Here is a 121,896-nt window from a genome sequence, read left to right as displayed (position 1 = left end):
GCTTCTTCTCCCTAACCTAGATCTTCGAGTCTGGAAAGGTGGAGGTTTGATCCAATTGCAATCTCTTATGGACACGGACCAGTTATTTCTTACCTCCATACTAGATACAGAATTCCCCATAGGGAATTTTACAAATACCTTCGCATTAGACACCTTTTACAATCCGATCACTCTTTCAGTCTTAGCGAATTCGGATATCTTTCACCTATGGTCTCAACCTGTTACCCACACTAAAGGCATATATCCTTTATATGATATAATAGACTCTAAGGCTAAATTTGAGAAGACTTCTCTGTTCTTGGCTTGGGAGAAGGAGCTCGCACAAGTCTACTCCACATCTAACTGGACAACCGCCCCAGGTCCTGCATCATGTCGGACGAGCGAGGACACATCGGCACCAGAGGCTACATCGACTTACCTGCAAACGCCGATGCTGCTGCAGAATCAACTGTAGACTCTGTCGCCTGGTGCCGATGTGTCCTCGCTCATCCGACACGATGCAGGACCTGGGGCAGGAAGTGCCGTCACAGCGTGATCTCTCGAGAACACGCTGTGTGTCTGTGCACTGCCAGAAGCTGGGTGTTAACGAAGAGAAGTGGATGATGCTGATTCGTCAGCATCATACACTTCTATTCACAACGCCCAGCTAGTAAAACAAGTAAAAATGGCCAGATGTAACGAACACAATACACGCCCACTTGAACTTAACTTTAAACACGCCGAGTTGTACTTAAGAAAGGCTAATTTGCATAAATATAAAAATGGTCATAACTTGGCCAAAAATGCTAGTTTTTGAAAAAAACAACTTTTACTGTAATCTACATTGCAGCGCCAATCAGCTGCAATACGAGATAGGGGTTTGAAAATCTGGTGACAGAGCCTCTTTAAGGACACAGCCGATTTTTGCAAATCTGACATGTCACTTTATGTGATAAGAACTCCAGAATGCTTTTGCCTATCCAAGCGATTCTGAGATTGTTTTCTCGTGACATGTTGTACTTTGATACTGCTTGTATAACAGATCGTAATACCACACAAAATATTTACTAGTTAACATTTCCCATATGTCTACTTTATGTCTGCATCGTTTTTTTGAACGTCCTTTTATTTTTCTATGACCTCACAAGGCTTAGAACTTTAGCTGCAATTTCTCGCATTTTCAAGAAAATTTCAAAAGGCTATTTTTTCAGGGACCAGTTCAGTTCTGAAGTGGCTTTGAGGGCCTTATATATTAGAAACCCCCTATAAAACACCCCATTTTAAAAACTGCACCCCTCAAAGTATTCAAAACCACATTCAGAAATTATTTTAACCCTTTAGGCATTTCACAGGAAATAAAGCAAAGTAGAGGTGAAATTTAAAAATTTTAATTTTTTTTTACGAAATTCATTTGTAATACAGTTTTTTCTGTAACACAGAAGGTTTTACCAGAGAAATGCAACTCAATATTTATTGCCCAGATTCTCCAATTTTTAGAAATATCCCACATGTGGCCCTAGTGTGGTAATGGACTGAAATACCGGCCTCAGAAGCAAAGGAGCACCCAGTGGATTTTGGGGCCTCTATTTTATTAGAATATATTTTAGGCACCATGTCAGGTTTGAAGAGGTCTTGTGTGCCAAAACAGTGGAAACCCCCCAAAAGTGACCCCATTTTGGAAACAGTTAGCATTTTTAGCCCACAGGTTTTTTTGCTAAATTTATTGGAACTGGTCTGTGAAAATGAAAATCTACTTTTTTTTCTGAAAAAACATACGATGTTTTAGTTTTTACAAGGAATAAAGGAGAAAAAGCACCCCAACATTTGTAAAGCAATGTCTCCCAATTCCGGCAATACCCCATATGTGGTAATAAACTGCTGTTTGGACCCACGGCAGGGCTCAGAAGGGAACGAGGGCCATTTGGATTTTGGAGCACAGATTTTGCTGCATTGGTTTTCGGTGCCATGTCGTGTTTGCAAAGCCCTGGAGGGACCATAACAGTGGAAACTCCCCAAAAGTGACCCCATTTTGGAAACTACACCCCTCAAGGAATTTTTCTAGGGGTATAGTGTGCATTTTGACCCTACACTGTTTTTGCTGAATTTATGGGAATTATGCAGTGAAATTAAAAATCTAAATTTTTTCTAATAAAATGTCGTTTTAGCTCAGATTTTTTCATTTTTACAACAGATAAAGGAGAAAAAACACCCCAATATTTGTAAAACAAACTCTTCTGAGCACAGCAATACCCCATATGTGGTAATAAACTGCTGTTTGGACACATGGCGGAAGTTAGAAAGGACGGAGCGCCATTTGACTTTTGGAGCTCAAGTTTTGCTGGAATGGTTTGCGGCCCCATGTGACATTTGCAAAGCCACTGAGGGGCAAAAATAGTGCAAACCCGGCAAAAGTGACCCCATTTGGGAAACTATACCCCTCGTGGAATTTATCTAGCGGTATAGTGAGCATTTTGACCCCACAGTTTTTTTGCTGAATTATTGGGATTATGCAGTGAAAATGAAAATCTACATTCTTTCCACTAAAATGTTGAATTGTTTTCATTTTCACAAGGAATAAAAGGAGAAAAAGCGCCCCAACAATTGTAAAGCAATTTCTCCCGAGTATGGCAATACCCCATATGTGGTTATAAACTGCTGCTTGGATACACCGCAGGGCTCAGAATGGCAGGAGTGCTACTTGGCATGTAGATTTTGGTTGATTATTTTTTGGGCGCCATGTCGCATTTGCAGAGCCCCTGAGGTACCCGTACAGTAGAAACCCCTGAGAAGTGACTCCATTTTGGAAACTTTACCCCTCAGGGTAATCATCTAGGGGTGTACTGAGCATTTTGATCCCACAGGTGTTTCATAGATTGTATTAGGCTGGGTTCACACGACCATGTTACGTCCGTAATGTACGGAACGTATTTCGGCCAAAAGACCCGGACCGAACACACTGCAGGGAGCCGGGCTCCTAGCATCCTAGTGATGTACGATGCTAGGAGTCCCTGCCTCTGCGTGGAACTACTGTCCCGTACTGTAAACATGATTACAGTACGGGACAGTAGTTCCACGCAGAGGCAGGGACTCCTAGCATTGTACATCACTATGATGCTAGGAGCCCGGCTCCCTGCAGTGTGTTCGGTCCGGGTCTTCCGGCCGAAATACGTTCCGTACATTACGGACGTAACATGGTCGTGTGAACCCAGCCTTAGAATGAGGCAGTGAAAATGGGAAAAAATTTTTTTCCCCAAAAATATGTAGTTTTGCACCCAATTTTTTTTCCCACAAGGGGTAATAGGAGAAAAAACAACACATAATTTGTTATCCAATTTCTCCCGAGTACGGCAATACCCCATGTGTGGCCCTAAACTCCTGTTTGGGCACATGGCAGAGCTCAAAATGGAAGGAGTGCCATGTGGCTTTTAGAGCACAGATTTTGCTGGACTGGTGTAGGGGCGCCATGTCGCATTTGCAGAGCGTTCTTAGGTACCAGAGTAGAGTGTAAAACCATGAGATGTGACCCCATTTTGTAAACTACACCCCTCAAGGCATTTATCATTTGCCTGGACATATGACAGGGCTTAGGAGTGAAAGGCGCATGCGAGACCTATTTTGGTGATTTTTGCAGCATTAGCCCACAACGACAGGGCTCTGAGGTCAAATAGTAAAACAAACCCCCAAGTAGTGACCCCCATTTTGGAAACTGCACCCCTCGAGGCATTTTGACCACACAGGTTTTTTTTTTCTATTAGAAATGAATGCTCAGTGGATGGTGCAAAGTGAAAATTGCAAATTTCCACAGGTATGTGCCATTTTAGTGCACAATATTTTGTGCCCAGTTCGTGCCACTGAAGACAAATCCCTCAAACTGTTAAGCGGGTTCTCCCGGGTATGGCGATGCCATATATGTGGACGTACACTGCTGCTTGGGCACGCCATTTGGCTTTTGGAGCGTGGATTTTGCTCGCTAGTTGTTCTGTTTGGGGTATTGCTGATATTTCAGTTTATAATGTGGGGGGCATGTGTAATCTGTGCGGAGACCATCAGGGTATAATAAGAGAGTATAATAATGGGGTAAATAAATAATTATCCACAGATGTGTGGCCGGTGTCGCACTGATAAATGGCGCCCGATCTTATCCGCTTTTGGACACTTTGCATCGCCATATTCTGAGAGCCAAAACGTATTTATTTTTTCTCCCCCGGAGCTGTGTGAGGGCTTATTTGTTGCGGGACAATCTGTAGATCTCATTGGCACCATTTTGGGGTACATGCGATTTTTTGATCACTTTCTATTTCATTTTTTTGGCAAGCAAGGTGACCAAAAACCTGCAATTCTGATGTTTTTTATTATTTATTTTTTTACGGCGTTCGCCATGCGCTATGAATGACAATTTTACGTTATTCTGCGGGTCGGTGCGATTACGGTGATATCAGATGTATATAGTTTTTCTTATGCTTTGAAGCGTCTGCACGATAAAATCACTTTTGTTTCAAATAATTTATTTTTGGTGTCACCGTATTCTGAGAGCCATAACTTTTTTATTTTTCCATCAAAAAAGCGGTGGGAGAGCTTGTTTTTTGCGGGACGGGCTGCGTTTTTTAATGGTTAATTCTGGGGTACATGCAACTTTTAGATCCCTTTTTCTATTCTGTTTTGCAAGGGGTAGTGACTAACAAACAGCGATTCTGGAATATTTTTTTATAACATTTTTTTACGGTGTTCACCGTACGGGTAAAATAGCTTGATATTTTTATAGTTTGGGTCGTTACGGACGCGGGGATGCACATATGTGTACTTTTTTTTATGTTTTTTGGTTTTTCCTATAATAAAAGACTTATTATAGGAAAAAAGGCTGTTAAGAGTGTTTTTTAACATGAAACTTATTTTTTTTAACTTTTTTACAACATGTTTATTAAATTGTTCTAACTTTTTTTTTTTGTCCCACTAGGGAACTTGAAGGCATGAAGCCGATCGCTATTCTAATACACTGCACTACCTACATAGTGCAGTGTATTAGAGCTGTCAGCTATTCACTGACAGCAAGCCTATTAGGCTTCCGTACTAGGAAGCGATTGTTAGGCTATGGTTGCCATAGCAACCATCGGACCACCCGCGGGTGCCGATGGTTGTCATTAGCAACCATAGGGTACGATCTAAGGGGTTAATCGGCCGGATCGGAGCCTTGCTCCGGTCCTGGCCGTTAGGGCACGATGTCAGCTGTGACAAACAGCTGACACCCGCCCCCGTGGCAACCATCGTAGTTGCCGACAGGCTACAAGACACTTCGATGCATCGATCACGTTGATCGATGCATCGAAGGGGTTAATCGGCCGGATCGGAGCCTAGCTCCAGTCCTGGCCGTTGCAGAGGGGCGTCGGACAGCTGATTCCCGGCGGTGATAGCGCTGGCTCAGTTTCACATACACACGTCATGGAGCTGTGATTGGTCAGTCAAAGCAGACTGACCAATCACAGCGATCGCCGGCAGGAGACCGCTGTGAATGGTCCCCTGCCGTCTTACTGTGCCGATCAACTGTCTTAAACAGTTGACGGCACAGTTCTGTCACCTTGTCCTTTGACAGGGTGACCGTTTTTAGCCAGGACGCGCCGGTACGTCCCTGTGCCTTAAAGCACTTCAATGCAGGACGTACCGGTGCGTCCTGGTGCTCTAAGGGGTTAATGTAATATTTCCAAAAATGTTAATTGTGTTCTCATGTTTTACTTTTTAATGTTTTCTGACTTTTACTTCTCTATGGGGGCTGCCAATTTTTTTTTCATCTCTATATGTGTCGATTAACGACACATACAGAGATGGAATACGGCGCATGCAACCCCATAGAGAAAGCGAACGGGAGCCATTCCATTCTCAGTTGCGTGCGTCGCCTGTGTGGGAACGGCGCATGTGCCTCTCCCACAGAGACCAAAACGGAGCTCGTTCGTAGAGCGAAATTTGGCGCCATTTTCATGTGGACGGGAAGCCACTGCCGGACTGTCAGATGACGACTTCCGACCACAGCTTCCGGCCTTATGTTCAACGAAGCGAAGGCGCAAGGAAGAGGAGCATAGACCAGCGGAGGCAGGAGCAGGTAATTTATGTTCGTGTATGATGTGTGTATTATGTTTGTGTGATACTGTCTTTTGAGCCCTGTATCTAATCCTCCTAGCACTGGCCAGGCGCTCAGAAAATGGCGGCACACAGTGTAGGAGGTTTGAAGACATTCAAACCCTTCCTTCTCCTGGCACTAGCCCGAAGAAGGGAAGGGGGGGGGGGGATTGTGTGAGGACACTAAAAGAGAGTGTGTCCACCCCAAATTTTCAGCATACATCAATGAGGTTGCTTTACCACAGTGACCATGCTGCAATTTTGGAAACTGCTCCCTCTAGTGGCCAGCACATGGAAATGTTATAAATTAGAATCTAATTTATATTTCCTGACTTGTGAAAAAATTAAAACAATGTGTAATCACTTAAATACTAATGGTTTAACTGAAAAAATAAATACATTTCTAGCGACACATTCCCTTTAACTCCATACCATCTGAGTATAAAGTCATATCGGCTCATTTATTTATCGCGACTTTAGTAATTACTAGATACTGGAAAAGCCTCACAATCCCCTCCTTGCAGGAAATTATTGCGCATGTTAATGGTACATGCTCTCATGAGAGGATGATGGCGTTTAAGGATCATTTCTATTCCAAATTTGACAAGATGTGGAAACCTTGGTTAAGTAGTGTATATATAACTGTGTCTCATAAGGTTCAGTACTATCTCACCCCATTATATCCACACTGACTATATTGGTATATGCTTAGTCTGTAGGGTTCTATTCTAGTTTTTGTCTCGTTATGTACAGAAAATATTTCTGGAAGTTCAGTTATGGATTTGACTTCTAAATTTCCATATTTCAACTGTATTTTGTTTTGTCCTATACGCCATGCTGTAACTACCTGCTGTAACTACCACAGAGTAACGAAGTGCAAAGATTGTGAATAGACATCCCGTGGAATGTCTATTCACTGTCTAAACACTTCAGTATCGTTAATGTGTTAGTATAAGACAGCACATAGCGATCTAAAAGGATCCCTAAGCGCTGCCTAAATGAATGGAGAGGAGTGCATGACGCCGATTGGTCACTGATTGGTCAGCGTCAAACACTCCTCTGTACAACGCCCACTTGGTCTAAAGTAAAAACACACCCACTTGGGCATTAAGAAACTCATTAGCATAAATCTAAAATCGCTAATAAAGTGGTGAAAATAGATCGTTTTTTTAAATAAAAAGCATTACTGTCACCTACATTATAGCGCCCATCTCGTTATGTAGAAGATAGGGCACTTATAATGTGGTGACAGAGCCTCTTTAAGGACTTAGATGTGCTTGATAATAGGTTGATCACGCAGGACCCGCGGTCACTGAAACCATCAGTGACGCTGACCTGACTAATACAAGTTTCAGTGCTAGATACAGCTGCTCTGTATACAGAATATAATGCAGCTGTATCTCAAGAAGTAAAAATTATTTTTAATAAGGATGTACAAATTTGCACCAAATGCAGTGATACTTTTATTTTATTTTTTTCAAAAGGTGTTCATAGCCTTTAAATAAAGTTAAAGCTAGTAAATATCGTACATTTTCTATGAGCTTTGATAAAAAAATAGTCCAGTTCTATACTGAACTCAAAAGAGATATGGAATAATTCCTTATGAAACATGCCAAGAATAACTAGTAATAGATCATATCGAGCTTCGCAATTGAGAAGTTATCATTTGGCCTATTTCTCCCCCAAAGTTTTGCATAGGGCTGGACTAAGGGATAATGATAGGTGTAGTATGTGCAGAACCCCTGGGGCCAATCTAATACACATACTTTGGGGCTGTTCGAAACGCCTTTAGTAGTGGAGGAAAATTTTGGACATATTAAGGCCGGATTCACACGAGCGTGTGCGTTTTGCACGCGCAAAAGGTACATAACCGCTCCGTGTGTCAGCAGCATATGATGCGTGGCTGCATGATTTTCGCGCAGCCGCCATCATTATGAGACTCTGGTTTTTATGTTTGTAAACAGAAAAGCACGTGGTGCTTTTCTGTTTTCATTCATAGTTTTGACTACTGTAGTGCGCATCACACTGAAGTGCGTCCGTGTGCCGTGCGCGGTTTTCACGCACCCATTGACTTGAATGGGTGCGTGATGCGCGAAAAACGGGCAAATATAGGACATCTCGTGAGTTTTACGCAGCGGACACACGCTGCGTGAAAATCACAGACAGTCTGAATGGCCCCATTGACTAACATAGGTCAATGCAATGTGCGTGAAAATCACGCGTGTAGCACGGACGTATTATACGTTCGTCTGAATAAGCCCTAAGAGTAACCCCCTGGTTTGAGCAAACTTAGGGCCTGTTCACATCAATGTTGGCTTTCCGTTCCAGGGTTCCGTCAGAGGTTTCCGTCAGGTGAACCCCGCAACAGAAAGTCAAACTGAAACCACAGCTTCCGTTTCAGTCACTATTGATATAAATGATGATGGAAACATTGCTAATGGTTTCCATTTGTCACTGTTCCGGTAGGTTTCCGTTTTTCTGACGGAATAAATAGCGCAGTCGACTCCGTTATTGAATCAGTCATTAAAACGGAAACCTGCTGGAATGGTGACGAACGGAAACCATTAGCAAGGTTTCCGACACCATTGATACCAATGGTGACGGAAACTGAAGCGGTGGTTTCAGTTTGACTTTCCGTTGAGGGTTTCACCCGACGGAAACCTCCGACGGAACCCCGGAACGGAAAGGCAACGCTGATGTGAACAGGCCCTTATAGTATTTCTTTGTGTAATGAAAAATTATACCATTTTCCATTATACATTCTGTATTAATTCCTCACAGTTTTCAATATCTCTGCTTGTTGTTATTCAGAAGGAACAGTCATTGTTTACTCCCAGTGGATAAAATTCTGTCCCGTCATGTGATGGACACAGATGCTGGGATTGTTAGAAGACACAGCTCTGATACACATGCACTTAGGTCTTATGCACAAGGCCGTAGCTGGCACAGCCAGGCCGCTGAGTGTCATCCGCAATCACGGACCATGCACAAAATGTGCATGGATTTCAATGAGCCCGGACTGCAAATGCGCACCTTATAATGACCTATCCTATTTATTTATTTTTGCGGTCCGGGCTCATTGCATGGAAACCACGGTCGTGTGCATTGGCCCATAGGTTAACATGTGTTTTATACTATCCGCAAATGCATGGTTGAGTGCATTAGGCCTTAATGTTACTCAGAATTTTGAGACAAAAAGAGAAGATAATTTTTTTTTCTGTCTCTGCACCCGCTTCTCTCTATAGGACAATAGTTATATTTACCAAAATCGTTAAAAAAAATAACACATACATATATATATATATATATCTCAGTACTCTTATGTGAATAATTTTAAAAAAGTGATATTTTAAAGAAACAAATAACCTATTTAATAAAAAAAGAAAGGTTATATGTACCCCGAAATGGTGCCATTTAAAAATACACTATATGGACAAAAGTATGGGGACATACCTCTTAAGTATTGAATTCAGGGGTTTCATTCAGTCCCATTGCCACAGGTGTATAAAATCCAGCACCCAGGCATGCAGTCTACCTTTACAAACATTTGTGAAAGAATGGGTCGTTCTGAAGAGCTCACAGAATTCTAGCGTGGCACTGAAATAGGATGCCAGCGTTGCAACAAGTCAGTTTGTGAAATTTCTTCCCTCCTAGATATTCCACCATCGACTGAGTGGTATTCTGGAAAAATGGAAGCGTTTAGGAACCATAGCAACTCAGCCATGAAGTGTCAGACCACTTAAGTTAGAGCGTGGTCACCGAGTGCTGAGGCACATAGTGCATAAAAGCCGCCAACGCTCTGCTGACTCAATTACTTCTGAGTTCCAAACCTTTTCAGGTATTAACAGGAGCACAAAATCTGTGCATTGGGACCTACATGGCATGGGTTTCCATGGCCGAGCAGCTGCATGCAAGCCTTACATTACCAAGCACAGTGCCAAGCATCGGACAGAGTGGTGTAAAGCACGCCACCACTGGACTCTAGACCTTCTATTGGAGTGTGGACGAGTCTCGGTTTGGCTAATGCCAGGCAAACATTACCTACCGTACTCCATTGTGCCAACTGTAAAGTTTGGTGGGAGAGGGATACTGCTAGGGGGTTGATTTTCAGGGGTTGGCCTAGGTTCCTTAGTTTGTGGAAAATCTTAATGCTTCAGCATACCAATACATTTTGGATAATTGTATGGATGTATTCTAACTTTGTGGGAACAGTTTGGGGAAAACGTTTTTCTAGGTCCAGAAAGGCAAGGTTAGGCGAGTGTGCAGGCCAGTCAAGTTCTTTCACACCAAAGAGTCCTGACCTCAACCCAATCGAACACCTTTGGGATGAACTAGAACGTCTCTCTCGTCCAACTTCAGTGCCTGACCTGACCAACACTCTTCTGGATGAAGGGACAAAAATTGCCACAGACACATTCCAAAATCTTGTCGAAAGCCTTCCCAGAAGTAGAAAAACGGTTTGAGCTGCAAAGAGGAGACCAACTCCATATTAATGCCTATGGATTCGAATGGGAAGTGATAAATGCTCCTGTAGGTGCCCCAATACTTTTGTCTATATAGTGTATGACACTTAATAGGAAGCTGCTGCAATGTCTGTCTGTCTTTCTCCTCTTGCTCACTCCGCTCCTACTCCCCCCCCCCAGACTTCTAGGGGCAGCTGTGACACGATCCCTCAGACAACTATGAGTAAGCAGTGAATTCAGAGTGAGTGAATGGTTTAGGAGGGAGAGGGGGAAGGAGGCGCCTGATAAGTAGAGAAAGAAGCATTTCTCTCTAATAACATATTACAAAGTTTCTTATATTTGCTTATACTATTGATTTATGCAAAGTTTGTTAAAAGTGCAGTACTATTAACCACTTCCCGACCGCCCACAGTAAATTCACGTTGGCGCTTGCTGGGCTCTGTGCAGCGCCAACGTGAATGCACGGTGTTAAAAACATAATCAGATGTCTCAGAGTAGCGCTGACACCCGGATCGTCTAAACCCTGCCTCTGGTCCCAGAGACCTCATTGGTTCAGGTCCCGATCATGTGATCGCAGGGAAAGTTTGTTGCTACAACAAACTTTTCCGCGGACCGATTGCAGGTGCTGCAGTCGATTGTCACGGGAAATACCGGAGGTCATACAACGGCCTCCGGCTCTGCCAGAGGCTGCTCCTCATAGGCTTCCTGTCCGTGTGACTCTCAGCATCACACTGACAGTTTATAATACATTAGTGCTGCAGGTCTTAAAAGTTAAAGTTCATCCTAGAAAAATAAAATAATGCTCAAAAAACGATGCAAGTATAAAGTAGACATATGGAATATGTAACATAGTAATACCACACAAAATAGTTACTATCTGTTTTGCAAGCAGATTAATTTAAAATGAGAAAAATTTTTGCAAATTCTTTCAATTTTGGTGTTTTTCCACAAATAAGCAAAGAATTTATTGACCAAATTTTTCCACTAACAAAATACAATATATCACGAGAAAAAAATCTCGGAATCTCTTGGATAGGCAAAAACATTCGAGAGTTATTACCACATAAAATGACATGTCAGATTTGAAAAAAATGGGGCTGGTCCTGGAGGGCAAAATGAGCTCGGTCCTGAAAGGGTTAAAACAAAATATGAAAGAAGTCCCACAACCGAAAGTATTGTGTCATTGCTGGGAGCCCTTTTAGAAGAGTTAAAAAAAATCAACCCTTTGTTTTACCTTGGACGTTTCCAATTTTTATTTTAGCTTTGCTTCTTTTATTCCCTCAATGCCTCTTGACACCAGACATGGTACAGTAATCTGACAAGCTTGTTGGCTGTTTCCAATGCAAATCAGCAAAGCTCTCACATATGAGGCAGGTTGTAGCTTAAGACTAGTAGAAGATAAAACTATATTAGAGGACAAACCCTTTAAAAACACCCAACACCGGAAAAAGGCACATGACAGGTAGTGGCTTGTTAACTCCCTGAGAAGACATATTTATCGTTGTCCAAAAGAATCAGTTGGCTATAAATGCAGTCAGAGGCTAGATTCTTCTGAACTTGAGGAAAGGCATCATCTACAAGTGTAGCAGTTTCATTCTGAAATGAAGACCTTTCTTAATATGAGGAATAAAGCCACACGGGAGGTTTTAAATATTTAATGGAAAACAATGGTGTTATCACACAAGAATTAAAAAGGTTAGATTGCTCCCATCTCAGAAATTTAAGCCATATCCACACCTCTATATTGAGAATGGGAGTCAATGGACCCTGTACTGTCTGGGGAGGCTGCCGATTTCAGGCAGGAACTTTGTGGAGAGGTGGCCATGCATGCGTGCCTCTCTCTCCATTCTGTTCAATAGGAAGTTACAGAAACAACAGAGCAGCGCTTGCTTGGCTGTTTCCATAACTCCTATAGAACACAAAATGGAAGAGACGCACACATGCATGGCCACCTCTCCACAAAGTTCCTGCCTGAAATCGGCGGTCGCCTCACCGGATGGGATAGGGGTCAGGGGACCCCCATTCTAGGAGATAGATGCAGGGCTGGGATCCGCAACTATCAAACATTTGTCATATTCTGTGGATAGACCATAAATGTCTGAGATGGAAATAACCCTATAAACCCCACACAGCCAATATACAAAGATTGTCCAACTTGTGGCTTTACATAAAAGTAACCAGTGCACTAAAAAAATTAAATGAACAAAAGAAAAAAAAAAAAAGTATAGTTCATGTGTGTCCTGCAATCAGCACACATTAAAAAAACCAGAACGCGCTCCTTATAAAATGTCTTACAGTCTCTTAGCTCATCATTTATATCAGTTTCACAGCAGGGAAATACTTGTGAGCAGAAAAGTCAAACTCAGGTGGAACCTGCATGAAAAGAGAAAGGATGTTACGTACAAGATTACCTTTATTTAAAAAGCAAAAACATAAAACTGGAATCTGTTGGTTTTAGTGGACAAACTACCTTAACTTGCCTGACTTGTACTTAAAAGCGTTGTGCATCGCTCGTCCGCCCGATCTGACAATGGGGCGTGGAGAGCCAGTTTGGGCCATTTATATGGATACACCTAAATAAAATGGGAATGGTTGGTGATATTAACTTCCTGTTTGTGGCACATTAGTATATGGGAGGGGGGAAACTTTTCAAGCTGGGTGTTGACCATGGCGGCCATTTTGAAGTCGGCCATTTTGTATCCAACTTTAGTTTTTTCAATGGGAAGAGGGTCATGTGACACATCAAACTTATCGAGAATTTCACAAGAAAAACAATGGTGTGCTTGGTTTTAACGTTACTTTATTCTTTCATGAGTTATTTACAAGTTTCTGACCACTTATAAAATGTGTTCAAAGTGCTGCCCATTGTGTTGGATTGTCAATGCAACCCTCTTCTCCCACTCTTCACACACTGATAGCAACACCGCAGAAGAAATGCCTCCCGATCTGACCCCCTTAGACTTATCTTTGGGGTCATCTGAAGGCAATTGTCTATGCTGTGAAGATACAAGATGTGCAGCAACTGAAACTACGGATACTGGAAGCCTGTGCTAGCATTTCTTCTGCGGTGTTGCTATCAGTGTGTGAAGAGTGGGAGAAGAGGGTTGCATTGACAATCCAACACAATGGGCAGCACTTTGAACACATTTTATAAGTGGTCAGAAACTTGTAAATAACTCATGAAAGAATAAAGTAACGTTAAAACCAAGCACACCATTGTTTTTCTTGTGAAATTCTCGATAAGTTTGATGTGTCACATGACCCTCTTCCCATTGAAAAAACTAAAGTTGGATACAAAATGGCCGACTTCAAAAAGGTCAACACCCAGCTTGAAAAGTTTCCCCCCTCCCATATACTAATGTGCCACAAACAGGAAGTTAATATCACCAACCATTCCCATTTTATTTAGATGTATCCATATAAATGGCCCACCCTGTAGATGCCAGGAAAGCTCACGACGTATATCTGGCCCATATACTGCAAAAAAAATATAGGTATGGAATAACGAAGTCCAGTAAAAAGAAAAAAATTCATAATTTTGCACTCACCATAAAATATATTTTTCGTTGAATAAATTGGGGGAAGCAGCACCATGGGTATAGGCCCCTACCACTAGACGGCGACACTAGGTAGGAAAGAGCCGTGGCTCCGCCCAGGGAAGCCATAACCTTCCCGCAGACATTGGTTTATTTAGTTTGTACAGAAGCAGTAGAAGAGAAAAAACAAACATGTCCACAGTCCCAAGAGAGGCTGTAAACAACAAGTCCCAGGCCTGGAACAAACCTAAATGGGCGGGATGTGTCCTCCAAAAATCAGATAATACGGGGGAACTACAAAAATCTTGTTTTCTAGTAAATATCATTGGGAGACACAGCACCATGGGACGTCCTAAAGCAATCACAGAGGGTGGGAAGAAAAAAGTCAAAGTACAGCCATGCGACCCATCTAAAACACAGCTGTCTGCAATACTCTGGCCTATGCTGATGTCCGTCTGGGTCACAAAGAATGAATTTGGTAAAACTTTGTGAAGGTGTGCACAGAAGCCCAGGTAGCAGCCTTGCAGACCTGAGCAACTGATGCCTGACTGCCCCTTGTAAAACAGGCAGAAAACAGAGGGAGAATCTTTACTCTTGGACAGATAGATTTTCAAAATCACAGACCAGATCCAACAAGCAATGGTGCCTTTGGATACTGCTAAACCATTGCATAGCGCTTCAGGAATAACAAAGAAAAGAATTGGAGTGCCGAAATGACAATGTCGCAGCCAGATCTTGGATGAGATGGGGAGGGTCAAAAAGAAGGGAGAACGATCTCTTTATTGATAGTGAAGGCAGAGACCGCCTTCAGTAGGAAGTTTACACACCTGGTGGCCTGCTTGTTCTGGACTTCGTTCCCACATTACGCTCCCTGTTGTCCGCTATCCAAGTTGGCCGCCGCTCTCTCTGACTGGTATATGGTCCGAGACACGCTCCCACCCACTGCGCTGCCCTCGGATGGACACAGTGCTGTCAGCCATCTTGGATACCGAACAACGGGGACCAAAATGTGGGAAGAGCCAGGAACCAGCAAAAAAACAGCCACCAGGTATGTTAACTATGTTTTTTTTATACAGGAGAGTGGCTTTAAACTCATCTGAGGTAAAGTGGGGTGGAACAGCGGACCCTGGGGATAGAGGTAGAGTAGAAGGCCAAGGCACATTCGCAAGAAGGCTGATTAGGTCTGAACACCAGGCTAAGAGTGGAAGTAGAGGTAATAAATACAGAAGAGAGAACTCCTTCCATGGAGTGATCAGCATGTCGACTACGATGGCACTGGGATCCAGTGCCCTGGCCACGTAGGTCCGAACCTTGTGACGGGATGCGAAGAGATCCACGTTCGGGTAGCCCCACTTCTGGCACAATTAATTAAATACTTCTGAGGAAGCTGGTGTTTGCATCATTGATACGCATGGGGCTCTAACTGTGGTGGTCGTCTGGACCGGGCACTTATCTTCCCGCTCTCGTCCATTTATTGCTCGCCTTTCTTTGCTACATTTCTCTCACTATTTATATATAATTTATTTTCTTTTATTGTGGCAGACTTATTATCCCCTCTGCATGTTTTCTTTATGGTCATGCTTGTTTATTTGAATCATGTGATTATGCCCTTTTTTGATATGTATTATACATCAGTTTTCAGCACTTAGCACTTTTTTTTCCCACAATCAGGAAGAAGTTTAGGCTAAATACCAGGACTTTACATTATGTCTAGGGAGTTTTCTATGCTACAGCTTGTATTTTGATATATTGAAGATTTTACTCATTACTTGATTCATTGTCTGGTCCCGCCCTACTACTTGGGGCATCATTGTCGGTGACCCTTACTTTAGTTCTCTTTTTAGTTACGTTTTAAACTTTTCTTAGCTGGGCCTGCCTTTTTTCTCTAGTTCATACTTCTGGGTGAAAGTCTTGGATCTAGTCTTTCTCAGCTGAAAAAAATCTGTCCACTCTCGGTATGTGGATCACTGACAGCACTGGAATACGCTGCTCCACCCACAGTAGAATCCAAGAGGACTCCAACAGAGTCTCCCTACTCCTGGTGAATCACATAAGCAACCGCCATGGAGCTGTCTGTCTGAATCCTGAACAGCCAACCCTGAGGAAGAGTCCAATGGGGGAGGGCTAGGAAAGTTGTCCTTAATTCCAGAAGGTTGATTTGTAAGGACGTCTCCTCCTGCGATCAGGTTCCCTGAACCATGTTAAGACCAAAAATTGCACCCTACCCGGACAGACTGGCATCCATAGAGAGGGAAGGGGAGGAAAACATTGACCAATCGTGATGGCCAGTGAGATCTATTTCTGCCAAAGCCGACAGGGCAGGAGAATCAACTTTTCCAGAGACTCGTCCCAATGCGAGAGAATTGCCCACTGGGTGGGACCTGGAGTGGCATTGTACATATGGAACTGCACAATTCAGTCGGCACCATATAGCCAAGCACCCGCCTGCAAAAATTGATGAAAGATGGAGTCTTCTGGCGTTTGAGCGCCACCTTGGCTGGAATGGAGCCTACACGGTCCACTGGAAGGAGGACTCTTTTGGTCCTTATGTTGAGGATCATCCCTAAAAACTCCATGCCCTGAGTTGGGATCAATGAGGATTTCTTCTCGTTTATGATCTTTCCAAACCTCTTCAATCTGTCCAGAGTGATGTTGAGATTGGAAAGATTGTCTTTTCTGGAGGGGCCTTCACCAAGAGGTCATCCAGGTAAGGGATGAGAGTGAGACCTGAAGAGACGTGGTGAGCCCAAAAGGGAGGGGGTGACAAATTGGAAACGTAAAAAACCCACCACAAAACAAAGGAATCGCTGGCGGGTCCTTACGATGGGGGAATGGAGAGATGTATTGCAAATGTTGATAGAAGAGATGAATTCTCCCCAATCCAGCAATGCAACCACTGACCTTAAAAGGATTTTGTGTGTTTCAAAAATAAATAAAAATGAGTCATTACTCACCCGACAGATCTTCCTGTGTTCCAGTGCAGATGCTCCCCACCGCTATATGTTGGAATGACTGCAGCAAGCAACAAAATGCGCATATATATGTATGTATATATGTATGTAGAGATCTTGCAGCACTCCAAGTGTGAAAAAAAAATGGTGATTTTAATCAGCAGAGTGCTGCAAGATCTCTACTTTTGTATATTGCTCTGTCTTTGGATCGGGACGACTTGCTTGGCACCTATACATCTACACTTAGTGAGTGCTGCTGCTTGCTGTTATATATATATATATATATATATATATATATATGTGAAAGCATAGAACACAGTGACGGCACCAGGACTTCAAGTCAGATGAAAGCAAAGTGGATTTATTCACCTCAAAAAAACAGCAACGTTTCGGTTCAACAGGAACCTTTCTCAAGCCATAGCTATTTGCTGGACTGATATATATATATATATATATATATATATATATATTTCAAAAAAGAAGCTCTTGCAGCACTCCAATAGGTAAAAAAATTTAATTTATTCAGTCCACATCAAGCAGAAATGCAACGTTTCGGTCCTGCAATAGGACCTTTCTCAAGCATGCTTTAGAACGGTCCTATTGCAGGACTGAAACGTTGCATTTCTGCTTGATGTGGACTGAATAAATCAATTTTTTTGCCTATTGGAGTGCTGCAAGAGCTTCTTTTTTGAAATATCTGTATTTAGTCCAAGGATCAGGGCTACTTGCTGCGCAAGATATATATATATATATATATATATATATATATATATATATTATATATACACACACACACATATATATATATATATATATATATATATATACACACACACACACACACACACACATTATCGTCGGGTGAGTGCTGCGGTTTTTCTACGTGTGTGTGTGTGTGTGTGTGTGTGTGTGTGTGTGTGTGTGTGTGTGTGTGTGTGTGTGTGTGTGTGTGTGTGTTATATACATATATACATATACACACACACACACACACACACACACACCCCATGTAATTGCTGCAGCCAATCACTGGCCTCCGTGGTCTCGTGCCCAGCTGCGGGGAGCAACAGAGCGGCTGCCGCCGGGGGATCTGCCAAATGAGTTATGCCACATTTTTTTGTTTTATGGCATTCCCCTCCTTGGTCACATATTTTATGAACTTGGAATCCTTAAAGGGGTTGTCCGAGATACCAACATTTTTTCAAAAACTCTGTCATACATTACCCCTTATACAGATAACCTAAATAAAGCATTATTTTTAAAAAAAATTCTACTTAGCACATTTCTGCTTTGAGTTTAGCACAGCTTGTTTACATGCAGTTCAGCTCTGGTTTGTTGATCTTTCCTTGTTATGAAACTTTTTTCCCGTGCACGCTCATTGCAGGCTGCAATGAGCGTGCACGTACCTTCCAAGAGTTCACGTGAGCTGTCCTTGCTCCTCCCCGCTGACCTCCTTCACTGGACTTGTCTCCTTGCTGACATTCTTGAAGGACGGTGACCGTTCTCCCCCCCATTATGTTTTTCACATTTATGTTTTCTTTCTCTTTTCAGGTCTATAAACCTCTTCGTGTCTCCCTCACCCTCGTCCACCCTCTTCTATCTCATGTCTCTCTCCACTAAGGCCATGTTCACACTGAGTTTTTTTGCAAGAGGAATATCTGCCTCAAAATTCCGTCTTGAAGTTTGCGGCAGATTTACCTCTCCCTGCACGTTGATTTTTGCGTCGTTTTTCCGGGAGTTTTTTGTTTGCCGCTTTGTTCGGGGCGTTTTTCGCTTCGTTTATCTTGGCGTTTTTTGCTTGTTTGTTTGCGTCTTTTTTTGCGATGTTTTTTGCTGTGTTTTCCATTGCGTTTATCGTAGCCTTTTTCACGTCGTTTATCATTTCTTTTTTTGCGTCCTTGTTTGCGCCTATTTTTGCTGCTTTTTTCGTTGCGTTTTTCGTGGCGTTTTCCCAGTTGATTTTCGCTGCGTTCTTTGCCTCTGTTTGCGGCGTTTTTCGCGTCTTTTTCCGCGATGTTTTTCGCAGCGTTTTCCGTGGCGTTTATCGTAGCCTTTTTTGCGTCGTTTTTCGCGTCTTTTTTTTGCGTTTTTTTTCTGCGTTTTTCATTGCGCCTTTCGTGTCGTTTTCCCTGACGTTTTTCGTGGCGTTCTTGGCCTCTTTGTTTGGGGCTTTTTTCACGGCTTTATTTGCTATGTTTTTCGCGGCATTTATCGTAGCCTTTTCGGCGGTTTTTTTTTGCGTCTGTTTTTTGCGGCGTTGTTTGTGGCTTTTTTTGCTGCGTTTTTTGCGTCGTTTTCCGTGGCGTTTTTCGCCCGCGGCAATTGAGCGCCGCGGGCATAAAACAATGCGAAATACGCTTTCTCTGCCTCCCATTGAAGTCAATGGGAGGTCAGAGGCGTAAACGCCCGAAGATGGAGCATGTTGCTTCTTTTTCCCGCAAGGCAGTTTTAATGCTCGATTTTAATGCTTGTTACAACAAATTGCAGCATAAATCACGCACCAAACACGCTTGTTTGGTGCATGGTTTTCACGCATGCATCTACTTGAGTGTAGGTGCATGATAACGCACCAATAGAGGACATGCAGTATGTTTCACGCAGCGGACTCTCGCTGCGTGAAAACGGCCCCATTGAAATAAATGGGTCGCGTGTGCTGTGTGTGGTTTCGACGTGTGAATGGGGCCTTATGCGCGATTTACACTAGCGTGAATCAAGTCTGTGTGCTGTGCTTTGAAAAAACGCACAACACACGCAACCCATTTATTTCAATGGGGCCGTTGACACGTGTGACTTTTCACGCAGCGAGAGTCCGCTGCGTGAAACATACTGCATGTCCTCTATTGGTGCGTTATCATGCACCTACACTCACATTGAAGTCAATGCATGCGTGAAAACCACAAACAGCATACACGTGTTTGGTGCGTGATTTACACAGCAATTTGTTGTAAAAAAGAAGAAAAAAATGGGCTGGCTTTGTGAGTGCGTGAATAACACATGACAATCGAAAAGCACACTGATGCATAAGGGCGGATTTAAACGAGCGTGTGCGTTTTGCGCACACAAATACGGTGGCGTTTTGCGTGCGCAAAATGCACTTGACCGCTCCGTGTCATGTTCATGCGGCTGCGGTTTTCGCGCAGCCGCCATCATTATGACACTCTGGATGTTTGTAGCATGTGGTGCTTTTCTGTTTACATTCTTTATTTTACTGCTGTTGCGCGAATCACGCTCGTCCCACGGAAGTGCTTCCATGGGATGCGCCTGATTTTCACGCACCTATTGACTTCAATGGGTGCGTGATGCTCGAAAAACGCAGAAATATAGAACATGTCACGAGTTTACGCAGCGGACTCACGCTGCGTAAAATTCACGGACTGTCTGCACTGCCCCATAGACTTGCATAGGTCTGTGCCACAAGCGTGAATACCACGCGGGTTGCACGGACGTATAGCACGTTCGTGTTAATCCGCCCTAACGCAAACACACGGATGGGATTGACGCAAGTTTTTCACTCGCGGAAAATACACACGCTAGTGTGCATGAAGCCTTACTAATGGACGCTGTTAGACAGTGGCCATTAATAATGAACTAATAATAAATTTTTAAATAAATGAGAAGGACATAGAAAAAATATTGTAATAAAATAACACACACAACACTGGTTAACGATTTTATTAAAAATAAAAAAGGTGTCATTGAAGTAGTCCTTGAACTTGATGTAGTACCAAGGACCCAAACTGTAAAAAACACATAATAACTAAGAAAAAAAAAAAAATAGGGATGCTTAGATACACTGCTCATGTGTGATACTGTTAGACCATGTATCTAAGCCTACCACAAGGTAGCCTTAGTAACATTACCCAAGCAGACAGTGTCACACATGGGCCATGTATCTAAGAATACCACATGTTAGGCTTAGATACAGGGCCCCAAAACACTAATCTTAGGGTATGTTCACGCGGCAGCGTCCGTAACGGCCGAAATTACGGGGCTGTTTTCAGGAGAAAACAGCCCTGTCGTTTCAGCCGTAACGGCATGTGCAGGCGCTTGAACGCCGCGTCCATTTACGTCTGAAGAAGTGACATGACACTTCTTTGGCGCGGGCGTCTATTTACGCGCCGTCTTGACAGCGACGCGTAAATATACGCCTCGTGTGAACAGACAAACATCAGCCCATTGCTTTCAATGGGCAGATGTTTGCCAACGATTTCAAGCCGTAATTTCGGACGTAATTCGGGGGTTAATACGCCCGAATTACGTCCGTAAATAGGCCGTGTGAACATATCCTTATACAGGAATAAAAAGAATGTCATCTGGGGTCCTGTATCTAAGCCTACATTGTGTTAGGCTTAGATACAGGCTCCATGTGTGACACTGTTTGTTAGACCCTGTATCTAAGCCTAACAATGTAGGCTTAGATACAGGACCCCAGAAGATCTTATCTAGTTCAGGATCTGGCTATTTTGCGCCTTCAGGACCAGACACCGTTTAGCCATTTTTAGCACGTGTTAGTTAACTGGCTATAACTTTTTTATTTGTTGCGCTAACGACGTTATTTTTGCGGCGTTTTTTCCGTAGACAATGCAGGTTTATTTTTTTATCGTTTTTATACACACCTTTTTTGCCATTTTAGAATTTTCATTCATAAAGTTTGAAAATAGTAAAAAAATAAGCTTTTTTTACGTTTCAGCTATTTTTTTTGGTAATAACATAGTTTTACCCTAAAATAGACCTTTTATTTGTGATCACCATTGTCTACCGTAAATTTCTATATATTACATGTCTATATTAGGGTAATTGGGTCAGCGCTAGCGTTACAGTTACAACAATGATTGACAGGGGGAACTGTATTTTTTGGGGGGGTGGGTATTTTATGTGTATTTATTATTAAAAAAATTTTTGTACTTTACTATTTTTTTATTATTATTGTCTGTCCCTCAACGGTCAAAAAAGACCTTTGGGGAACATTATATTTTTTTGAAATTTTTTTTTTACACCATCTTTTCCACTGTAACTGGAGCTGCACAGCAGCCCCAGTTACAGGGGAAATCAGCCCTCTCATAGTGACGATTGTCACTAATAGGGCTGTGCTGGGTCTGATTAGACCCAGCAGCAGTCTGCCAGTAACGGTACCCGGTGATCATGTGACCAGTCACATGATCCCGGGAGGAATAGATACAGCGCCGCTGCTGCTGTCTCTATTCCTATACACAGCGTTCATTGAGCGCGGTGTAAAAAGACATCGGAGAAGACAGAAGCAGCGAAAGCTGTTTCTATCTTCTCCTCCGGGTCCCCGGCAGTCACTGACAGCCGGAGACCCGACATTCCCGCAGGTGCCGTCCCTCTTCACTTTTTTCACTGTGAACACGCATAGGCGCGCTCACAGTGAAAAAAAGCTGCATAGGCTGGGCGGGCACCCGCAGAAACGACACGTCTCCAGTGACGTGTCGTGTCCCATTCGAGGTCTCGCTGGGGCGAGACCATGTGATCGGGACACGACACGACAGTGGAGGAAGAAAACGTGACGTCAGAAGACAGGTGATCGGAAGAAAAGAGCTGCCAGAACGGAGAACAGAAGCAAGATTGCACAGGTAAGTATATTAGGGAATATTTAATGTGTGTATTGTGTGTTTAACTTTTAAATAAAAATGTATCTCGGACAACCCCTTTAAAGGGGTTTTCAATGTGAAAACCGAACAAAGCGGTTTAGCCACCTTAAAGTAGCACTCCCACAAATTTTTTGATTCTCTGGCCCATTAGAGAGGCATATTATGTAAATTGTGGTGAAGGTAATCTTCTTACCGGTAGCTGTATTTGTACATTATCCACTCCCTTTTGGTCCTCAGCTGTGTCATGTGACCAGCAATGTGACTATACAACGGACACAGCGCCTGGTCGGTGGACAGGAAGTCAGTTTCTCTATTCATTACTATCACTGTAGCTATGCGAATCTTAGCTTCCCCATTCATTCCTAGAATACGCACATCGAGGCTATGATAGTATATAGATATATACCGCGCATACCTGGTATATATCAGCTTTGTAATTTACTTTTTTTCCATGCAATCCTGCGTGAAGGCTGTATCCCTTCCTGTAATTCTTTACATGAAAGGGGTCTCTGACAGCATCTATTAACATCTGCATGGCAGCTGTCAAGTGCGATTCCTGTTCTGACTCTGATTTAAAGTCATATGATACATAGAAGGAAAGAGGCTGATCCATATTGAAAGCAACCACCATTGAAGACTCTAATGGGAGTCTCCTGGAGAGGAATGGGACTGGTCTCTGGCACTTCTACGTCTCTTATGGGATCTACCGTGAGAGGTAGACTTAGCATTGTCCAAACGAGAGGAATAAGGGCCCCAAAGCTCTGTCGCAATTTGGGAAGGCAAAGACTGAACCATGGATTGGGACAGTCTGGAAATGTCCCCTAGGGTCTAAGCAAAAGACATCGCCCAATCAGGGGTGCAACATCCTAAGGGGGGGAACCCTCTGGGGGTACCTGGATTGCAAGCACTGAGGGTAGAATATTGTAGCCATGCCCTGCTCTTTAAAGTCTGTTTGGTAGAATCGTCCAGAGAAGACATCACAGAAGGGAGGAAGAATGAGAACAAACCCCCCTCCCCCCCCCCAAAAAAACAAACAATGTCTGAGGGAAAGTGAATGGGGAATAACCTACTCACCCACCAAAGTCTTCAGGTGTACACAGGGTCACCTCATCAGTAACCCCAATTAGGTGACCGTCGGAGAGGGAAATTCAATGCAGAGGACTGCAGCAGACCTTAGGATCAGGTGAATCCTGCCTCCCACGGACACTAGGCTAAAAACGGAATTAGCCAGCGTCTGTGGGAAGAGTATCCTGGGAGGAGCCAAGACTTTCCTACCTAGTTTCGCCTCCTAGTGGCAGCGGTCTTTACCCGTGGCGTTATCTCCCCCAATTATATTAACAAGAAACATACACCGCACAGTATACCATTTTTTTTTTTTTATTACAATGGGACACTGCTCTTTGTTGGTGTCCGAGGAAGCTCCAGTAACTGTCCATACTGAAAGGGGTCGCTGTGTATCCAATGTGCCCTTCTGTACCAGCAGCAGCCCAGGCTTCAATGTGAACTACAGGAAGTTGGCAGTGGATCTCCTCGGAAAGGGGGGGGGGGGGCTGTATTTGGGGGAACACTGCATTGGCTGCCCATGCCACTCAGTGCTGCGGCTATGGGGCGCAGCGCGTCCACTCCCTCTACTCCTCTGTCCTATTAGATTCTTCCCTTTTCAATAGAAGTCACTATTTATGCAATACTGGTGAGATCGCACTGTTGGCACTAAGGAATCTGCCATTTACACAAGCATGACAGATTTACGCAGGTAAAAAAAACATGCGTAAATGTGTCCGTATGCGATGCGTTTTTGCATCGTGTGCTTTACATGTGGCATGTGTTTTGTTTTTTTTCAATATAATTGATGCGTGAAACACGGACAGCACACAGATGTGCGTCCGTGTGCTGTCCGTGGTTTTCACGCACCCATGGACATAAACCAATATAGGACATGCAGTGAGTTTCACGCAACAGACACTCGCTGCGTGAAAACTCACGCATAGGTGAATGGCCATATTGAAATCAATGGGTCCGTGTGCCGCTATTTCAAAGCACAGCACACGGACGAGAATCACGCTCATCTGAATGAGCCCTAAGCCTTAGGGTGGATTCACACGAACGTGTATTGCGTCCGTGCGGGCCGCGTGGTTTTCACGCGCCACGCACAGACCAATACAAGTCTATGGGGTAGTACAGACAGTCCGTGCTTTTTGCGCAGCGTTTGTCCGCTGCGCAAAAAGCGCGACATGGTCAATATCTCAGCGTATTTCGCGCATCAAGCACCCATTGAAGTCAATGGGTGCGTGAAAACCACGCAGGTCTGCCTGTTTCGCGCACCAGCTGTCAAAAGGATGAATGTAAACAGAAAAGCACCACGTGCTTTTCTGTTTACAAACATCCAAATGGCGTGTCATAATGATGGCGGCTGCGCGAAAAGCACGCAGCCGCGCATCATATGATGCTGCCTCACGGAGCAGGCAAGTGGCTTTTGCGCAGGCAAAACGCCGCGTGTTTTGCGTGCGCAAAAACGCCACGCACGTCTGAATCAGCCCTTAGTGTGAAGTGCCTACGCCTATTAACAAATCGAAGAGGATTAAAAATGGGACACTGGTAAATGAATACTCCAGCAAAAATTTATACAATGTGTCACACCCAATGCAAGGTCCCAGGGGGTGGTACATTTCTTTTACTTTTACCTCGGAAAGGGTGGCCCCTTCTCTTTAGAGAGAAGGGGCTGTCGATTAGTGCAGTGCAATTTTGCAGCGAAAAAGTGCCCGTAAATACGGGTGGAATACTGGTGACACCAGACCCATATTTACAGGCACGGGTCCGTAAATACTGGTGCAATACGGGGCAAATACGTGTGACCAAGGACCCGGATTTACGCCAGTATTTATGGGTGGAAAAAAATATGTTTGTGTGCATGAGGCCTAAGACAGCCCTGAGGTCCTTCAATAGACCCTGGGCTGTCTGCCCATATATGGTATGTCCCTCAATCAGGAATTTCCTGTGACGCCATCCATGGGAATCCCCCTTCTCACTTTCCTCTTGAATGCTTCAGTCAGCTTTGATCGCAGCATTCAGGGGAATAGCGGCGGCGATGAGGTTTCTCTGATCTTTGCTGTTATAGAGCGGGGCTGCGGCTGTGTAGAACAGCCATTGCCCCGCTCCTGATATTTAGTGCGCGCACGGTGAGCATGAGGTGATGCGGCCGGCGCTGCACTAATGAGCGGCGGTGCAGGCACTAAAGACAGAACATGGGGGTGTTTTGCAGTGCGCCCGCCATGTTCTATCTTCAGTGGCGCCGCTCATTAGTGCAGCGCTGGCCGCATTGCATCATCCGGACGGCGTGCACTTGTCAGGACTCAGGCGCAGGGAAATGACTATCACACAGCCACAGCTCCGCTCTCTTACATTCATGTGTTACTATACTTAGCTGTGCGACCGCACAGCTTAGTATCGAAATACATGAAATAACGGTATCGAACAGTTTGGGGATGCACAGTATCGAAGTTTCGATGCATCGTGCATCCCTAGTTGGGAGGGTTGCTGTGTAAAAAGATAAGTGGAAGGGACCGTTGAACTTTGCCTAGAGCTGTAACTCCCTCGTTCTAGGCATTGGGGGGGGGGGGGGGGGGAAATCATGTACTAGTGGTGTGCTATCAAGGTCTGTGGTGGGAAAACACTAGAGCAGGTAAAGTTACTAGACAATACTGAAAGCAATAGAAAATATGTACGATTAATATGAATTATTTGTACAATCTGTAGCTAGATTTAACCACAGACAGACATAACCAGCAAACGAAGATGTAATTTTTAGAGCTTCTTAATAAAAGGGTTCAGGATGCTAAATGCATGAACTGGATGTATTACCGACAAACCTTCATTCAGTGGTAAAATAACACACGTTTAACTACTACGAAGGAATGAACATATACCAAATTTAGATGAAATATTTGTCAGCACACTATTTAGGGCAGTAAACTTCAGAGGATCAGTAGAGGATACCTCATAAGATTAATCTGCAGGAATGATTCTTCTCAGAGCTTACCTTAGAGTCCTTCTTATGGCCTCCAGCAAGCAACTTCATTACCACTATATTGTTTTTAGATGCCTTCAAAATCTCATTGACCTTACAAAAAAAAAAGAGAAAAATGTAGCTACATGAATAAATTACAATCTAGTGCCTCAACATTAGCCTACATTATGACAAAGAACAGAACTCCAGTCCAACAGGTCTTTAGTTTAAAGATCAGTTACATAGGTTGAAAAAAGACACAGGACCATCAAGTTCAAACTCTCTCAATAAATTACACGTCATTCATTCTTGATTAACCCCTAGGCGCACCACGACACAACTGTACATCCTGGTGGCCAGTGTATTAGCGCACGAGGACGTACAGTTACTGCGCGGTTTCAGGTGCACACGGTCGGGAACCGGGAGGTCAGCTGTCCCCGACAGCTGACACCCCACTATTGCCGATCAGCGTCTCATCGCCCCTGATTTAGTCAATTAACCCCTTAAATGCGGCGATCGATTGCAATAGCCGCATTCTAGGTGTTTCTAGCACATCGGCAGACTCCACAATGAAAATCGCGAGGTTTGCCAATAGTTGGCATTGCAACCGGAGGTCAAACAATGGCCTCCGTGTCTGCCATGCACAGAAGCCTATCAGGACCAGCCTCCTGATAGGAAGTCATTGTATCGTTCCCGATGCACTGTCAAAAGCGACAAAAAAAAAATAATTCAAAAAACTTATGGCTCTCAGAATAAGGGAAAATTTTTTTTTTAATAAAGTTTTTTCTTTGTAAAAGTAGGAAAAAGATTATTTTTTTTTAATACAAATGAATTTCGGCAAAAAAAGTGAAATTGGTAAATTACACCTCTATATTTCTTTATTTCCTGTGAAACACCTAAAGGGTTAAGATGCTTTCTGAATGCCGTTTTGAATACTTTGAGGGGTGCAGTTTTTAAAATGGGGTGATTTATTGGGGATTTCTAATATATAAGGCCCTCAAATCCACTTCAGAACTAAAACTGGTCCCTGTAAAAATAGGCTTGAAATTTTCTTGAAAATGTGAGAAATCACTCCTAAAGTTCTAAGCCTTGTAATGTCCTAGAGAAACAAAAAGGACGTTCAAAAAATTATGCAAACAAAAGTAGACATATTGGAAATATTAACTAGTGACTATTTTGTGTGGCATTACTATCTGTTTTACAAGCAGATCCATTTAAATTTAGAAAAATGCACATTTTTTAAAAATCTCAAAATTTTGGTGTTTTTCACTAATAAATATTGAATCTACCAAATTTTTCCACTAACATAAAGTACAATTTGTCATGAGAAAACAATCTCAGAATCGCCTGGATAGGTAAAAGCATTCCCAAGTTATTACCACATAAAGTAACACGTCAGATTTGAAAAAAAAAAAAAAAATCGGCTGTGCCACAAGGCCAAAACAGGCTGCGTCCTGAAGGGGTTAATTATAACCCTCAATGCCATTTGTCAGTAAATGATCTAGCCCTTTTTTTTTTTTTTTAATGTTGACATATCTGCTAAGATCACCTCTTTACGTTAAATTCTTCTGTGATAAAATTACTGATGTATTATCTCCTATTTATCTACCTCATGATCAGGGTATTTTTACCCCTTAAATCCCAAGTATGCCCTAACAAAAGGAAATCTGCTCAGACAGCCCTGGGGTCCTTTAATGGACCCTGGGCTTTCTGCCCGTTCATGGTATATCCCTAAATTGTCCCCCTTCTCACTTTCCCTTTGAATGCTGTGATTAGCTTTGATTGTGGCATTCAAGCAGTTAACAGCGGACATAAGAGGTTTCTCTAATCTCCGCCGTAAGGGTATGTTCACACAGGGCGAATACGCTGCGAAAATGCACACATCGTATCCACTGGTCAAAGCAGGGAATTACGGCTGAAAAACCGCACCAAATTGTGGTGCAGTTTTTCGGCCGGAATGTCCGCTGCAAAAAACTGCATTGAAAAATTTCTTACGGAGCCATGGCGACGCGTCCCTCGGACATCCTGCAGCCCGGCCTCCTGGGAAGACGTTTCATTCCGTGTCTGTGATTGGCTGCAGCAGTCACATGGGATGAAACGTCATCCCAGGAGTTGCGATTTTTTTTTAATTTTTTTTTATATTTTACTACTTTTGCACCAATAAAGCATTTTTAATAGAATTTTTTTTTTTTGCATCGTCACATTCCGGGAGCCAAAGCTTTATTTTACCATCAACATAGCTTTATGATGGCTTATTTTTTTGTGGGACAAGTTATATTTTTCAATGGTACAGGTTTGGGGTACATATAACTCATTGACTAACTTTAAACACTTTAAGGCCTCATGCACACGACCGTATTTTTTCCCACCCGTAAATACTGGCGTAAATACGGGTCCTTGGTCACACGCATTCGACCCGTTTTGCACCAGTATTTACGGGCCCGTTTTTGGCTGCAAAATTACACTGCACTAATCGGCAGCCCTTTTATCAGTGCAGGATAGAGAGAAGGGACAGCCCTTTCCGTAATAAAAGTTAAAGAAATTCATACTTACCGGCCGTTGCCTTGGTGACGCGTCCCTCTCTTCACATCCAGCCCGAGCTCCCTGGATGACTCGGCAGTCCATGTGACCGCTGCAGCCTGTGATTGGGTGCAGCGGTCACATGGGCTGAAACGTCATCCAGAGAAGTCGGGCCGGATATCGAGAGGGACGCGTCACCAAGGCAACGGGCGGGAGACCGGACTGGAGGAAGCAGGAAGTTCTCGGTAAGTATGAACGTCTTTTTTTTTTTTACAGGTTGCTCTATATTGTGATCGGAATTCACTGTCTAGGGTGCTGAAAGAGTTACTGCCGATCAGTTAACTCTTTCAGCACTCTGGACAGTGACTAGTTACCGACGTCGCCTAGCAACACTCCCGTAATGACGGGTGCACACACGTAGCCACCCGTCATTACGAGAGCTCCATAGACTTCTATGGGCTGCCCGTGCCGTTATTACAGCCTGAAATAGGACATGTTCTATCTTTTTCAACGGCACGGGCACCTTCCCGTAAGAAAACGGGAAGGTACCTGTGGCCAATAGAAGTCTATGAGCCCGTTATTACGGGTCGTAATTACGACCCGTAATAACAGGTGTTTTTACGGTCGTGTGCACGAGGCCCTAGGGAATGTTATTGAAAAAAAAAAAAAAGATTCCACCATTGTTTGATTTGGATTTTTGTAAACAATGTTCACTGTACGGTATAAATAACATTTTACCTTTATTATATGGGTAATAACGAATACTAAATAGGTTTATAGGCAGGGCCATATATGAACATACACATGGCAAACGCGGTTTGCATTTGTTAGGTCCTCGGCTGCCATGACAATCTACAATTGCCATTAGGGTGACAGGGGAGGAGTCCTCTCCCTCCATCTAACCACTTAGATGCCGCGACTGCTATGGACAGTGGCATCTAAGGGGTCAAACAACAGGGATCGGAGTTATCTGCCGTTACAGCTGACACCCGCTGCTTATTTTGTGGGTGTAGCTTTTGTGCCCACACCATAACATAATAGTAAGGCGGATCGCGGGAACGACCCGCTCGCCATAATGTACTATTACGTCATGGGGTGGGAAGAGGTTAAAGAGGGTGTCCTAACTGTACTTATCTTCATGTCCTTGTAGAGTAATATGCAGATGATTAAAGTAAATTAATGGGCTGCAGGTGATTATTAGACCGCTCCAAACACAGATTGCACACACCCACATTAGACCAGTGAGTAGCACAATCTGGTTTTTCAATGTTCGACAAAAAAAACACACAAATTCAATGAATAAAAAGAATAGAGAAAGGTAATCTTAAGAAAACCATGTAAATATGAAAAAAACAACCGGACGGAAGTACAAGAATTGTTAGATGTGGAGCAATTGAATTACATGTTCCAGAAGGCATACCTCTTATTTTGATTCTTACCAAACTGCATAATACTGGGGTTCCTGTATTGAGGATACTGCTATATGTTGCAGTTATCAGGTTGTGACAATTAGGCCCCATGCACACGACCGTAAAAATTCCCGTAATTACGGGCCCATGGACTTCTATTGGCCACGGGTACCTCCCCGTATGCTTACGTGAAGGTGCCCGTGCCGTTGAAAAATATAGAACATGTCCTATTTCAGGCCGTAATTACGGCACGGGCAGGCCCATAGAAGTCTAAGGGGCTCCCGTAATTACGGGTGACTATGTGTGTGCACCCGTAATTACGGGAGCGTTGCTAGGCGACATCAGTACATAGTCACTGTCCAGGGTGCTGAAAGAGTTAAACAATCGTCAGTAACTGTTTCAGCACCCTGGACAGTGGCTACCGATCACAATATAGATCAACCTGTAAAAAAAAATAGACGTTCATACTTACCCAGAACTCCCTGCTTCTTCCTCCAGTCCGGCCTCCTGGGATGACGTTACAGCCCATGTGACTGCTGCAGCCAATAACTGGCTGAAGCGGTCACATGGACTGCGCGTCATCCAGGGAGGTCGGACTGGATGTCAAGAGAGGGACGCGTCACCAAGACAACGGCCGGGTAAGTATGAAATTCTTTTACTTTTTCTGCGGAAAGGGCTGTCCCTTCTCTTTATCCTGCACTGATAGAGAGAAGGGGCTGCCGATTAGGGCAGTGTAATTTTGCAGCGAAAACGTGCCCGTAAATACGGGTGGAATACGGATGACATCCGTGTCCAAGGACCCGTATTTACGCCAGTATTTACAGGTGGACAAAAATACGGTTGTGTGCATGAGGCCTTACAAATGTTTCCTGGTTTATAGAGGATATCAATTTCAGTAATTGACAACATTATTTATATATAACAAAAAAAAATTACTCTTTAAACAAAGACATAAGGAAGCACGAGAAATGTACTTTATTGTAGTGCAGGTATGCTTTTGAAAAGTATGTTGTATAAATAAAGCAAAATCTCACCTCTTGATCTTGATTTGGGATATTTTCCAAAATCATTCTTGCTTGTTGGAAATGTTTGCTTGCGGCCATGTAAAGGTCTGAAGACTGGGGAGGGGGACTGTACTTATTTAGGTCAGACATTTCCTATGATTTAAAAATCTAAATGTGAGCTATTACATAAAATATGATTTAAATATGTAAATAACGCAGCCCAAAAAAATAGATAAATAAAGAGAGCCTATTATGGCAACCACGCAGTCAAAAGTGTAAAAATAAATAAATAAAAAATTAAATTAAAAAATAAATATATATATATATATATATATATCTCTCTAGGAGTAATCTGTCTCATACATTAACTGATAATATACATGAATTCACATCAGCAGAAGAAACACATATTGAGGCAAATACAGTGGATAAGATACAACAGTGGATATTTAAAGGGGTACTCTCACGTTAGACAATTTTTGGCATATCCACAGGATATGCCATACATTTCTGATAGATGTAGGTCCCAGCTCTCTGATCCGCAAATATCTTGAGAACATTGGTCACCGGCTGCTGCATCCAGGCGGGGAATAAATGGAGAGGTGGCAACACACATGAACTGCTCACTTTATTAATATCATAGTTACAGAAACGCGGAGCAAGATGGGACCTGCATCTTTCAGACATTTATGGCATATGCTATAAATGTCTAAGATGGGAAAGCTCCTTTAAAAGAGCTACACTATGTATATAGATGGACTTTACTTCCAACTAGATATTATTTGCCCCTCAATTTAGAAGTCATTGTCCATAGTGAAAGTCATCAGCGCTGTTATACATGTTACTCGACCTACCTTAAACTGTAAATAGTGCACTGGTGGGGGTGTAATAACACTGTTGAATGGCGCAAACCTGTGCTCATACCGAACTTGTTCACTGTCCAACTCGAACTTGGGTTTTCTCACTTTTCCATCCATGTCAAACGCAATCATTGTCTATATGAAAAACAGGCAAACAATAAAAAGCTTAATAAAAAAATAAAAGCATTTGTCAGGGTGAGGCTAATTATTTGAACTTATCTCATATTAACAAAACTTCAAGCATGCACCCTAGACAGTAAAATAAGTCATTTTTATGAACCTTTTTCAGCAAGTTACAAAAACGTACACATTTACCTTGTACATCCCTGCACACATGTTCTGGTAAGCTTGGCTAAGAGTTATTTCTCTGCTCAATGGGCGAACTGTAAAATAGAAGCATAAAAGCTGCATTTACTAGGTCAGTATTTTGAAATTATATATAAATCATGATTATTCAAGGGTTTGTCCCACTGGCAATCAGCTGATTGCTGCAGGTCTGGGAGATGTTGTTGGTGTGGAAATCTTCGAGCAGACAAACATTTCATTTGTTAGCTGTACTAGAAATACCTTTCTTTTTCTTCTTAGACTTTTTGCTGCTTCGTCCTTTCTGTTGTTCTTCCATTATGCGCTCTTCTGCCATTTGGGAGCTATCTGCCCGACTGAGTGTGGACATCAGCCAAGCATAAAGGAACTCAGAAAGATACCTATGTACAAGAATTTAGTTGTGAGAGGCCCATAAATGCTTCATAGACTTGGGATCTAAATAAAAAAATTATATAAAATGATAGAATAAAAAGTTACGCATCTTTCTGATATACTTTGTTTTTCAATTCCTCAGGGTTTCATGATCTCTGCTACCTGTTAGTGAACGGGACTATTCTTGATAACATCCAGAGGCTGGAAACCTGTCCTGATGACAGCATGGCACGTTTCATTAGAGAACCCTACGCCGCTTCGTTTCTGATCGGCTTTCCTTGGAGCGGTGTACAGGCCCAATAGAAAGCTTTTAACGCTTTATTTTAGCGATCTATGGGGTTCTCAGACCCCCCACTGATCAAAACTTCTGACATGACACTATGACATGTCAAAAGATTTTAATAGTTTAGTTACCGTTTAACTAATAATTGTCTGGGGAAAGTGTCTATTTATTATCCATGTCTCAATGCGTGAACAAATAGGACTCACCAGTATATGTAGTAGTATTCATGCATGCTATAAAGTTCCAGTTCAAAACCACTCAGTAAATACTGGATCATAATACGCAAATTATGATAAAGCACCCAGGTTCCCAAACATGCCAAGTGTTGTCTCTGTGGTTCCTGTTTTAAAAGCATGCTGTGTAGAGCAGCATCCACCTTTTCTGCCTAGACACAAAGCATTAAAAAAAAAAAAATTACTAATAGACAACACAGAATAGACAACATAGCATTACAATATTAACCCCTTCCCACCCTGCGCCGTGATAGTACGTCACGATTCAAAAATAGTTTCCTGTGAACCGCCGTACTATTACGATGCAGTAAGGGTGCTGACTTTTTTTCCATAAAACATGCTATTGTGCAAAAGTACTAAGAAATAAAAAAAAGTTGTCGAGTACTCACTGTAAAATAGTTTTCTTGTCCAGTTCAATCGTGGACAGCCTGTGGGTATATGCTGTTGCCACTAGGAGGCATGACACTATAAAATTTAAAAAAGTGACGCCCCCTTACAGGATAGATCCTGCCCACAGACACGAAGCTATTCAGTCTGTCCACAAGCAGTAGGAGAAGCAGATACAAGGCAAGATAAGCATGTCAAACGAGAGGGGAATCCCTCAAACTGATCACCGCAAATGCAAAAAAAAAAAAAACCTTGAACACAATTGGGTGGAAGCGGTGTCCCTCAATGAACTGGACAAGAAAAATATTTTATGGTGAGGACTCAAAAAATCCTGTTTTCTTCTTCATTACATTGGGGGACTCAGACCGTGGGACGTCCTAGAGCAGTCCCCAGGGGCGGGAACAGAAGACAGGACATGGTTAGTTATTTAGCTATACAGGGAGTAATGGCTGCTTCCCCTAGTGCACTTCTCTTGCAGCGCTATCTGAAACTAGAACTGTTAGAGAAGAGTAAAATCCCTTAGGGAATTAACTCAGTGCCTGTAGTCTAGGGCACCTGTAGGATAGTAGAAGCAAGGGCTACACCTACCTGCTTTCAAGATTTCAGAAGTACTACGAGGCAAGAAGCAGCAGCTTTGTTCAGGAGGTCCTATGTCCCCAGCAGCGTCCTTCCAAACGGAGGAGAGCAGAGGGGAATACTGAAGCCCCGCCCACAGAGCACCACAATTGGCCCCTGGCGGTCATGTGAGGAGACACGGATTCCCCATGAGGAGATAGGGAAACAAGCACGCTGGAGCTCTATTGTTGCATACTACAGTGAAGATCCCGCCCCCCCCCCCCACGCAGTTTAGCGCAAAATGGCGCCAGCCATACTGAGAATAATTAGCTCTGTCGGCCCAAAAGTGCCAGGGAGGTTAAGAGCAAGCCCCAGGGAATAGGCAGGTCCAGCAGACAGCTACAGTGCAGGAAGGGTGGCCCGGTTAGGGGTGGGGTTAATTAACACTTCCACTTGTCTTCATAGGCAGGTTGGACAACAGTGCATTTAAATATGACACTGTGTGCCCACCAAAATGTTAACACAGGGAGACCCTGTGTCTCTAGTTCTTCACGATGAAAAGAATAATTAAAATAAAAAGAATATTCTTGATAGAGACTCAGCTTAGGAGGCGGACACTTCTGCTGATGGTAGCAAAGACCGAATAGCTCAGTGTCTGTGGGAAGGTTATATCCTGTAGGAGGAGTCATGTTTCTAATTCATAGTGTTAAAGGGGTTTTCCACAGTGATTCACTGTAAAATTGATAAAGAATGTTGTTCAACATTTTTTTTCAATTAGATTCACCGCCTGAAAGAACGATTAAGAAATTGTTTATGAATTGTATTGATTAAAAAGTATGGCTCAACCAGCCACTAATTCCAGAACCAGGCATAAGCAAGTGATTGGCGACAAGGAAAGTGTCCAGAGGGAATGATGTCTCTCTAGCACCCAGGGACCAACTTTCCCTGCTTATTGTATAAGGATTCGCTACACCCTTGCCATTAAATTACAATCTATCCAGATCCTACGCGTTTCAGCACCACAATCAAAGTGATGCCTCATCAGGGATTCCTAGATATTAATTCTTATATTGTTAAAATTCGAACACTGGATAGCACTGTTCATGTGCTGATTTTAGCCTCCAGACGCGTGTACGACTCTGATATACTGGCCGCACATGCGCCGGGGAAGCTACAGGCTTATACGGTTAAGAGCCCGCCCTCCTAAAGTGGTCACCGGGGCGGACCGCCAATCCGCATTGAACACGACACGCTGTGACGCGCCGGAGGAGGCGCCCCTCGGTCCTAACAACCAATGAGGGTTCCTGGACGACCAACGCGTCCATAGTAACTAGAGGACGCTAGACGCGGCTCCTGCACTACCCATCAACATCAACCAACAATATGGATAGTGATCAGAGTCAGAGGGAGATGTACTATATCACGGGAGCCGTCTCAATCAGAGACTAACTCCCATTGATTACACACGTTGCCTAGCAACGTCCCGTCACTTTACTAGCCAGGGGTCTCGTCTCAGAGGAGTGAGGGCATTGCCCTTGATATCGCAAATGAAGTTCACTAGACATGAGGCAAAAATGAACAAGGACCGGAAACAAAACTCAAAGGGTCCCGTCCCGGTCCCTTACCAAATAGGACAGGACAAAATGGGCACCAGGCAGAGCTATACACATACCCGGAAGCAGTCCCCAATGAAAACTCGTCCAGTACACATCTCCCATGGGATGCAAAATACCAAGATGTAGTTATTCCAGTTATCTAGGAATCCCTGATGAGGCATCACTTTGATTGTGGTGCTGAAACGCGTAGGATCTGGATAGATTGTAATTTAATGGCAAGGGTGTAGCGAATCATTATACAATAAGCAGGGAAAGTTGGTCCCTGGGTGCTAGAGAGACATTTCCTTGTCGCCAATCACTTGCTTATGCATGGTTCTGGAATTAGTGGCTGGTTGAGCCATACTTTTTAATCAATACAATTAATAAAGGGTTTTCCACATTCTAACAACTGATGACCTATCCACCGGATAGGTCATCAGTATATGATCGGTGCGTGTCCGACACACGGACTCCGCACCGATCCGCCACTCTGGCTGCCTCCAGGCACTGGACAATATTGGCGGAAGCAGGTGGCTTCGGTCAAAGAATAGCGGCCGAGCTGCAGTTCTGCCGAACGGCCTCTATGCAGCGGTCGGAGTCATCTGCTTCCGGCTCCAACTACTGCATACCGTTACAAACATCCGATGCACGCAGGCAGCCAGAGTGGCGGATCGGTACGGGGTCCGGGTGACAGACACGCACAGATCATACTGATTACCTATTCAGTGGATAGATCATCAGTTTTCAGAAAGTGGAAAAGCCCTTTAAGCCTGCTAGCATATACTCACGGTCTGTGTCCCCCAATGTAACGAGCAAGAGAAAAAAAACAAAAAACTAGCACTATACATATTGGGTATTGCCACAAACAATGAACTGTAGAATAAAAGTCATTCATGTCACTCGGTAAATAGTTAAAAAAATAAAATAAAAATCTCCAGAAAAAAACACATATAGTGCTCGTGATTAACCCCATTCCGCTGCAGCATTTTTTGGATTTTCCTTTTAATTTTTTCATTCCCACCTTCCAAAAGCCATAACGTTTTTTATTTTTCTGTCCTTATAGCCCTATGAGGGCTTGATTTTTGCACGAAGAGTTCTAGTTTTTCATGGCACCATTTATTGCACCATACAATGTACTAGGAATCTAAAAAAAAAAAAAATTTGCACGGCGGAAAATGAAAAAAAACAGCCATTCCTACATTGTTTTTTGTGCTTTGTTTTTACGGTGTGCAATTAAAACGAGGTGTTAAATTTAGTATCACCGTACACAGAATAAAGTTACGTTTTTTTTATATTTTACTACTTTTACACTGGAAAAAATAATTGTAAAAAATTAAATTTATTTTGTGCCGCCATATTTTGAGAGCCATAACTTTATTTTTCCATCAATCGAGCGGTATGAGGGCTTCATTTTTGAGTTTTTTGTAGTTTTTAATGGTACCATTTTGGGGTACGTCAGTTTTTGAATACATTTTATTACATTTTTTTGTGGGAGACATGATGAAAAAAACCCAGAAACTATTCTGGCGTTTCACATATATTTTTTTTACGGCATTCATCGTGCATGTTACATAATGATATATTGGAAGGCCTAGTTCACACTGAGTTTTTTGCCAGAAAATTCGTTCAAAACCTGCCAGCAGAAGACATTTTTTGCCTGGTCTCTCGCTGCGTTTTTCGGCCGCAGCCAATGAGCGGCGCGGGCAAAAGCCACCGCAAATGCCTTCTCTGCCTCCCAATGATGCTAATAGGAGGTGAGAGCTGGAAACGCCTGAAAAAAGGAAAAAAAAAAAAAAAAATGACGACGCTTTTTTTTTTTTTTTTTTTACAGCGTTTGACGTGGTTTTCGCGTCAAAAAAACTCTGTGCAAACTCCATTTAGTAGTTCAGAATTTTACGGACATGGCAATACCAATTATGTTAATTTATTTTTTTTACAATGCTTTAGGGGGAAAATGGGAAAGTTTTTGGTTTTTTTTAGAACTTCAAATTTTTTTAAATTTTTTTTACTAGTCCCCCTAGGGAACTTGAACAAACGATCTATATACTGCATATCGGGTTTCTGACAGGCTCCTATTAAGCCCTGCATTCATTAGGCCCCCAGGCTGCCATACCAACCATCAGCAGCCGATGGACTGTCAGAGGGGGTTGCCCCACGCTTTCTAACACTTTAGGTGCCGCAGTCGTTATTGACTGCGGTATCTGAGGGGTTAAACTAGCGGGATTGCACTCAAACACGATCACATTCTTTACAGTGAAATGTCGGCTGTAACACATCGGCCCGTGAGCCTGCTCCATACTTCCCCTACCCGGCTATGACCTAAGTATGTCATACGTCAGGGAGGGGTTAAAAAAAACTAAAACGCTGCGTTCTGAAAAGGTCAAAATAAACCAGTCGTTAAGAGGTTAAAATTTATACTGTGCAAATGTCCGATTTCAACACACAAGCATATAAAACTGGATTTTTGTATTCACTGTAAAATTTGTCCCGCTTAATTCATTCGGGGACACAGTACCATCGGTATAGGCCTCTGCCACTAGGTGGTTAACACTAGGTGGGAAAAAAAGTTTCCCACAGACACTAGACTAGCCCGTTTAGTACAGAAAAGCGTAGGAGAATTTTTTTTTTCTACAAATAAGATAGCAACAGTATAAACAACAACATATCCTGAGAGAAGTAAAAAACAAAAAACAGAACAGGGGTCCTGGGTTTAAGAATAAAAAACAATAGAGAACAGGACCCGTCACCCATGGGACGTCCGAGAGGGTGGGAAAATAATTATGTCATGCGATCCACCTAACGCATGGCAACTTGGAGCACCTTACAACCCAGGCTGGCATCAGAGGAAGCCAAGGCGTGAAACTGGTAGAACTTTGTAAACGTGTGCTTTAAAGCCCAGGTAACAGCCTTGCAGACCTGAGAGACTGACGGTTGGTGTCTTACTGCAAGGATGTCCCAATAGCTAGAATAAAGAGGGAAGTCACAAGAAAGGGAGGAACTTTACCTTTGGACCTGTAGGATATCAGGATCGCAGACCAAATCCAAAAAGATGCTGCATTGCCGCATGACTTCAGGTGCCCCGCTGGTCGTTCAAATAGGCGACCACTGTAGTGTTCTCTGCCTAAACCCTGACCAGCTGACCCTGGAGAATGGAAGTCCAATGAGAGAGTGCCAGGAAGATGGCCCTCAGTTCCAGGAGCAGAAAAGCCTTTTCCTTTGACCATCGACCTTGAACCGTGTGAAAGCCACAGCATTACCAAAACTACGAGGCTGGCATCGGTCAAGGTGACCAGCCAATAGAAAAACTGGAAGGAACATCCCTGGAAAAAAACCTGTAGATGTCTCCTACCAGAGCAGATCCCTGCAAACTTGTGGAGGAAGGAGGATTGTTTTGTCCAGGGATACAGGAGAATTGTTCTATCGGCAAGAATGGCCCGCTGCAGGGAACGCGGGTGAAATTGAGCATAAGGGATGGCCTTGAAAGACAAGACAATTCTGCCCAAAACCCACAAGCAAAAGAAGGGGAAGCAAAACTCTGGTTTGATTCCTGGTCTTGTCTACCGGGAGAAATATTCTGGCTTTCCTGGTATTGAAAATCATGCCCTGGAACTCCATCTGTTTAGCAGGGAGAACGTTTCTAAATTGATAATCCAACCAAATATCTGCAGGATGTCCTGCGTGATTCAGAGGCTGGAAAGATTGTCTTCTCTGGAGGGGACCTTCACCAGGAGATCACGTGGGAGTTGTAAGGACCTTGGTGAAGACCCTTGGGGCAATGGCTAGCCCAAAGGGGAGGGCAACAAATTGGAAATAATAAGATCCAACAACGAATCAAAGAAAACTTTGGTGGGCCCTTGCGATAGGTAACGTGGAGGTAAGCATGTACGTTGATGGAGAAAAGATATCCGCCCTGTGAAAGTGAGGCGACCACTAACCGCACAGATTTCATCCGGAACCTGTGAACGCGGACAAAACTTTTTTGAATTTTAAGATGGGTCTGACTGAACTGTCCTTTTTGGGGACTGTGCAGAGGTTCGAGTTAAACCCTTGAAACCTTTCTGGTTGTGGGACTGGAACTACTACACCCTGAAGGGGAGCACGAATAGCTCGGAAAAAAGGGAATATTTTGAGTACTCCTCGTAAAATCCTTTCTCGTCCAGTCTATTGGGGGATATAGACCAAGGGTATATGCTGTTGCCACAAAGAGGCTTGATGCGAAGGACTAAAAATTGTTGGCCTCTCCCACAGGGGGGCTGACTTTCTTTTAATTTACTTAGCTTGCATATAGAACTTTTATGGTTAGCCAATAAAGGTATTATACCTACTATACTTTTGTCTTTTTTGACACAAAAGTATTTAACATTGCACATTTCTTTTAAATTCAATGCCTAGCTGATAGATAGAATTCATTCCGAAGATAGTGTTATTACATCGTACTGCAGCCGCTAGCTGACACGCTATTTGACCTCTACTTACCTTCACACAGTGTACCCTGGCAATGTGCTTTATGAGCTATACACTGTCAGTTTGCATTGGCTACTTTTAACAAGTGTGTGGTTTGTGTGACGTAACTTTTAAAAGTATCAATTAAAAGTTATATTTTAAGTACAAATACCTCTGTCTAGGTAGCTGGAAAATAGGGCTTTCTTTTGCAAAATAGAATTTCTCTGGATTATTCATGTGCCCGCCGGCTAGTAGGGTCACTTTAGTGCCCCTTCCACAGGATATACCCCTCTGACAGACACTAAGCTAATTCAGTCTGTATATAAGTAGTAGGATTACCATAAAATCAAGGTAATGAACTAATAATCAGAACCAGAGAAGAAAATCGTCCAACAATCAACTGTAAAAAACGAACGATCGGGAACGGTTTATCCCATTGGAATGGACGAGAAAAGGATTTTACAGTAAGTACTAAGGATGCACGATGCATCGAAATTTCGATACCATTTTGATGCTGTGCGGGGGCAAACGGTTCAATACCGTCAATTTATGTATTTCAATCCTAAGCTGTGTGGCCGCACAGCTTAGTATTGAAATAAATGAGAACAGGATGCGCGCGCAGTGTAAAGCGCCTGCAATGTTCTCTTCCTACAGTGACCCTTTCCCTGCCCCTTTCTCACATTCTCAGATTATCATTGGTGGCATAGATATAGGAGAAACAGAGTCTGTAGCCAATATATTATCAGAAAATATCAAAACAAAGCTTTATTTAAATATGCAAGATAACAAACATTTAAAAAAGATATGTATAACAGGAGAAACTCAATAAAAAATGACAGAGATACATCAGGAGAGCCAGAGTCATAAATATTAAACCCTTGTTGTATAGGTTTGCAGTGGGAATATCACTGGTATGAAATATGGTAGGGGTCCCTTGAGGAAGCGGACATCTGCGAAACGCGCATCGGGGCGCACACAGTGACCATCGGGATACAGCTAAGGACACTCTATGGGTAAGATTATCCTGGCTATCCCTGTATTTTCAGGGTATGGTTTAGATTCATTTTCTTAGTACATGATACTCTTTTTCTGGACCATTTATGTCCCTTATTAGCATCAACACATGCACTGAGTTCAAACTACCATATTTCATACCAGTGATATTCCCACTGCAAACCTATACAACAAGGGTTTAATATTTATGACTCTGGCTCTCCTGATGTATCTCTGTCATTTTTTATTGAGTTTCTCCTGTTATACATATCTTTTTTAAATGTTTGTTATCTTGCATATTTAAATAAAGCTTTGTTTTGATATTTTCTGATAATATATTGGCTACAGACTCTGTTTCTCCTATATCTATATACTTATTATAGAGTTGCCTTATCAATACATATGGGAGGATGTTCCTTGGAACAATACCTAGCCCAGTAAACTTGTTTGCTTCTGGAGACTATTAGTTATTATCATTGGTGGCAGTAGAGAAAGGAAAAGTATTCTTCCCTCCTACTGTGACGCCACACTCGTCATTAGTGCCGGCCGCGTCACAGTAGGAGGGAGGAACGCTCCTCCTGCCTTTCTCTACAACCACCAATGATAATCTGAGAATGTGAGAAAGGGTCAGGGTGGGGACTTTCACGAGAAGAACAGGTTTCCTGATGACGTGCCTGTGTCGCTCACGCTGCAGTGTAGTGACAGATCGGCCCCAGGCAGGTATTACAGCAGAGCACAAGCTTGAAATAAAGGCAGCCAGCATTGAGGAACATTGGGGTTAATGTGACCAACATTAACCCCAATGTTGCCGTTATGTCAGTGAAATGGTGGTCACTTATTATTAATGTGAGGCACATGGTGTTATGAATTTAGTACCTCCATGTGCCACACATTAATAGCAATTAACCCCATCATATGCCTCACATTAACCCAATGTTGCCCATTACAACTGTGAGCGAGGTACTTGATGGGATCACTTACTATAATGATTATAGTGGGCCTCATTGGGTTAATGTGTGAGGGAAATGTGGTTAATTCACATGGCTGTGTTCGGTGCGTGAGATGCAGACCGTATGTCGCCCGCTTTTCCGGTATCCAACATAGTTCAGAAAGCCGGGCTCCTAGCATCAGTGTCATAAATGCTGCTGCGAGTCACTGCCTGCCTGCAGGAATACTGTTCCATAGTGTGATCATGTTTACAGTACGGGAGCCCGGCTTTCTGAACTATGATGGATCCAGGAAAAGCGGGTGACATACGGTCTGCATCTCACGCACTGAACACAGCCATGTGAATTAATCACATTTCCCTCACACATTAACCCAATGGTGCCAATTATAATCATTATAGTAAGTGATCCCATCAAGTACCTCACTCACAGTTGTAATGGGCAACATTGGGTTAATGTGAGGCATATGATGGGGTTAATTACCATTAATGCGAGGCACACAGAGGTTCAAACTTAATAACATCCTGTGCCTCACATCAGAAAATGAACTTTACATTCTTAAGTTTTTTGTTTTTTATTGTTGGCAAAGTATCGGTATCGAGTATCGTAATAATACTCTAAGTATCGGTATTGAAAGTCCAAATTCTGGTATCGTGACAACCCTAGTAAGTACTCAAAAAATCCCATTTTCCCCTTCGTCTCATTGGGGGACACAGACCGTGGGACATTCCAAAAGCAGTCCCCAGGTGGAAACACTAGAGAAAAAACAGAGAAAAAGTCATCTACTCCACAATTATCTAAAAGACTTTGCGACCAAGTGAAGTATCTGCTGAAGCAAAAGTATTCACTCTTTAAAACTTGGTAAACATGTGCAGAGAAGACCTGGTAGCCGCCTTGCACACTTAAAAAGCATAAGTGTGATGGCACAAAGCCCTGGCGGCTCCAACAACCCTAGTGGATTGGTTTGTAATCTGGAATAGCGGTTCTCGCCCCTTGACCTGGTAGGTCTTGTAAAATGTAAACCAAATCCAGAGCCTACGGAGGGGGAAAACTGCTGATAGATGCCATATATATGTGATATAATGGCCATACACAGTATTATTCCTCATGCAGACACAAATGATAAGTTTAGGTAAGTTTCAGTTCTTAGGGTCAACAGCACATACCCACGATCTGTGTCCCCCAATGAGAAAAACGAGAAAAGTGGACGTGAAGTCACGAGACCTAGGCGGAGTAGACTAAAATAAACAGCTGGGAGGGAGGGACCAGAACTGGATCTCGCAACCCATCGACACCACCTCTCGAACTGGGCGTCATCCAGCCATATCGCCTGAAAGGAAAGAAGACGCACCCCCCCCCCCCCCACTCTAAGATACCGCTCAAGTTGGGAGACACCTTAAAAGGTGACAGGCTTTAACCCCTTACCCCTGCTTGCATTCTGGGCCCTAATGACCAAGCAATCTTTATAATTTTCCATCACATTCGAAGAGCTATAACTTTTTTATTTTTGCGTCGACATAGCTGTATAAGGTCTTGTTTTTTTGCGGGACAAGTTGTATTTTTTAATAGCACCATTTTGGAGTAGATGCGACTTTTTGATCACATTTTTTTTTAAAGTCAGGATTCACAGAAAACAGCAATTTTTCCATTGTTTTTTATTTTATTTTTGACGCCGTTCACCATGCGGGTTAAATAATGTAATAGCTTTATAGTCGGGGTCGTTACGGACGCAGCGATACCAAATATGTGTAACTTTTTTTGCTTTCTTTTTTCTTTTTTTAATACTAAAGCATTTTGTAAGGGGAAAGAGTGGGTTTTTATTTTTTAATTAACTTTATTAAACTTTTTTACTAGTCCTACTAGGGGACTTTAATATGCGATCATCCGATCGCTCTTATAATACACTGCAATACTTTTGTATTGCAGTGTATTACTGCCTGTCCGTTTAAAACAGACCGGCATCTGCTAGGCCATGCCTCTGGCATGATCTAGCAGGCATTCACTCCAGGCAGACCTGGGGGCCTTTATTAGGCACTCTGCTATCATCGGATACACAGACACTCGGCGACCTCATCGCCGGGTGCCGGTGGGATGAGAGGGAGCTCCCTCCCTCTCTCCAAAACCACTCAGATGCGGCGCTCGCTATTGAGCGCCGCATCTGAGGGTTTAAACAGGTGAGATTGATACTAATATCGATCTCACCCGTTCGAGCAGGGATGTCCCCAGCCCTCAGCTACCTCTGGCAGCCGAGAGCAGGGAGAATTAACAGCTCCCTGCTCTGTTTATTTATTCTGATGCAGCGCCGTGAAAAGGCATATGCATCAGAATAAAGCCCCACTAATGACCGCCGTGAAAAGACTTATCGGCGGTCATTAAGGGGTTAAGGATGGATGTCCGGAGTCAGTCGAGTGGCCGGAACAAAAACTCTAAGAACGTTTAAAGGGTGTTTGGCATCAAGGGCGATTCTGCAGACGGAGGGTACTCTTTCTGCCAGTGCCCTCTGAGATTATTTTATTAAGGCATATTCCAGAAAGCCTACTTCCAAAAAAAGATAGGCCAGTGAGGACCATCTTAAATGCAGAAACGGTCATCCAAGATTTAAACCAAACAGACTGGCAAATAGCAACAGAGCGAGCTATTGCCCTAGCAGATTTCCGGTGGTGCTCCTTCCAAAATGCTCTGTTATGGTTTGGCTCAGATGAAAAACTTTACTAACCCAGGAAGAAGCAAAGAAGAAGAACATGCCTCCACAAAGACATATTTATAAAGAGAATCCAACCTATTGTCATGGGAATCACTAAGGGCCGATGTGTCTAAAGCGGCAAAGTGGTATTCTTGTAAAAGCACAAAACAGGCGGATTCACCAATTGAGAGACAGTCCATTTGTTAACTGAATCCTCAAAGAACAGAATAGAATCTCCATCCTTTTGGAAAAAAGATTAAATGCCTACCCAGGGGGTTACATTCCTTAGTAGGAAATTCCTCTAATTCGATGTGTTTGGGGAAAACTAGAGGGTGGGGTTGGGGGTGAATGATCCTTGATGTGTAAGATGTCCGTTACAGCACAAGTCCTGCATGGTTGAAGCTAGTTTTGTCTCCTGTTTGGACTCCAAATCTAAGTCAGACTGGTCCTGAAGAGAAGCAGCCCATCCAGCATGAGTCCTGACAGGGGAAAGCTGAGACGGTACTAAGGAGGAACTGGACCTTGTGACAAACCTGGGCCTCTTGTGTGGCCTGCCCATGAGAAGAAGGATGCATGTCCGCCTACGGAGATTCAAAGAGGGCGCTGTGCCGGGTTGCCAATTGGATCGGCAGTCACTCCAGGGTCTCAACAATGGTCTGGACAGGTCCCCTATGACCTAGGTTCAGGACATAGCCCAGTCGGGAAGGGGGGTTAAGAAGAATGCGGAGGGGGCCTAGGGAGATGGCAAAGGAGATGGTTAGGCTTGTTACATTGACCGCAAGCATAGTTTGTCGTCACCACTGCTGTCTGCTAGTATCTTCTCAAGAGAAAGACATGCTGCAAGATAGGAGGAAGGAATAAGGGGGGGGCTGAAAAAAAAAACAAAAAAAAAAAAAACAGGGCTGGCCTACCATACTAGACCCCTGGTGCGGTGTCCTGACAAGTGTGAGACAGGAGGCTCTGTAGCCTAGTGTGAGTCTCTTAAGTAAAGGCTGAAAAGTCAGACTAGAACAGGTACTGGAGCTTCCAATGCAAGATGCGGAGGGGAAAAAGATTGTGCTGATAAGAGACCACCCCGTGTGCCGAGGGCCCACCCCCAATCCAGGAGCAGCAGCAGGGCATCACAGCTCCTGCTACAGAGAGCTGCTCAGGTGACCGAGGTGGGCTGGAAATTGGATACCAGGTGGTACATTTTGAATTCCCTGGTGGTAAGAGACTGTCAGCGTGGAAGAAAACACATACGACAGAGCCAGGTGGGGGAAAGAGGACACAGCCAAGAGAAGCAGAGGAACTTCTCCCAAATCCAGTATGGTAGACCTGACCTGTTTGTGCGGGAAGCGAGAGGGGGTTTAGCTGCGGGAAGCCAGAGGACTCCCCTTATCTTGTGGAAATAGAAGTCAAGTCGCCCTTCAGAGAAGGGTAGAGAGATACTTACATGTCTGACGATTTTAGGTGCGCGCAGTTACCTCTTCAGTAACCTTTCACAGAAGTGGAGTTACCACCAATCCAAACTACGAAATCAGTAGAAATAGGTATTAGGTGATAGGTTGCCTGGTTTCCTAACTTCTCAGGGAAGTAACAAGAGCGTGGCAGGCTAGGCTAACAACAACCCTGAACGGAAAAATAAGAAATAAAACTAATTTTTTTAAAAATAAAAAAAAATTCAGCACACCTTCTAAGCAGGTCCTTTCTCTGCCTCCTACAATAGCTAGACTAAAAAAATGGTTAGTCTAGTGTCTGTGGGAAGGGAGTGGCCTGCCAGCGGGTCAGCCTTCTAGCGGCAGGGGCCTATACCTATGGTGCGGTGTACCCAAAAATAAGCATTATTTACATAATTTACCACTCAGTCCATCTCATTCACCTGTCAGTAATTTGCCTTTGCCTAACCTGACTTCATTTATTTCAAGGACTCATGCCCAAGAGTATTACAGCTACTTGCATGAGCTTTATATTTAGAGTCAAGAACTTGCGTAGTACGATCAAGTGCATGAGCCCTTATATAAAGCATGACCCCATCCAAAAGTGAACGACTACAGTTAACATTCTTCACTTCTCACAATTTATTCTAGCAGGAAACTGAGCTCTGTGGCACGGTTTGTGCGTACCCATACTGGAAAAATTGCATTACCTGTTCATGGACCTGTAGAACAGACATGGAGTGAGATGGGTGAAGGTTTAAGTCAATGGAAAAAAAAACATTACATAACCACATCATATCCCATAAACTGCGACAGGTAAAGGTAATTCTTCAAAAACCAATGCACTTCAACAGCACTTTCTTCTGCTGCATGTTTTAGCAAGAACAAAAATGCAACAAAACTTGGACGTGTAAACATAAAATAATAACAGCAACTAAGTTTATAGTCAATTTTTTCAATAAAACAATTTGTTCATTTTATCTAATTGTTTCTTGGAAAGAATTCTTTTCAAGCTAAAATCAGTTTTAAAAAAGTAGACATATGGCAATTTTAGATTTTTACATTTTATGGCTTAAGCGGTTTTATACTGGTGATTTTTTTTATTTATTTTGTGGGATATCCTATCACATAGGATAGACATTGGCCAACATACAGTTATGCAAGTAGGGTACCAATATATGGAAAATAGGATGTGTCATTTCAGGATATGAAAGTTTATCATCATTGATAACTAAGAAATAAATACCTCATCTTGTAAAGTTGCAAAATCTTCCAGGATATGACCAAGTTTGTCCCTCTGACGAGCTCGGTTGTGACCATGAATCTGAATTAAGCTGCAAAAAGGCTAGAACAAGATAACTGGAATCACTGGTCTATCTTGTGCTACTTTGCTTTTTTTATAAATCCATCTTTTAAAACTTTAGTTTTATAAACACACACTTACCCGTACACAATGGGTGACAAATGAATCTATGTAGTCTTTTGCCTGATGATTATTATATAGGCAGCATCTAGAAGAAAAGCAAACTATAAGTAAAATACACACATTAAGATTCAGCTGCTACGCATAAGCAAAGAAACAAACTGTTAAAATACATACTTTGTAGACAGGACAGGGGGGCTCACAAAGGACCGCAATGCATCTTTTATCATGTCTTGCATTAGGTGAGTTCCAAAAACTTTTTTGTTATCAACCAAAAAAGTGGTCTATGAAGTAAGAAAGTGAGTTAGTGTCCGGATTATTTTTATATATATATATATATATATATATATATATATATATATATACACACACACACACACACACACACACACACACACACACACACACAGTCCTAGTTTTATGACTGACACAAATTTTGGTTTTAACAAACTTTGCTGCTTCAGTTTTTATAGTGGCAAATTGCATTAACTCTATAGATTGTTATGAAGAATGATCAGATGAATTGCAATTAACTGCCAAGTCATTCGTGGTCATGAAAATTAACTGAAAGGCTATGTACACTTTTGAAAACTTTTTTATTTTTTTTTTAAATAAAAGTGTGTATCAGTGTGTTTGGTGCAACTTTCTAAATTACTTTTTATTACATTTTTACTTTTTGAGATACAGCCGCTTTGTATCTTGCACGGAGACCTGAATCCACCAGGTCAGCAGCACCGACGGCTTTAGGGTCAGTGGGTACTGCGTGATCTACCTTTTATCGATCACATCTAAGTTATGAACTTAGATGGGATCGTAACCGCTGGATCCTGCATGGACCGGCGCGGTTACTGAACCAGTCAGTGCCGCTGACCTCACGGATTCAGGTCTCAGCGTAAGATACAGCTTCTATGTATACAGGATACAAAGCAGCTGTATCTCAAAAAGTAACAATAATTTTTAATAAAAAATAATTCGAAAGTTTCAGAAAACACATGGATAGACATTATTTTTTAAAAAAAAAAAAGTTTTCAAAAAGGTGTACATAGCCTTTAATCCCCAAAACACAATTTCTACTGCATTTCAGCCCCACCACAAAATGACCTGCTAACATTTTAGTGATCTTCTCGTTAGCAGAGGAGAACGTGTTAGGGTATGTGCACACACACTAATTACGTCCGTAATTGACGGACGTATTTCGGCCGCAAGTACCGGACCGAACACACTGCAGGGAGCCGGGCTCCTAGCATCATAGTTATATACGATGCTAGGAGTCCCTGCCCCTGCAGGACAACTGTCTCGTACTGTAATCATGTTTTCAGTACGGGACAGTAGTTCCACGGAGAGGCAGGGACTCCTAGCATCGTACATATGTATGATGCTAGGAGCCCGGCTCCCTGCACTGAGTTCGGTCCACTACTTGCGGCCGAAATACGTCCGTAAAATACGGACGTAATTAGTGTGTGTGCACATACCCTTAACAAGGACAAGGCAGCTGATATCACTCTGTCATGCTGATTGAATTATAAGAGCAGACTGGTTGCTTAAAAGTGGGATGGTACTTGAAATCATTGTCTTCTTCTGTTAACCATGGTTACCTTCAAGGAAACACATGCAGTCATCATTGCTTTGCATCAAAAGAGCCTTTATAGGCAAGGACATTGCTGCTTGTAAGACGAACTCTAAATTAACCCTTTATCGGATCAAAGAGAGAGGTTCAATTGCTGCGAAGGCGGCTTCAGGGCGCCCAATAAAGTCCAGCAAGTGCCAGGACCATCTCCTAAAGAGGATTCAGCTATGGGATCAGTTCAACACCAGTGCAGAGAGCTTGCTCAGGAATGGCAGCAGGTGTCAGAGCATCTGAACACTCACAGTGAGGCGAAGGCTTTTGGAGGCTGGTCTGGTGTCAAGAAGGGCAGAAAAGAAGCCACTTCTCTCCAAGAAAAACATCAAGGACAGACTGACATTGTGCAGGAAGTACAGGGTTTGGACTGCAGAGAACTGCGTTAAAATTATTTTCTCTGATGAAGCCCCCCTTCAGACTGTTTGAAACATCTGGAAGAATGATTGCCTGGAGAAGAAAAGGTGAGTGCTACCATGCCAACAGTAAAGCGTCCTGAGACCATTCATGTGTGGGGTTGCTTTTTATCCAAGGGAGTGGGCTCACTCACAATTTTGCTTAACCCTTTCAAGACCGAGCTCATTTTGACCTGCATGACCAGCCCCATTTTCTCAAATCTGACATGTGTCTCTTTATGTGATAACTCCAGAATGCTTTTGCCTATCCAAGCGATTCTCAGATTGTTTTCTCGTGACATATTGTACTTTATGTTAGTGGAAAAATTTGGTCGATAAATTCATTGCTTATTTGTGAAAAACACCAAAATTTAGAGAAAATTTGCAAAAATTATGATTTTTCTCATTTTAAATGTATCTGCTTGTAAAACAGATAGTAATACCACACAAAATAGTTACTATTTTATATATTCCATATGTCTACTTTATATTTGCATAGTTTTTTGAACATCCTTTTATTTTTCTAGGACGTTACAAGGCTTAGAACTTTAGCAGCAATTTCTCACATTTTCAAGAAAATTTCAAAAGGCCATTTTTACAGGGACCAGTTCAGTTCTGAAGTGGCTTTGAGGGCCTTATGTACTAGATAGACCCCATAAATCACCCCATATTAAAAACTGCACCCCTCAAAGTATTCAAAACAGCATTCAGAAAGTTTCTTAACCCATTAGGCGCTTCACAGGAATTAAAGCAAAGTAGAGGTGAAACTTACAAATTTTATTTTTTTTGCTGAAATTCATTTGTAATACATTTTTTTTCTGTAACACAGAAAGTTTTACCCGAGAAATGCAACTCAATATTTATTGCCCAGATTCTGCAGTTTTTAGAAATATCCCACATGTGGCCCTAGTGTGATAATGGACGGAAACACCGGCCTCCGAAGCAAAGGAGCACCTAGTGGATTTTGGGGCCTCCTTTTTTTAGAATATATTTTAAGCTCCATGTCAGGTTTGAAGAGGTCTTGTGGTGCCAAAACAGTGGAAATCCCCCAAAAGTGAGACGGTTCTGGAAACTACACACCTCAAGGAATTTTTCTAGGGGTATAGTTAGCATCTTGACCCCACAGGTATTTTGCTGTATTTATTGGAGTTTGTCTGTGAAAGTGAAAATCTACTTTTTTTCTGAAAAAATAATAATATTTGCAAGGAATAAAGATTAAAAAGCACCCCAGAACTTGTAAAGCTACTTCTCCCGATTACGCCAATACCCCATATGTGGTACTAAACTGCTGTTTGGACCCACGGCAGAGCTCAGAAGGGAAGGAGCGCCATTTGGAAATTGAAGCGCAGATTTTGCTGGATTGGTTTTCAGTTCCATGTCGCGTTTGCAACGCCCTGGAGTAAGCAAAACCGTGGAATCCCCCCAAAACTGACCCCATTTTGAAGACTACACCCCTCAAGGAATTGTTCTAGGGGTATAGTTAGCATTTTGACCCCACAGTTTTTTTGCGGAATTTAGTGGAATTAGGCCGTGAAAATGAAAATCTACTTTTTTCTGAAAAAACATAGAAATGTTTAATTTTTACAATGAATAAAGGAGAAAAATTACCCCAAAATTTGTAAAGCAATTTGTCCCGATTACAGCAATACGCCATATGTGGTAATAAACTGCTGTTTGGACACACGGCAGGACTCAGGAGGGAAGGAATAATATTTGGCTTTTGGAGCTCAAATTTAGCTGGAATGGTTTTCGGGTGTCATGTCGCATATGCAAAGCCCCTGAGGTACCAAAACAGTGGAAACCTCCCAAAAGTCCCTTTAGGGGACTGGAACGAGTGATCATTAGGTTGCTGGTACAATACACTGCAATACTAATGTATTGCAGTATAATGTCATTTTACAGGCTCCTGTAACAGCGCGATCGCTGTTCCTGTCCCTTAGTCCCGGGTGTCAGCTGTAATACACAGCGGAAACCTGCAGAATATGGAGCGGGCGCAGCGCGTGAGTCCGCTCCATATATTGCCCCCCGCACCACGACATGCTATTAAGTCGTGGTGCGCGAAGGCGTTAATGCGCAGCGGATGGTGCAGAGTGAAAATTAAAATTTTCCACTGATGTGCCATTTTAATGCACAATATATTGTGCCCAGTGTGTGCCACTGAAGACAAATACCTCATACAATGTTGAGCGGGTTCTCCCGGATATAAAATATCATATATGTGGACGTAAGCTGGTGTTTGGGCACGCTGTGGGGCTCAGAAGGGAGGGAACGCCATTTGGCATTTGGAGCGCAGATTTTGCTTGGTAACTGTTCTGTTTGGGCTTTTGCTGGTATTTCAGTTATGATGTGGTGGCATATGTAATCTGTGCGGGGTACATCAGGGTATATGTAATCTGTGCGGAGTACATAAGGGCATAATAAGAGGGTATAATAATGGGGTACATAAATAATTATTCGCAGATATGTGGCCGGTGTCGCACTGATAAATGGCGCCCGATCTTATCTGCTTTTGGAACGTTCTGCACATTTTGCATCGCCATATTCTGAGAGCCAGAACTTTTTTATTTTGTCTCCAACAGAGCTGTGCGATGACTTATTTGTTGCGGGACAATCTGTAGTTTTCATTGGTACCATTTTGGGGTACATGTGATTTTTTTTAATCACTTTTTATTAGATTTTTTTTTGGAAGCAAAGTGACAAAGAAACATAAATTCTGACAATGTTTTTTGTATTTTTTTTTTTACAGTATTCACCGTGCGCTATAAATGACATTTTGCAGGTCGATACGATTACGGCGATACCATATGTATATAGGTTTTTTATGTTTTGTGGCGATTGCGCAATAAAATCACTTTGATAAAATTATTTATTTTCTGTGTCACCATATTCTGAGAGCCATAACGTTTTTATTTTTCCGTCAAAAAAGCGGTGTAAGGGCTTGTTTTTTGCGGGACGGGTTGTAGTTTTTATTGGTACTATTTTGGGGTACATGCGACTTTTTGATCACTTTTTATTCTATATTTTGGGAGGGTTGATGACCAAAAAAAAGTGATTCTGACATTGTTTTTTAATTATTTTTTTTGCGGTGTTCACCGTGCGGGAAAAATAATATTATAGTTTTATAGTTTGGGTCGTTACGAACGCGGTGATACCAAATATGTGTACTTTTTTTTACATTTTCATTTTTTTCCTATAATAAAATACTTATTATAGGAAAAAAAGCATTCTTTTTTTTTGTAACTTTTATAACTTGTTTTTACACTTTTATAAAACTTTTTTATTACTTTATTTTTTACTTTTTACTTGTTTTTCTTGAAGACTGGCAGCACTGATCGCTGCTATAATACATTACACTACCTAGGTAGTGTAACGTATTATATAAACTGTCAGTGTGACGCTGAGAGTCACACTGACAGGAAGCCTATGAGAACCAGCATCCGGCTGGTTCTCATAGGCTGCTGTGCATGGCAGACCCGGGGGCTGTTGTATGGCCCCCGGTTCTGCCTTGTAACTGACTGCAGCACCAGCAATCGGTCCCCGGGAAAGTTTGTTGTAGCAACAAACTTTCCAGTTTGTTATAGCAACAAACTTTCCAGTTCGTTATAGCAACAAACTTTCCAGTTCGTTATAGCAACAAACTTTCCAGTTCGTTGCTACAACACACTTTCCCTGCGATCACATGACCGGGACCTGAACTAATCAGGTCCCGATCATATCTCCGGGACCAGAGGCAGGTGATAACAGCGCGATCCGGGTGTCAGCGCTACTCTGAGACACCCGGATCGCGCTTTTAACACCCACCGTGAACTCACGTCGGCACTGCACAGAGCCCAGCAAATGCCGACGTGAATATACAGTGGGCGGTCAGGAAGCGGTTAAGAACACTTCCATTAATAAAAGAATGGTATCTAAACATCCACCAAGAGCAAATTCTCTCAATGATCCAGGAACAATTTGGTGATGAACAATGCTTTTTCCAGCATGATGGAGCACTATGTCACAAGGCAAAAGGGATAACCGAGTGGTTTGTGAACAAAACATTGACATTTTGGGTCCATGGCCAGGAAACTCCCCAGATCTCAATCCTCAAAAAGCGAGTGGACGGACAAAAAGCACAGAAATTGTGATAAACTCCAAGCACGGATTAGGCAAGAATGGTTTGACCATCCGTCAGGATTTGGCCCAGAAGCGGATATCCAGCATGCCAGGACGAAATGCAAAAGTCTTGAAAAAAATTAAATTTAAACACTGCAAATATTGAGTCTTTGCATAAACCTGACGTATTTTTCAACAAAACTTATGAAATGCTTATAACTGTATGTCAGTATATCATAGAAACATCTGACTAATAGATCTAAAAACACTAAAGCAGCAAACTTTGTGAAAACCAAAATTTGTGTCAGTCTCAAAAAAGGGTCTATTCACAATATATAGACAAATACCTGAGACGGATCCCGCTGTATAGGCATAGTAGCAATACACACAATGATAATAGCGAACTATATAAATGAGAAAAAAAATTACCTGCAACAGAGATCTTGAAAGTACACAGGGCGATTGCTCACTAAATTCACAGAAGAAATCCTAAAAAACAATAAACACAATTAAATGTTGATTAATATGTGCAGAAGAAAAACAAACTGATTTAGACTGGCAACAAAAGTTATTTGACAAACCTTTGCTTATATATTAGATTACTTAGAGGATCTTTCACCAGATTATAAGTGGCCTATCTTCTACATAATGTGATCGGCGCTGTAATGTAGATTACAGCAGTGTTTTTTTATTTAGAAAAACTCATTTTTGACGGAGTTATGACCTATATTAGCTTTATGCTAATGAGTTTCGTAATGGACAACTGGGCGTGTTTCACTATATGACCAAGTGGGCGTTGTAGACAGGAGTGTATAACGCTGACCAATCAGTGTCATACACTTCTCCCCATTCATTTACACTGCAGATCGCGATATAGCTATATCGCTATGTGCAGCCACATAAACACACTATAACGTTACTGCAGTGTCCGGACAATGAATATACATTACCTCCAGCCAGGACGTGATGTGTATTCAGAATCCTGACCACTTCTGGCGCGTCTGTGTGATATTTACAGCAAGGCAAGCGTAATCTCATTTGAAATGATAGGTTACATCGTAATCTCGCGAGATTACGCTTGCCTTGCTGTATCACAGAGACGCTACAGAAGTGACAGGATTCTGAAAAGACATCACGTCCTGGCTGGAGGTAATGTATATTCATTGTCAGGACACTGCAGTAACGTTATAGTGTGTTTATGTGGCTGCAGATAGCGATATAGCTATATCACTATCTGCAGTGTAAATGAATGGGGAGAAGTGTATGACGCTGATTGGTCAGTGTCATACACTCCTCTGTACAACGCCCACTTGGCCAAAAAGTAAAAAACACGTCCAGTTGTTCATTGAGAAACTCATTAGCATAAAGCTAAAATAGGTCATAATGCCGTCAAAAATGATCGTTTTTCTAAATAAAAAACACTGCTGTAATCTACATTACAGCACCCATCACATCATGTACAAGATAGGCCACTTATAATCTGGTGACAGAGCCTCTTTAAACTTACAGCAATTCCCTTTCTATTATCCAATCACTTTTTTTTTATATAATTTGGGAAATAGAAAAGAGCATATGTACGGAAATTTAATTATAAATATTGATTATGGTGCTTACAGTCTCAATGGAGAAGGTGTGGTGATAAAGGTTTAGAGACAGCACCTCTCTTTACTAAATGGTCAGAATACAGGCTCTGTCCAACTGTGTATGCATTCCATGGTTGGCATCTGGAAGTGCAATTTGTGGGGAATTGCATTTTCTCCAGATTGTCTCTTCTGAAACGGAATGGCTCCTGCTAGTTTTCAGAGCAATTTAAAGCCGGGACTATAATATTAATCCTTCGTATAAAGCCTATAAGGTGTGGGACCCCCGGACGAAGGCATCCCGCGTCGGGTCTGACGATCTCTCCTGCCTGAGACATCACCATGGGTATGTGACCAGCTACATTTGTTTCTTTTTGCTGCTTTGCTCATAGACCTTACTCACTCAGAGTAGTATTGGTTAAACTTTTTTAGGTTTTGGGCACCAGACCACCAACTTGTATTTGTACAGAGACTTCACCAATGTACTTGCATTGTTATTTCAAGTATGATATTTACTCTCACTTGTGTCTTACAATCTCTGCTTTCTTTTATTGACTTCCAATCAACCTGTATGGTCTGTCTGCTCAACATAGCTGCTAATACTATGCATATGTGTCTACCCACCTATGGTGCACTTGTATCTCTGGCATCAGATGAACGTTTTACTCTCATGCTGTGCATGACTCATCTTTTAATCTTGTGATTTTTTCAATAAAGATTGTTATTCTCTTTTCTGCTACATTGTTGTGTTAATTGTACCCCACACCTTATAGGCTTTATATCAGATGTTGAGGGTCAATGCACCAAGATATACTTGGTTTTACCTAGGATCTCGTTCTTTACTCAATTCATGTATTTACATTAAGGGTATGTTCACACGGCCTATTTACGGACGTAAATCGGGCGTTTTTGCCCCGAATTACGCCCGAAAATAGCGCCTCAATAGCGCTGACAAACATCTGCCCATTGAAAGCAATGGGCAGACGTTTGTCTGTTCACACGAGGCGTATATTTACGCGCCGCTGTCAAAAGACGGCGCGTAAATAGACGCCCGCGTCAAAGAAGTGACCTGTCACTTCTTTGGCCGTAATTGGAGCCGCTATTCATTGACTCCAATGAATAGCAGCGCTAATTACGGCCGTAATTGACGCGGCGTTCAAGCGCCTGCACATGCCGGTACGGCTGAATTTACGGGGATGTTTTCAGGCTGAAACATCCCCGTAATTTCAGCCGTTACGGACCCCCGCCGTGTGAACATACCCTAACATTGACGAGATTGCTTCCTGTTTGTACCAATAGGTTGTTATTAATCCTTCGTATAGGCCATAAATTTTAGATCGTTGTGGCTTCCGACTGCCAACACCTCCGCCAATCAACTAATTGAAGGGAGCACTGTGTTCCAACAAGCACATCGTCCTCTTCATTGCTTACCAGACACCTAGTTACATACCGTATTTTTCGGACTATAAGATGCACCTGAACATAAGACGCACCCAGGTTTTAGACAACAGAAAATAGGAAAATAATTGTTAAAAAATAATTTATTCTGTTTCACCACATTCTGAGAGTCAACATTTTTTTATATTTTTTTCATCGATTGAGCAGTGTGAGGGCTTATTTTTTGCGGGACGAGCTGTAGTTTTATTGGCACCATTTTTTGGTACATACAATTTTTTTGATCACTTTTTTTCTTTATTTCATATTTTAAGCACTAAGGTGACCAAAAAACTATTTTGAGGTTTTACATTTTTAAACTCACCGTGCAAGTTAAATAATGGTATATTGTAATAGATCGGACTTTTACGGACAAAGCGATACCAAATGATTTTATTTTTCACATTGTGCTTGGGGGAAGAAAAAAATTCGGAAAAGGTTATTTTATTTATTTATTTTTTACACATTTTATTAGTTCCCCTAGGGGACTTAAACCAGCGGCTACTTGGTTACATGTGGAGTACGCGGTTTCCCTAACTCCCGTAGTAGTAAATGGCAGTTACAGAAGCAGCGTAGCTCCGCGAGTTACACTGTTTCAGTAACTCCACATGTAATCAAGTGGCCGGGCGAGCACAGAAAGCTAGATCGGGGTTTAGGGCTCCCCGTTCTAGAGATAGGTGCGGGTCCCAGAGGTGGGTCCTGCATCTATCTGACATTTATGACATATCCTGTGGATATGTCATAAATGTCCTTCATAGAAAAAACCCTATAAATGCCACGGTCGCTATTGACCACGGCATTTAACTAGTTAAAGGGCTTGTGCCATAAAACACATTTATCCCCTATCCGCAGGATAGGGGCTACCTGTGAGATCGCTGGGGGTCAGACCGCTGGGACCCCCAGCAATAAGGAGAACAGGGGAGCGAAAGTCACCCCGAGCGCTACATGAGAAGCCTGGACTTCCGGGTTCTGTGTCCGGCTCATCTGTTCCGCAGCTCCATAGAGATCAATGGAGAGCCACTTGTGCATGCGCAGAAGAATCCCATTGATCTCTATGAAGCTGCCGGACACAGAACACGGAAGTCACAGTTTCTCATGCAGCGCTCTTGGTGACTTTCGGTCCCCGTTCTTATCGATCACACATGTATCCCCTATCCTGTGGCTAGGGGATACATGTGTTTTATGGCACAAGCCCTTTAAACTGCCAGGAACAGCGAAATTGCTGTTCATGGCCATTAGAGCTGCGTGTCAGAAGCTGACACCTGCAGTGTATGGAGCGGGCTCAGTGCGTGAGCCCGCTCCATACATCACCCTCCCTCCACCTCCATGATGTGCCGGCACGTCATGGGTCGTGAAGGGGTTAAGTAATGAAGCGATCAGGGGGCCCGGTGATGCCGGGTCCCTTGACTGCGGACTATAAGACGCAGGGACTTTTTAGCAAGAATTATTCTTGCCAAAAACTGCGTCTTATAGTCCGAAAAATACGGTAGTTGAAAAAAGACACAGGTCCATCAAGTCCAACCTATAATTCTACCATGTTAATTCAGAGAAAGGCAAAACCCCACGAGGTTGATGCAAATTACCTCATCAGGGGAGAAATTCCTCCCAGACTCCAAATATGGCAGTCAGAATAAATCCCTGGATAAACGTCCCATATCCAGAATCTAGTACTCATAACATGTAAGGTTATATTTTTCAAGGAAGGCATCAAGGCCCTTCTTAAACTTGTTCAATGACTCAACCATCACAACGTCCTGTGGCAGAGAGTTCCATAGTCTCATTGTGCCATACATTTGGAAGTAGTTGTGTCTGGCACTGCAGCTCACTCCCATGCCAGTGAATAGGACTGAGCATGAAACTAAAAAAAAAAAAAATAATGTACACTGCACAAACAAGTATACTCGGATAAGAGTTGAGGGAATAATCACGTCATGGACATGACACAGAGCTCTTTACGCCACCATTTCTAAATTAAAGGGGCTCTGTCACCAGATTTTGCAACCCCTATCTGCTATTGCAGCAGATAGGCGCTGCAATGTAGATTACAGCAACGTTTTTATTTTTAAAAAACGAGCATTTTTGGCCAAGTTATGACCATTTTCGTATTTATGCAAATGAGGCTTGCAAAAGTACAACTGGGCGTGTTGAAAAGTAAAAGTACAACTGGGCGTGTATTGTGTGCGTACATCGGGGCGTGTTTACTACTTTTACTAGCTGGGCGTTGTGTATAGAAGTATCATCCACTTCTCTTCACAACGCCCAGCTTCTGGCAGATCACGCTGTGACGTCACTCACAGGTCCTGCATCGTGTCAGACGAGCGAGGACACATCGGCACCAGAGGCTACAGTTGATTCTGCAGCAGCATCAGCATTTGCAGGTAAGTAGCTACATCGACTTACCTGCTAACGCCGATGCTGCTGCAGAATCAACTGTAGCCTCTGGTGCCGATGTGTCCGACACGATGCAGGACCTGTGAGTGACGTCACAGATCTGCACTGCCAGAAGCTGGGCGTTGTGAAGAGAAGTGGATGATACTTCTCATCAGAACGCCCAGCTAGTAAAAGTAGTAAACACGCCCCGATGTACGCACATAATACACGCCCAGTTGGACTTTTGCAAGCCTCATTTGCATAAATACGAAAATGGTCATAACTTGACCAAAAATGCTCGTTTTTAAAAAATAAAAACGTTACTGTAATCTACATTGCAGCGCTGATCTGCTGCAATAGCAGATAGGGGTTGCAAAATCTGGTGACAGAGCCTCTTTAAAAAAACGCAGAAGCAAAAAATGTTTGGTATTGCCTGAAGGCAATGCTTAAATAAGAGTTTCTTTTATTTTTTTTACCTGGATCATGTCCTTAAAATGGATAATTAAATAAAATACATAACCTAATCGCATAATAATACGGTAACCATGGATCAAGTTAATGGTCCTTTAGTTAACAATACACTTACCAATATACTGTGAAGGTTATTCAAAGTGACGACATCGCACACCGTTTTTATCCGGTCAATTAATTTATAAAAATAAATCACCATTTCTTCTTTCTTAATTATTTTTGCATAACGAGGGAAAGTTGGCGGAAGCAACCTCTGGTTGACCAAAGGCTCAAATCCCATCATTATTGGGTGATCTAAACATAAAAAGGAGTTCTGTAAAGAGATCTGACTGAACATAAAAAAACAGGTCAAACACAAACATTCCTGCAAAAGCATGTTTTAGTCCATCTATAGGGTGCAGGTCTTATGTAAATCTGGGTAGGCTGCGGGGAAAGAAGAAAAAAAGGATCCACTATAGCTTACAATAAATTGAAATTCATGATATCCCTATAGGAATAAATACTAAGTCCATTAGACCTCCTATTTAATATTTCTTGACAGTCTGTTTGATAAGCAGTGGTCCAACTATGTATATGATTCACTACTTAGCAACAGACACTGCAAGGAGTGGGTGACCCCAGATATTCATGCTCCTGTCTAGATCTGATAGGGTTACAAGTAAAAAAAATGGTAGTGCCTACTTATCATGACGTCTACTTCCAAACACTAACGGCCCAGAGAGTAAGATGACCAACAGGAAGGGTATGTGCACACACACTAATTACGTCCGTAATTGACGGACGTATTTCGGCCGCAAGTAGTGGACCGAACACAGTGCAGGGAGCCGGGCTCCTAGCATCATACTTATGTACGATGCTAGGAGCCCCTGCCTCTCCGTGGAACTACTGTCCCGTACTGAAAACATGATTACAGTACGGGACAGTTGTCCTGCAGCGAGGCAGGGACTCCTAGCATCGTACATAACTGATGCTAGGAGCCCGGCTCCCTGCACTGTGTTCGGTCCACTACTTGCGGCCGAAATACGTCCGTCAATTACGGACGTAATTAGTGTGTGTGCACATACCCTTAATTAGAACATATAGCAAGTAACTTAACACCGTAATGATGGGACATTTTTTACATTTAAAGGAGTTGTCTAAACATATGTCCCTGCTCAGGATCCTCCTCTATTAGCCAGAGAGAAAAGCTGCTAGCAAAGAGACTCTGGGGTGGCAGGCCATTCATGTATTACATGGCTAGCCATTTATTGGTTATGGTCTATACCTTAGCAAGAAAAAAAAACAACTTTAGGATCAAGCTATACGCAGGGTTTACTTGTATTCTGTACCCATAGAGACATATCGGTCTGAATAGGAGCTTTATATTCAAAAAAAACAGTAGGACATTATAATGATTTTTTGCTCAATTTCTTCATTTTTGTTCACATTTTAGAAGCACTGGAGCATTAAAAAAAATGGTTGCAAAGGTGTACATACTCTTTACTACACAATTTCAAATATTTATGTTGAATTGGTTCTTACCGCCTTTGGTGGTATCATTCTGGGCTTGAATTCCAAGGGAAAGGGAGTTCTGAATAGCAGAAAGAAGGTCAGTTGCTTGGCTTATTAGCTTTGATGCCTCTACCACTGCACTTGTCTATAAAAAAAAAAAACAAAAAAAACATTTCATTAAGCCACGATATTGCAAGATCTAGACATATTAAACCCCTCACTAAAAACCTCCTTACCTCTTTCTTTGTAAAAGCTATTAATACGGTAAGCAAAACCCGCGTAAACTTGACTCTGCTGAACACCGCTAAGCACTGCTGGTGCTGAAAGAAAAATATATAAATGATAAATGGAAGAAATTATTATAAAAAAGTGATATGCTACCTTTGTTGCAGCAACGACAGGTACAGATGTATATAACAAATTATTACCAGGCTAATATCCCCGTGCCATTGTTAGTAAATTGGCAGTAGCTAATATCATAAACTCCAATTACTCTGTAGGTTTTGTTAGTAAAGTTTCCTGAAGGTAGAAAGAAAGTTAAAAAGTTCTGTAGGTCCTTGGTAAAGGAATGTCACTTTGTAAATACATATTGAATCAGCAATACTACCTCAAGCTCTACTTCGGGATCTCGTGCTTCGCCTTGTCGACTCCTAGTGCTCTAAAATTTGCGAAGACAAAAAAAAAAAAAAAAACTCTTTAAATGTTATTCAGGGCGAATAAAATACAAAATAGTTTAACTAGACATGGCTAGGACTAAGCCTCTAATTTAATTAGAGTAAAACCTACCCAGAGTATATTCTGCAGGCTTACACCCGGCACAGAGGTGTATTTTTAGGTTAGGGACCCACTTAAAAGAGGTTGCCTTGTCGTGGCAGGTGAGATCACACAATTTGATCAAAACGTGCGCTAAGAACCTCACTTTTATAAGTAATTGTAGCCGTAATGCAAGTGTATCTAGATACAGTGTATTAGGTTGTCTTAGCGTTTGCAGAGTGCTGTTGGGAGAGTTTTTCACCGAGTGAAACTCAAACAGAGGGTCACGGCAAAAATAGGAGTGGCCTTTTTTGAGAGGCATGGCTAAATATATTCAGACCCCTTCATTAACCCTTTCATGACCAAGGGTCATTGATGCCCGTGTCCAGGTCAAATTTTCCATTTTTGATATGCACTTCTTTAAACGATATATCTTTGCAACCGCTTTGAATATCACAACTGTTTTTACTTTGTTTTTTTAAATACTTTTAAATACTTTTGAGGCTTTCATTTTCTAGATTAGTTTAATTAATTCCGTGTTTTTAATTTTTATTATGAGCAGACAAAATCACTGAAAAGAACAAACCACTTTTTTGTAATTTTTTATATATTTATCTATAACATATATATCTATAACACACACACACACATATATATATATATACGAAAGAAATCCCCCAGCACTCCGATGGTTCCAAAAAGTATGTGATTTGCTTGAAAAAGGTCCTATAGCAGGACGGAAACTTTGCAGCTGTTGACTGAATAAATCACATACTTTTTGGAAACATCGGAATGCTGTGGGATTTCTTTCGCTTATGTTTTATAAGCCACGGATCTGGATTACCTGCTTGCACCCATTACCGTGTCTGAATCTGTCTCAACGTGATGCTTATCTCTACCTACATATACACACACATTATATATATATACACATACACAAATACACACACACTGTATAGTTCTGTAACAATTATTCTTCTCTCTCCGTCACCCTGGATCGCTGTGATTGGAGAGGGCTAAATATACACATGACCGTGAAGAAACAAGGGTTCTACTGTCAGCTTTTTATGGCTGTTTTGCATCAATGTGTCTCAAAATTGTAATCTATTTCACGGTCGTTTGACCGGTTTTAATCACCATTTGCCATCCGTTTTTCATGGGCGTTAAATTGTTAGGGTTTTATTGTCCCAACCCCCTGAAAACACCACAGTGCCCATGTAGATAGTGATGCAATTCCACTGTAGGTAGTGCCACATTGCCCACCTAGCTAGTGCTCACTGTAAATAGTACCACAGTGCCCACATAGTGCCACAGTTCTCCATGTAGATAGTGGCACAACCATGTATATAGCACCCCCCTGTAGATAGCACCACACTCACTGTATATAGTTCCACCCCCTGCAAATAGCACCAACCCCGTATTTAGCAACATCCCCCCCCCTGTAAACAGCACCACTGTAGCTTCCTGTAGCTGGGGATTCTGTAGCTCTGGCCGGGGATTTCGCTCCTACAGGGAGCCCCTGATGTCTCTGGCCATATATGGATGGTGACGTTAGGGGTTAACTCCAAAAGCTGAATCCCCTGCCCGAGTGGGGATTCCCCTCCAGGAGCAGCCCCTGACATCATTGTCCATATATGGATAGTGACACCAGGGGCTTCTCCTGTAGCGGAATCCCTGGCCAGAGTGTTGGCCGGGAATTCCACTCCTAGAGAGAGCCACTAACGTCACTGTCCAAATGAAGAGTGACGTCAGGGGCTCTCTCTAGAAGCGGAATCCCCAGACAGTGCGATCTGACACCGGGTATTCCGCTTCTAGAGGGAGTTCAGGTGGCACTATCTACAGCAGGGATGGAGAAAAGGCGGGGCTCTCTCTAGGTGAGGAATCCTCAGCCAGAGCGCTGGCCGGGGATTCTGATGCTGGAGGGAGCTTAGGTGGAGCTATATACAGGGGGTTTTGCGCTACCTACAGGGGTTTGTCTGTGGCGCTATGTACAGTGGGGGGTGTATTACGGGGCTTCTAAAGCCCCGGCTGACATGAGAGTGCAGCGCAGCACTCATTAAACCTGTTCCAGGCTGTTACATCTATATATATGTGACAACTGCACGGGGCATCGGTAGGTGAAACGTATATAGCCATATGGCAGTCGTGAAGGGGTTAATATCAGACCCCAGATCAGACCAAAAAATATGTATTATTCAAACCCCACACTTTTTATGACATTTTTGGTGACCATTGACATGAGCTACATTATTTTACATTCTGTCAAGTGGATGCTACCTTTACTCTCCTCTGCAAGTCCTCTTCGACATCCTTTAACATTCCTAAAGTAAAAAAGAAAAATGACGATTAGAATTAAAGAACACAAATGGAAATACTTCACATGCAACCATTATAACCATATACATTACCTGTAACTCTGAGATCTGTTACATTATTAGCCATTTTAAACCCATACGTCATGGACTGGAAGTCCTCCTATAGGAAAAAATACAAGTGACTTCTGGCGCTCGATTCAAAACACAACTATGTGATTCTTTAACTACCGCATGACCAACCTCTTCAAATACAGCAGCTTTGTTCACTTTTTCTCTAGCAATATCACATATCTTGAGGATTCCTAGGGCAAAAGCTTTCATAGCTGGGTCTTCTATAAAATCAGGATTATGTACATAGAGGCAAGTGAATACAGTCTGTGCTAAAGAGTGACCCTCCAACCACGTTATCTGAAGCAAAATGAAAAAAAAACTTCAAGATAAACGATCCAAAATAGGACTCAGATTAGTCCAAGTTCACAAGAAATCAGCCCTGGTTTTTTTGGGCATTAAATATTGTACTGTTATTGGTAAATAATGGATATGATTATTATCTATAATTTACATACTTACCAAACAACAAAAACTTGTATCCATAATTCCAATTAAATCTGGCCACATTAAATCCTTAATTTGAATTCTTCCATCCTTTGAGAAAAATGAAAGTAACTCAGTGAGCTCAATTACAGCCAATATTTGGTTAAATTGACAAATACATTTTATTTTAAACTTGCAAACAATGTAAATAACTAAATCTATGGATTGTTACTTTACTGCAGGGGGGCATAACCTATGTAAGAGAAGCCAACGCTATAGATTGCCCCCTGGTCTGAAGCGCCTCTTGGCAGGAAAATTGTTGTAGAGTAAGGCCCCGTTTAGACATTACTAGAGCCATAACTTTTTATTTTCATCGTTGTAGCCATACGAGGGCTATTTTTTGCGGGAGAAGCTGTAGTTTTTAATGGTCCTATTTTGGAGTAAAGGTGACGTTTTCATCACTTTTTATTAAATTATTTTGGGATGTAATTTGATAAAAAAAAAACAAAAAAACGCAATTCTGACAGGTTTTTTTTTTATTCGGCATTCACCGAGCTGTATAAATGACACAATAACATTACTCCGTGGGTCAGTACGATTACGGCGATACCAAATTCATAGTTTTTTTTTCTGTTTTACAACTTTTACATAACAATAACACTTATCACAGGGGGATGACTACTGTGGCATACACAGTTTGAATAGAATTTATTATTAGCTGAAATTAATTTGGGAACAATACACACTAACCTTTATTGCTTGCTCAAAATTCAGAACTTTTCGATTAACCTGATTTCCAATCATTCCAGCATCCATCTTGGGATCCATCATTTCAATGGCCGACATGGCTTCAAAAAGGCCAAAGCTAAAAGGTCAAAAAGGAAAATGTTACTGTCATCTTGTGCACTGAATAGATCACGTCAGAAATGTATTGCGCATACACCCATACTCACAGCTTGTCGTGAAGCAGCTCGCCCAGCTTTAACTCTGCAAAGGAGACATCACATGTGACTGATTTCTTAGAAGACATCTTTCAGAAACACTACAAGGGCAATATACTATTTCTTCTTCACTTTCCACTGCTAGGATATCCTGCTGCTTATGTGAAAGGGAATGTCACCAGAAACACTCATTTAATAATGAGGCACCATGTGAAAAGTCGGTTTTGTCAATGCCATAGCTCTATTCTCCTTGCCTAAAATTGGAGCTTCCCTTTAATAAACCACAACTCACAAATAAAAGATATTAGCTGCGGACGACTAGATTTGTTTTTCTATGGGAGATCTTATTGCCTGGTCTTTAAAAATTTTTTTTTTAAAAACTCCGGAAATCTACAGTAATTTGTACATAGATGTTTTATTCTGTTGGTAGAATAGCACAATATTTTAGAGGATGCTCAAAGTTCACCCGTTCAGGGTGTTTAACCCTTTAATGACCAGCCTATTTTGGCCCTTAGGAGTAGGAACACACTATGCATAAACAATGTGGATTTTCCACAACGGATTGAATTGCGTAAAATCCCAGTTTAAGGCCTCATGCACACAAACTTATTTTTTCCCTCCCGTAAATACGGTTCCGGTGTCACACGTATGCGACTCGTTTTGCGCCAGTATTTACGGACCCGTGCCTGTAAATACGGTTCCGGTGTCACCAGTATTCCACTCGTATTTACGGGCAAAATTGCACTGCACTAATCGGCAGCCCCTTCTCTCTATCAGTGCAGGATAGAGAGAAGGGGCAGCCCTTCCCGAGGTAAAAGTAAAAGATATTCATAATTACCCGGCCGTTGCCTTGGTGACGCGTCCCTCTCTTGACATCCAGCCCGACATCCCTGGATGACGCGGCAGTCCATGTGACCGCTGCAGCCCGTGATTGGCTGCAGCGGTCACATGGGCTGAAACGTCATCCAGGGATGTCGGGCTGGATGTCAAGAGAGGGACGCGTCACCAAGGCAACGGCCGGGAGGAAGAAGCAGGAAGTTCTGGGTAAGTATGAACGTCTTTTTTTTTTTTACAGCTTGCTCTATATTCTGATCGGAATTCACTGTCCAGGGTGCTGAAACAGTTACTGCCGGTCGTTTAACTCTTTCAGCTCCCTGGACAGTGACTATTTACTGACGTCGCCTAGCAACGCTCCCGTAATTACGGGTGCACACACGTAGTCACCCGTAATTACGGGCAGCCCATAGACTTCTATGGGCTGCCCGTGCCGTTATTACGGCCTGAAATAGGACATGTTCTATCTTTTTCAACAGCACGGGCACCTTCTCGTAAGCATACGGGGAGGTACCCGTGGCCAATAGAAGTCTATGGGCCCGTTATTTCGGGTCGTAATTACGACCCGTAATAACAGGAGTTTTTACGGTCGTGTGCATGAGTCCTAACAGTAGCAGTAGAATGGATGAGATTTGAACAAATCTCATCCACACACAGCTGAAAAAAAACGTTCATAAATTGACCTGCGGTGCAGTTTTTTTAAGCCGCAGCATGTCAATTTATGCTGCAGAATCGCTGCTCTTCTGTTGTGGGTTTTCCCCATTGAATTAAATGGGGAGGTAAAACCTGTAACAAAAAGGAATGTGTTGCAACAGAAACGCTGCGATTCCACCGCAAAAATCGCAAGTAAGAGAAAAAAAACGCGAATTTTTTATTTTAAATGAATTTAAAAAAAATTCAAAAAAATAAAAACACCTTGCCCCCTTACCTGGTCCTTGTGACATGATCCTCTATTCCTAGTGCATCCTGGCCTCCTAGGATGATGTTTCAATGTGCAGCGGTCACATGGCCTACAGCGTCACCTCAGGAGGCCGAACTACTCTCAGAAGAGAGGGGTGCACCGCCATGACTATGGCCAGGGTAAGTATAATTTTTATTTATTTATTATTCCAGCAGGATTTCCGCAGCGGACATGCCGCCCAAAACACTGAACAGCGATTTGGTGCGGTTTTTTGGACGGAATTCCCTGCATGTTCCAGGGCAGATACGCGGTTTACTTTTACCCAGCATATCCGCCCAGTGTATTCATACCCTAAGGGAGTTTTCCAGGAGTTTTAAAAATTGGCAGCAGGGCAGGGGGATGGAATTACATAGTAAACTAATAGATACTAACTCTCTGAAGTGCCCCCCGCTTTAGCGCTTAGGTCCCGTTCACTGCCACTTGAGCCCCCGATGATCCTGCAGTGGTCATGTGCGGTTGATGGCAGCATCACCGCTGTAGCTAGCGATTGGCTGCAGCGACTCGTGACTGATGAACAGCACATGACTGCTGCAGATCTTCCGGTACTGGAGCAGCAGGGAACGGGGGCACTTCAGAGGGTGAGTATCTGTTTACTATGAAATTCCACCCCCTGCACTGCTACAAATTTTGAAAAATCCAGTGAAACCCCTTTAACACCCAAACTATTTTTTGCGAAGTTGCATTCAAAGAGCTATAACTTTATTTTTCCGTCGACATAGCTGTATAAGGAACTTTTTTGAAGTCTTTTCTTTTTGGGAGGTGGAAATGTAAAGAAAAAAAAAAAAAAAGCCACAAAAACAATTCCACCATTTTTTTTTGCATTTTAAATTAACGCCATTCAACTTGCGGCGTGAGTAAGAGCTTACATTCAGTTGGTATGATTACATCGCTACCAAATATATATAGATTTTACTACTGTTGCATAATAAAAAAAATTAAAAAATTGCATGCCCACATTCCAAGAGCCATAACTTTTCTATTTTTCCATTGATGTAGCTATATGAGGGCTTAAATTTTGTGGGATGAAATGCAGTTTTTATTGGTACCACTTTGGGGTACATGAGACTTATTAACTTGTTTAAAAAAAAAAGCTATTCCGTTTTTTTACGCCGTTTACCATGCGGTTTAAATAAACATGTTAACTTTATTGTTCAGGCCGTTACAATCGTGGCCACACTATATATGTGTACTTTTACTTTTTTTTCCCCTTTACGAAATAAAATCCATTTTTATTGAAAACATGGTTGTGTTTTTTTTACTGTGCATATTTATTTTATAAACTTTATTTCACATTATTTTTTTTTTAGTCCCACTAGGAGACTTAAAATGCTTTGGTATACTTTGTATACCAAAACATTACTGCCTCTCAGTATAAAACTGGGAGTCTGTTAGGCCCCATGTACAGGACCGTATTTTTGTCCACCCGTAAATACTGGCGTAAATACGGGTCCTTGGTCACACGTATTCGACCACTCACGTATTTTCTCTGCAAAATTACACTGCAGTAATCGGCAGCCCTTCTCTCTATCAGTGCAGGATAAAAGTAATAAAAGTAAAAGAAATTCATACTTACCCGGCCGTTGTCTTGGTGACGCGTCCCTCTCTTGTCATCCAGCCCGACCTCCCTGGATGCCGTGGCAGTCCATGTGACCGCTGCAGCCAGTGATTGGCTGAAGCGGTCACATGGGCTGTAAAGTCATCCCAGGAGGCCGGACTGGAGGAAGAAGCAGGGAGTTCTGGGTAAGTATGAACGTCTTTTTTTTTTTACAGCTTTATCTATATTGTGATCGGAAGTCACTGTCCAGGGTGCTGAAAGAGTTACTGCCGATCGTTTAACTCTTTCAGCACCCTGGACAGTGACTATTTACTGACGTCGCCTAGCTACGCTCCCGTAATTACAGGTGCACACACGTAGTCACCCGTAATTACGGCAGCCCCATAGACTTCTATGGGCCTGCCCGTGCCGTAATTACGGCCTGAAATAGGACATGTTCTATATTTTTCAACGGCACGGGCACCTTCCCGTAAGCATACGGGGAGGTACCCGTGGCCAATAGAAGTCTATGGGCCCGTAATTACGGCCCGTGATTACGGGCGTTTTTACGGTCGTGTGCATGGGGCCTTAGGACGTGACTATAGCATGGCCAAATAGGCATACAGCCATGGCAAGCCTGGGGCAATCCATCGACAGCCCACGGTTGTATTCGCAGGAATCCGATGGGTGACAGTGGGTGCCGTGGAGTTTGGTGTGAATCGGCGATGAAACCCTCATCAAATCCCCAACGTGTGAACGTTGCCGAAGTACTGTATATGCTCAGTGGAGGATGCAGCTTTTATACAAAGTGCAAGAGAGGCGCTTCCTGGGGAGGATTAAACTACAAGTACATAACAAATGTTATGTCATATGTAGTAAACTAATTCAGATTGGAGTCGTAGAAACAAATTTCACAATACATAGTAAAACACTGGGTAAAACTGCCAATTAAAAATACTTGGGGATATTGTTTGTATGTAAGCTTAAAGGGGTTGTCCAAGATTAAATGACTGTTAATGCTTGTAACTTATAAATACATTTGTAATATACTTACATTTTCCAAAGTGGCCCCGTTTCCAGATCCTGCCGTGGGGTACTTGATGGGTGACGTCACACACTGCACTGGCTCTGGCCGCTGTTTTGATCTTCAATTCTTTTCCGGGTATACGACACGTCACTTGTGACATGCCATGTATAGGCTGTTCTGTTGTAACGCGCACGCGCGGCCCCCTGCTGTTATCTCGACAACAGCAGTGACAGCGCACGCGCGTTACGGGCTGTGCAGCAGAACAGCCCATACACGGCACGTCACAAGTGACGTGTCGTATACCCGGCAAAGAATTGAAGATCAAAACAGCGGCGAGAGCCAGTGCAGAGTGTGACGTCACCCGTCAAGTACCCCACGGCAGGATCTGGAAATGGGGCCACTTTGGAAGTGTAAGTATATTACAAATGTATTTACATTTAGAAGTTATAAGCATTAACACAAAGTCATTCAATCTCAGACAACCCCTTTAACTTTAGCAAACAGTAACAGACAGCTGCTGCCAAGGCAAATAAAATCATGGGCTACAACAAGAGGCATAGTTGCTCATGACAAGAACATAGTTTTGCCCCTTTATAAAATCACTAGTCAGACAACACATGAAATATTGTGTACAATTTTAGGCACTTGTGTAAAAATCATCCTAGTTGAACTATAGCGGGAGGGTGACCAAGGTTAATAAGGGAATGGGTGGATTGCAGCACCAAGAAAGGTTATCAAGCATGGGGTTATTCCGTTTAGAAAAAAGACGGATTAGGAGCGATCTGATTACAATGTACAAACATATGAATGGACAGAACAGAGATCTTTCTAATAATCTTTTTATCAATGACTCTCTTGTGGATAAATAATTCTAAGACTTTACTTTTATTCGATATACATTAAAATTGAATCTATTGCAGTAGGCATTCCTTTCCAGCTAACAGACCGGTTTGAGACCAGGGCGATTTTAACTGGCATATAGTTTATTGATCACTAGCATTAGCTATAGTGTTATACATCCATCTGGATATCAGTTTTAGTGTAGGAATACTAGGGACAATATTGGAGGTGTTTGTGCTGAGAAAGGGTGGAGATACTGGTTTCCTACACTAGGGCTAATGCTGGTGATCAATAAACTATACACCAGTTACAATCACCCTGGTCTCAAACCGCTCTTTAAGCTAGAAAGGAATGCCTAGTGCAATACATTTATTTTAATGTATATCAAATAAAAGTAAAGTATTATTTATCCACAAGAGAGTTATTTAGTAGAGGTGGATAGTCATCAGGATACTCCAGTGATTAATAATCTTTTTACACCTAGGCCTGTAACAAGGACAAGGGGGCATCGTCTACGACTAAAGGAAAGAAGGTTTCACCATGATCACATATGGGGATTCTTTACTGTAAGAGCAGTGAGACGCTCTGCCACAGGATGTTGTGATGGTTGGTCCATTGAGCAAGTTCAAGAAGGGCCTTGATGCCTTTCTTGAAAAATATAATATTAAAAGTTATGAGTACTAGATTGTGGAGATGGGACGTTGATCCAGGGATTTATTCTGACTGCCATATTTGGAGTCGGGAGGAATTTTTACCCTAGTGAGGAAATTGGCATCCACCTCATGTGGGGTTTTGCCTCTGGATCAACACGGCAGGATTATAGGTCGGACCTGTGTCTTTTTTGAACTTTATGAAGTATGTGACGATCATTTATTTTAATCCACACTATATTGGTAAGTTTCTCTTAGCATGTCTCATGTGAGAAAATTACCAATGATATTAAAGAAAATACAAAGAACACCAGATAAGACCAGGATAACAGCAGCAAGTAGTTGGCAAAAATATGACAGAAAGCCGATTCACAGGCAGGTATCCAAGTCTTAATAAAATGTTATACAACACTGTAGACAAATATACACAATTACCACTACACGCATCTCTGAATTCATGCGTTATATCTATCCAGTTGGCATTTGTCTTTCCCATCTTGTCCTGCATGGAAAGTTCCCATCCAGAGTCATCATCGTCCATTGACGCTTTCATCACCATGGCAGTGGTCACTAAAAGAATAAAAAGGTATATACAGAACAAAATAAGGCCACATTCAGGTTTTGTGCAATGACTGTATATTTAGGCCACGATCAAGAGGTAAGGATTCTACAAAACGCATTCCGACGTGGGAACCTGTCATAGACATTAGTCTTGCCTCACTGAGGGGAGCATAATGTAGTGACAGACGCTGACGTCAGCGGTTTGTCACTTATTTGCGATAGTTAACCAATTTGTGAGAACTTACCTGTAGAGCCCGGGAGCCCTGCCAGCGATGAGCACGGCGTAATCATGAGCTGCCGCTAGCGCCGCCTGCTTTCTGCTGAGACAGATGTCTCCCCAATAAAAAGTAATAGAAAGAGATATCTGTCAATTAGTGGAGTGGGCGGAGCTAGTGTCAGCTAATGAATACGCTGGACTCCTCCCTGGCAGCACTGCCTGGGCTCTGCAGGCAAGTTCTCAGAATTGGGTTTAGTTAAGCAAATAAGCGACAAACCGCTGAAGTCCGCGTGCCTGTCACTGCATTATGCTGCCCTCAGTGAGACCAGCAGAATGTCAATGACAGGTTCCCTTTAAGTAAAAATCTGCACAGGGGAAATCTACATTTGGCATCAAGAATGTGATTGGCCTCAACATGGACCTGCATTACAGCTATGTGCATTAACCCTCCAACACATTTTAGGCTAAAATGGCACATGAATGTAGACACGCATGCAAATAATCAGATTGCCAGGCATGCATGTTTATCTGGTGCTGCTTATTAGCCAGGGGAACATGTTAAAATCCAACACAACTGATCTCGCTTTCGGTTTCCCCCTAATGACATTGGGCTGCCACCATACACATTATACGGTAAGTGGGATTTTTCAGTATCTAGGCCACCAATATGTGATCGGTGGGGTCCAATCCATGGGACACCCACTGATCATCATTTCTGGAGCTCCGTCAGTGGTTTATCTATGTGCAGAATAAACCAGGTCTCCTCAACATGCCCCTTACATATTTGATCACAGTAGATCCCATTAAAATGCATGGGCTCTGCATTGGGGTTTTCCCACAATCATTATTTATCACCTTTCCACAGGATAGGTGATAAATATCGCTGGGACCCCCACTGATCACAAGAATGGGCTTACTTTGCCATTCCTGGGAGTCCTATAGGAATGGAGAGCGTGCTCAGTCACCGCTCCATTAATTTCTAAGGGGATGCTGAGCGCTATCTGTGGCAGCCCCACAGAAATGAGTGGAGTAGTGGTTAAGCACGCGCACCACCGCTCCTATGGCGCTCCCAGGAACAGCAAAGTAAACAATTTCTCGTGATCGGTGGGGTCCCAGCAATCGGACTCCCACCGATCAGGTATTAATCACCTATCCTGTGGATAGGTTATAAATAATGATTATGTGAAACCCCCTTTAATGTACCATATCCTAGAAAACTCCTAATAAAACTAATCAGCAGCTATTGTACCCAGTGAATGGCCACCTGGGCTGCACATGCCCCTCACAGAACCGACATTGTGGCTGACCAGTGTCCCTAATACAACAAGGTTACAGACTACGTATATGGGAGAAATATGAAGAGGTCCTGTAAACGAGGATACTGTATGAGAGAGTGAGCTCCCATTAGAATAGTCTCCCCAGCTGCATACTAATGACACAACTGTAAACGGGGCCAGAGAAGTAGCCCTGGTTCTTATAACCGTCCGCCGGTCATCCCCTACATGTACTGTCATGGACCCGGTCACCGGTCATTTACCTTACTGTTTTCCCCACCCCCTAACGCCGTACCTCAACTCGTCTCTCCCTCCGCTTCACGAAGCCGCTGTGCTCACGCTACGCAACACAGAAGGGACTGCGTGATGACGTCAGGGTAGGCGGGTTACCTCCTCCTAGTCTATGCCTTCGCGACGGCCAGAAATTGAGATAACCTTCTAGCGGAAATAAGCTATTTATTGCATATGTGGTATATTGCGCCTCACTACGCGATAAAATGTAACGTATAACATGTTGCTTGGAAGTTACCGCGAGAGTTCATGTTCTCGCGGTTTTCTCACGCGCCAGCTGTAGGTTCTTGCCGGCCGGCCTGCCTGTCAGTGAGGAATCCGAGACAGCTGGAGGAACGCCTGTGAGAGGAGACTGCTACCTCCAGTACTCGGAGACGACCGACAGGCCTCAGGTGTAACAACCGCTACTGCCAAATGCAACCAACCAGCTGTATTTTATCTAGTGCAGGTTTGGCTGCGTTCACATACTGCATCACATGCGTCCGGACAGCCCTGCATGCAGCATTTTTCTTTCCAGCACTGGGAGAGGTCTGGCATCAACTAATGCTAAAACTGCTGCTATAGAAAGCTCTGGTATCAGTTCTGGCGTCGATTTCCCTCTACGGCCTCGTTCACATCAGCGTCGGGTTCTGTTTGGGGTTTCTGTTGGTCCATTTCGTCAAAGGAACAGATGAATGGAAACCACAGCTTCAGTTTTTATTACCATTGATTTCAATGGTAATGGTTCCGTTCTGTAAGGTTGTTTTTTTTCAGAAATGATAGCAAAGTCGACAGCGCTATTGTTTCTGCAAAAAAAACGGAAACCTTATGTGACGGCAACAAACAGAAACCAATTGCCACGGAAGCATTACCATTGAAATCAATGGTAATGCAAACGGAAGTGATGCTTTCCGTTAGGCTGTGTTCACATCAGCATTGCTTTCCGTTGAAAGGTTCCGTCGGAGGTTTCTGTCGGGGGAACCCCTCAATAGAAAAGCAAACAGTTACTTTCGCTTTCATTTGCATCACCATTGATCTTAATGGTGACGGAAGCTTTCCTAATGGTTTCCATTTGTCACCGTTGTGACAGGGTTCCATTGTTTTGACAGAATAGTGCCGTCGACTGCCGATTCCGACAAGGTTTCCGTGTCAAAATCGCCACCAAAAAACTCTGTGAACTGACCCTTAGGCCCCATTCACACGAACGTAAAAACGCCCGTAATTACAGGCCCATAGACTTCTATTGGCCACGGGTACCTTCCCGTTTGCTTACGGGAAGGTGCCCGGGCCGTTGAAAAATATAGAACATGTCCTATTTCAGGCCGTAATTACGGCACGGGCAGCCCATAGAAGTCTATGGGGTTCCCATAATTACGGGTGGCTACGTGTGTGCACCTGTAATTACGGGAGCGTTGCTAGGCGACATCAGGGGATAGTCACTGCTGTCCAGGGTGCTGAAAGAGTTAAACGATCAGTGCGGGATAGAGAGAAGGGGCTGCACTGATCGGCAGTAACTCTTTCAGCACCCTGGACAGTGAGTACCATGCGCGGCGCTCACAAAAACACGCAAAAAAAAGTTAATACCCAGAACTCCCTGCTTCCTCCAGTTCGGCCTCCTGGGATGACGTTTCAGCCCATGTGACCGCTGCAGCCAATCGCAGGCTTCAGCGGTCACATGGACTGCCGCATCATCCAGGGAGGTCAGACTGGATGTCAAAAGAGGGACGCGTCACCAAGACAACGGCCGGGGTACGTATGAACTTTTGCTTACAATCGCTTTGTTCCGCTGCGGAAACTCTGCCCCTTCTCTCTATCCAGCACTGATAGAGAGAAGGGGCTGCCGATTAGTGCAGTGCAATTTTGCAGAGAAAACGGGTCCGTAAATACTGGTGGAATACGGGTGACAATGGACCCGTATTTACGCCAGTATTTACGGACGGGAAAAAAACCGTTCGTGTGCATGGGGCCTTCGAGAGTGGGAGAAGTGCGCAGATTGGTTGCTATGGGTCACTACTTCATTTTTTTGGGACTAGTTTTATGAGGCCTTTTGGTGAAGATCAAGTCAGATACAAGATTTTCTTGTCAACTGCAACATTTATGCTAATAAATTTTTCTTTTAACCCCTCGGAGACACGGCCAAGTTAAGGTTTTTTTCATTTTCGTTTTTTCCTCCCCGCCTTCCAAAAGCCATAACTTTTTTTTATTTTTCCGTCTATATAGCTGTATGGGGGCTTGCTTTTTGCGGGACAAGTTGTAGTTTTTTATGGCACCAATTATTGTACCGCATAATGTACTGGGAATCTGGAAATTATTTGTGGGGTGAAATGGGCAAAAAGCGAATACGTCATTTTGGGGGGGGTGGGTTTGTTTTTACGGCGTCAATCAGGCGGTAAAAACTACATGTGCACCTTATTCTACAGGTTGATACGATTACGGCGATACCAAATCTTTATGTTTTCCCACTTTAAAAAAAACAACTATTTGTTAACCCCTTCAGGACTGAGCCTGTTTTGGTCTTTAGGACGAAGCCGATTTTTCAAATCTGACGTGTCCCTTTATGTGGTAATAACTTGGGAATGCTTTTACCTATCCAAGCGATTCGGAGATTGTTTTCTCCTGGCATATTGTACTTTATCTTAGTGAAAAAATTAGGTAGATAAATTCAATATTCATTTGTAAAAAAAAAAAAAAGATTTAGAGAAAATTTGCCAAAATTAGCGGTTTTCTAAATTTGAATGTATCTGCTTGTAAGACAGATAGTAATACCACACAAAATAGTTACTAGTTACCATCCCCCATATGTCTACTTTGTTTGCATCATTTTTTGAACGTCCTTTTATTTTTCTAGGACGTTACGAGGCTTAGAACTTTAGCAGCAATTTGTCATATTTTCAAGAAAATTTCAAAAGGCTATTTTTTTCAGGGACCAGTTCAGTTCTGAAGTGACTTTGAGGGCCCTATATATTAGAAAGTCCCCATAAAGCACCCCATTTTGAAAACTGCACCCCTCAAAGTATTCAACACAGCATTCCGAAAGTGTTTTAACCCTTTAGGCATTTCACAAGAATTAAAGCAAAGTAGAGGTGTAATTTACAAATTTCATTTTTTCTTTTTGCCAAAATTAATTTGTAATAAAAAAAAAAAAATCTGTACCACAGAAGGTTTTACCCGAGAAATGTAACTCATTATTTATTGCCCAGAGTCTGCAGTTTTTATTAATATCCCACATGTGGCCCTAGTGTGCTAATGGACTGAAACACCGGCCTCAGAAGCAAAGGAGCACCTAGTGGATTTTGGGGCCTCCTTTTTTTTAGAATATATTTTAGGAACCATGTCGGGTTTGAAGAGGTCTTGTAGTGCCAAAACAGTAAAGACCCCCCAAAAGTGACCCCATTTTGGAAACTACACCCCCTCAAGGAATTTATCTAGTGGTATAGTTAGCATTTTGAACCCACAGTTTTTTTTGCTAAATTTATTTGAATTAGATTTTCATCTTCACATACTACTTTTTTTTTCTGCAAAAACTTGTAATTTTTACAAGGAATAAAGGAGAAAAAACACCCCCAACGTTTGTAAAGCAATGTCTCCCGATTACAACAATACCCCATATGTGGTAATAAACTGCTGTTTGGACCCACGGCAGGATTTGGATTTCTGATTTTGCTGGAATAGTTTTCAGTGCCGTGTCGTGTTTGCAATGCACTGGAGGGACCAAAACAGTGGAAACCCCCCAAAAGTGACCATTTTGGAAACGACACCCCTTAAGGATTTTTTCTAGGCATATAGTTAGCATTTTGACCTAAGGGTATGTTCACACGTAGTCAACAAAAACGTCTGAAAATCCAGAGCTGTTTTCAAGAGAAAACAGACCCTGCTTTTCAGACGTTTTTTTACCAACTCGCATTTTTTGCGGCGTTTTTCGCGCCGTTTTCGCAGCGTTTTTTACGTCCGTTTTTGGAGCTGTTTTCATTGGAGTCTATGAGAAAACAGCTCCAAAAACGTCCAAAGAAGTGTCCTGCACTTCTTTTGACGAGGCTGTATTTTTACGCGTCGTCGTTTGACAGCTGTCAAACGACGACTCGTAAATAACAGGTCGTCTGCACAGTACGTCGGCAAACCCATTCAAATGAATGGGCAGATGTTTGCCGACGTATTGTAGCCCTATTTTCAGACGTAAAACGAGGCAAAATACGCCTCGTATACGTCTGAAATTTGGCCGTGTGAACATACCCTTACAGTTGTTTTGCTGAATTCGCTGGAATTAGTCTGTAAAGGTGAAAATCTCCTTTTTTTCTGAAAAAACAAAAGACATTTTTAATTTTTACAAGGAATAAAGGAAAAAAAGCACCCCAACGTTTGTAAGACAATTTCTCCCCATTACGGAAATACGCGATATGTGGTAATAAACTGCTGTTTGGACCCACAGCGGGGCTTAGAAGGGAAGGAGTGCTATTTGGCTTTTGGAGCTCAAATTTAGCTGAAATGGTTTTCGAGTGCCATGTCGAATTTACAAATCCCGAGAGGCCAAAACAGTGGAAACACCGCAAAACTGACCCCATTTTGGAAACGACACCATTTAAGGAATCTAGGGGTATAGTGAGCATTTAGACCCCACAGGTCTTTTGCAGAATTTATTAGAATTAAACCTTATTTACATGACCGTGGCGCATCTCGGACGTGAAAAACGTTAGTTTTTCACGTCCGAGGTGCATCCGTGCTCTGCGCTGCGGGACGCGATGTCTCGCATCCCCCATAGTTGAGAGACTATGGAGGGATGCGTGACGCGTGAAAAGAACAGACGTGTCCTATTTTCCCACGGACCCTTCACACGGTCCGTTGAAACAACGGTTGTGTGAACGGCCACATTGAATTACATAGGTCCATGGGACGGCCGCTGTTCGTGTGATTAAGGCCTAAGGACGTGCACCTCGGATGTGAAAAACTGCAGTTTTTCATGTCTGAGATGTGCAGCGCTCGTGTGAATCAGGCCTTAGGTCCCATGCACACGAACGTAAAAACGCCCGTAATCGCGGGCCATAATTACGGGCCCATAGACTTCTATTGGCCACGGGTACCTCCCCGTATGCTTACGAGATGGTGCCTGGGCCGTTGAAAAATATAGAACATGTCCTATTTTAGGCCATAATTACGGCACAGGCAGGCCCATAGAAGTCTATGGGGCTCCCGTAATTACGGGTGACTACGTGTGTGCACCCGCAATTACAGGAGCGTTTCTAGGCGACGTCAGTGGATAGTCACTGCTGTCCAGGGTGCTGAAAGAGTTAACTGATCGGCAGTAACTCTTTCAGCACCAGGGACAGTGACTACCGATCACAATATAAATCAACGTGTAATAAATATAGAAGTTCATACTTACCCAGAACTCCCTGCTTCTTCCTCCAGTCCGGCCTCCCGGGATGATGTTTCAGCCCATGTGACCGCTGCAGCCAATCACAGTTTGCAGCGGTCACATGGACTGCCGCGTCATCCAAGAAGGTCGGGCTGGATGTCGAAAGAGGGACGCGTCACCAAGACAACGGCCGGGTAAGTATGAATTTCTTTTACTTTTACCTCGGAAAGGGCTGTCCCTTCTCTCTATCCTGCACTGATAGAGAGAAGGAGCTGCCGATTAGTGCAATTTTGCAGCGAAAACGTGCCCGTAAATACGGGTGGAATACTGGTGACACCGTACCCGTATTTACGGGCACGGGTCCGTAAATACTGGTGCAATACGGGTCGAATACGTGTGACCAAGGGCCCGTATTTACGCTAGTATTTACGGGAGGGAAAAAATACGTTCGTGTGCATGAGACCTTAGGCTGTGAAAATGAATATCAACATTATTTCCACTAAAATGTTGTTGAATTTTTTTCAATTTCACAAAGGATAAAGGAGAAAATGCACCCCAACATTTGTAAAGCAATTTCTCCCGAGTATGGCTATACCCCACATGTGGTCATAAATGTTTTTTCATTAGAAAGTAATTAACCCTTTCCGGACTGATCCATCTTTTTCGTTTTTCCCTCCCCGCTTTCCAAGAGTCATAACGTTTTTATTTTTCCGTCAATAGAGTGGTGTGAGGGCTTATTTTTTGCGGGACGAGCTGTAGTTTTTATTGGTCCATTTTTTTGGTACATACAACTTGTTCACAGTGCGACTTAAATAATGGTATATTGTAATCGTTTGGACACAGCGATACCAATTTTGTGTTTTGTTGGGGTTTTTTTTACATTACTTTAGAGAAAAAAATGTGAAAAGGTTTTTTTTTGGGACTTTAAATATTTATTAAATTTTTTTCACTAATAAAAACTATTTACTTTTGTTTTTACATATTTTATTAGTCCCCCTGGGAGACTTGAACCAGCGATCGTTAGATCACTGGTAGAATACACTGCAATACTAATGTATTGCAGTATATTGTAATTTTTACAGGCTCCTGTAACAGCGCGATCGCTGTTCCTGTCCGTTAGTCCTGGCTGTCAGCTGTAATTCGACAGCTAACACCCGCAGCGTATGGCACGGGCTCAGTGCATGAGCCCGCTCCATACATCACCCCCCAGACCACGACATGCTATTAAGTCATGGTGTGCGAAGTTGTTAATGCGCAGCGGATGGTGCAGCGTGAAAACTTAAATTTTCCACTGATATGCCATTTTAGTGCACTATATGTTATGCCCAGTTTGTGCCACTGAAGACCAATACCGTATAAAATATCGGTGGGCGTAAACGGCTGTTTGGGCACGCTGTAGGGCTCAGAAGGGAGGGAGTACCAATTTGCTTTTGGGGCGCAGATGTAGCTTGGTAGTAGTTCTGTTCGACGTTTGCTGGTATTTCAGTGTAGAATGTGGGGGCATATGTAATCTGTGCGGAATACATCAGGGCATAATAAGAGGGTATAATAATGGGGTAAATAAATAATTATCCGCAGATATGTGGCCGGTGTCGCACTGATAAATGGCGCCCGATCTTATCTGCTTTTGGAACACTCTGCACATTTTGCATCGCCATATTTTGAGAGCCAGGACTTCTTTATTTTTTCTCCAACAGAGCTGTAGTTTTCATTGGTACCATTTTGGGGTACATGCCATTTTTTTGATCACTTTTATTCCATTTTGTGACAAGCAGGGTGACCAAAAAGCATAAATTGTTTTTTTTATGGCGTTCAACCTGGGCTATAAATGACCATTTTACTTTATGCTGCGGGTCGTTACTATTATGGCGATACCATATGTATATGTTTTTTTTTATGTTTTGCAGCGTTTGCGCAATAAAATCACTTATTTATCAAATAAATTATTTTTTGTGTCACCATATACTGAGAGCCGAAACTTTTTTATTTTTCAGTCAAAAAACCTGTGTAAGGGCTTGTTTTTTGCGGGACCTGGTGACGTTTTTATTGGTACTATTTTGGGGTACATACGACTTTTTGTTCTATATTTTGGGAGGGGTGGCGACCAAAAAAATAATGATTCTAGCGTTGTTTTTTACCTTTTTTTGCGGTGTTCACACTGCGCGAAAAATAATATTATAGTTTCATAGTTTGGGTCGATACGAACGCGGTGATACCAAATATGTGTACTTTTTTAATGTGTTCATTTTTTCCTATAATAGACTTATTATATATAGGAAAATAAGCATTTTTTGTTTACGTAACTTATAATTCTTTTATTTTTACACTTTTTTAAAACATTATTTTCTTTTTTTAACTTTTTTTTTTACTTGTCCAACTACGGGACATTTAGACTTGCAGCTCTGATCGCTGCTGGAATACATTACACTACCTACGTAGTTAAGCTTGGAGAAAAACAAAAAGGGGAGACGGTGCTCCTCTAAGGTGATAACGTATGCACTGTTGGTATTTTGATGTATAGATGGACTCACCTGATTTTGTTGTGCAGGATCGTCAGCACAATTTTACTTTGTTGCTCGTCAGGTGTGGTTTCTGGTACACTGTGCTAGTCTCTGGAGCAGACCCACGGTAGATAGCTTCAATGCTGGAGGTTCTTCAGCGTGGTCATTAGAAATCAGGAAACTGGAAAAAAAAATGCTCCTCGTGTCGGGCGCTCTTGTGTTGCTGGTAGGATGGTTATGATAAATTCATCAAATCGATTTTAAAACAATTTATTGGAGAACATAAAACAATAAAAATTGCTGCTGCAACGCGTTTCAACCTTGTACTGAGGTCTTCGTCAGGCATATAAATTTTGGATATGCAACATCTTAAATAGCCGTATCATACGGTTCACACCCGGGTTAAACAGTCAGGGTCGAAGTTCATTGTGGGAGTATTTCAAAAGGTAAGTGTGAATCATTTATAAATTTATGGTTGTTATTATTGAAGTAATTATTCCATTCAGTGCAGGGATTTTATTGTTCTCAACAGTGATATATAGAGAATATATATTTATTCGTTTTAGCTTATATTTATGGATCCTTATGAACGTAGTATGTTAATACTTGTCAGGTTTTTTTTCCCTCTTATGTGCGTACTTTATATGAAATCCTTCCAGAGTATAATATCATTTTATATAGTCAATGTATAAATAATATAGTTTAGTATAGATTTTTTTTTTGTCCCATATAAATTTAAATATCCAAAAGGATTCGCGACACAGTCTATCAAGACACCTGCTACAATACAATCAATACAATTTTAAAAATATAAAAATCTCTCCAGTTGAACAGATAGATACAAAAACGCACAACAGAATATCGATATTAAATAAACGCGAATCCTTTTAGATGTTTAAATTTGAATCCTTGAGCCCGAATAGACTGAATGAGGAAATAGATTCTGTCTGATAATAATAAACAAATATTCATCCCTCTGAAACAATAAGAATAAACATCGAGTATAGATAGAAGAAATACAATGGCTTTTAGAAATTTTATAACAACACAGAAATTTTACTCTAAAGAAAACAAATAAACTACAGTTTATTTAGCAACCTCGAAATAGGTTGCTATAAGTCAAAGTTATTAATAAAAAAGGGGGAAAAAAACTCTAAAAAGAAAAAGAATAAGAATAGATTAGTAACAATACCATTGACGTTTCTTTTCCTTGTTCTTGGTGCCAGGGGGGACCCCGGTGTTCTAGGGGAAAGTGAAACAATGACATAATTGGTTAAAAACTATAATATATTTTATATGGGACACAAAATTTATACTAAACTATATTATTTATACATTGACTATATACTGATATTATACTCTGGAAGGATTTCATATAAAGTACGCACATAAGAGGGAAAAAAACCTGACACAAGTATTAACATACTACGTTCATAAGGATCCATAAATATAAGCTAAAATGAATAAATATATATTCTCTATATATCACTGTTGAGAACAATAAAATCCCTGCACTGAATGGAATAATTACTTCAATAATAACAATACATTTATAAATGATTCACACTTACCTTTTTAAATACTCCCACAATGAACTTCAATCTTGACTGTTTAACCCGGGTGTGAACCGTATGATACGGCTATTTAAGATGTTATTTATCCCCAAAAATGTATATGCCTGACGAAGACCTCAGTACAAGATTGAAATGCGTTGCAGCAGCAATTTTTATTTTATGTTCTCCAATAAATTGTTTTAAAATCGATTCGATGGATTTATCATAACCATCCTACCAGCAAAACAAGAGCGCCCGACACGAGGAGCATTTTTTTCCAGTTTCCTGACTACCTACGTAGTGTAATGCATTCCAACTGTCGTTTGTAATGGCAGGAAGGAGGTGAAGGGAAAGTGAGCCCTAATCTACCCACCGCCCTGTCCCTGCCTACTTGCAACGACCCGCCCTAGGCGACGAGGTACAACTGGGCGGCGGTCCCTACGCTGTCTAAGTGCACAGGAAAACAAACAGGGAACATGCAAGGGAAGGGGCAGTAGCCACGGAACGCCACGAGGAAACGGAGCGGCGAATGGACAGTCAGGACCAGGACGAAGTGAGTACACCCAAGCGGGCAAGGAGACAGAAGCAAGCCAGGGGCAAGCAAAGCAGGTCAAGCAGAACTGCAGCAAGGCAGAAGCACGGCAGAAGCAGGCTGGAGCATGCAGCAGTGGGGCCAGGAATCCAAAAGAATTACAAGCACTGAGGGAGAGAACAGGGCAGGTAATAAAGAACAGGGGGCGGAGCTAACTCCGACAGACCAGGCCGCGATAGGCTCTCCCACTCCTGAGCCTGCCACCCTGGTTGGTGGGAGATGGTGTCAGTCGAACAGGTCTGGCCTCAGGTGTGGATTGATTAATCCCAGGAGTATACCTAGATGAAGTACCTGGCAGATCCCTAACAGTACTCCCCCTTTTATGAGGGGCCACCGGACCCTTACTAAGGGGACCCGGTTTAGTGGGGAAGAGAAGGTGGAACCTCCTGATCAATACCCCAGCGTGAACATCACGGGCAGGTACCCAAGTCCTCTCCTCCGGCCCGTATCCTCTCCAATGGACCAGGTACTGGAGGGAGCCCTGGACCATCCTACTGTCCATAATCTTGGCCACCTCGAATTCCACCCCCTCAGGGGTGAGAACGGGAACAGGAGGTATCCTCGAGGGGGACCAGGACGGGGAGCAGCGTTTAAGGAGGGAGGCATGGAAGACGTCATGTATGCGAAATGATGGGGGGAGCTCCAGACGGAAGGATACAGGGTTGAGGACTTCAATGATCTTATAAGGTCCAATAAATCGGGGAGCAAACTTCCTGGACGGGACCTTAAGGCGCAAGTTCCTGGACGACAACCAGACCAAATCCCCGACGACAAACCGGGGGTTAGCAGAACGTCTACTATCCGCCTGAATCTTTTGTGCGCTCTGGGACGCCTCTAGGTTCTTCTGAACCTGGGACCAGACAGTGCACAGTTCCCGATGAACATCCTCTACCTCAGGATTATTGGAACAACCAGGGGAGACGGAGGAGAATCTTGGGTTAAACCCGAAATTACAGAAAAACGGGGAGACCCCTGACGAGTTACTGACCCGGTTATTCAAGGAAAATTCAGCAAGGGGAAGGAATGAGACCCAATCGAATTGACAGTCAGAGATGAAACACCTTAAATATTGTTCCAGGGATTGGTTGGTCCTTTCCGTTTGGCCATTAGTTTCGGGATGGAAGGCGGAGGAGAAGGACAGATCAATCTCCAACTTTTTACAAAAAGCTCTCCAAAATAAGGAAACAAATTGTACCCCTCTGTCAGAAACGATATTGACTGGGGCCCCATGGAGACGCAGGATGTGTTTCACAAACAAAGAAGCTAACGTCTTGGCGTTAGGTAGCTTCTTAAGGGGCACAAAGTGGCACATCTTGCTGGCTTGTAATTATGTAATGGCAGGAAGGAGGTGAAGGGAAAGTGAGCCCTAATCTACCCACCGCCCTGTCCCTGCCTACTTGCAACGACCCGCCCTAGGCGACGAGGTACAACTGGGCGGCGGTCCCTACGCTGTCTAAGTGCACAGGAAAACAAACAGGGAACATGCAAGGGAAGGGGCAGTAGCCACGGAACGCCACGAGGAAACGGAGCGGCGAATGGACAGTCAGGACCAGGACGAAGTGAGTACACCCAAGCGGGCAAGGAGACAGAAGCAAGCCAGGGGCAAGCAAAGCAGGTCAAGCAGAACTGCAGCAAGGCAGAAGCACGGCAGAAGCAGGCTGGAGCAAGCAGCAGTGGGGCCAGGAATCCAAAAGAATTACAAGCACTGAGGGAGAGAACAGGGCAGGTAATAAAGAACAGGGGGCGGAGCTAACTCCGACAGACCAGGCCGCGATAGGCTCTCCCACTCCTGAGCCTGCCACCCTGGTTGGTGGGAGATGGTGTCAGTCGAACAGGTCTGGCCTCAGGTGTGGATTGATTAATCCCAGGAGTATACCTAGATGAAGTACCTGGCAGATCCCTAACATCGTTGTGACGAGACAGTCGCTCTGACATTGGCTGGCCTCCGGTTGCCGTGACAAGGATCGGCAGCCCCCGCAAATGCATGTGGGGGGCTGCCGATCTGCTCTAAACCTATCAAATGCGGCGATCGCAATCGACCGCTGCATTTAAGAGGTTAATTGCCAAAATAAGCTGATCGGCAACACGGAGAGCAGGGCAGACACTCTGCACAGTTAACCGCCGCGCGGACGTATCTGCACGCCCAGGTGCGCGAAGTTACTGCTCACCTGCACGTGCATTTACGCCAAGGTTCGGGAAGGGGCTAAAAAAATATATTTTTGTGTCGCCATGTTCTGAGAGCCATAACTTTTTTATTTTCCCGTCAATTTAGCGATGTGAGGGTTTTTGTTTTTTTTGGAGAGCTAAGGCCACCAAAAAACAGCAATTTGCATGTTTTATAAAAAAAATCTTACAGCGTTCACCGGGCGAGTTATTTTTCTATATTGTGATAGTTTACGGACGCGGCGATACCAGTTATGTTAACTTTTATTTTGAACATTACTTTAGGGGGGAAATGGGGAAAAGGGTGATTTTTTTTAAAACTTTTAATATATATATTTTTTTTTTTTTAAACATAAGGAAAAAACGTTACCTGTTTTTTTTCCTTTTTTTTATTTTTTATTCGTCCCCCTAGGAGACTTGAATCAGCGATCGTTGGATCGCTTGCATGATATACTGCAATACTAATGTATTGCAGTATATCGTGATACGGACAGTCTCCTTTGAAGCCCTGCCGGAGGCAGAGCTTCAAAGAAGTACAAAGATGGCAGACTTGGGCACCTTTATTAGGCCCCCAGGCTGCCATAACAACCATTGTAAACAGCTGATCGCGCCACAGGGGGTGCGATGGCATGTTTAAGGGGTGCCCCTCTGATTGTAACAATTGAAATGCCGCAGTCACGATTGACCTTGGCATTTAGGCTGGATTCACACGAGCATGTTCGGTCCATAAAGGACGGAACGTATTTCGGCCGCAAGTCCCGGACCGAACACACTGCAGGGAGCCGGGCTCCTAGCATCATAGTTCTGTACGACGCTAGGAGTCCCTGCCTCTCCGTGGAACTACTGTCACGTACTGAAAACATGATTACAGTACGGGACCGTTGTCCCGCAGCGAGGCAGGGACTCCTAGCATCGTACATAACTATGATGCTAGGAGCTCGGCTCCCTGCAGTGTGTTCGGTCCGGGACTTGCGGCCGAAATATGTTCCGTCCTTTACGGACCGAACATCCCCGTGTGAATCCAGCCTAAAGGTGTTAAACGGGCGGAATCAAAGTGAACTTTGATTCCGCCCGCTGGAGTAAGGTGTTGGCTGTGTAACACAGCCATCACCCGCCGAGTATGGAGCATGCTCAGCCCGTGAGCGCGCACCATACTTCCTCTTAGCGACAGCAACGTAATAGTACGTGGCATGTCGCCATGGGGTTAAAATACAAATAGTAAATAAAGAGTATTGACAAAATAATAATTGTGCTCGGCTATCTCTGGCGGTCCCATAAAGAATAAATGGAGCGGCATGGGACTCTGGACCCAGGGCCGTCCTTATATGTGTGCAACCTGTGCGAGTGCACAGGGCGCTGCACCCTCTCAGCATGTAGGGGGCGCCACTAGACTCTGCCTCTGCTCTTAGTTACACACCCGGAGTAAATAAGAGCCGAGGTGTAAGCTACGCCCACAGCCCGTCCTGCAAGAAACCTGTGATCCTGTCAGCAAGGAGATGGTGTGTGTCTATACGTGTCTGTACTTGTCTATACAGCATGTATGTATGTATGTATGTATGTATGTATGTGTGTGTGTGTGTGTGTGTGTGTGTGTGTGTGTGTGTGTGTGTGTGTGTGTGTGCATACAGTATGTGTCTCTGTGTCTGTATGTGTATATGTTAACCCCTTCAGGACTGAGCCTGTTTTGGCCTTCAGGGCGAAGCAGACTTTTTTTTTCAAATCTGACGTGTTACTTTATCTGGAAATAACTTTGGAATGCTTTTACCTATCCAAGAGATTCTGAGATTGTTTTCTCGTGACATATTGTAATTTATGTTCGTGAAAACATTTGGTCGATAAATTCAATATTTATTTGTTAACACCAAGATTTAGAGAAAATTTGCAAAACTTAGCATTTTTCTCAATTTAAATGTATCTACTTGTAAAACCGATAGTTATACCACACAAAACAGTCACTAGTTTACATTTCCCATATGTCTACATCGTTTTTTGAACATTCTTTTATTTTTCTAGGATGTTACAAGGCTTACAACTTTAGCAGCAATTTGTCATATTTTCAAGAAAATTTCAAAAGGCTATTTTTTCAAGGACCAGTTCAGTTCTGAAGTGGCTTTGAGGGCCTTATATATTAGAAAGTCCCCATAAATTACCCCATTTTGAAAACTGCACCCTTCACAGTATTCGAATCAGCATTCATAAAGTGTTTTAACCCTTTAGGCGTTTCACTGTAATTACAGCAAAGTAGAGGTGAAATTTACAAATTTCATTTTCGTATTGGCAAAATTCATTTGTAATAAAAAAAAAATTTTGTACTACAGAAGGTTTTATCCAAGAAATTCAACTCAATATTTATTGCCCAGATTCTGCAGTTTTTTTTAAATATCCCACATGTGGCCTAGTGTGCTAATGGACTGAAACACAGGCCTCAGAAGCAAAGGAGCACCTAGTGGATTTTGGGGCCTCCTTTTTTTTTTTTTTTTTTTTGTATATATTTTAGGCACCATGTCCAGTTTGAAGAGGTCTTGTGGTGCCAAAACAGTAAACACCCCCATTTTGGAAACTACACCCCCAAAGGAATTTATCTAGTGGTATAGTTAGCATTTTGAACCTACAGTTTTTTTTGCTACATTTATTTGAATTAGTATGTGATGATAAAAATCTACATTTTTTTCTGAAATAACTTAGAAATTTGTAATTTTACAAGGAATAAAGGAGAAAAAACACCAACATATGTAAAGCAATTTCTCCTGATTACAGCAATACCCCATATGTGGTAATAAACTGCTGTTTGTACCTACAGCGGGGCTCAGAAGAGAAGGAGCACCATTTGGATTTCTGATTTTGCTGGAAAAGTTTTCAGTGCCGTGTCGCGTTTGCAATGCACTCGAGAGACCAAAACAGTGGAAGCCCCCCAAAAGTGACCCCGTTTTGGAAATTATCTAGGGGTTTAGTTAGCATTTTGAACCCCTCCTTTTTTTTTGCTAAATTTATTTCAATAAAAAAACATAGAAATTTTTTTTCTGAAAAAACAGACATTTTTACAAGGAATAAAGGAGAAAAAACACACAACCATTTGTAAAACAATTTCTCCCTATTACGGAAATACGCCATATATAGTAATAAACTGCTGTTTGGACCCACAGCGGGGCTTAGAATGGAAGGAGGTTGCGTTTTGGAGCTCAAATTTAGCTGAAATGGTTTTCGGGTGCCATGTCGAATTTGCAAAGCCCCTGCGAGACCAAATGAGTGGAAACCACACAAAAGTGACCCCATTTGGGAAACAACATCACTTAAAGAGGCTCTGTCACCACATTATAAGTGCCCTGTCTCCTACATAAGATGGGCGCTGTAATGTAGGTGACAGTAATGCTTTTTATTTAAAAAACCGATCTTTTTTCACAACGTTAGGAGCGATTTTAGTTTATGCTAATGAGCTTTCTTAATGCCCAAGTGGGCGTACTTTTACTTTCGACCAAGTGGGCGTTGTACAGAGGAGTGCATGACGCTGACCAATCGGCATCATGCACTCCTCTCCATTCATTTACACTGCACTAGCGATATAGTTATATCACTATGTGCAGCTACATACAGACACTATAACATTACTGCAGTGTCCTGATAATGAATACACATGACCATCCAGCCTGGACGTCATGTGTACTCAGAATCCTGATACTTCTGACTCTTTTCTGTGAGATTCCAGCAACGGATACGAAATCTCGTTTACCTCGTAATCTCCTCTGTACAACGCCCACTTGGTCGAAAGTAAAAGTACGCCCACTTGGGCATTAAGAAAGCTCATTAGCATAAACCAAAATCGCTCCTAACGTTGTGAAAAAAGATCGTTTTTTTAAATAAAAAGCATTACTGTCACCTAAATTATAGCGCCGATCTCCTTATGTAGGAGACAGGGCACTTATAATGTGGTGACAGAATCTCTTTAAGGGATCTATCTAGGGGTATAGTGAGCATTTAGACCCCACAGGTCTTTTGCAGAATTTATAAGAATTCGGCGGCGAAAATTAATATCAACATTATTTCCACTAAAATGTTTAATTTTTTCAATTTCACAAAGGATAAAAGGAGGAAAAATCCGCCCAACATTTGTAAAGCAATTTGGGACTAGTATGGCAATACCCCACATGTGGTCATAAATGTTTTCCATTAGAAATTAATTAACCCTTTCCGAACTGATCCATTTTTTTCTTTTTCTTTTTAGTTTTTCCCTCCCCGCTTTCCAAGAGCCATAACTTTTTTTATTTTTCCGTCAATAGTGGTGTGAGGGCTTATTTTTTGCGGGACGAGCGGTCGTTTTTATTGGTACCTTTTTTTGGTACATACAACTTTTTGAGCAGTTTTTATTACATTTTTAGGCCAAGGTGACAAAAAACAGCGATTTAGTAGTTGTTTTTAATTCTTTATTTTTCATGGCATTTACCGTGCGAGTTAAATAATGGTATATTGTAATAGTTTGGACTTTTACAGACACAGAGATACCAATTTTGTGTATTTTTTTACATTTACTTTAGAGAAAAAAATGGGAAAAGGGTCTTTTTCTGGACTTTAAATATTTTATAAATTTTTTTTCACGAATAATAACTATTTGCTTTTGGTTTTACACATTTTATTAGTCCCCCTAGGGGTCTTTAACCAGCAATCAGTAGATAGCTGGTACAATACACTGCAATACTAATGTATTGCAGTATATTGTCATTTTTACTGGCTCCTGTAACAGCGCGATCGCTGTTCCTGTCCATTAGTCCTGGGTGTCAGCTGTAATACACAGCTGACACCCGCAGCGTATGGCTCCATACATCAATCCCCACACCACAACATGCTATTAAGTTGTGGTGTGCGAAGGGGTTAATACGCAGCGGATACTGCAGAGTGAAAATTACAATTTTCCACTGATATGCCATTTTAGTGCACTATATCTTATGCCCAGTTTGTGCCACTGAAGACAAATACCTCACAAAATATTAACCCGGTTCTCCCGGGTATGGCGACACCATATCTGTGGCTGTAAACTGCTGTTTGGGCACGCTGTAGGGCTCAGAAGGGAGGGAGTGCCATTTGGCTTTTGGAGCGCATATTTTGCTTGGTAGTAGTTCTGTTCGACGTTTGCTGGTATTTCAGTTTATAATGTGGGGGCATATGTAAGCTGTGCGGAATACATCAGGGCATAATAAGATGGTATAATAATGGGGTAAATAAATAATAATCCTCACAAGTGAGGCCAGTGTAGCACTGATAAATGGTGACCAATCTTATCTGCTTTTGGAACGCTCTGCACATTATGCACCGCCATATTCTAAGAGCCAGAACTTCTTTATTTTTTCTTCACCGGAGCTGTGTGAGGGCTTATTTGTTGCGGGAGAATCTGTCGTTTTCATTGGTACCATTTTGGTGTACATGCGATTTTTTTTAATTTTATTTTGTTATTTTTTTTTATCACTTTTTATGAAATTTATTGGCAGCCAAGGTGACCAACAACCATCAATTCTGACAGTGTTTTTTATTCTTTTTACGCCATTTATCATGCGCTATAAATGACAGTTTTATTTTATTCTGAAGGTCGATCCGATTACGGCGATACCATATGTATATCGTTTTTTTTATGTTTTGCAGCGTTTTCGCAATAAAATCACTAAGGCTGGGTTCACACGACCTATTTTCAGGCGTAAACGAGGCGTATTATGCCTCGATTTACGCCTGAAAATACGGCTACAATACATCGGCAAACATCTGCCCATTCATTTGATTCATTTGAATGGGTTTGCCGACGACCTGTAATTTATGCGTCGTCGTTTGACAGCTGTCAAACGACGACACGTAAAATGACAGCCTCGGCAAAGATGTGCAGGACACTTCTTTGGACGTAATTTGAGCCGTTTTTCATTTAATTCAATGAACAGCAGCTCAAATTTACGGCTGTCAAATACGCCTCGCATAATGCGTCTGAAACGACGGAGCTGTTTTCTCCTGAAAACAGTCTGTAATTTCAGACGTAAAAGGCAGCTATCGTGTGCACATACCCTTATTTTTTTTTTAAAAATATATTTTTTGGTGTCCCCACATTCTGAGAGCCATAACTTTTTTTTTCAGTCAAAAAAGCTGTGTAAGGGCTTGATTTTTGCGGGACGGGTTGTAGTTTTTATTGGTACTATTTTGGCGTACATGCAACTTTTTATTCTATATTTTAGGAGGGGTGGTGACCAAAAAATAGTGATTCTGGCATTTGTTTTTTGCGGTGTTCACTGTGCAGGAAAAATAACGTTATAGTTTTATATAGTTTGGGTCGTTACGAACGCGGTGATACCAAATGTGTGTACTTTTTTTTAACGTGTTAATTTTTTTCCTATAATAAAAGACATAAGAAAAAAGTGTTTTTTTTGTCTATGTAACGTATAACTTATTTTTACACTTTTTTTAAAAACTTTTTTTTCCTTTACTTGTCCTACTAGGGGACATTTAGACTTGCTGCTATAATACATTGCACTACCTACGTAGTGTAATGTGTTCCAACTGTCATTGTGATGTGACAGTCACTCTTACAGGAAGCCTATGAGGACCAGCCTCCATCTTGGAGTACATACGACTTTTTGATCAGTTTTTATCAAAAAAATGTAAACGCAGAATTAACAGAAACCGCAATTCTGGCATTGTATTTTATTTTTTATGGCATTACCGTGTGGGTTAAAAAATTTGATTGTTTTATAGTTGTCGTCTTTATGGACGCGGCAATACCAAATATGTGTCATTTTTTTTATTTTTTTTTTATTTTTTTCATATTAAAGCATTTTGTATGGTTTTAATTTTTTTTTTTACTTGGGATTTTTATTTACTAACTTTATTGAACATATGTTAACTTTTTTTTAGTCCCACTAGTACTGATTTGATTGGTTTTGTAATACACTACAATACTTCTGTATTATTGCCTGTCAGTATAAAATTTACAGGCATCTGTTAGGCCATGCCTCCGACTGCCATAGCATCCGGGGTGTGCCGATGGGGTGAGAGAGGAAGCCCCCTCCCTCCAAAACCACATAGATGCGGTACTTGCTATTGAGCGCCGCATCTAAGGGGTTAAATGGGCGTATTTAGATCTGCCCGTTCGAGCAGTGCTGCTCCAAACCCTCAGCTACCTCCGGTAGCTGAGAGCAGGGAGCTTTAACTGCTCCCGGCGGTGCTGTTTTATTATGCGCCGTGAAAAGGCGTATGCATCAGAATAAAGCCTGGTAGTGACCGATGTGAAAAGGTGCATTGGCGGTCGCTAACGGGTTAAAGGATATGTACACATTTGAAAGGCAATTTTTCTTTAGGGAAAAGGTCAGTGTGTTTTAGTTCAACTCTATAAATAGTTTTTATTAAAAAAAAATATTTATTTTTGAGATACAGCTGCTTTGTATATTGTATCTAGTGCCGAATCCTGCTAAAGTTAAAGTTAGGTCCGCGGTACTGACCGGTACAGAGACAGTCGTTTCTCTGACACGCAGAATCCAACTGTATTCTATCACATGTGATAGATTACAGGTGGATCCTTAGAGTCAGAGACACGCAGGACCCGCTGTCACTGAACCGGTCAGCTCCGCAGGACTGATGGATTCAGATCATAGGGAACGATACAGCTGCTCTGCATAGAGAACAGAGAGCAGCTGTATCCCAAAAAGTGAAAATAATTTTTAATAAAAACCATTTATGGACGCGTATACTGTCTCTGTATAATAGTCCTCAGGCGAGAATTAGGATAAATGGTTCACTGTCTGCCTGCTCCATTTAGGATTGGGAATGGCACTAGGCAGTGCTGCCCACTTTCTCCCTTGTTATTTGCGGTGGTTATGGAACATCTCTTGGTAGCGGTGAGGAACAACAGTGACATACGGGGTATTCAGGTAGGGGATATGCAATTTAAAGAGGCTCTGTCACCACATTATAAGTGCCCTATCTCCTACATATGGAGATCGGCGCTATAATGTAGGTGACAGTAATGCTTTTTATTTAGAAAAACGATCTATTTTAAACCACTTTATTAGCGATTTTTAGCTTTATGCTAATGAGTTTCTTAATGCCCAAGTGGGCGTGTTTTTACCTTCGACCAAGTGGGCGTTGTACAGCGTGTATGACGCTGACCAATCAGTGACCAGTCAGCGTCATACACTCCTCTCCATTCATTTACACAGGAGCATCACGTTCTTACTAGAACACGATGTGCAGCCACATACACAGACATTAACTCAGTGTCCGGATAATGAATATAAATGACCTCCAGCCTGGACGTCATGTGTATTCAGAATCCTGACACTTCTGAATCTTTTCTGTGAGATGCCAGCAAGCCACACATAATCTCGCGAGATTACGAGGTAAACGAGATTTCGTTTCCCTTGCTGGAAATCTCACAGAAAAGATTCAGAAGTGTCAGGACTAGAGATGAGCGAACCGGGACAACCGAACCCGGTTTCGGTCCGAACATCAGGAAAAGTTCGGTTCGCAGCGAATCCGAACTTCACCGGGTGCGGCCGAACCCGTTTTGACCGAACCCGGTCAAAAATATTATACAAATCGGCAGCCACTTGTCTCTATCAATCACTGATAGAGAAAAGAGGCTGCTGATTAAAAATAAAATAAGCAGGAAACTCACCTAACCGAGCCGGAGTTTAAGTATTTGCAAAAGTTCTGGGTGGGTCAGGTTTTTGGCTCGTCGGCAAGGGAGGGTAAGGCGGGAGTTATAATTCTGGTACATAAAAACTTTGCGTTTACGCTGGTGTCCCAGGAGCGGGATGACGAGGGCCGTTGGATCCATCTAGTGATGGAGCATGCAGGGGAAACCATCAGTATTCATAATGTGTATGGCCCAAATACGGTTAACACTGGTTTTTTTGGTCACTTGGAAACCCAACTCCAGCAGGATCGCACTAGGTTTTTGATTTTAGGGGGAGACCTTAACACTGTAAGGTCTTCAAAGGAGGATAGGAGCGCAGGGACTAGTTCGCAGAGAAATAGAGATAAGATCTTGCCCGACTTTTTAAGACACACGGCCCTAATAGATGCGTGGAGGAGTCTACACCCAGATGCGCGGGAATATACACATTTCTCTAATGTTCATCAGTCATGGTCGCGTATTGATTATTTGTTAGTTAGTGACGCAATGGCGCGACGTTTACGTGAAGCGGCAATTGAAGATTTAGTTATTTCGGACCATGCTCCGGTTACCATTACATTGGCTGACACAGTAGCTAGAGGAACAGATTTTATCTGGAGGTTTCCCGCTTTTCTGGCAAAGGATGAGGGCTTTACACAGAAGCTTAAGGGGTGGTGGATGGAATTCGATGGGGATAATGTAGCGCATCGTTCGGAACCGTCATTGTATTGGCGTACAGCCAAGGCGGTAATAAGAGGGAAAATCATGCAGTATATGTCTAATCTTAAACGTAAGACGACCGAAGGATACAAGGCAGCGAGCGACAGATTACGGCGTGCGTACACAGCATTCCTACATTCGCCATCAATGCTATTGGGGGAGGAATGGAAGGAAGCCAAGCGACAGTTTGATCAATGGTTAGACAAAAGAGAGAGTATTTACCGGTCCCAATTTGATGCTGATTTAATGCGTTTCGGCAATAAGGCGGGCAAATTACTAGCGCGGTTAGCAAAGGGGAGGTATGCACCGGCACATATTTCAACACTTAAAGAATCAAACGGAACTCCTACCTCGGACCCAAAAAAAATCAATACCATATTAAGTAAATATTACCAAGCCCTTTACTCAGAAACACCCATAGATCTCCAAAAAGGGAGGGAATTTTTGGAGAAGGTGAAGTTGCCAGGGCTTACCCAGGAGCAGAATGGCCATTTGAGCGCGGAGATTACACTAGAGGAAGTTTGGAGCGCCATTAAAACATTATCTAACGGAAAGGCCCCGGGTCCGGATGGATTCACAGGGGAGTTTTTCAAATCTCTGAGAGAAGAAATCAGCCCTACCTTGGTGGCATATTATAATACTTTACTAGGAACGGGAGCTTTACCAGCAGAGGCCAAGGTAGCGCATATAAAGGTGTTACCCAAGAAGGGGAAGAATCCTCTTGACCCGGGGTCGTACCGCCCCATCTCGCTGATAGATCAAGATCAGAAATTGCTCACAAAAATTTTGGCCAATCGACTGGCTATGTATCTACCCATACTGGTGGGAAAATCTCAGGTAGGCTTTGTAAAGGGCAGGGCTGCAGTGACAAATTTACGCAAGGTATTGACGGTGCTAGAAACAGTCAGGCACGATCCCCAGCCAGGTACCAGGTCGGCACTTTTAGCGCTAGACGCAGAGAAAGCCTTTGATAACATACAATGGGAATGGCTGGGGATGGTGCTAGACAAAATGAACATTCAGGGAGATTTCCGGGTCTTCCTGAAGGGAGTCTACACTAGCCCGCAAGCACGCGTTCATTCCTCGGGGTTCCTATCAGATCCCTTCCAATTACATAAAGGAACACGACAGGGTTGCCCCTTGTCGCCCCTGCTATTCAATCTAGCACTGGAACCTATGGCCAGATTCTTGGAGGAATCGGATATGTTCAGAGGCATTCAAGTGGGATCTTGTGCAGTGAAATTAGCCCTGTTCGCTGATGATGTCATACTTTTTATGTCAAACCCTCAGGAGCATTTAGGGAAGGTTTTTCAATTTTTGCAGGAATTTGGGCAATGCTCGGGATACAAAGTCAATATAGCTAAGAGCGAACTGCTGGAGTTGGGCAGGCCATTGCCAAAGACCTTTTGGCAATCCTTGGGTTGCGGGATATCACCGGTGGAACACTGCATTACCTATCTGGGTATCAAAATAGGGAGGGTACCAGACACTCTGTATGGCTTAAATTATCCCCCGTTAATTAAAAAAATACAAGCGGAACTCACTAGATGGGGCCAATTGCCGTTGTCCCTCTTGGGAAGATGTCATCTGATCAAGATGGTTAGTTTTCCTAGATTGCTATACCCCTTTCAAACGCTACCTCTCTTATTGAAGCATGTGGATGTCTCGAAATTGACGGCTTCATTCACTAAATTTATATGGGCAGGAAAAAGGCCGCGCATAGCACTCACCAAGTTCATGATGGGCAAACAAGAAGGGGGTGTGAACTTTCCGAATGTCAGGGGTTATAACGTGGTCTGTCTTATGCGTCATGTAGTAGATTGGCTTCATGAAACAAGTAATTATTCCAATTTAGATCTGGAAGGGGAGTATGCTTCACCTTGGAACCTGAAAGCTTTGTTACATTGTAGAATCGCTTCTCTTCCGTGCCGTCTCAAAACCTCCATTGTATTGAGAGATACAGTTCTAGCTTGGAAAGTGGTACGTAAGCAGTTTGGGTTACCCCACCTGTTATCGAAGTATATGCCGTTGAGCGGTCATCCAGAGTTTTTACCGGGAATGGACAAGGGGGACGGAATTGCCTCATGGGGGAGGGTAGGCATTGGTAGCGCAGGGGATCTTATGCATACAGAGGAAAAGAGGTGGTTAACTGGGGAGGAAATCACCGCTAAACTCAGACCCATAGTAGATAGAGTCAATTTTTTGCAAGTACTTCAGGTACGAACATTTTGTACCTCCAGGCTCAGGGATTTGAGTAAGGAAGCTACTACGCACACTCTGGATTAGGTCATAGGTCCAACAACTGGGCGGGCGACCATTTCAGGAATGTATAGAGCATTGAGAGAGGGTTTTGTTCGTCCGCAATTAAGGATTAGTTTTAAAAGCTGGGAACGGTGGACTCAGGATCCAGATATAGGAGAGACCATACTGGGAGGTTGGGAGACGGTACGGAAGAGTGTGATAAATGAGAGCTGGAGGGAAACCTATTTCAAGTTGATGCATGCAGCTATATATGGCTTTAATATCTTGCCCTCACAATCTTTCCCTGATCGCATTACAAGTTGTCCCAAGTGCAATACACCACTGACGAATTTGTGGCATGGAGTGTGGGGGTGTGTACATACGAAACGATTTTGGGGGATGGTACAGAAATATATTAAGGACCATTGGAAAACGAATCTCCCAATGACGCCTCAAGCGCTACTATTCCATCAAGCGCGGCCGCCAGAGGAAGAGGGTGCTCGAGGAGTAAGATCACCTCCCGTGTTGGTGCACACGATTCTACTGGTAGCTTTGAGATGCCTCCTGAGTCACTGGTTAGAGCAGACATGGGCAAACTACGGCCCGCGGGCCACATACGGCCCGTTAGGCTTTTTAATCCGGCCCGCCGAACTTGTCCAAGATATATCCGTCCTCAGCAGCTGCTAGTTCGCGCAGGAGGACGGATATATCCGTCCTGTGATCGCGCGGGTACTGACAGTTTACCCACGCGATCAGCGGCAGGAGCACGGCTGTTATACACAGCCTGGCTCCTGCTGCAACTGCCGGAATCGAAGCACGCGCCGATTCCGGCAGTTTAACCCATTAAATGCCGCTGTCAACAGTGACAGCGGCATTTAATGTGTTTGACAGAGGGGGGAACTCCCTCTGTCTCCCGATCGGCGCCCCCGCAAACAAATCGCGGGTCGCCGTCGGGTTTCCATGACAGCCGGGGGTCTAACAAAGACCCCCAGGTCTGTCTTCAGCATCTGCCTGTTAGGCGATGCCAGAGGCATGACCTAACAGGTTGCCTGTCAGTTTTACACTGACAGGCAATAATGCTTTGGTATACGAAGTATACCAAAGCATTATATATGCGATCGGCATATCGCATAGTGAAGTCCCCTGGTGGGACTAAAAAAAAAAAAGTAAAACCGTTAAATAAAGTTTGTGGAAAAAAAAATAAAAAAAATTACAGTCAAAGTCAAATAAAACTACTTTTTTGCCCCAAAAAGTGGTTTTATTTAATAAAACGGTCAAAACAAATCACACATACACATATATGGTATCCCCGCGATCGTAACAACTTGACCAATAAAATGAACACATTAATTAAACCGCCGGATGAACGGCGTCCAAAGAAAACGCAAAAAACAACGGCAAAATTCTCTCTTTTCTCCCATTCCCCCCATAAAAAATAAAATAAAAGTTCATCTATAAGTCCTATGTACCCCAAAATAGTACTAATGAAAACTACGCATTGTCCCGCAAAAATCAATCCCACGTACGGCCACATAGACGGAAAAATAAAAAAATTACGCCTCTTGGAACGCGGCGATGCAAAAACAAGTAATTTTTTTCTAAAAGGGTTTTTATTGTGCAAACGTAGAAAAAACATATAAAACCTTTACACATTTGGTATCCCTGTAATCGTGCCGACCCATAGAATAAAGTTAACATGTTATTTACGCTGCATAGTAAACGGCGTAAATTTATAACGTGAAAATTAATGCTGGAATAGCTGCTTATTTTCAATTCTCTCCTAAAATAAAGTTAATAAAAGTTAATCAATATGTTATAAGCATCTAAAAATGGTACAATTACAAAATACAACTCGTCCCGGAAAAAACAAGCCCTTACTCGGCTATATAGACGGAATAAAAAAAGAGTTACGACTCTTGGAATGCGACCGTGGAAAAACAAAAAATAATCCTTGGTCATTAACGTGCAAAATGGCCCGGTCATTAAGGGGTTAATGTGGCGCGTATTTCTCTTTATTTCACTTTAATTTTCACTTCGTTTCACGTCACCATTAAGCCCTTCGGTTTTCAAAGAGTACAATATCAGCCGTCACTTTGCCACGAAGCATGCAAACTATGCTAGCAAGCAGTCAACACAAGAACGGGCGGCTACTGCTCAGAGGTTGGCAGCTAATTTACAGAGTCAACAGAACTTTTTTCTTGATAAATCACAGTGCGTATGTTATTTTAATCTATTTACATTTCCTCCTCCCAGTATCTGCGAAATAGTATGTAAATGCCATATCTTGCATATTCCTTGAGACAAATTTATTAACTGATAAGGGCTATTTTTCACATTTGAAAGACAGTTAATAAATTGGGTTGTAGTGTTCTTACTGTGCTATGAGGTTTGCACACACTACATTTAATGCTTTAGTATATCCGGCCCAAACACTCCCTCCAAATGCTCCTGGCCCGGCCCCTCTGTCAAATTTTAGAACCCATTGTGGCCCGCGAGTCAAAAAGTTTGCCCACCCCTGGGTTAGAGGCAGACATGCCGGGGTTAGAAATGATTGTGTCACGGCTGAAACAGTTATTGGTTCTTGAGAGGGTGGAGGTGGAAAGGCGGAAGGAAACGGGAACCAAGAAGCTATTTGATAAGTGGCAAGTATTTATAGAAACGCAATGTACAACAGCCGAAATAGCGGAAATTGTTAGGCCTTTCCATACACAAAGTGGTACTGCACGCAGCTCTTGGCAGGCGTTTTAGGGAGGATGCAACTGTGAGCCAGCTGGGGGAGAAAGGATGAGTGGAAACTCATTGATGATCTAGGTGGTGTTGGAGTTGGGGGGAGTCATGTTTGTTTGGTCCATCTGAAGATCGACAATTATGCCATGTTTCTATGTTGGTGTGTTTATATGTTATGTTGAATTTAATTTAAAAGTTAATCCCATGACAGTTGAGTGCTGCGCACTCATGATGTAACTCTTACGTGAAATGTTTGTAAGAAAATGTGAAAACTGACAATAAAAAGGATATTTAAAAAAAAAAAAAAATAAAATAAAAAGCATTTCATACGTACCCGGTCGTTGTCTTGGTGACGAGTCCCTCTTCTTCCTCCAGTCCGACCTTCTTTTCTGACGCGGCAGCCTGTGATTGGCTGCAGAGGCCACTGCAGCCTGTGATTGGCTACAGAGGCCTCTGCAGCCTGTGATTGGCTGCAGCAGTCACATGGGCTGTAACGTCACCCAGGGATGTCGAGAGGGACGCGTCACCAAGGCAACGGCCAGGAAACCGGACTGGAGGAAGCAGAAAGTTCTCGGTAAGTATGAACGTCTTTTTTTTTTTACATGTTGATGTATATTGTGATCGGTAGTCACTGTCCAGGGTGCTGAAACAGTTACTGCCGATCAGTTAACTCTTTCAGCACCCTGGACAGTGACTATTTACTGACGTCGCCTAGCAACGCTGCCGTAATGACAGGTGCACACGACCGTAAAAACACCCGTTATTACGGGTCGTAATTACGACCCGAAATAGCGGGCCCATAGACTGCTGTTAGCCACGGGTACCTTCCCGTTTTCTCACGGGAAGGTGCCCGTGCCGTTAAAAAGATAGAACATGTTCTATTTTTTTATTTTACGGGCCGTGCTCCTATACTTTATAATGGGAGCACGGCTCGGAAAAACGACCGGCTGCCCGTGGCCGGCCGTGCTCATCTCCTGAAATACTCTGTGCTGCCTTAAACTCTGTGGACAGGTCAGGATCCTGTTTCTTTTAAATGCTGCTGGGGAACCCGCTCGATCCACTATATAAGGCTGCGCTACAGTGCAGCATTAAAAGAAACAGGATCCTGAGTTTAAGGCAGCACAGAGTATTTCAGGACATGAGCGTGCAGATTCAGTGCTGCTGTGAACTCGGCTCTTACCATTACGTAGCTCTGTCTGTTACCTCTCCTCCACTCCTGTCCTCAATAACACCTTCACATGATTGGCAAGTCACCACGTAATGGTAAGAGCAGAGTTCACAGCAGTACAGAGTATTTCAGGAGAGGAGCGTGCAGATTCTGTGCTGCTGTGAACTCTGCTCTTACCATTACGTAGCTCTCAGTCTGTTACCTCTCCTCCACTCCTGTCCTCAATAACACCTTCACATGATTGGCAAGTCACCACCCCGCACAAGATCCGCACGCTCATCTCCTGAAATACTCTGTGCTGCTGTGAACTCTGCTCTTACCATTACGTGGTGACTTGCCAATCATGTGAAGGTGTTATTGAGGACAGGAGTGGAGGAGAGGTAACAGACTGAGAGCCACGTAATGGTAAGAGCAGAGTTCACAGCAGCACTGAATCTGCACGCTCCTCTCCTGAAATACTCTGTGCTGCCTTAAACTCTGTGGACAAGTCAGGATCCTGTTTCTTTTAAATGCTGCACTGTAGCGCAGCCTTATATAGTGGATCGAGCGGGTTCCCCAGCAGCATTTAAAAGAAACAGGATCCTGACCTGTCCACAGAGTCTAAGGCAGCGCAGCACAGAGTATTTCAGGAGAGGAGCGTGTGATTGGCTGCAGAGGCCGGTGCAGCCTGTGATTGGCTGCAGAGGCCGGTGCAGCCTGTGATTGGCTGCAGAGGCCGGTGCAGCCTGTGATTGGCTGCAGAGGCCGGTGCAGCCTGTGATTGGCTGCAGAGGCCGGTGCAGCCTGTGATTGGCTGCAGAGGCCGGTGCAGCCTGTGATTGGCTGCAGAGGCCGCTGCTGCCTGTGATTGGCTGCAGAGGCGGTCACGTGGCATGAAGCGTCATCCCTGGAGGCCGGCCTTCTGACGTCATCCTGACGTTCGTGACCGCCACTACAGCCTATGATTGGCCGGACAGGAGGAATGTAAGTATGAACGTATTATTATTTTTTTTTCATTACATTAAAATTGTATTTTCCGTGCGCCGAGCATGTACTGTCAAGGTTGCTGAAAGAGTTAGTGCAGCCCATTAACTCTTTCAGCACCCTGGACAGTACCATGCTCGGCGCACGGAAATTACAGGTTCGGTCCGAATCAAACTTTTTCGTGAAATTCGGCGAACTAGCCGAACCAAACTTTTCATAAGTTCGCTCATCTCTAGTCAGGACGATTTATTGTTTTATATTACACAACCACACTTATCTTTGCCGTCTCTAATGAAATCCATATGAACATATAGTTATTTTAGTAATTATAAGATGAATATATCTAAGAGTGAGGCCATGAACATCTCTTTACCGGCTTCTGAAGCTGGTCAGTTGCGTAGTAATTATTCTTTCTCATGGAAGGCTGGCTCTCTGAAGTATCTGGGGGTAAAGATACCTGTGGATCTTGCGGATTCCTACTCTCTCAATTTCCTGCCTATTCTACAAGCTCTTAGAGCTGATTTGGCCAAATGGGATGCCAAGGATTTTTCTTGGTTGGGAAGAATAAGTGCTATAAAAATGAATGTTCTGCCTAGGTTGATGTATCTATTTCAGACGGTACCGTGTACACTCCCTAGACCGTTTTTTCCTTCTGTTAAATAAAGCCTTGAACTCGTTCATTTGGCGATCTAGACCACCTAGGATTGCGAAACCTACTCTTATTAAAGGGAATGTCTCGCTAGTAAATATTTATTTTTTTTTTTAGTTAAACAGTTAGTATATAAATGATTACACATTGTTCTAATTTTTTAAATTTTTTCACAAGTCAGGAAATATTATAAATTACATTCTAATTTATAACATTTCCAGTTGCTGGTCACTAGGGGGAGCAATTCCCAAAATTGCAGCATTGGCATGTGGTAAAGCAACCTCATTGCAATACTATACAAAGTATCGGTATCGAAGTCCAAATTCTGGTAACATCCCTAGATCCAACTGCATCAAACCTGTGTATAGGATCCTGGCCTTAAAGCGGCTCTGTCACCAGATTATAAGTACCCTATCTCCTACATAATCTGATTGGCGCTGTAATGTAGATAACAGCAGTGGTTTTTATTTTGAAAAACGATCATTTTTGAGCAAGTTATGAGCTAGCTTAGATTTATGGTAATGAGTTTCTCAATGGACAACTGGGCGTGTTTTTACTTTTTACCAACTGGGTGTTGTACAGAGGAGTGTATGAGGCTGACCAATCAGTGATCAAGCAGCGTCCTACACTTCTCATTGTTCCCGCCCAGCTTCCTTCACTGCACAATCACACTGTAACAATGAGAAGTGTAGGACACTGATTAGTCACTGATTGGTCGGCCTCATACACTTCTCTGTACAACACCCAGTTGGTAAAAAGTAAAAACACGCCCAGTTGGCCATTGAGAAACTCATTAGCATAAATCTAAACTAGCTCATAACTTGCTCAAAAATGATCGTTTTTCAAAATAAAAACCACTGCTGTTATCTACATTACAGCACCACTCAGATTATGTAGGAGATAGGGTACTTATAATCTGGTGACAGAGCCTCTTTAAAGGCTATGTACGCCTTTGAAAGGCAATTTATTATTATTTTTTTTAATAAAAAAAGTCAGTGTGATTACCGCCACTTTATAAATATATTTATATTTTTTTACATTCTTTTATTTTCATCTGAATCATTATACAGCAAAAACATAAAATATTCACAGAAAGCATACATGTATAGCAATACAAAATAATAAAATGTTATTATGCATACAAAGTTCCAAAACACAATGCACAGCAGTCATCTGATCCAGCAGAAGAAAAAGTTATATTGTAAATAGAAAACATGAATATTAGAAAGCATATTCCGTATTTTTCGGAAAAATTTGAGAAGACACATTCGCTCTAGCGTCCTCAAACAATCCCCCCTCCTTTATCCTGGCTAGTGCCAGGAGAAAGGAGGGGGTTGAATGTTCAAACCTCCTACACTGTGTGCCACCATTTTTTGAGCGAATGCACAGTGTAGGAGGATTAGATACAGTGGTAATCACACAGCATAAGGGGGGATTCACACGAGCGTGTATTCGGTCCGTGCGGGCCGCGTGGTTTTCACGCGGCACGCATGGACCAATACAAGTCTATGGGGCAGTACAGACAGTCCGTGCTTTTTGCGCAGCGTTTGTCTGCTGCGCAAAAAGTGCGACAGGTTCAATAACTCTGCGTATTTCGCGCATCACGCACCCATTGAAGTCAATGGGTGCGTGAAAATCACGCGCACCACACGGAAGCACTTCCGTGGGACGAGCGTGATTCGCGCAACAGCAGTGAAAAGGATGAATGAAAACCGAAAAGCACCACGTGCTTTTCTGTTTCCGAACATCCAAACGGAGTGTCTTTGCGATGAGCGAAGCCGGACAAGCGTACCGAACTTCACCGGGTTCGGCCAAACTCGTTTTTGCCGATCCCGGCAAAAAAATTATCGGTACGCGACGTCAGGAGATAGTCACTGTCCATGGTGCTGAAAGAGTTAAACTGTTTCAGCACCATGGACAGTGACTTGCGATCCCAAAATACATTAACCTGTAAAAAAACCCGAAGTTCTAACTTACCGATTACTCCTGTCTCCTTCCTGCAGTCCGACCTCCCGGGATGACACTTCAGTTCAAGTGACAGCTCCAGCCAATCACAGGCCAAGCACAGGCTGCAGCCAATCACAGGCTGCAGCGGTCACTTGGACTGCTGCGTCATCCAGGGAGGTGGGGCCCGATGTCAAGAGAGGCGCGTCACCAAGGACGCGTCACCAAGGACGTGTCACCAAGGCAACGGCCGGGAAGTTCTCGGTAAGTAGGAACTTTATCTTTTTTTTTTACAGGTTTTTCGCTGTTGTGTTCGGCATTCACTGTCGAGGGTGCTGAAAGATTTAGCTCTTTCAGTACCTTGGACAGTGACGGGCGTTGACAAGCCTCATCTCTATGATGCCGGCTGCGCGAAAATCACGCAGCCGCGCATCAGACACGCATGACACACGCAGCTGTCAAATGGTTTTTGCGCTCGCAAAACGCTGCGTTGTTTGCGCGCGCAAAAACGCAACGTTCGTGTGAATCTGCCCTAACACGAACATACACACACATCACATACACAAACATAAATTACCTGCTCCTGCCGCTGCCTCCGCTCCATGTCCTTGCTTCTGAACATATGGACGGAAGCCGTGACCGGAAGTAGTCATCTTTCTGTCCGGCCGCGGCTTCCGGTCCACATGAAAATGGTGCCGGACGGCGAAGACCTTCCTTTTGGACTGTGTGGGAGCAGCGCATGCGCCGTTCCCACACAGACGGCGTACACTATAGTGAATGGAACGGCTCCCGTTCGCATTCTCTATGGGGATGTATGGGCCGTATTCCATCTCTGTATGTGTCGTTAATCGACACATACAGAGATGAAAAAAAATGGCAGTCCCCATAGAGAAGTAAATCAAAGAAAAAAGTAAAACACAAAAACACAAATAAATAAAATGTATTTTAATAACATACTAAAAGCAATAACATATAAAAATTATTTTTTTTTTCGTTACACCTTCCCTTTAAGAGAAAGCTGTGTGGGGGATTGGGGCTCCCTGACTGTCTAGCCTATTACTTTGCGGTGGTAAGTGCTCGAATATTGGACTGGTTCCATCATACAAACTCTAAGTTATGGATGAGGTTGGAGGACTTTTTGGTGCCGGTTCCCCTCACTGCACTTCCGTGGCTTAGGTTGAGGTACTACACAGCTAGATACAATGCTCTCCTCCCTTTTGTAGTGGGACAAGTAGTTCTCACATATAAATGGTTCCGGGGTTTAGCGATAGTGATACCTTCAGATGGTCCGATGCTGTCGATATCCCACAATGTTGATTTTTTTTCCCCCCCGGGTTGCATCCCAATTTTCTCGCCTACTCTAGACCTTCGCCTCTGACTTTTCCCAATGTTTTAACGACTCCGGGTCTTAGGTCTTTTGAAGTATTGGTCCCGGAAATGGAGAGATCAATGACTAGACGTTGGGATTTCATGCGGATACAACACTTCTATAATGATAAGACGAAGCTGTGTCTGCATAGTGACCTGACACCGCTTGAGCAGTTGTGTGTTGCTTCTACTCCCCCAGTTAAAGCTATCTCTATCATTTACAATTTTCTGCAGGATTTAAGTAATGATACACCTCCATCCTTTGTGAAGAGGTGGGAGAGGGAACTTGCTTCGCCTCCGTCGATGGCTGACTGGTCGAAAGCATTTGCCTTGTGTCATAAATTCTGTATCTCTTGTAAAGCCCAGGAAACTAACTACAAGATATTATCTAGGTGGTATAGGGTCCTGGCGTTGCACCACTCCTTTTATCCAGCGGTACCAGATGAATGTTGGCGGTGCAGCAGAGCAGGTGGCACTATGTTGCACATTTGGTGGGGATGCTCATTAATACACACATTCTGGTCAACAGTAGTGGACCTGCTTCACAAGATCACAGGTCAGGTGCTTCCCAATACTCCGGAGGTGTTGCTTCTCTCCATGCTCCCTGGTGCGATCAAAAGATATACGAAAACCCTGATTAGTTTTCTGCTGATCGCAGCTCGCACTGTTATCCCACGTCTTTGGAAGACCAGTAGCGTGCCTACGATTACTGACTGGTTTCAGGAGATACTACATCTGCAGAGAATGAAGGAGGCAACACAGGCCCATCATTTGACTTCAGGGAATGTGAGGTTGGTTTGGCAGGAGTGGAGAGAGTTCTGTGAGTCGGATGATTATTTGCTGTAATCATAGGTTCCATAGGGAGGGGAGCGTGGGTCTCCCTTCAGTTTGAGTTAAGAGTCCGTTAGCTGGGAGCAGAGGAAGTGCATGCCCTGTACTGATGGGGACATTGCTGTGTTTTGGGGCTGAGATTTGTCAGATCCGTCAGAAGTTCTCTGGGTTCTCTTGGTCTGCTTCCATTTTTTATAAATAAATAATAATAAAATAATAAAATGTGTAAAAATAAAAAAATGTTAGATACATTTTTAGGAGTGTAAAAAAAAACAAAAACCTTTTCCCATTTTTCCCCAAGCACAATGTAAAAAATAAAATAATTTCGTCACGCAACAAAATAAGCCCTCACACCGCTCAATCGATAAAAAATATAAAAAAAGTTTTTGCTCTCAGAATGTGGTGAAACAGAATAAATAATTTTTAACAAATAATTTTTTTCCTATTTTCTGTTGTCTAAAACCTGGGTGCGTCTTATAGTCCGAAAAATATGGTATATGCTTTCTAATATTCATGTTTTCTATTTACAATATAACTTTTTCTTCTGCTGGATCAGATGACTGCTGTGCATTGTGTTTTGGAACTTTGTATGCATAACAACATTTTATTATTTTGTATTGCTATACATGTATGCTCTCTGTGAATATTTAATGTTTTTGCTGTATAATGATTCAGATGAAAATAAAAGAATGTAAAAAAAAAATTATAATAATAAATTGCCTTTCAAAGGCGTACATAGCCTTTAACCCCTTCCCGCTCCTTGACGTACTATTACGGCATGGCAGCTGTATCGTTCGCGCTCCATGCCGTAATAGTACGTCTCGGGAGTAACGGCCGTTTCGGCCGTCCTCCCGACACATACAGGAGCTGTGATGCTGCTGTCTTGTTCAGCAGCTGTCACAGCTCCTACAGCGGGGACCGATCGCTGTGTCCCCGCTGATTAACCCCTTAAAAGCCGCGTTCTATAGAGATCGCAGCTTTTTAGGGGTTAAGCTGCCATCGCCGGCCTGCTACGCGATAGCGGCCGGCGATGGTGACTATGGCAACCGGACACCAAACAATGGCGTCCGGCTATGCCATAGACGGAAGCCTAGTGGGTCCTGACAACGTCAGGACCCACTATGCTTGCTGTCAGTGAGTAGCTGACAGTTCTAATACACTGCACTACGCATGTAGTGCAGTGTATTAGAATAGCGATCAGGGCCTCCTGCCCTCAAGTCCCCTAGTGGGACAAAGTAATAAAGTTAAAAAAAAGTTAAAAAAAGATGTGTAAAAATAAGAAAATAAAAGATTTAAAAGTAATAAAAGTAAAAATCCCCCCTTTTCCCTTATCAGTCCTTTATTATTAATAAAAATATATAAACAAACAAATAAACTATACATAATTGGTATCGCCGCGTCCGTAACGGCCTGAACTACAAAATTATTTCGTTATTTATCCCGCACGGTGAACGCCGTAAAATAAAATAATAATAAACCGAACCACAATCACAATTCTTTGGTCACTTCACCTCCCAAAAAATGGAATAAAAAGAGATCAAAAAGTCGCATGTACCTAAAAATGGTGCTGATCGAAACTACAGTTCGTTACGCAAAAAATAAGTCCTCGCACGGCTTTATTGATTAAAAAATAAAAAAGTTCTGCCTCTTAGAATAAGGTAACACAAAAAGTGAATGATTGTTTACAAAACGTATTTTATTGTGCAAACGCCATAAGACATAAAAAAAAACTATAAACATCTGGTATGGCCGTAATCGTATCGCCCCGCAGAATAAAGTGAATATGTCATTTATAGCGCACGGTGAACGCTGTAAAAAAAAACGAAAAAAAAAAACAATAGTACAATTGCTGTTTTTTAGTCACCACGCCACCTAAAAATAGAATAAAAACTGATCAAAAAGCCGCATGCACCCCAAGAAAACTACAATGGATTCCTCAAGGGGTCTAGTTTCCAAATTGGGGTCACTTTTGGGGGGTTCCCAATGTTTTGGCACCACAAGACCTCTTCAAACCGGACATGGTGCCTAATAAAAAAGAGGCTTCAAAATCCACTAGGTGCTCCTTTGCTTCGGAGGCCGGCGCTTCCGTCCATTACCGCCCGAGGGCCACATGTGGGATATTTCTCAAAACTGCAGAATCTGGGCAATACGTATTAATTAGCGTTTCACTGATAAATCCTTTTGTGTTATAAAAAAAAATGGTATAGAGAGGATTTTCTGACAAAAAAAAAATGTAAATTTCACCTCTACTTTGCTCTAAATTTTTGTGTAACACCTAAAGGGTTCATAAACTTTCTACATGCTGTTGTGAATACTTTGAGGGGTCTAGTTTCTAAAATGGGGTATTTGATAGGGGTTTCTAATATATGGGCCCCTCAAAGCAACTTCAGAACTGAACTGGAACCTAAAAAAAATAAATAAATGAGGTAATACTTCGCTTCTTACATTATACTGATAATGAGCCGTGCCCACCCCGAGATGACCCCAGTTTTGACCGTTTGTATAAACGGAGACCCCTATTAGACCGTTCCAGTGCCCGGTTTTCCCAAGCATACACCCCCGAGAAGTGTATTTCTATTGATGAGTCCCTGGTACATTTTAAAGGGAGGGTTCAATTCCGCGAGTACCTGCCAGGTAAGAGGGCAAGGTATGGCGTGAAGATGTATAAGCTGTGAGAGTGCATCAGGGTATACCTACAGGTTTAGGATATATGAAGGAAAGCCCACCCCCAAACCAGACTGCATCCTGGACTACAATAGGTACATGGGAGGGATGGACTTGTAAGATCAAGCCCTGAAGCCCTACAGCGCCATGCGGTGTGGTATAAGAAGCTGGCCGGGCACATCATACAGATGGCATTATACAATGCAGGTGATTATCAAGAACCTAATCTTTAGGGACCAAGAAGGGGGGGGCACCCAGTACTTCTGGAAGCGAGCCCACACGCATCGTACCAGGGCAACACTTTCCAGGAGAAGTTCCCCAAACTGGCAAGAAGGGAAAAAGTCAAAAGAGGTGCAAAGTCTGCTATAAGAGGGCGATAATGGATGACACAATATATCAATGTGACACGTGTCCCGAATAACCAGAGCTCTGTATGAAAGTGTTTTAAAATTTATCATACATCCCTTGGTTTATAATTTACCCCAATTTTACTTACCCTGATGCACTCCACACAGCTTATCCCCCCTCGTCTTTCCCCTCTGGGCCCTGCTGTGTGTCCAGGCAGCTGATAACAGCCACATGTAGGGTATTGCCATACCCGGGAGAACCCACATTACAGTTTATGGGGTGTAGGTCTCCGGTCAAAATGCTCACTACACCTCTAGATGAATGCCTTAAGGGTGTAGTTTTTAAAACGGGGTCACTTCTTGCGGGTTTCAACTGTACTGGTACCTCAGGGGCTTCTGCATACATGACTTCGCACTAGAAAATCCCCAGTAGGCCAAATGGTGGTCCTTTCCTTCTGAGCCCTCCCATGGGCCCAAACGGCAGTTTATCACAACAAATGGGGTATTGTGGCACTCAGAACAAATTGCGCAACAGAATGGGGTATTTTGTTTCTTGTGAAAATAAGAAATTTTCAGCCAAAACTACATATTATTTGAAAAAAATAATTTTGTTTTCATTCCCAGCCCAATTCAAATAAGTTCTGTGAAAAAACTATGGTGTCAAAATGGTCACAACACCTATAAATGAATTCCTTGAGGGGTGTAGTTTCCAAAATGGGGTCATTTGTGGTGGGTTTCTATTGCTTTGATAGCTCTGGGGCTCTGCAAATGCGACATGGCACCCGAAAACCAATCCAGCAAAATCTGTACTCCAAAGAACACACAGCGCTCCTTTCCTTCTGAGCCCTCCCATGGGCCCAAACGGCAGTTTATCACCACAAATGGGGTATTGCCGCACTCAGGACAAATTGGGCAACAAAATGGAGTATTTTATTTCTTGTGAAAATAAGAATTTTTGAGCTAAAATTACATATTATTGGAAAAAATATATATTTTTTTTAATTCCCAGCCCAATTCAAATAAGTTCTGTGAAGAAACTATGGAGTCTAAATGGTCACATTACCCATAAATGAATTCCTTGAGGGGTGTAGTTTCCAAAATGGGGTCACTATTGGGGGATTCCTACTGTTTTGACACCTCAACACCTCTTCAAACCTGGCATGCTGCCTAAAATATATTCTAATAAAAAAGAGGACTCAAAATGCACTAGGTGCTTCTTTGCTTCTAGGGCTTGTGTTTTAGTCCACAAGCACAGTAGGGCCACATGTGGGACATTTCTAAAAACTGCAGAATCTGGACAATACATATTTAGTAGTGTTTCTCTGGTAAAAGCTTCTCTGTTACAGAAAAAAAAATGAATAAAATTGAAATTCAGCAAGAAAAATGAAATTTGCAAATTTCACCTCCACTTTGCTTTAATTCCTGTGAAATGCCTGAAGGGTTAAAAAACTTTCTAACTGCGGTTTTGAATACTTTGAGGGGTCTAGTTTTTAAAATGGGGTGTTTTATCAGGGTTTCTAATACATAGGCCCCACAAAGCCACTTCAGAACTCAAGAGGTAGCTTAAAAAAAAGGCTTTTGAAATTTTCTTAAAAATATGAGAAATTGCTGTTTATGTTCTAAGCCTTGTAACGTCCAAGAAAAATAAAAGAATGTTCAAAAAACGATGCCAATCTAAAGTAGACATATGGGAAATGTGAACTAGTAACTATTTTGGGTGGTATAACCGTCTGTTTTACAATCAGATGCATTTAAATTCTGAAAAATGCAATTTTTTCAACATTTTCTCTAAATTTTGCAATTTTTCACCAATAAACACTGAATATATCGACCAAATTTTACCACGAACATGAAGCCCAATGTGTCACGAGAAAACAATCTCAGAATCGCTTGGGTAGGTTTAAGCATTCCGACGTTATTACCACATAACGTGAAATATGTCAGATTTGAAAAATGAGCTCTGAGCCTTAAGGCCAAAACTAGGCTGCGTCCTTAAGGGGTTAAAGCCACGATCCTATACACAGGTTTGATGCAGTTGGATCTAGGGTTGTTATCAGAATTTGGACTTCGATACCGATACTTTGTGTATTATTGCGATTCTCGATACCAAAACTAAACTTTGCCAACAATAATAAAAAAAAACAGACGTTTTTTTCTGATATGAGGCACGTGGTCTGATGAATTTTGAAGCTCCATGTGCCTCACATTAATAGCAATTAACCCCATCATGTACCTCAGTCATAATGAGCAACATTGGGTTAATGTGTAAGTTACATGATAGGATTAATTACTATTAAAGGGGTTGTCCGAGATAAAATGACTGTCTTAAGGCTTGTAATTTATTAATGTAAATACTTTTGTAATATACTTACATTTTCCAAAGTGGCCCCCAGATCCTGCCGTGGTGTACTTGACGGGTGACTTCACTCTCTCTGGCCGCTGTGTTGATCTTCAATTATTTTCCGGGTATACGACACGTCACTTGTGCCGTGTATGGGCTGTTATGCTGTACAGCCCGTAACGCGCATGCGTGGTCCCTGCTGTTCTCGCGGTCCCTGCTGTTCTCGAGAAAACAGCAGGGGCCGCACGTGCGCGTTACAACAGAACAGCCTATACACGGCATGTCACAAGTGACGTGTCGTATATCCGGAAAAGAATTAAAGATCAACACAGCGGCCGGAGAGTAACGTCACCCATCAAGTACCCCACGGCAGGATCTGGAAACGGGGCCACTTTGGAAAATGTAAGTACATTACAAATGTATTTACATTAATAAATTACAAGCATTAACACCGTCATTTTATCTTGGGCAACCCCTTAAGGACGCAGCCTAGTTTGCGCCTTAAGGGGATGTTAACACAGAGTATTTTGCCGAGTTTTTGGACGCGGAAACCGCGTCGCAAAACTCAGCAAAAACGGCCCGAGAATGCCTCCCATTGATTTCAATGGGAGGCGTCGGCGTCTTTTTCCCGCGAGCAGTAAAACTGCCTCGCGGGAAAAAGAAGCGACATGCCCTATCTTCGGGCGCTTCCGCCTCTGACCTCCCATTGACTTCAATGGGAGGCAGAGAAAGCGTATTTCGCGCTGTTTTATGCCCGCGGCGTTCAATGGCCGCGGGCGAAAAACGGCGTGCAGGGAGAGGAAAATCTGCCTCAAAGTTCCAAACTGAATTTTGAGTCAGATATTCCTCCCCCAAAATACTCCGTGTGAACATAGCCTAAGGCTCAGAGCCCATTTTTCAAATCTGACATATTTCACTTTATGTCTTAGTAATTTCAGAATGCTTAAACCTATCCAAGCGATTCTGAGACTTTGTTTTCTCTCGACACATTGGGCTTTATGTTAGTGGTAAAATAAAATAAAAAATAGCATTTTTATGACTATAAATGTATCTGCTTGTAAAACAGATGGTTATACCACCCAAAATAGTAACTAGTTCACATTTCTCATATGTCTACTTTAGATTGGCATCGTTTTTTGAAAATTCTTTTATTTTTCTTGGACGTTACAAGGCTTAGAACATAAACAGCAATTTCACATATTTTTAAGAAAATGTCAAGCCTTTTTTTTAAGGTACCTGTTCAGTTCTGAAGTGGCTTTGAGGGGCCTATGTATTAGAAACCCCAATAAAACACCCTATTTTAAAACTAGACCCCTCAAAGTATTCAAAACAGCATTTAGAAAGTTTTTATTTAACCCTTTAGGCATTTCACAGGAATTATAGCAAAGTGGAGGTGACATTTGCAAATTTAATTTTTCTTGCTGAAGGTTTTACCAGAGAAACACTACTAAATATGTATTGTCCAGATTCTGCAGTTTTTAGAAATGTCCCACATGTGGCTCTAGTGTGCTCGTGGACTGAAACACAAGCCCCAGAAGCAAAGAAGCACCTAGTGCATTTTGGGGTCTCTTTTTTATTAGAATATATTTTAGGCAGCATGCCAGGTTTGAAGGTGTTGAGGTGCCAAAACAGTAGGAATCCCCCAAAAGTGACCCCATTTTCGAAACTACACCCCTCAAGGAATTCATTTATGGTTGTTGTTCCCATTTTGACCCCACAGTTTTTACACAGCACGTATTTGAATTGGGCTGTGAATTTAAAAAAACTGTAATTTTTTTTCCAATAAGATGTCGTTTTGGCTCAAAATGTCTTATTTTCATAAGAAATAAAATACCCCATTTTGTTGCCCAATTCCTGAGTGCGACAATACCCCATTTGTGGCGGTATATGGCCGTTTGGACCCATGGGAGGGCTCAGAAGGAAAGGACCACCATTTGGCCTACTGGGGATTTTCTGGTGCGAAGTCATGTATGCAGAAGCCCCTGAGGTATCAGTACAGTTGAAACCCGCAAGAAGTGACCCCGTTTTAAAACTACACCCTTGAGGCATTCATCTAGAGGTGTAGTGAGCATATTGACCGGAGACATACACCCCATAAACTGTAATGTGGGTTCTCCCGGGTATGGTAATACCCTCAATGTGGCTGTTAACAGCTGCCTGGGCATGCAGCAGCGCTCAGAAGGGAAAGATGAGGGGGATAAGCTGTGCGGAGTGCATCAGTGTAAGTAAAACTGGGGTAGATAAAAAATCAAGACCTGTATGATAAATTTTAAAACACTCTTTCATACAGAGCCCTGGTTTTTCGGGACACGTGTCACATTGATATATTGTGTCCTACCTTATTCCCCTCTTTTTTTTTAATAAACAGATTTTTATTGATCCAGTATACATCTAATCATTACATACAGCAATGAAACATTGCAAACAAAGCATTGGGATAAGGATCACATTTTTTACAGAAAAAAAAAACCAAACAAACAAAGAAAACTCCGGATCCAGACACGACAAATTGACCACATATTCGACTAAGGTAATCATAAGAGTATGTCAGAGTAAGTAGATTCAGTCCATTGATCCCATAAGGAAGTACGAGCGTAGGACCCTTGAATAGAGGCTAAAGCGCGTTCCATAACACAATTATTGTTAACATATAAAATCACTTCACTCATACTAGGCACTTTTGTAGATTTCCAGTATTTTGCAATCAATATTTTTGCAGACCGCAATACATGAAAAAGTACGTTTCTGACACCCTGAGAGAAATCCACCAATCCCACATGCAGTAGGGCTAGAGCAGGGGCAAGCTGAATGTCAACCCCTAAAAGAGATCGTAAGAAATCTTCTACTTGCTGCCAAAAGCTGGACAATACTGTACACTCCCAGAAAATATGGAGGATGGTACCCTTAGAAGTGAGGCACCTCCAGCACCTATCTGATGAGGTTGGATATATTCGCGACAAACGACTAGGAGTGTAATATCACCTATACATTATTTTCCTAGACGCTTCCAAATGTGTAGCGCACTTAGAGAGAAAGCAAGCTAGATTGAAAGTGGCTTCCCAATCCTGCGTACTTATAGGGATTCCCAGATCTCTCTCCCAATGCCCCAGACAAGGAAATTCCTCCCGAAGCAAACCCTCACACAATACCTTATACATTTTTTATATCCCTTTGCATGTTTTATCCAGATTAGTGAATGACAATTCAAAAGGCAATGTACTCAACAAATGACGTATTCTAAGGGATTTATAGAAGTCCCTACGGGGTATGTTGTACTTCAGACATATATCATTAAATGCCTGTAATGACGGGGTGGAGACAGACAGGTGAGCCCTAATCTACCCGCCACTCAGTCCCTGCCTACTTGCAACGACCCGTCCTAGGCGACGGGGTACAACTGGGCGACGGTCCCTACGCTCAGTAAGTGCAAAACAGACAAGGGTACACAGAAGCTGGGGAAACGGGGCAGCTGCCCACGGAGACACCGTGAGCAACAAGAGTAGTGAACGAGCCGAGTCAAACCTGGCGTGAACGAGGTACAAAAACGCTGAGCAGGAGAGTGGTCAGAAAGCCAAGGTCTATAACAAGCAGAGGATGAGTAGTACAAGCAGTAGCAGCAAGGCCAGGAAACAAGCAGAGCAGAATCACAAGCAAAGGAGGAACAGGAAAGGCAGGTATAAATAGACAGTGGGTGGTAGCTAGCTCTGTCTGGCTAGGCTGTGATAGGCTCTCCCACTCCTAAGCCTGCCATCCTGAGTGGTGGAAGATGGAGTCAGTCTCACAGACATAGGAGCAGGTGCAGACTGATTTCCCATGGGCGTCGACACAGAAGCTGTGTCTGGCAAATCCTTTACAGTACCCTCCCTTTTATGAGGGGCCACCGGACCCTTTCTAGGTGGACCAGGTTTACTGGGGAAACGAAGGTGGAACCTCCTGAGCAATACCCCAGTGTGAACATCCCGGGCGGGTACCCAAGTCCTCTCCTCAGGCCCGTATCCTCTCCAATGGACCAGGTACTGGAGGGAGCCTTGGACCATCCTGCTGTCCACAATCTTGGTCACCTCGAATTCTACCCCCTCAGGGGTGAGAACAGGGACCGGAGGTTTACTCGAGGGAGCCAAGGACGGGGAGCAGCGTTTAAGGAGGGAGGAATGAAAGACGTTGTGCACTCGAAAAGACGGGGGCAACTCCAGTCGGAAGGAGACAGGGTTAAGGACTTCAATGACCTTGTACGGCCCAATAAACCGGGGAGCAAACTTCTTGGACGGGACTTTAAGGCGCAAATTTTTAGAAAGATAGCCACACCAGATCCCCGACCACAAACAAGGGGTTAGCAGAACGTCTTCTATCTGCCTGAGTCTTTTGTATGCTCTGGGACGCCTCTAGGTTCTTCTGAACCTGGGCCCAGACTGTGCACAGTTCCTGATGAACGACATCTACCTCGGGATTGTTGGAACTACCAGGTGAAACGGAGGAGAACCGTGGATTAAACCCAAAATTACAGAAAAAGGGGGAGACCCCTGACGAGTTACTGACCTGGTTTTATTAAGGGAAAATTCGGCGAGGGGAATGAATGAGACCCAATCATGTTGACAGTCAGAGATAAAACACCTTAAATATTGTTCTAGAGACTGATTAGTCCTCTTCGTTTGGCCATTAGTTTCAGGATGGAAAGCCGAGGAGAAGGACAGATCAATCTAACTTTTTACAGAAGGCTCTCCAAAACAATGAAACAAATTGTACCCCTCTGTCAGAAACAATATTGACAGGAACCCCATGGAGACGCAGGATGTGTTTGACAAACAAGGTAGCTAACGTCTTGGCATTGGGTAGTTTGAGGGGCACAAAGTGGCACATCTTACTGAAGCGGTCTACTACAACCCACACCACGGACTTGCCTTGAGATGGAGGCAAATCGGTGATAAAATCCATGGAGATATGGGTCCAAGGTCTCTGGGGAATGGGCAAAGAACGTAGTAAGCCCGCTGGTCGGGACCTGGGAGTCTTGGACCTAGCACAAACCTCACAAGCGGCGACGTACGCCTTAACGTCTTTAGGCAACCCAGGCCACCAATAGTTTCTGGCAATGAGGTGTTTGGTACCCAGGACGCCTGGATGACCAGATAGTGCGGAGTCGTGATTTTCCCTAAGTACCCTTAGCCGGAATTGCAGGGGAACAAACAGCTTGTTCTCAGGAAGGTTCCCGGGAGCTGAACCTTGATCAGGCCTAATTTCGGAGACTAAATCAGAATCAATAGAGGAAATGATTATACCTGGAGGCAAAATACAAGCAGGATCTTCCTCCGAAGGAGGGCTGGCCATGAAGCTACGCGACAGTGCGTCAGCCTTAATATTTTTAAACCCAGCCCTATAGGTGACGAAAAAGTTGAATCTGGTAAAAATAACGCCCATCGAGCTTGTCTCGGGTTTAGCCTCCGGGCAGATTCTAAGAAAACCAGATTTTTGTGGTCGGTAAGGACCGTTAACTGGTGCCTAGCCCCCTCCAGGAAGTGGCGCAACTCTTCAAATGCCCATTTAATGGCTAAGAGTTTGCGGTTGCCAATATCATAGTTACTCTCAGTGGGCGAAAACTTCCTGGAGAAGTAGGCACAGGGAAAGGCAGGTATAAATAGACAGTGGGCGGGAGCTAGCTCCGTCCGGCCAGGCTGTGATAGGCTCTCCCACTCCTAAGCCTGCCATCCTGAGTGGTGGAAGATGGAGTCAGTCTCACAGACATAGGAGCAGGTGCAGACTGATTGCCCATGGGGGTCGACACAGAAGCTGTGTCTGGCAAATCCTTTACAATGCCATTAGATGAGTTCGCTCCATAATGTCAGAAATACACTCAATGCCGGACAACAGCCAATTTTCGATATCAATATCAGGTATCAGAAGTGGAAGCAGTCGAAGAGGAAGATCAGAAAATCTCATCGGGATTATAGGGTGAATAACAGTAAATTTTTTCCAGACCTGGAGCCCTGCATCAATCGTTAAAAAATAAGAATTAGATATTTTAGCACCAGTGGACAATAGCCACATGCGCGCTTCTACAGAAGATCCATCAAGTAGTTCCTTTTCCATAGAAATCCAATGTTTCATAGGAACTTTAGTCTTCCACATTCTGGCTTGATCCAAAATTGCTGCATAATAATAATGAGCCAAGTTCGGGAGACCCAAACCCCCTTTAACAATTGGCTGGTATAATACCTCCGCAGCTACTCTAGGGCGGGAGTTTTTCCATATATATTTATTAATTATACCTTGGAGTCTTTTAAGATAAGATACCGATAGCAGAATAGGTAAATTTCTAAATAGATATAGTATTTTTGGAAGGATCATCATCTTAACCGCAGAGATTCTCCCTACCCATGATGCCTCATACTTCATGTACTTGGATAAGTCTGCTTCTATCGCAGATACCAATGGTATATAATTATATTTATATAAAAGAGAGGTGGGGTATGTAAGTTGTATTCCTAAGTTTGAGAAAGAGTGCTCAACCCAAACAATCGGAAATTTCTTCCGGAGAGAGTCCAAAAGAAGACGAGAAATATTCATACTCAAAGCCATAGACTTGGTAACATTAAGCTTATAATACGAAATTGCACTAAAAGCCTCGAATATCTTAGTGACCTCTAATAGAGATGTCTCAGGGTCAGATATAGCAATGAGCACATCATCCGCAAATAAGCCAATTTTATAAGATATATCCCCCACCGTTATCCCACTAATAGCAACAGATGACCTAATGGAAGTAGCCAACGGCTCCATCACCAAGGTAAAGATGAGTGGAGATAAAGGACACCCTTGTCGAGTCCCTTTGGTTATGTTAAAAAATGTTGATGTACATCCAGGAGGTAAATACCAATGCAGAGGGAGAAGAATATAGGGCCATTATACTATGATGCGCCGTACCATGAATTCCAAATGCCTCCAGAAGTAACCGCAAATATCCCCAATGGACCTGATCGAAGGCCTTCTCCGCGTCTAAGGAAAGAAGCAGAGAAGGCGTCCGATCTCGCTCCACCAGGCCCAACAAGTCCACAAAATGCCTTGTGCTATCAGATGAGAGCCTCCCCTTTACAAATCCCACCTGATCCTGATGTATCAAATCAGGCAAAATGCCGGCTAGGCGTTCCGCAATTATTTTAGCAAACAATTTTAAGTCTGTATTCAGCAATGATATAGGTCTGAAGTTACCCGGTTTGTCCGGAGTTTTCCCCGGTTTAGGTAAAACAACTACTGTAGCTTCTAACATTTCCACAGGGAAATTACCACCTTGCTGTACATCAATAAACAGATTCAATAAATGGGGTAGGAGAAGAGAACCAAATTTTTTGTAGTAGTCTACCGTGAGACCATCGGGGCCAGGAGCCTTATGAGGTTTCAAGGACTTTATAGCCTGGAGGATTTCAGTTTCAGATATACAAGCAGAGAGCATCTCCAACTGATGAGAGGTGACTGAAGGCAAATTCCTGTCCTGTAGAAAGGAAGCAATCATGGACACAGAAGGCTGTGGGGTATCTAAATTATCCTTGAGATTATATAAATCTGCATAGTAATCTGCCAGTACATTTGCTACGCCTTGAGGATCAAATACCTTTTCATTCTTACTATTATAAAGGAAAGGAATCCTAGATTGAGCCGATCTCTGTTTGAGATGCGAAGCTAATAAGGCGCTGGTTTTATTGTTATATCCATAATAACGTGCCTTCACCTTTCTCAAGGACTGCTCATATTTATAAAGGTCAAGTTGGTGGAGTTGATTCTGTAAATTCTTGAGCAAAGCAGCCCTATGTGGACAGTAAGACTGCTTGTTGGAAGCACTTAATTGAGTGATGTTGGATGACAACTGAAATCTCAATTCATTTTTCTGTCTTTTATCTCTATCTGCAATACTGATAAATTGACCTCGCATATAAGCTTTGTGTGTGCACCAAAGCGTAGCCGAGGACACGTCAGCAGTGTCATTGAGCAAAAAAAATTCTTGCAATAAATCAGCGGATTTGTTAGCAAATTGAGGGGCAGATAGAAAATAATTGTTAAGTCGCCATTGGTTCGCAGGAGGAGTACTATATCTTTCTGCAATGGATAAATAAATGGGCGCATGATCGGACCAATCGATATTACCTATTTTTGTAGATATTATTCTATGAAACAAAAAAGCATCCGCAAAAAACATATCTATCCGTGAATATGTCTTATGTGGATGAGAGAAAAAGGTGTAATCTTTCTCTGAAGGATGCTGGAGCCGCCACACATCTAATAACATTTATTTTTGAGTAATATTGTACAAGTCGGACGGTTTATCCGACCCTGAATGAGCTGAGGAGTCTAGTGCGGGCCGCATTGATTTGTTAAAATCTCCCATAAGTAACACCGAACCCGACCGATGCTTATTGAGAAGTTTAAACAGTGATTGAAAAAAACGTAACTGTTTTTGGTTGGGCGCATAAATTGCGACCAGAGTGTAGGTAATATTATTAATGTCACATATCAATATCACAAAACGCCCATATGGATCTATATGGGACTCCCTAAGTATAAAAGCCACAGAGTTTCTAATCGCAATTGCGACTCCCCTTTTTTTTGTGATAAGCCGGGGAGGCATATATATTCGCAAATTGCTTATGGTGCAGCCTACTTACATCTACCTGATTTAAATGGGTTTCCTGCAAACATACGATATCCGCATGGGACTGTTTTGCCTCTTTCCATACCATAGAACGTTTAACCAGTTCAGGACCGGGCTATTTTGCGCCTTCAGGACCAGACACCGTTTAGCCATTTTTAGCACGTGTTCGTTAAATGGCTATAACTTTTTTATTTGTTGGGCTAACGACGTGATTTTTGCGATGTTTTTTCCGTAGACA

The 121,896-nt window shown here is 42.8% G+C and overlaps 1 protein-coding gene across 3 annotated transcripts; it reads right to left on the bottom strand.

Moving 5' to 3' along the window:
• Positions 1-12,193: 12,193 nt before the first annotated feature.
• NAA35 (N-alpha-acetyltransferase 35, NatC auxiliary subunit) lies at positions 12,194-74,462 on the bottom strand. 3 transcript variants are annotated; one of them, XM_075828758.1, is made up of 23 exons: positions 74,257-74,462; positions 72,377-72,511; positions 66,108-66,141; positions 65,905-66,019; positions 65,191-65,265; positions 64,861-65,028; positions 64,714-64,780; positions 64,583-64,626; positions 62,160-62,210; positions 61,789-61,872; positions 61,583-61,697; positions 60,177-60,355; positions 54,636-54,695; positions 48,276-48,382; positions 48,120-48,186; positions 47,922-48,020; positions 33,628-33,806; positions 33,010-33,146; positions 32,758-32,825; positions 32,437-32,577; positions 31,613-31,735; positions 26,683-26,763; positions 12,194-12,923 (listed from the first exon to the last, which is right to left on the bottom strand). In XM_075828758.1, the coding sequence occupies exons 2-23, from the start codon at positions 72,498-72,500 to the stop codon at positions 12,864-12,866; spliced, it is 2,178 nt and encodes a 725-aa protein (XP_075684873.1). In that variant the 5' UTR covers positions 72,501-72,511; positions 74,257-74,462; the 3' UTR covers positions 12,194-12,863. The 3 variants fall into 3 exon arrangements, with proteins under 3 accessions (XP_075684873.1, XP_075684862.1, XP_075684864.1); XM_075828747.1 differs by having other exon boundaries at positions 74,289-74,462; XM_075828749.1 differs by lacking the exon at positions 74,257-74,462 and adding an exon at positions 74,159-74,239.
• Positions 74,463-121,896: the final 47,434 nt, after the last annotated feature.

Source organism: Rhinoderma darwinii, chromosome 1, assembly GCF_050947455.1.
Source record: "Rhinoderma darwinii isolate aRhiDar2 chromosome 1, aRhiDar2.hap1, whole genome shotgun sequence".
NCBI classification, from domain to species: domain Eukaryota; kingdom Metazoa; phylum Chordata; class Amphibia; order Anura; family Rhinodermatidae; genus Rhinoderma; species Rhinoderma darwinii.
This window is presented reverse-complemented; position numbering and strand designations above follow the sequence as displayed.

Excerpts from the sequence above, each read along its gene's own strand:
- NAA35 (XM_075828758.1), bottom strand. The coding sequence starts at position 72,500 with ATGGTGATGAAAGCGTCAATGGACGATGATGACTCTGGATGGGAACTT. Across the intron at positions 64,627-64,713 it reads AACAGATCTCAGAGTTACAG|GAATGTTAAAGGATGTCGAA; the intron begins GTAATGTATATG and ends TTTTTACTTTAG. Across the intron at positions 61,698-61,788 it reads TAGCTTTTACAAAGAAAGAG|ACAAGTGCAGTGGTAGAGGC; the intron begins GTAAGGAGGTTT and ends TTTTTTTTATAG.